The sequence below is a fragment of the Pleurodeles waltl genome, chromosome 7, assembly GCF_031143425.1.
Source record: "Pleurodeles waltl isolate 20211129_DDA chromosome 7, aPleWal1.hap1.20221129, whole genome shotgun sequence".
NCBI lineage: Eukaryota > Metazoa > Chordata > Amphibia > Caudata > Salamandridae > Pleurodeles > Pleurodeles waltl.
The window spans coordinates 182,108,020-182,252,198 of record NC_090446.1 but is presented as its reverse complement, the minus strand read 5'-3'; the positions used below and the strand labels follow the sequence as shown (position 1 = coordinate 182,252,198).

General features: G+C 46.5%; 1 protein-coding gene across 4 annotated transcripts; it reads left to right on the top strand.

Annotated features, from left to right (window-relative positions):
* The first annotated feature begins 53,047 nt into the window (after window positions 1–53,047).
* Window positions 53,048–115,629, top strand: NCOA5 (nuclear receptor coactivator 5). Of its 4 annotated transcripts, XM_069243527.1 has the most exons (11): window positions 53,052–53,191; window positions 61,775–61,958; window positions 62,893–63,000; window positions 64,447–64,516; window positions 67,347–67,530; window positions 67,561–67,724; window positions 82,599–82,702; window positions 86,380–86,509; window positions 110,327–110,541; window positions 113,054–113,377; window positions 114,014–115,629. In XM_069243527.1, exons 2-11 carry the CDS (start codon window positions 61,799–61,801, stop codon window positions 114,706–114,708), a joined length of 2,154 nt encoding a protein of 717 aa, XP_069099628.1. In that variant the 5' UTR covers window positions 53,052–53,191; window positions 61,775–61,798; the 3' UTR covers window positions 114,709–115,629. The 4 variants fall into 4 exon arrangements, with proteins under 4 accessions (XP_069099627.1, XP_069099628.1, XP_069099631.1 ...); XM_069243526.1 differs by having other exon boundaries at window positions 53,048–53,191; window positions 67,347–67,724; XM_069243529.1 differs by lacking the exon at window positions 61,775–61,958 and having other exon boundaries at window positions 53,065–53,191; window positions 67,347–67,724.
* The last annotated feature ends 28,550 nt before the right edge of the window (window positions 115,630–144,179 follow it).

The window sequence follows — 144,179 nt, the reverse complement described above, 5'->3', positions numbered from 1 at the left end:
AAAATTTGAGAAGTGGGCTTCAGGCCCTAAACTTGCCTCCTAATTGCATTATCAAGTACAACCTCCTCAGGAAGGAGCATCTTTTAGGCACAGAGCAGGCACCTTGGTGATCTTACGTGCAAGGGGTGGTTTTGGATGTGGGAGGGATGGGTTTGGGAATACTGGGTCTGGGTGTGGGAGGGGTGGTTTGGGATGTGAAGGGGGTCAGGGCCAGGGCATATAAAAGGCCCTCTTTAGGAAAATGGGGAGGAAGCAGGGAGTTGGAAGGTAAAGGGAGTGACAATGGGTGATGTGTGTGTCTGTTGAGGCTGCAGCTGTCTGCGGGTCTGGTGTATGTGTTGTATGTTTGAGTGTGTGTTTTATGCTGGGTGTCTGTTGTTCGGGTGAGTGTGGGCGTTTGTGTCCTATGGGTGTGGTGCTTGCAGATGTGGTAGTGCATGTGGGTGTGGTGTCTGCTGGTGGTGCATTTGTGTGCAGTGGTGGGTGTGTTGTCTGCTGCTGTGTTGGTAGTGCATGTGGGTGTGGTGTCTGCAGGTGTGCTGGTTGTTGCAGTGGTGGTGGTTGTGATGTCTGTATGTTTGCATGTGTCCCTGTGTTTTTTGCTGTGTCTGTGTTTATGTGTAGATGTGCTGTTTATGTGTGTTGGAGTGGGGGCATGCAAAGGAATGAGTGCACTTTGGACAGGGTTGGGAGTAGGAAATTGGAAGGGAGAAGGGGCGGGAGATGGGGCACGAGGGTGGGAAGGTTTGGAGGATGCAGTTAATGAGGAGGCCAGACCTTGGAATGACCTCTATAGGCCAGATGCTGCACCATTAATACCTTCCAGGAAATCTAATATTTGTTGCATTTGGCAATAATCCAGGTGATTATGTTGCAGTAGGGTCCCCCACAACTAGGATCTGGTCTTCTGTGGATGCCTGTGAGGATGATGATGTACCACTGGTGGCCTCGGTGTCAGTCCCCTCACCCTCCATGGCGCTGGGTCCCTCGTTGTTGGTGGTGCCTGCACCAGAACCACAGTGCCCAGTTTCTTCCCCCGATGTGGGCAATGTCACCTTCACTTGCCCAGATGATGATGAAAACACAGATACAACAGTGTGAGTGTATCTATGTAAACAGAATAGAACATGAACTTTGCTCACAAAACATTTGCCAAGTCTATATATTTAACTAGCTTCAAGGCTTCCAAACGTGGCTTCTTTATCATCAGTATCTCATGCATGTAGGGAAGAATTCTACAAACCATTTGCCCACAGTCTGAAATTCCAGATGATAGCTCCTATATCATTTATGTCTCTTGTCTCTTATCCACTTTTATTTCTCTGCTAGAACAGTTTTACACCACTGATTGCTTGGGCTTTATTGTTTAGAATAATCAACTTATGTCCCCAAAACTCACAGTAATGTGAAATACATCAGTACAGTGTGTTTACAAGGTCAAATAATCTACATGGACTTTCACCAAAAGGTACATAAGTCTCAATGTGTGGCCACAAATACTGCAAAATTGTACCAAAATGTTGGTGAACTGAAAGCCTGTTTCCTTTGTCTGACTAGTTCACAATGGTAACACTTACTTCAAGTATCTAAAGCATATTTCAAATATTTCAAATGCACTATATATCATTGGGAGCTGAATTAGCTTAGCAATGTATTACACACTTACATACTTGTGCATACCAATGCTGTTGAAGATATATTTTTAAATATTTTTGTGTGGTAGATTGACAAATGGCTTTGACAGCATGAGTAAATACATATGCCTTGATATATTTCTAACCCAATTCAGTACAGAGCAAAAACATTCTTACATTTCCAAAAGAGTCATGTTTTGGGCCTGATATTGACTTTTCTAGATGGGATACTCTAACATATATGTAATGTAACCTTCCATCTGCAAATGCCCCTTTATGTATCACAGTTCTCACCATTATTGATTTCTCATCTGGACATAACTAAGGACACTAAAATGTTGTTTGGATTACATGCAACTCTGCCACCAATGTGGACACATTCCTGTCTGTTTCAATCAATACAGTTTGGCTAAAAAATATGTATTGGTTTAAACAGGCTGGCTTATAGGCACATTTGTGAAGGACTAAGGCTTCATGCCAATCTGCTACTGCCAACATGAACTGACTTGAATCTTGCTGTGAAAACGTGTTTCTGATAAGGAATGATGCCATTGTACTCCAGTCCTTTTGGACCAGATGTTCATTATCATTTGGTCATTGTACCAACTTACCACAGTAAAGTTTTAAACATCACCTGTATCATAAGTGCTTAGTATGCCATGTCACCTGTAAGAGGGCCTACATTATCTACTCACATTTGTGATGGAGCATCACAACTTACCCAATCCTCAAATGAGGCATGTCTGGTACAACTGTCCCCATAACAGAAAAAATCCAGGTACCTCTTTTTTCTTATTGAGCCATGCGTCTGCTCAAAATGTCCGAGTACCATTTTGTGTGATGAGCAATCTAGTGGCATACTTTAGTACAAATCAAAACACAGAACACAGCATCAGATGCCACCTGAAAAACCTACACCTCCAGAAATCCTTGTGTGCATTGGATGAGTGTCAACTGTCATGTTGAAGCCATACAATATTGCTATTAATAAAAAAGATTAAATAACAAGAATAGCTACAAACAAATAATATTTGATGCTGCTGTTGGGCCCTCAACTGCCCATCAAGTTCTGAGTAGGCCCTCACAGGGTTGCAGGCCATTAGGGTGGTCAAAGTGAGACACATGCACTTCCCTTGTTGGGACGAGTGGCTGAAACTGGACTTCGGTTGACTTTCTGGTCTAGCATTGTAGGTCCTCTCACCTCTTCCTGCAATGCTGGCTGCACCACATATGGACCACACCTCCTTGGCGACTGCCCTCAAGATTTCACGCTTTTGGTGGGCGTTTATCTGTATGGATGAGAACAAATAAAAACAAAAGATGTTTTGAGTGATTTGGTTTGTCTGTAGTGGTGTGATACAATTTTGTTGCATCCCTCACATGCATTCACAAAACAGTCAGTACACATTATTTCTAACATTTAAAAGTTCCTAGGAACTGTTGAGTATCCTCAACACTTTAGATCTCCTCATTTTACCAATCCAGGCCACAAATGTTATCTAGGCCAGGGCTATGAAAGATTTCCTGTAGTGAGACCCACTCCTGATTAGTCCAAATTATTGTGAGTAAGGTAAACAACCTGTACATTATCTGCACTTATCTCCACGCACAGCTACACTGGTTTAATGGCCAATCCTATAAGAGTCAGGTACTATGGTTTGAACCACATACAGTGCCTAAGGGCAGTATGGAAGGCCTGCCATGTGTTAGTGTTAGTGTTAGTTGGTGATATATGAACAAGTGTATGTATTAATGGGACATACATGTATGGGTGATTGAGAGGCAGTATCATTTAGACTTGCAACACAAAAAATTACTTTTCCCATATACGGCACAATGACATGTTGAAAACATATACATATTGTTCTTCCAAAATATGGGATGTAGTTTAACTTGAAAGAAAAACATCAGAAAACTCATGACTTAAAAGGTTCTTCTTGCAATTTACATTTGTCTCATTTCGACATGAGCTGAATGTGTCTACTGGCCACTGGAAGTAAGAGGTCTGCAGTTTGTCTAATGAAATTTGGAACTGTGAGTAACGTGCAGAAAATTCAGCTGATTCTTTCATGTGACTTTTCTTTTCAATGTTCAGACATTTCTAACATTGTCAAACAACAGTCTGTACCTAGCTAAATTATTCAATTCACTACACTCCAAGAACAACACTTAACTCATGAACAAAAAGGGACACATTAGCCTGTGTATAAGGAAGTAACAAGTTACTTAGTAAAACTTTTCCCTTGAAACATGTACCTATTCCTCTAGGTTCCCATAAGCTGGCGGTACAGGGAAAGGACCTCTGAGGTGATGTGCTCCAACTCCTCATGGGGAAGGCAGGGGCCCTGTCACCTGCTTTGCACAGCATCCTGTCTATCAGAAATTAGTAACAGCAGTAAAAGTTGAGGAGCTGTTGGCTGTAGTGTGACAAGGCAAGTGAGCTATTTCCCAATGCGATCTGCGACAGATACGTACACAGCCATCGGCTTTCGTGCAAAGCCGTCACACGTTAGCCTATGGCTGTGTCCGTCGTGGAGTGGCCATCGGATAGCCAATGTCCTGATGCCAAGGTCAGACAGCCCCAATTTTAGGATGTGAAGCAGAGTATTTTTTAATTGTTTATGCATCACCACCACTCAAAATGGTGGTAGATTTGTTTACTAATGTCAGATACATACAAACTGTTTATGCAAAAATATGACACAATAAAAAGTGACCCATTACTGTGTTGAACATCTATAGTGCCGTATGTATGTAATACTTCCGTTTACGGTAATGTTTACAAAACGTTTTTCAAAAATAATTTGCAAATAACACATTTCAAATGTATTATTTAGACATTAACCTTTTAAAAATTAGATATGTTAAAATGGAGAATTCAAGTTGCAACATTATGCAAAACAATTATGCATACATACATGGCACAATAAGACTGCTGATGGTAGTCTGTTTTACTTAAATGCATAAATATGAACACAGGGAGGGTTACAAGACATCAGCTACAGGTTTTCAGACCGTTTCCAGACCTTGCCACCATAAGCGAATGGGACATCATAAAGATATTCAGATTAAATAGACAAACTAAACTGGATTTATGTCCCCAGCTGGAGCCTGATCTCCTGCCTCACAACTGGAATACAACAGCAATAACACCAATAGTGAAACTCATAGCAGTACTTCATTTTGTGGCCACAGGATCTTTCCAATACACTGAGGCAGTATCTAGAGGCTGTCACAACAAACTTGCAGTGGTGTGCTACAAGATTTTCTGGCTTCAATAATGAGACACATCAATAGCTTCATCCTATTTCCAAGACATCGGGATTTGGTCAATGTAAAGGGAGATTTTTATGCTTTGGGTGGCCTACCACATATGGTTGGAGCAATTGATGCCACACATATTGCCTTGGTGCCACCAGACACCAGGGACCAGGTCTACCCCAATCATAAAAAAATATATTCCATCAATGTGCAACCTGCCTGCTTACCTGATTTGTACATCTCAAGTGTGTGGGTCTACTTTCCAGGGTCTACACGATTCCTTTGTAGTACGGAACAGCACCATCCCCCTGCAAATGTCACAACTAAAACCTGAGAGGGTCTGGCTTGTTGGTAAGTACAATATCACTTGAAGATCATTTGCTTCAATCCTAGATTAGGAATGTCCAATGGCTTGACATAATTGTAATCAATTTATTGCTTTCATGTAGGAGACTCAGCTTATCCTAACTGACCATGGTTGTTATCACAGCTAAGGAATCAACAACCCCATGGAAGGTCCGTATCAATGAGTACCAGGGAAGGTCAGATTTTGCTGTCTGCACAAGACTGGAGGAGTCCTCCCCTACTCACACAATAAGGTGTGCAAAATAACAGGTGCCTGTTGCAAGTTGCATAAACATCACCCTGTGACGGAACATCCCAATCATCACAGAGCATGGAGACCGTAAAGAGCCACTGAGTGAGGCTGTTAAAATGCCCAATGAAGATGACAGTGGTGAAGATGAAGGAACTGACCTTTGTCAAGCTGTTATGGACCACTTCTTCACAGCAGTATAGGTTTACCTTCACAAATTGGAACGTCAAATGTCAGAACACCTTGTGACATATTGAACATATCAGTATGTAATGGTAATTTTGTATTTATTTATTTATTTGAGTTCATTCGGTCTAGAAATCTAGACCATTTAGAGTAACAAAGATAACAATCATACATGATAGATAATATATGTTAAAAAATACGTAATAGCAATATAAAAAACAATAATAATCAGGACAGTATAACAATAAAATCAACAGGACTAAGTATTTGATCATAGATAAAAAGTACAATAAATAAGACATGGCTAAAAATGTTAAGAGAAAAAAGATAAAAGCTAGGATATAAAATGTTGTCTAACATACCAATGTGTGCAGTTATTTTCCCGTAAGACCTGGCCCTCGTCAATCCAAAAAACAAATAGAGTTCCCATTTATATATATGGTACTTTAACAAGAAGCCTATCAGATTTCAGCTAAAAAAAAAGGCTCTATAAGCTTATACAATCTCATATAGAGGGCAACAAGTTCCTGCTAAAAATTCCTACTGATACTACTAGAAAATAACAGTTGAGACTCCTTCTGTCGACTAATGTCAGGATGGCTCACATGCCCTTTGATACAATAAGCCTACGCCGGATGTACCAGGCCTCCGATAAATATTTGGTAACTGTAATAGCTACCACGAAAGATGAGTCATATGTACAGATTCTGGTGGCGTTTGCTCTATCCTGTAATGACATGTTTTTGCAGAGGGGAATGATCCACCTCCCTCTGGGACTCTTATACAAAGGGCAGAAAAATAGTATATGCTCTATTGTTTCTTTACAATTTTGGCAAGAGATACATCTATCATTTGAAACGATGTTAGATGACCAGTGAGCCGTAAAACCATTAATAGGCAGTGTACCATATCTTAGTTGGAGATATAAAGCACGGGCGTACGGAGGCATGGGAAGGTTCAAGAAGTTCTCAGCCCAGGGCTCGTGCTTGAATTGGAAAAATTCCATTGTTAGCCTGCCCGCCCCCTTTTGGTGCAAGGAGTCTTCATTAACTTTCTCCCAATATCTTTTTGTGACAAGTTTCCTTGCATTATCGGGGATTTGATCCGGATATTTCCAGTAGCAAGGAAAACCTATTTTGACCCAGGCAGATTTCATCTCCTTCAGCCATGGAATTTTCTCCAGTGCCTGGGGGGCGGCTATGAGCTCTCTTATAGCCAGCCTATGTGGTTCGAGTTCAACAGATTTCCATAAACGAATCAAATAGGAGAGAGGCCTTAGGGCCGCTGTGGTTTTAATACTGTTTAAACCTAGGTCAAGCCTTAGAGGGGTCATTGGTGAGCCCATAACTAACCAGGCAATCTGTCTAAGGAAATGATTTTCCTTGGTTTGCAGAGTATCAAGGTTTTTGTGGGACCCCCAAAGTTCTGCTCCATAAAGGGCCGCTGCTCTGATTTGGACATTGTAAATCTCCGCAAGTATGTTCAAAGGGGGACTCGGAGCCTTTCTCGATCTACGGACAAAGGCCCCGCCTCTCTGGCTTATAATGAGAGCCCCTTTGTCAATGGCTGCCTTCCATTTGCCTGTGGTCGATAGTCTGAAACCCAAATAGTCGAACTCTTCTACTTTCTCCAATGGAATCGAGTTCATTTCTATACTAACGCGCGATCGTTTCTTGGAGGTACTATATATCATAAGTTTTGTTTTCTTAATGTTTACGTCCAGACCATAGTCACTACAAAAAACACAGAATTGGTTGATCAAGTTTTGGATTCCCATTGGCGATTTTGATATCAAAATTGTATCATCTGCATATAGCAGACACAGGATTTTTTTCCCATCCAATTTAGGTGAATCATTTGTGCAGTTCTCTAAGTAGTGGATGCAATTATTGATATATAGCAAAAAAAAGAGTGGGTGCCAGGACACATCCCTGTCTAACTCCTTTTTTAATAGCTACGGGGTCAGTCAACTCGCCCCCCTGGCCACATCTAATTTGAGCGAAAGTATTTTCATGCAGTTGAGCAATGAGTTTCAGGAGACCAGATGGCACTCCCATATTTGATAATGTTGACCACAGCAGGTTCCTGGGGATCAAATCAAATGCGGCTCTGAGGTCTATGAAGACCACATAGAGATTACCCCTCCCCAGGTCAACATTCTTCCATTTTATTGACATGAATCTTAGGGCTTGGTCAACTGTACTCACTGCAGGTCTGAATCCTGCTTGTAGGTCAGAAAGAGCTTCAGACTCCATAATCCATTCCTCAAGATGGAGCAGAAGATGTTTTGCATAGATTTTTTGGGAGTTATCAAGGAGACTAATCGGACGATAATTGGCAGGGATATTCGGATTTCCTTTTTTAAAAATGGGTACTATTTCAGCCCCTTTCCAAGTGGGTGGAGCGGGGGCCCCTGCTGCAATTGCATTGCAGATAAGGTTGAGATATGGTGCCCATATATCTGGTCTTGATTTGTATAGATCGCCTGGAATCTTATCTGGGCCAGGGGCCTTTCCCCATTTCAATGAGTCTATTGCTGCTCTTGTTTCGATTAGAGAGAATGTGATCGGGGTGGTCTCTTGGTTTATTGAGGCATCAGGGGCCCACAGAGATGCTTCAGATGGCCCTTCGTATAGTTGCCCAAAGTGCTCTACCCATGATGCTGAGAGAATTGAGGAGCCAGGTGCGGCAGGGGAATCACTACAGTCATCAGTTATTAGTTTCCAGGACGGATGTGTTATTGGATTTAGCAGTCTCCAGAATAATAACCCATCTGGCCTCTTCCCAGCTTCTGCGTGCCTTGGAACATTCCTTCTTATAAACCTTTCTGGCTGTTCTTAACAGCCCAACATGGCCTTCTTTTATTGCTTCCAGGAGAGATAGTTGTGCTTCTCTGCAACAATTGTCAAACCAAGGAGCGCAGTGCTTTTTGTTAGGATTATTAAGAATCTTTTTTGTAAAAAGATGCTTTTAAGATTGAAACAAATCAGTGAGGGCTGCTAAGAGTCTGTCACCCTCCCCATTCTCGTTTAGCTGGATCATACACTCCATCTGGTTGGCAAGCAGGTTGTAAATAGATGCCAGGTGTTTAGGGGAAGAAATAACAGATTCCCATTTTAGGTTGCGTCTGTTATTAGTTAGGGCCAGCTGGGGGGCATGGATCTTAGAGTAGGGCACATTAAACGAAGGAAAAAGTCCTCTGGTCGATAAGATCAGCGGGTCATGATCGCTCTCAATTTGCTTTTGGACCCTCATATCGAACATGTGGCTCCACAGTCGGATGTCAAGAAATATATAGTCAATACGACTGCTGTGCCCTCCGCGCCTAAAGGTAGCTTGCAAATTTACATCCGAGCGCGAGCGACCGTTGCAGGCTCGGAGGCCATGGGCTAGTGTGATGTCGGCCAATAAGCGCGCAGATTTATTCAGCCTTGGTCTTTTGTTGGAGACTAGCTGAGGGATCCCCCAATGGGCATCCTCTTCTTTACATATTCCTTGGACTAGAGGATTAGGTTCGAAAGTGACATTAAAATCCCCTCCAATCAAAACAAAGAAGGAGGGATTGTTTTTAAGAAAACTGTCCAAAATGGACAGGACATCAGAATCAGGGTGGGAGCTCACATTCCTGTTATAGATATTAATTAAAAGTAAAGGTCTCTCTTCAGAAATCATTATTAATAGGACTTGCAAATCAGGGCAACCCGTATCTATTTCTTCTATCTTGCACCTAAGAGAAGTATTGATCCACACAAGCAGCCCTCCCGATGGTCTCCCAGAAGATGACTTGCGTGCTGGAACCCAATAGCTTTTAAAGCCTAGTCTATATTTGGGTTCTAATGCCCACGTTTCTTGGAAGAGGCAGATCAGGTGATCATCAATAAAATTGCCCCATCCTGGGCTTTGTAATTTGCTTTCCAACCCTGCTATATTCCAGCTGAGTACCTTATCGAGATCCTCTGTTTTTATTGACCCTGCTTTATTCGGAGGATATTTCCTACAGGGGGAGGAACTGCTAGGAACCATGCTATTTCCCTCAGGTATATTAGGACCAGTAGCTTTCTCGCTATGTGCCTTGTAAACCTCGCTGCATGTGACCCCAGCTATATTTAAATTTGGTAGGTTGGCCATATGGGTGGACCCCAGAATGTGTGGAACAATTGACAGGTACGGAATACATTCCTCGCTGGCTTGGCTCGTGGCACTTGTGGGTGGTCCCTGATTAACAGGATCTGCCAAGGTCGAAGGGGCAACAGAGTTAGAGATGCTGAGGGCAGTAGGGTGAATGTCCTCAGCCTCACCATTGCTCGGAGCCACTTCCGAAAGGTCATCTCCTAGTCAGTCTGTCTCAGAAAGAGATGACGAAGGGCATCTAGGGCCAAGTGCAGGGATAGACTGTGTGTGGGTAGCCGGGGGAGCCCCGTATAACGTTGGCAATTGTCTACTCCAAGCTGGCATGGGAGGTGGATAAAACACTTGTAACCTGCAAAGAGAGGCTTTTCCAATTATAGGATAAGGTCTATTAGCGTTTAAAAAGAGCCATTGGACAAGGTCAGGAGAATTGAAGTTGATAACTATGCAGTCCCCTGAACCGATCTTCGCTAGGGAACCCACCCACCCTACCCTTCTCACCATCAGTATTGAGGGTGTCATGGAAAAAGCAAACCCCGCATTCGCGTGCAACCAATGGATGACCTTGTTTTTAAGTTCAGTAAAAGATTCAGTGGAATGAGATTTGAGTTCAGGAACATTCTATATAATGAGCACATAATGACATGATTCTGGTGGTAAATGGAGCACTTTTGGATCTAGCAGACCCCTGATCTTGTCACTCTTCTGGTGTTCTGTTTGCGGGTGCTCCCAAGTGGGGTTGCCATCTCCCGGATTAGTTACTGAGTTATTCCATGGGGCGGTTCCTTTTGAAAGGGGAACTAAGACCATATGGGGCTTATTCATTAAAATACTAGCTGTTTTGACGGAGCTGGGCCAATCTTGGTTTAAAGAGGAAAAAGGGATTTTGGGTATTTGGCCAGTGGGTCTGTTGGCAGTGATGAGGTTATGGTTGGCAAGGGGATGGGATTGAATTTCTACGGGTGGAGCCATTTTTGGTGGCTGGCTATTAATAAGGCTTTCCAATTTGTTCTCAATTGATTGGAGGCGGGTTAAAATAGGAAGAAATAGTTTTGAAAGCTCATCTCTTATGAAATCCCTGGTGTACTCATTAGCATGACACTCATTTGTGTTGTGTAAGGGGATTAATACCGTGTCCTTATTAAAAGATTGGGCCAAGTTAGAGGGGCTCAAAGTCCTGGATCGTTTGTTTTTAAAAGCGGGTTCCCTTTGTTTCCTTTTTCCTTTGGTATTAGAATCTGCTAAGGTAAGGGGGCCTTCATTTGAGGGACTCTGAGCCAGCAGAATTGGTGCAGCACGGGTGGTAATTACAATTGGGGTTTCATCCTGATTCTCCTGGGAGATTGTAGAGGGGGAGGGGAAAGGGGTAGTCAGTACAGACTGTAATTCTGTTCACGGGGGGCTGTGGGGCTGAGCTATCATGAACTAGGCTGTTGGTTGAAGAAGGGGGGGCAGCTAAGCGTCGCTGCACTAACTCTATTTCTTTTTCAAGTTCCCCAACAGCCTTTTGCAGAAAACCATCTAGGGTTGTGTTAGAGTGCTGCTTTCCTTCCAACCCACCCCCATGTCGTCGGCCCATTATTCTTTAAATCAGGGGCCTTTAGTGAGCCCCCGGCTTATAGAGGTGTGTAGGCCTTTGGGACCCAGCCTCTGTCACTATAGCGTGATTAATGAGCTTCTCAGACCCTACTGTTCACAAATCCCAAAGACAAGACCACAGTGAGATGCCCAAAGCGTATATATATATAGCCTGGCCCAACCACTTATCGGGCACAGACAGGCGCAAAACGGGTAATGAATTTTGGGCTCCTGCCCTTGGGAAAAGAAGAATGGTGCCGCCTCCTTCCGCCCTCCAAGAAACGTAATTCAATAAGCAGTTATATGATGAACTGAGGTAAATTCAACTGAGTACACAGAAAAACCTGCGAGTATCTGGTTTAGGTTGATAGTTTTCCACGTGCTTGATGGGGCCTGGGGCTCTATGGGAGGGCTGCCCACGCACCGAGCAGAGGAACTTAAGATCTCCTTCAGGCAGCCATGGACAAGTTAGGTGTCTGGTCCACTTCTTTGGGTAGATGTCAGGGGGGTGGCCCTGCCCTGCCTCTTCCTGGCAAGGACGGGCCCGCCCTTGGCCCGGGCTTTGCCCGGGCGCCGCCCGCGCGCGTCCCGCGACGGCGAGAGCGCGAAGTTAGTTTAAAGGGCTCCTGCCCCGTGACACTCCTCCCAGCAGCAGACAGCGCTTCCCGCGACGGCGGGAGTGTGAAGTTAGTTTAAAGGGCTCCTGCCCCGTGACACTCCTCCCAGCAGCAGACAGCGCTTCCCGCAACGGCGGGAGCGCGAAGTTAGTTTAAAGGGCTCCTGCCCCGTGACACTCCTCCCAGCAGCAGACAGTGCTTCCCGTAATTTAGTAGGAATGGTCAGTTCAGGAAATTGAAGGAAAATATTTTTATTGATCAAAGTTTCCCTACATTGACTACTGTATTTATTGATGAAGAGTATCTTTTCTTGTGCTTAGTAAATGGATCTTATTAACTTCAAATGTTTAATGTGAAATCATTAATATTCCATTGTTATTCTATTTTAGGATCCTTCACTGTGTCATTTTCATTAGGACAATTCAAAGTTGTGACATCTACACTTATAGGCTGTTGCTGGAAAGTACAAAAGGAATATGGGTTGATCCTGGGACACACACTTTGGATGGACAGATCTTGTATAGAAACAACTTGAACATTGATTGAATGTACGTTCTTGAGATTATATCAGACCTGTTTTCTACTGGATGATGCTACCAAGGCAATACTTACTGCTTAACTTTCTCTAACCACATGCATGTCAAGCCGCAGCATACTGATCTCCGTTCACAATGGCTAGATATTCAATCTGTGTTCAGTGTACGAAGGTGTTCATGTGTCTCATCATATCTGAAATGACTTTTTGTAGCACATCACTGAAAGGTGGTTGTAAAATTTCACCAGACACTGCCACAGTGTAGTGAAATGTTCATGTGGTCGCAAATTGTGTTACTGCCGGGATGCAGACTATTGATTTTATTGATGTAGAATTCCTATTGTGAGACAGGATGTCTGGCTCCAGCTGAGGTCCTTTATCTATAATAGTTTGCCTATTTAATTAGGATTCATGAGATTTTCCCCTTCTCCCATGGTATTAAGGTCGCAGGCTGTCAACTTCTAAATGGCACAGACTATTTCTGTTATGCACGATTTGTGAAAATCATCTATGATTTTGTCAAAGCCTTGTTACCTACAAATGTATCACACCAATACATTGAGATTTCATGGCTTAATTTTCTATTTTTTTTAAATGGGAAACCCGTGACCAAGTTGTTATCTTGTGTTTGTTTTTTAGATCTATTGGTTGAAAGGTTTAAAAAATGATGGGGTAAGGAACACATAAAAAAGGAAATACCAGAATAAATACTACACCAGTCTTTGACTTTGTGTTATGTGAATTTATTTTGATAACAAAAATGAGTCAGATATCTTTAAAACCAGATTAAAAAAGAACAAGAAAAAATAACTAAAGTTCATTATGGTGGAGGAAACTATATTTGTTATGCAAAAATTTATTGGAGTCCAATGTACAAAATACAACTGTTGCCAAAAAAGGTAAATGTGGCAACAAAATAGTCTAAAGAGTGAATGGTGGACACACACTGGAGGAAATTAGGTTTGGCGTCTTTTGGAGGTGGTGGTGGAGGTCTTGCCATCCTCTTCTGGTGGTCCGGAGGAACAACCCTCCTGCGGGTGATGTGAGGAGATCCACAGTTGCAGGGATTGGGGTGGTGGAGCAGTGTCCTGTTGTGGCAGGTCCTCCCTGTCTGTGGCTGGTGTACTTTGCTCTGTTGTCGAAGGACCACAGACTGGGGTAGATGGTAGGGGCAAAGACCTGAACATGATAAGATTCTGCATCTCTGTATTGTGCTTCCACTGTACCTGCTTCATCACCTGAATATCTGTTATGGCCTAGCCCATCATGTCTTGGGACTGCACTAGTGCTTCTAAGACTCAGTCGTTGGTGGTCTGGGTAACACATCCCAGTGGCCTCACTTCGCTGGTCCACAGATTCACTCCTACGACCCCTACCCCCACTACCCCGTGCCCTTAAGGCAGTGTGGCCAATATTACTGGGTCTTGACACAGGAGTCAGTACAAGATGGGTGTTATGTTCCTTTGAACATAGGAAGTGGAGGTAATCTGAGGAGTTATAGTAGGAGGTATAGGTGTGGGCCGAGTGTGACCCACTGAAGTTGTCTGCTCAGACAGACCTAATGGACCATGCATATCCACATCCTCCAGACTTGCAGGAGTGATGTTCTCAATGAAGGCTTGACCTGGTCTGGAGTTGAGCTGTCTTCTGTTCCCCTGACCCTGGGTGTTGGGCATAATATTAATTTCAAACAAATGAAATTAAAGGTCTGTATTGTTCCTCACATGTCTTCAGCTACAAAAGGAGCAATCTTAAACAATATATGATTAATGGAATGATTAGGCCTTCATGCGATTTTTTACTTATTACACATTCATGTTAATTTACACAGAAGCAAACCTCAGTAACAAAGAGTGATGTCCTGAAATATAAAATGTTATTTAGAAAATATACATTATATGTACCAGACATGCAACTAAACACAGTAAAGAGGAGATTTGAGAGCTGAGCCATTTCTAGGCCTAGCAGCCTCACAACAAACTATAATATAACGTAATGGAACTAATGGCATTGGACATAATATGAACACTGCAGAGTAAATAGTGTATCAATACTATTTGTATTCAGCATGCCACAGGACATTATTGGAAACATTTAAATCAACAAACTATGCTTTATGCAAGCAAGGAGATCAAGTCAATGGAGTAACAAGTTGACAACACAAACATTTCAGACATATCACGAAATGGTAATGCATAAAACGCTTACACTAGTGCATATACGGAAGAAAAGGGAAGCTGAGCAACATCACATTGCACTATTGTTGTCTACAGACAAAAACAGGGCATCATAGTAGTTGCAGTTATTTGTTAACGCCATTGACAAATCTTGTTAAGTAGTGGCTTATACATACCTAATGAAATTACTTAAGTAAAAATGAAAACAGATTTACAATATGTACACACAATTGTGTATAATGTGAATAGGTGGAAATACCACTTACAAGCACTATGGCCCTCATTTCAACTTTGGCGGGCGGCCAAAGTTGAAACCGACGGGCGGCCGCCAATGCGGGCGCACTCTTGCGGTGTCTATTTTGAGATCCCCGCTGGGCCGGCGGGGATCTCAGCCGCACCACGGAAGCCGGCTCCAAATGGAGCGGTGGTGTTACGGCTGTGCGACGGGTGCAGTTGCACCAGTCGAGCTTTTCACTGTCTGCTATGCAGACAGTGAAAAGCTCCATGGGGCCTTGGCAGGGGGCCCGCGACTCCCCTTTCCGCCAGCCTTTTCATGGCGGTTCATACCGCCATGAAAAGGCTGGCGGGAGGGGGACTCATAATCCCCTGGGCAGCGCTGCAACCAGCGCTGCCTTGGGGGATTACAACCACCGGGACCAATGTGGCGGGAAACCGCCTGTCCCGGCGGTGCGTCCACGGCGCTTCCGCCGCGGTCGTAATTCCCATGGAAGCACCGACAGCCTGTTGGCGGTGCTTCCGACAAAACAGCCCTGGCGGTCTTTGACCACCAGGGTTGTAATGAGGGCCTATATCCTCATGTGCAAATAGATGGAATTTGGAACCTGTTTTTTGGAGTACAACAACCTGCATTGAGATAAAGCAAAGCACTAGGCAAATGCAACGGATGATTAACGGAAAACAACACATTATCTGACATATTGCTTGTTCTTTAAAAGAGAGATACATCCATGATGCTAGCACTTTGGATAAAACAAGCTATTTTGGAGACTCAGGTTTAGATGCATATGTTTTGATAAGGGTCTTGAAACATGCTGAACAGCTAACGTAAGGGCAAAAATTCCATTTGTGATTAGTGAAACATTGCAAATTTCAACTTACTAGACTCTTCTCCACCAGGGATTCCTGTCAAGCCTTCAGGATATAGGATCTGCAAGATCTTCTCTTCCAAGGGAAAGAGTTGTAAGGGGGGCTGGGAGAACCACCATCAGTCTTCTGAACCTCCAGGTGTTGCTTGGAGGCTAGTGAGTGCACTCTCCCCAGCAGAACGTTCCACCTCTTCATAATTTCCTCCTGAGTGTACAGATGTTAGCTATAGCATTTACTCTATTCACTATTCTAGTCCACGTTTCACTTTCCTGAGATATGGTTATATTTTGTACTTGTAGGAAAGTAGCCTCTTTTTAGCATAGTTACCCCCACCTTTTGTGTGTTTGTCAGTGTGTCTGACTGTGTTTACTGGGATCCTGCTAACCAGGACCCCAGTGACTATGCTCTCTCCCTTTAAATTTGTTTGCTTGGGCCACGCACCCCACATTTGGCATACTGGTGCCCCTATGTAAGGCAGGGCATTGGGATACCAGGGGATCCCCATGGGCTGCAGCATGTATTATTCCACCCTTGGGAAGCCCATGCAAAGTGTATCTGCAGGCCTGCCATTGCAGTCTGCGTGAAATGGTTCATGTATTCTTTTCACTACAGGTCACTGCACCAGGTCACTATAGGTCACCCCTATGGTAGGCCCTCCTAGCCCAGGGGGCAGGGTGCAAGTACCTGTGTATGAGGGCACCCCTGCACTAGCAGAGGCGCCCCCATGAACTCCAGTTTCATTTTCATGGACTTTATGAGTGCAGGGATGCCATTTTATGCGTGTGCTAGACATAGGTCACTACCTATGTCCAGCTACATAATGGTAAGTCCGAACTTAGGCATGTTTCATATCAAACATGTTTGAATCATACCCCAATACTGTTGCCAGTATTGGAAATAGGATTTAATGCTCTCTGGGGGCTCTTTAGAGGACCCCCAGCATTGCTCCTACCAGTCTTCCAGGGTTTTCCGGGCACCCCAAGTTGCTGCCATCCCTCAGACAGGTTTTTGCCCTCCTGCTGCTTGAACAGCTCAAGCCCAGGAAGGTAGAACAAAGGATTTCCTTTGGGAGATGGGGATAACACCCTTTCCCTTTGGAAATAGGTGTTATTACATGGCTTGGGAGGGGTAGTCTCCCCAAGCCACTGGTATACTCAGAAGGGCACATTTGGTGCCCTCTGTGCATAAACCAGTCTACACCGGTTCAGGGACCCCCAGTCCCTGCTCTGGCGTGAAACTGGACATTGGAAAGGGCAGAAACCACTCCCCTGTCCATCACCACCCCAGGGGTGGTGCCCAGAGTCCCTGGGTTCTGCCATCTTGAATTCAAGGTGGCCAGGGACCACTGGGAGCATCTGAGTGGCCAGGTCAGGCAGGTGACATCGGAGTCCACTCCTGAGAGTTGGTCACATGACTAGGTGACCCATCCCGCCTTCGGGGCTAGTTAGGGTGTCGGTCTTGGGTGGGTCCAGAGATTCGGCTTGAAAGATTCCAGCAGGACTCCTCTGCAACCTCTACTTTGACTTCTAGCCACTGGAACCCCAACTGGACTCTCCAGGAACTGACAATTGGCATCCACGACAAAGACTCTGCTTGAAACATTGTTCCATGGCTCCTTCCATCTTCTGCAACATTTCCCTGGCTGCGCATCCTCTGAGGGCGGCAAGTCTTAAGTCAGCAGAAGTAAGAGGGAATCTCCCTTGGAGTGAAGGAGTCACTCCCCTGCATCCGCAGGCACCAACTGCAACGATGACCGGCTTCGTGGATCTCCTCTCATCCTGAGCTGCGTGGATCCTGCATCACGAGTGGTGGTCCGGAGTAGTCCTGTTGGTCCTCTCTGCCAGCTGTCCAACTTTGATGGAGGTAAGCCCTTGCCTTCCAATGCAGGACAGTACCCATGTGCACCATGTCTCTTGCAGCTGCCAAGGCTTGTTTGCATCACCTCCAAGGGATCTTCAGGCTCCGGGTAGTTTCCAGCACTCCTTCCTGCGATGCACAGCCCTCTGCATGCTTCTCCTGCAGCGTGGGGCCCCTCTCCAGTTGTGCTGCATGGGCTTCCCTGCAAATGCTGGTTTCTCCTCCATTGGGTCTTCAGTGGGGGCTGCCTCTTCTTCTTTGGACTCTCTGCCTTGCTGAGGGTCCCCCTTGGACTCCCCCTGTGGGCTACGTCCTCCTGGACCTTGCTGATCCCCAGCAGCTCTACTTTTGCTTCACCGCAACTTCTGCCTTTGCCAAGGTTTGTTGGTGGCTCTTCTACGCCACTGACCGACTGCAATCATCCATCTGGCGTGGGACGTTGACTGCATCCTCCAGGAAGTCTTCACCTGCTTCAGGGCTGCATTCCTGACCATCTTTGTCCTACCGCCGACCAACTCCTGCATCCACAGCTGGGTGGGTAGTAGCTCCTGCTCCCCCTGGATTTTTCTGTGACTTCGGGACTTTGTCCCCTTCTTCCACATGCTTTCCTCTTCAGGCATCCACTGCTGGTTTCTTGCAGTTTTGTCTGGGTGTTGCATTTTCTTCATTTTCTTCCTATTGGGTGGTTTGGGGAAAATCTAGAAATTTACTCCTTTCTCCCTGGTCGCTAGGAGGCACTCTGGTACTTACCTTTGGGGTTTCCAAGTAATCCTGCTCCCGTCTACCTATTCGACTTACCTAGGTGGGAGCCCTGTGTTCACATTCTATTTTTTTAGTATATGGTTGGGCTCCCCTAGGGTTACTATTGTCTATTGCTATTTGCACTGTTTGCTAACACTTTCTGTGCCCATTGCTGATTACTAGTGTACATATATTCTGACCCTGGCGGTCAGTGTTAAAGCGGCGGCCAACCCGCCAACAGTCTGGCGGCCTAAAAATATGAATTCTGACCCTGGCGGGAACCGCCAACACAGGCCGCCGCTTTAACACTCCGACCGCCACGGCAGTACAAACAAACAGCGCGGCGGTCACCGCCAACAGGCAGGCGGCAGACAATGTACCGCCCACCCCATCACGACCCACCAATCCGCCACCTTTTCCGGGGCGGGAGCCCCGCCGATAAAAACACGGCGGAAACAGACATCTCCAATGGAAAACGCTTACCTCGATACACTCCACGCGGAATCGGAACAGCATGGAACCCGAACTCCACATCCTCCCAGCCATTGCCTTCCTGCTCTTCTTCCAGGATCACGAACCTCGCCGCAGACGACAACGGTGAGTACTGCACCTACGACACAGGGGAGGGGGGAGGAGGAAAGGTTACGGGTACACACATATGCCACACACCCACCCCCACCCTCACCCCCACCGAAATACCTACACACCTATGCAGATAAAAAAGTCAGAGTGACACCCCCAACCCCCCCCAAAAAAAAACAAAGACAAAAGGCAATGAATGTAAAAGTAGAACCATATTATTGCAACAATAAAGTATAGCGACCTTAGCAATATATGAAGAATGAATACACATCTAGAACTCTATCCATACAAGTAGCAAAAGTCCGGCCCAGTCATTCAAAGTCCAAATGTCCGTGGGCCAATGTGCAGCAACACATGGGCAAAGCCCACACACGAGATCGAGTCCATTGGAGAGAACACTGCTGGGGCATCACTAAAATAAAAAGACAGGCACCTCAGGGGGAAGGGAAGGGGGGGCACCTCAGCCACATGAGTCCACGACGCCAGATCCACGAAGGGCCTCCATGCCCACTGTGCCATCCTGGGGAGTGCAAAGCCACAGTCTCACAAGTCTCTACAGTGGGTGGGTTGCCCACTGTGCCATCCTGGGGAGTGCAAAGCCACAGTCTCACAAGTCTCTACAGTGGGTGGATTGCCCACTGTGGCATCCTGGGGAGTGCAAAGCCACAGTCTCACAAGTCTCTACAGTGGGTGGATTGCCCACTGTTACATCCTGGGGAGTGCAAAGCCACAGTCCATCAGGTGGATTACAGAGACCACTGGTCATGGAGGAGGCATGGTGGGCAGAGTGCGTCGTGAAGGCCTGCCCGACACAGAACCGGGACTGCCAATGGGCCAGCGGTGCTTGACAGGAAGGGCCCAGCGGAGCGGTGCTTGACAGGAAGGGCCCAGCGGAGCGGTGCTTGAGATGAAGGGCCCAGCGGAGCGGTGCTTGACAGGAAGGGCCCAGCGGAGCGGTGCTTGACAGGAAGGGCCCAGCGGAGCGGTGCTTGAGATGAAGGGCCCAGCGGAGCGGTGCTTGACAGGAAGGGCCCAGCGGAGCGGTGCTTGACAGGAAGGGCCCAGCGGAGCGGTGCTTGAGATGAAGGACCCAGCGGAGCGGTGCTTGACAGGAAGGGCCTAGCGGAGCGGTGCTTGACAGGAAGGGCCCAGCGGAGCGGTACTTGAGATGAAGGGCCCAGCGGAGCGGTGCTTGACAGGAAGGGCCCAGCGGAGCGGTGCTTGACAGGAAGGGCCCAGCGGAGCGGTGCTTGAGATGAAGGGCCCAGCGGAGCGGTGCTTGACAGGAAGGGCCCAGCGGAGCGGTGCTTGACAGGAAGGGCCCTGTTCAGCGGTTCTGGTCACGGCGGGGCCCTGTTCAGCGGTTCTGGTCACGGCGGGCCCTGTTCAGCGGTGCTTCTCACGGCGGGGCCCTGTTCAGCAGTTCTGGTCACGGCGGGGCCCTGTTCAGCGGTGCTTCTCACGGCAGGGCCCTGTTCAGCGGTGCATCTCACGGCGGGGCCCTGTTCAGCGGTGCTCCTCACGGCAGGGCCCTATTCAGCGGTTCTGGTCACGGCGGGGCCCTGTTCAGCGGTTCTGGTCACGGCGGGGCCCTGTTCAGCAGTGCTCCTCACGGCGGGGCCCTGTTCAGCGGTGCTCCTCACGGCGGGGCCCTGTTCAGCGGTGCTCCTCACGGCGGGGCCCTGTTCAGCGGTGCTCCTCACGGCGGGGCCCTGTTCAGCGGTTCTGGTCACGGCGGGGCCCTGTTCAGCGTTTCTGGTCACGGCGGGGCCCTGTTCAGCGGTGCTTCTCACGGCGGGGCCCTGTTCAGCGGTGCTCCTCACTTCGGGGCCCTGTTCAGCGGTTCTGGTCACGGCGGGGCCCTGTTCAGCGGTTCTGGTCACGGCGGGGCCCTGTTCAGCGGTGCTTCTCACGGCGGGGCCCTGTTCAGCGGTGCATCTCACGGCGGGGCCCTGTTCAGCGGTGCTCCTCACGGCGGGGCCCTGTTCAGCGGTGCTCCTCACGGCGGGGCCCTGTTCAGCGGTGCCTGTCTTGTGTTTCCAGTGAACCACACCTGGCCAATACTTGCCGCTCAGTCTGCATCGGACCTTTCCGTTGCGGGGCCCTCCTGTGATGGAGTCCTGGGGCCCTGGCTCTCCTTCGATACCCCCGGAATAGGGCTGGTGGGGCCCTCATGGCCAGGTCGGCTGCTCCCTGCCTTTTGCTCCTTGCTGCCCTTGCCCTCCTTGGCAGACTGTCCGTGGCCCTTGGCTCCCTTACCCGATGTGGCAGGTGACGGTGCAAGGCTACCCTCCTTGGGGGCAGGCGTATCAGGCCTGTCGCGCCTGCCCTTCAGTTTTTTGGTCCTCTTCCCAGGGGGGGGCTGGCTGTGCCTTTGCTGCTGGACGATGTCCCAGCCCAAGGAAAGGGCGGACTCCAAAAACCAGGCACGACGTTCTTTGGAGTTGCTGGGCTGGTGGTGGCTGAGGTGTTTGTGGAACTCTTACGGGATGGAGGGGGTGGGTCAGGTGAGGAAAAGAGGTCCACTTTAGAGAGGAAAAATGTCTTTGGAGCCATGGGAAGGGTGGCTGGAGTGGGTATGGGAGTGGAGGAAGAGGATGTGGTTGTAGGAGAGTCAAGTGTGGTGTCTTTGGGTGCAGGTGCTTGGGCAGGAGGCTGACGTGAGGTGGATGGCTGTTGTTTGGGTGCCTGCCTGCGTTTGTCTGGTTGGGAAGCGGGGGTGACAGACACACTGGGAGAGGACACAGGGGACGTGTACATGGCAGTGGGGGTGGTGACTGCACGTGTGCGGACTGGTGTGGAGGGTGTGCTGGTGATGGGTGCAATGGCTGATGGTGGTGTGCTTGCAGGTGTGTGTGGAGACGTCACAGGGAGGGAGGAGGGAGACGAGGAGGTGGGGGACACAGAGGAGGTAGTGGCTGTTGGCATGTCTGCATCTGGATGTTGCTTGGGTGAATGCTTGTGTGTCCTGTGGTGCTTATGTCTGGATGAGCTGCCCTTGGGTGTTGAGGTATGTGCAGGCTGGTCTGTAGGTGTGGATGGGATAGGCAGAGGAACAGGGGAGTGGGACTGGGTGGAGGGAGTCAGAAGAGGGAGGCTGGAGACAGGGACAATCGCTGCCGTCAGTGCTGAGGCCAGAGTGTTGAACGATCGTTGATGGGCAGCCTGACCCGAATGAAGGCCCTCCAGGTATGCATTGCTTTGATGCACCTCCCTCTCCACACCCTGGATGGCATTCAAAAGGGTAGACTGCTCAACAATGATGGTCCTCAGGAGGTCAATGACCTCCTCACTGAGGGCAGCAGGGGTGACTGGGGCAGGGCCTGAGGTGCCTGGGGCGAAGGAGATGGCCGGCTTCCTGGCCTTGCGGGCACGGGCCGAACGCCGAGGGGCTGCTGGGAGGGCAGAGCTGGTGCGCTGGGTGGCGGCTGTACCTGTAGGATCGGTGGGCACGGATGTTGCCGCCACCGCAAGGGAGCTCCCTTCCGAGGACGTGTCGGTGTCGGTGTCGCTGCCGTCTCCACGGGTCCCCGTGGTGGAGCCCCCCTCGCCCTCCGTCTCACTGGTCATGTCGGAGTCCGTTGCATGGCCCTCCGGGGCCATGTGAGATGCAGCTCCCTCTTGCGCCGATGCCACTTCTCCTCCGCCTGATGATGCTAATGCACACATTCACAGAAAAACAAAGAAAATGGGGGGGGTGGAAAACATAAAGACAAGTTGAGTGCATGCATTGGGGACACCGTTGGCGGAGAGGACAGACACAGAAGCCCCCTGCACTACGCTGCGCACTTGGGGTACACTACTCATTCACTGGGACATGCCCTACAAGCCTATGGGCGACAACTGCCCACACAGTATACACTGGTCCATGAATTGCGTTACTAGGCACCCTACAGAGGTGGGGGGCGGGGGCACAGGACCATACTTCACGGACGGGCCTATCCTACAGAAATCGCCTTGGCCTAGGGATACCCACAGCCCTCCTCCCCCACCCAGGCACCTCCACTGCGCGCAAAATAGCTGAATGTTCTGGTACTCACCCCCTTGTGTCTGCTGTGATGTCCTCAAGCGCCCATCTAAATCGGGGTAGGCCACCGCCAGGATCCGGGACATCAGGGGGGTCAAGGTACGACTGGCACCCCTCCTAGGTTGGGAGGCCATCCCCAGCAGAGCCTCCGCGGTCTTCCTGCTCCCGCGGCGGATGTCCTCCCACCTCTTGCGGCAGTGGGTGCCCCTTCTGGTGTGGACCCCCAGGGCCCGGACGTCCTTGGCGATGGCACGCCAAATGTCAATCTTCTGATGGGCGCTGACCTATGTGACATGTACAGGGGGGGGAAGAGAAACATCATCACTTTTCTGCATGCTCGACGTGAGTGGCCCCCCCTCCCCAACCTTGCCATGTGGCACATGCTCTCATCTGTCGTGCCATGCATTCGTCATTCGCTGCCCTCCCCTCCATCGTACATCCTCCCCACTCAGCCCAGGCATTGGGCACTATGCATTGCCCCCCGTGTACTCACCTGTTGGTCTGGAGGCCCGTAGAGTAGCGCATACTGGGGGAGGACCCCGTCCACAAGCTTCTCCAACTCCTCGGAACTGAAGGCGGGGGCCCTTTCCCCAGTCGCAGCAGCCATTGTCATTTCCAGACCGAGGTCACAGCAGCACTTGCAGTATAGGTCCTCTCCTGTGGATGCTCAGGTCTCGTGTGATCAAGCAGAGAGAAAATGGCGGTTACGGCCGTGGCGGTGCGTGCCGCGTCGGTGCGTACCGTGGCGGTGCGTACCGCGACCGCCGGCGCTCACCGCCATTGGCTCCTGAAACCCATAGGGTTCAATGTTGTCCAAAGCGGCTTTGCGCCGCGGACTGCGACCGCCTACCGCCACGGTGTGCTACGCTTGCGCAATGACCTCACTTCACATTGTCACACTTCACAGGTCAGGCAGCCGCCATTTCAAGGGCCCACATGGCTTCATTCCTACTGCGTCACACATGGCTAGGCCTTGCACGACAATCATACTAGCCATTCAATCCCGAGAGATTCGTGTACTGGGCATGCTGTGGGCACTTACCTGTGGGTTGCTTGACTCTGTGCTCCATGTTGTCCTTCCTAGGCATCGTCCGCTGGGACTTGCGAGGAGACGGAGGAATCTTCCCGTGTACAGACCGCTGGTGGACCTGTCGACAATGGAAGAAAGACACGTCATACTCACCTACAGACTCAACCGTGCCACTATACAGGAACTGTGTGCCCAGCTGGAGCCGACCTGATGTCACCCATCCGCCAACCCACAGGGATTCCGCCTCTAGTGCAGGTGCTGTCAGTACTGCATTTTTTGGCAAGTGGATCATTTCAAACTACCGTGGCCATTTCATCTGGGATGTCTCAGCCTATGTTTTCAAAGGTGTTGTCCAGAGTGTTGTCTGCCCTGATGAAATACATGCAGAGCTACATCATTTTCCCTGAGGTGGGTGACTTGCCTACAGTGAAGGGTGATTTCTATGCCCTTGGACACATTCCCAATATCATTGGTGCCATTGATGGTACCCATGTGGCTTTGGTTCCCCCAAAAGACGATGAGCAGGTGTACAGGAACCGTAAAAATTATCATTCGATGAATGTCCAGGTGGTCTGTTTGGCTGACCAGTACATCTCCCATTTAAATGCCAAGTTCCCAGGGTCAGTGCATGACGCGTACATCATGCGAAATAGCAGCATCCCTTATGTGATGGAACTGCTACAGAGACACCGTGTGTGACTAATTGGTGACTCTGGTTACCCAAACCTGCCTTGGCTATTGACCCCAGTGAGGAATCCCAGGACCAGGGCAGAGGAACGGTAGAATGAGGCCCATGGGCGGGCTAGGAGGGTGATTGAGCGGACCTTCGGCCTCCTGAAGGCCAGGTTTAGGTGCCTGCATATGACTGGTGGATCCCTAATGTACTCACCAAGGAAGGTGTGTCATATCATCGTGGCCTGCTGCATGCTTCACAACCTGGCTTTGCGATGCCAGGTGCCTTTCCTGCAGGAGGATGGTCCAGATGGTGGTGTTGTGGCCACTGTGGAGCCTGCGGAGAGTGAAGGGGAGGAAGACGAAGAGGACGACACAGACAACAGGGACAGAGTGATACTGCAGTATTTCCAGTGACACACAGGTAATAATCTACTCCTGCATTGTATTATATCTGTAACTGTAGTGGCTCTCTACTGTCTGACCTTTCACCCCAATGTATGGTAACTTAGTTGTGTATATCACTTCCTATTTCAGTGATCTGATCCCCACGGAGTGCCCTCTGGATTTTCCCCCCATGGACTACTGCTGTGTGACACTGGTATGTTGTCATCACAATGTAACTAGAAATGTTTTGTTGGTTATATCGAATACATTTGGTTTAAATAGATAGCAGAATCCAGTTGGTTAATGTGCAATAATTGTGTTTATTGAAGTTTTGAAATAGGTGTATAGTTCAAACAGGGTGATGGTGGAGGCATGTCCATGGCAGTGTCCAGACTGTCGTTCCTACAGGTCCATTGTCCATATGCCTGTGGAAGGTGGAGCAGGGGCAGTTCAAGGTTGGACAGGGTAAACAAGTGGGACAGTGGGATGACATCCGGGGGTTTCCGTGCATGGCGGGGGTCTTGACATCCTACTCTGTCTTCTTCCTCGATCTCAGGCCTTTCTTGCGGGGTGGTTCTTGTTCTGCTGGGGGTGGGGTCCGGAAGGGCCGTTGCTGTTGTGTCGAGGCCTCCTGACCACTAGCGCCGGCGGAGGTGGTGGGCTGTTCTTCCTCCATGCTAGTGGCAGGGGCCCTTTGGGGGGCCACATGGTCCCGCAATGTGGTGACAATCTGGTTGAGTGCCACCACGATTGTACCCATTGCGGAACTGATGCTGCGCAGTTCTTCCCGGAACCCCATGTACTGGCCCTCCTGCATGGCCTGGATCTCCTGGAACCTGGCCAGGACCGTCGCCATCGTCTCTTGGGAGTGGTGGTACGCTCCCATCATGGTGGTGAGGGCCTCTTGGACAGTGGATTCCCTAGGCCTGTCCTCCCTCTGTCGCACAGCAGCCCTCCCAATTCCTCTTTGTTCCTGGGCCTCTGTCCCCTGGACGGTGTGCCCACTACCAGTGCCCCCAGGTCCCTGTTGTTGTTGGGGTTGTGGGTTACCCTGGGTGCCCCGTACTGGTAGACACACCGCTGCTTGACCTGTCCTGGAGACAGAAGCATGGGCCCGCTGGGTGGGTGCTGTGCTGGTGTTTCCTGAGGGGGGTAGGTCTGCTGTGGCCTGGGGCTGACTGAGGGTAACCGACTGTCCAGAGGTCCCCGATGGTCCGGGCTGGTCATCAGGTTCTAGGTCGACAGAGCTGCTGTCATCACTGGGGGCCTGTTCTGGGGGTGGGATGGACAAATCTGGACCCTCCTGGCCGGTGTGTTGGCGTTCGGGCCCTGCAGGGGTAAAAGAATATGGTTATTGATTTTGTGTGTGCCGTGGCGTGCGATTTGTGGGTGCCCTTGTCCCCCAGTGCTGGCAGTCCCATGTGGGAGGAGTTGTGAGGGTGGTTTGTGGGGGGGGATGGGTATGTGCAGTGGTCATGCTTAGGTGATGGGTGTCCATGGTTTGTGTTGGCATTCAGGGGTTTGGGTTGGGTTAGGTGGGTTGTGCTGGTGAGACATTAACAGGGAGTATGTGTGCTGGGGGGTTAGGGGTGAGGGTGGGGGTGTGGGTTGGCATGCTGGTGGTTGGGGGGGTGAAGTAGTTGAGATTAGACTTACCAGAGTCCATTCCTCCGCCTACTCCAGCGAGGCCCTCAGGATGCAGGATGTTCAAGACCTCTTGCTCCCATGCTGTGAATTCGGGTGGAGTGGGTGGGGGTCCGCCGCCAGTCTTCTGCACAGCGATGTTGTATCTTGACACCATCGACCGCACCTTCCCCCGTAGGTCGTTCCAGCGCTTTCGGATGTCTTCCCGATTTCTGGGATGCTGTCCCACAGCGTTGACCCTGTCGACGATCCTTTGCCATAGCTCCGCCTTCCTGGCTATTGTGGTGTACTGCACCTGTGTGCCGAAGAGCTGGGGCTCTACCCTGATTATTTCCTCCACCATGACCCTGAGTTCTTGGTCCGTGAACCTGGGGTGTCTTTGGGGTGCCATGGGGTGGTGTGGATGAGGTGTGGGGTGGTGTTTGTGGTGATGAGTGTGGTGGTGTGTGGTGTTTTGTGCGTAGATGTGGTGTGGGTGATGATGTTGGGTTCCTGTGTGTGTTGTGGTTTGCGTTCCCTGTGCTCTCTCTCTGTGTATTGCGCCTTGTCTCTGAATTTCGATTTGTGGGGGTTTGTGGGTGATGTGGGTGTGTGTTTTATATGGTGATGGGTGTGTGGGTGTGGTGTGTGTATGTGTATCAGGTGTGTGTATTTCGAATTGTCCAATGTGGCTGTGTTTTGTAAAGGTGTGTGTATTTTGAGCGCGGCGGTGTGTACCGCCAATGGGATACCGCGGTTGAAAGACCGCCGCGTGGAATCGTGGGTCGTAATGGCATGGGCGTGTTTGTGTTGGTGTGACGGTGGAGGTTTGGTCATCTCCAGTTTATCGCTGACCGCTGATGAGGCGGGCTTCAGTGGATGTCGGGTTTTTGGCGGTTTGGCAGTTGTGGGTCAGAATGACCGTGGCGGTTTACCGCGGCCGCGGCGGGATGATGGCGGTCTTCTGACCGGCGGTAAGAGCCTTTTACCGCCAGGGTCAGAATGACCCCCATAGTGTGTTACTTACCTCTCTAGCACTTTTTGCTATTGTGTCACTAAAATAAAGTACCTTTATTTATTTTTTTATTTATTTTTAACACTGAGGGGGTCATTACAACCCTGTTGGTACAATACCGCCAGGGCTGAAATGACGGAAGCACCGCCAACAGGCTGGCGGTGCTTCCCTGGTCATTACCGCGGTCGCACCGCAGGGGCCAGCGGTTTCCCGCCACAATGGCCCGGCGGTAGTAATCCGCCAGGGCAGCGCTGCTAGCAGCGCTGCCCAGGGGATTACGAGTCCCCCTACCGCCAGCCTTTTCCTGGCGGTTTGAACCGCCAGGAAAAGGCTGGCGTTAAGGGGAGTCGAGGGGCCCCTGCACTGCCCATGCCACTGGCATGGGCAGTGCAGGGGGCCCCTGACAGGGCCCCATGCAGCTTTTCACTGTCTGCATAGCAGACAGTGAAAAACTCGACGGGTGCAACGGGCACCCGTCGCACGGCCGCAACACCACCGGCTCCATTTGGAGCCGGCTCCTATGTTGCGGCCGAGATCCCCGCTGGGCTGGCGGGGATCTCATAATGACTGCGGCGAGGGTGCGGCCGCATTGGCGGCCGCCCAGCGGTCAGATCTTGGCGGGTGGCTGTAGCCGCCTGCCAAGGTCATAATGAGGGCCTGAGTGTTTTCTTTCATGTGCTGTGTGATTACAGTGGTATTGCATGAGCTTTGCATGTCTCCTAGAAAAGCCTTGGCTGCTCATCCACAGCTACCTCTAGAGAGCCTGGCTTCTGGACACTGCCTACACTACACTAATAGGGGATACCTGGACTTGGTATAAGGTGTAAGTACTTCAGGTACCCACCACACACCAGGCCAGCTTCCTACAGTACTTGTGCTCCGAACAATGTGGCTGTACTCTAATAATTTCACCCACCATGAATGACAATTCTCTCTCTGTAAAAAAGACTGTCGCTATGAATGAACCTGGACTCCACAGTGGTTTGGAGGCAGCCCAGGTGTATTACTTCGTGTTTGAAGGACTGAGGTGTGGCATAGCGGAAGACTATTAAACTTCTCGACTGGCATGATGTTAATTGAAGCACCACTGTCTGTGACAAAGGTTATAGGACAACCATTGCCTTTTATTGTAATCTTGAAGCAATATCCAAATAAATTCAGTTGTTCATTAGATGGTTTGTCTGTCTTTTGTTCTTCCCTGATGTTGCCAAACCAACATGAGCCTGTGGTTCTTTGGTCGACATCATCATGACTCATTTTCCTTCTTCACTGGCACTTGATAATGGCGTAGAGGAGCCTGTGTAGGATGCGCTTGACGGCGATCAACTTTGTCAGGTTTCTCCTTGTTGCAGCTGGTGCTTCCTTTTGGCCCTGTGGACGTGGCTAGAATGCTGCTGGAACCTTCTGGTACCCATTTTCTCTTATTGCTGTGGCGCATGTGGTTTCTTTTTCGCTTTGCAGACCGTTATGAAGTGATTTCTTTCCTGCAACCTTTGTATATCTGTCTTATGGCTGGACATTTAATTTCATGGGGAAATGAAAAACCACATCGCTCATTTACCTTGTACCTGTCCTTGCTTTTCATGGCCAACAGTGACTAATATTTCACTGTTTCAGGTTCCATATCAGCAGCTTGTCGGTCTTTTCTCTCATTTGCTCTTGCAGCATTATTATTTTCTCAAGACTGAGGGCCTCATTATGAGTTTGGCGGTCTTTTTGGAAGACCACCACTGTGGTGGCCACCAAAAGACCGCCATATTGGCGGTCATCTGACCGACGTATTGAGTCACACATTGAAGATCGCCAAAAACCATAAAAAAATTCAAGACCACCGGGACACGGGAGGGTGGGAAAGAGGCAGTTCCACCCCCATCACCGCCAGCCTCACAACTTTCCACCCACCACATTACGAGCCACAAATCACCAAAGAGGTCCTTCCATGGCGGAATACCATTGGCAGAGCGAACCACCGCTTTCAAACATTCACTACAGACAGAACACCACACCACATTGGCCAGTTTGAATACCCCACACCTGACACACATATACACACCAGACACATCTACTCACTGCACTATATAACACTCCCCATACAACCCACAATCCTTTGCAACCAAAATGACATTCACTGACACAGAGGAGCCAAGACGAATAAGCACTTGTATACCATAGGCACATATGCACACACACCACACAACTACACGAACAACACAATACACACAAATACCACAACGAAACATCAAACACAACCAAACACCCCCACCCCACCAAGCACCCTACACTGCACCCTTACACACACAACACTCACCCCCATCTACAACACAACCACCACCTTGCCCTGTCAAAAGCACCCATGCTTCACAGATGGTCATGGTTGATCAACTTGTCACGGTAGAGCCACAACTGTTTGGAGCAAACCTCCATTGCCAGGAAAATGGAGTTATGGTAGAGAATTGTTGATAGGGTGAACTCATTAGGCAACCATCCATGCACAATGGAGGGCATCAGGAAGAGGTGGAACGACCTATGGGGAAGGGGCGTTCCATGACATCGAGACACTAAATTGCTGTACAGAAGACTAGCGGTGGGCCCCCACCTTCTCCCCCTGAGTTCACATTGTAGGAGGAAAAGGTCTTGGACATACTGCATCCAGAAGGCCTGACTGGAATACCCGGAGGACTGGACTCTGGCAAGTAACTACCTCTTCCCTGGCACAATTTACTACAGTCCAGCATTTTTCCTCACCACCCAAACACTCCCCAATTCACTCTATCTCCCACTACACCTCCCACATAATCACCTAATGCCCTCTCCAACATGCCACACCACCTCCCAGCCCCAGTGCCTACGTAGTCCCTGGCAAGTGCATAGATAGCAGTGTCAATAACAATCATTACGACTCCCAAAATGTACTAGCCCATCTACAGCTAGAAAAACTGTTATGTCCACTTCATAGCACAACTCTTGCATGTATGACTATTGCACTAGGTACACCGACTGGATGCTTCCACTGAGGACCACTACATGGCAATGACAGCAATCCAATGGCAATACACAATGGCAAACAATGCCAAACACAGCCACAGCACTGCACCAAACCAAATATCCACTTATCCAGATCTACAACCCTGAAATGGACTGAGCATGAGCTAGAAAATAAGAAGGTAACCCCCATGCACCAAATGCACATGCAGGACAAGTTACCATGCATACACACATACCATCCTCCCATTTGGATCCCATGCTGCATTGTACAGCCGTCCCCCCTCACATTTAGCAAGCCTGCTTTGCAAACAGGGCACAACTGCTATGTGCACCATCACATAAGACCTGATCCCACCAAAAGTTACCTACCCAGATTGACACCAATCCTCAATGGACCATGGTACATATGTCAAAAATCCACTATCCACAAACAATGTATGCAGTGCAGCATCTGTTATTGCCATTGCTGGAAATCATGTCAAGACAATGTATGCATCAGACAAACAGACTACCAATCACACCTCCACCATGTAACTCTCTCTTACTCCATCCACAGGTACCCCTGCCACTGCCTCCGTGGAGAGGAAGGCAGAGACAGCCAGCCCTTTTCAGGATGAAGGCCCCAGTGAGGGCAACACCTCTGGATGTCTGAACATTGACGACTTACCTGAGCCATCTGGGACACCTGGTCAGTCCACCTCTCCCTGCCTCACCCTGCCCACAACAGACCCACCCCCAACTCTGTGCATCAACAGCACAGCCAACCCTTCATCCCCAAACCTGTGTCCCAAGGACGGTTCTATCAATAGTGTGCCCCACAGTACAGGGACCTGAGTCGCCTCATCACACCCAAGACAATGAAGGTCCTGGTGACACTGGGAGTGGGCACACCATGTCAGGGGCTCAAGCAAAGGGGGCAGAGGGCTTGGGAGGGAACCTGTTGGCTAGAGGATGGGGCCCCCAAGGGACTCAACTGACCAGGAAACCATCTGCCAACTCCTGGAAGCATACCAACAATCCCAGGACAGGATGGGCCAGTTGGGGGAAAACCAAAGGCTGCAGAGGGAATACCATCAAGAGGTCATACAGCAGTGGCACTGATTTACAGAATACAGTCAGTGGGTGGAATAACATGAGGAATGGAAATGCAGGAGACATAGCTCAACACAGGTCTATCTATAGGAGATGTGAAACTAGCAACCTGCAGTGAGTACACATGTTAGATAAGATACATGTCAACTAAGCACCTCACATTCAAGCACTCACCTCCACCAACACACACATAGGGATAGGAACACATTATAACACCACTGATTAAACTAATCAGGAGGACCATTATCAGCAATCAATGTGAATACACATAACTTGCAAATACACAGTCAGCATACCTGTATGTCACTGAAAGTACTGATTGACGAGCTCAGTCCTAGAGTCAGCTGCATCACCCTCATCTGCCTCCTCATCACTATCCATGTGTGCATCACCAGCCACTGACCCAGCTGCCTCCTCACCATCAGCTAGCAATGGTATCTAATGTCTCAGGGCAAGATTGTAGAACATGCAGCAGACAACTATGATTTTGCACATCTTTAGGGAGTGTAGAGGAGGGCACCTCCAGAGACATCCAGGCACCTGAACCTGCTTTTCAGAAGGCCAAATTTATTTTCAATTACACCCCCTGTCCTGCCATGGGCCTCAATGATACAGAGTTCCCCTTTCATGGCAACGTACCTCACTGGTGTTAATAGCCAGGGAAGGTTAAGATAGCCAGAGTCACATGTGTGCATTATGGTAGGACCAGTTACAATACAGGTACAGGCACAGGGAAGAATCTGATGACAGGTGCCATAATGCATACATACCAATGAGCCAAGCCCTCTCTCTGGGTAGTTGTGCCATCATGTGTGGAACATTGCTTTTCCTCAGAATGTAGGAGTCATGAACAGAACTTGGAAACTTGGCTGTCACCTGTGCGATGAACTGGTCTGCCAAAAACACCAACTAGACATTGATCGAGTGGTAGTTTTTCCTGTTCCTGTACACCTGGTCATTGGCACTGGGAGGGACCAAGGCTATATGGGTGCTATCTATGGCCCCTATAACATGAGGGATGTGTCCCACATCATAGACGTCTTCACATAGGCCAAATCTCCACGTTGGGGGAACCTGATATAGCTCTCCAGGTGTTTCAATAAAGCACACAGTACATCCTACAACACAAGACTGAACATGGGCTGTAACATCCCTGCTGTCAAGCCCAATGTATTCTGAAATGACCCAGTGGCAAACAAGTCTAGCACTGACAGGACGTGTACTGTGGGAGGGATGGCATAGGAATTACGTATGGCAGGTAAGAGATCAGGCTCCAACTGGCCACATAGATCCATGATGGTCTGACGATTCAGACAATAGGTCTGGTAGATATATGCCTGTCCTCCATGGTTGCAAGGTCAACTAGTGGTCGGGTGCATGTCTCAATCTCTTTATGCAGGGTATCTATGATAGAGAGTAGAGAATGTACTAAGTGATGAGTACTTCACACATGTAAGCAGTACATGTCATCATCGCACACACTGAACACCGTAGACATGCCTCGCCCTGCTGACACATACTATTATGGGCAAGCTGAAGCGTCACAGTGACATGCATGTCACATGTATTGTCTAAACTGTGATGGCACAACACAGGCCTACTCCGATCTTTGCACATAAATGTGTATGACGCACTTATTTAGGGACTGCAAGGCATGATATGTGCACAAAATGGCATCAACCTGGCCTGTTGCACAGGACAGTTGAGTGACCTAAGTCTGCCGGCGTATGTCGTCATGGTGGTAGGCGGTCGCAACTGTTGTGCAACTTCTCATTGGATAACATTGTTGCCTATGGGGGATTGGGGCCAACGGCGATCACCGCTGGTAGTGACGGTCCTGTATGCGGTGGCCATGACCACCATTTTCAACAGCCTTGCTCACTTGACTCCTGACACTCCTGCAAGCAAGACCTCCATGATCTGAGCTGCTGTGTCCTGTCTCTGGAAGCCATAATGCCACGTCCTGCAGGTGATAGGGACCCAGCCTTCACCCCGGATGAGCTGGTGAAGCTCTTGAACGGGGTCCTACCCATGTATGGACAGCTGTATGGGGCACCAGCGGAACAGGTGAGTCCAATGCCATTGTCATGTGTGATAGGCGTGTGTGTCATGGTATAAGGCATAAGTGTACTGGGGAAGCAGTACATGCATGCAGGGGGCATGTGTACCTGACTTTCTCCTTCTGTCTGTGTCATCCATGCAGGTGAACGCCAATCAGAAAAAAAGGGATCTGGCTTGCCATAGCCAAGCAAGTGCGGACCCTGGGGGCCCACAGCCGGCGGAGCACCCACTGCAGAAAGCGGTGGGAAGACCTGAGATGCTGGACCCAGAAGACCGCAGAGGCCCAGCTGGGGATATCCTCCCAATGAGGGAGGTGTACCTATCGGGCCCTGACCCCCATAATGGCCCACATTTTGGTGGTGGCCTACCCTGAGGTGGATGGGTATTTGAGGGCAGCACAGCAGCCACAAGGGAGTGAGTACAAACTGTATCCTGGCACTTGGATGGGATTAATAGGGATATTGTGCCTCACTGCAGGCAGAGTGACATTGTTGTAATGACATCCTTTGTGTTGTCTATTTGAAATGGGTATTATGCACCCTGGATGAGTATAGACAGTAGATGTGTTGGCATGCTTTAGTGTAAGTGGAAGTACATTGCCCATTAAAATACCGCTCCATGTCTGGAATGTTGAGATGCTCATATGACATTGCCACGTGTTTGAGACCATCCTGCCTATGCAAAGGATGTCTGTATTAGTATCACCATAAGCATGGAGTATCACCAGCTCCATCCATCTGCATTAGTGGCTCTGAGGTGTCAGTCCATTCCCATCTGTGAGACATCCCTGTAAATGCTACTGTGTGACTCTAGCTTTCTCACAGGGACTGAATACATCATGTACTCGGAATGTTTTTGACTGATTGTGGGGCTGCCATCTAAGTTCCACTACAGATATGGCCTTCATGGGATCATTGATTTGATAGTTCTGTTGTCATATATCGGTGAACTGCTGACTGTAGGGTATGTGGAGTTAGAATAACTGGGAAACTGATACATGTACAATTGATGAGGTCTGTTTGCAGACATTATGCATTCCTAGGTGCAGTACTTGTGGGGACGTTACTGTTAAACCAATGGAATGGTACCAGAGGTTGTAGGTGCCTTGACAGGTCTCGATTATGTCAGCATGGTATGTATAAGGGACAGATGACAATGGCCTAGCAACTGATATGCTACATTGTAGAGTTACTGCCTACATCATGTCCTAATGGTACGTTGGGGGCACATCTGATAGGCTGTGACTTTTCTGCTTTCCTTGACCGAGCTGAAGTGGCATTTTAGGAGAGGCTGGTCTATTGCATGTCACACGGCATGTAATGGGATTCTAATATTGTATCCCCTGGCTGGCTCATGTAGTAGTGGGATGTGTAACTGGTTTACAGCAGTGGTGTTGGTTCATTTGTGCCTAATGCATCCTGACATTTACCCTCTGAGATGTGTGTTGTTGTCACAGAGACAGGTATTGTCATTCCTGGAATTTTGTTTGGGGGTGGAGTTGTCATGTTGCGCAGTATGACAGTTGTGACTGCATGTGTGATTGCACTGTAAGTGGACCATGATGTAATATGTGTGCTCCTGAAGTACATCTGGTGTGACACTGCACTCAGTGATTTGAATATGGATGTGTCATAGGTGCTATATGGTCTTAGCAGTATGATCAGTGTTTGGTGTCTGCCTGTCTGGCTGTATGATTGGGTCAGACTATTCTAATGGTGATAGCACAGACTCTCATTTTACATATCAGATGTCAACTGTTTGGGTATCTGACTTATAATGGCCAAATCAGTGTTGATTTCCATATTGGCATCACTGTACAGAGTGCTTGGTCTGGCATGTAATGTGACAGGCACGTGTAGTGTGGTCTGTGAGTAGAGTTGTCTTCAGTGTTATGGATATGTTACAGAGGGCATTGTCTGACCATGTGTTACATATAGTGTTTTGTTCAGTCAGCTGGACATCCAAGGGCTTATTGGGAGATAGAGAGGTATGATGTGCATTCAGGCATACTATTGATAGTGCATCCAGGGCATGCTGTGCCAGCAGAAATGGCTTTGGTAGTTATTATGTGGATGAATCCAGTTATGCTGTCCTACTTAGGTATTGATGTAGGAGTGAGGGTTGCAATACAGGTGTGAGTAGTAGGGACATGTTGTGACATGATGTGGGTAATGTATAATGGTACCTGTGATGGCCTAGCCAGTATACGTATTGTCACAGAAGTGATTGTTAACCAGTGTGTATGGGAGCTATATGTTAACACATTTTCGCCCTATCTCTCTCCTGTCTCTCCCTCCCTCTCTCTATCTGTGTACATCAGCATCGTCAGGTGAAGGAGAAGGGGCACAGGCGAGTGGGGAAGCAGCAGCCCACGGGCCCCAGGAAGCTGGACCCAGCGAGGCAGAGAGACCCAGTGGGACAGAGGGCGAGGGGAGTGCCACAGGGGAGACCGGATCTACCACCTCTTCTTTGGAATCCTCCTTCAGTGGACACTCACTGGTGGTGGAGGACCCATTTGGGACCACCCCAGCACCATCGTTGTCCACCACCCCCTTTACTAGGTCCGTCTCCCTGTAGCTCCTCACCCATTTGCCCGTGCCCGCTTACCCAGGAGGGTGGGCATCTCCTTCACCAGGCACCTCTGCCACAGTTAGCCCTGCTGCCCTAAGTGAGGAGGCTATTGACCTCCTGAGGTCCATCTCTGTGGGTCAGTCCACCATCATGAATGTCTACCAGGGACTGGCAGCTCAAGTCCAACAGAGCAATGCGTTCCTGAAAGGCATTCACTATGCTCTGATGGCCTCCAGAGATCCTTTTGGGCTCTGGCCTCCTCACTGATGGCAGCCAGTGTCCCTTTGTCTACCGTCCCCCCTCCACCTACCTATTCCCAATCCCAAACCCCTCTCCCCAAACCCATCCAAAGCACACATACACACAGGCATGCATCCACCTCAACAGACAACGTTATCACTGACAAGCACAAGTACCACAAGACCCACCACTGGCAAGCCCACAAACAATACCCATCTGCAGACACAATAGCATCAACTACCTACACTGACTCCCCCACCATCCCATCCTTCACAGACACACCTGCAGCCACCACATCATCATTTGCGATCCAGCCACACATTTCTTACTTACAGTCACCACAATATCAGACCCTCAGATATCCACCCCAGTCACCACATCCGCACCCACCACAACCACTGACACCCCCACATGCAGCACATGTACCATACCTGCAGACATCTCCCCAATAGACAGTTACCCATCCAGCATGGCAACTCCTGCTCCTCCTCCCCCCTCCTGCCAAGACACCTAAACACCCACACTCACACATAGACACCCAGCACCCACAAGCATTCCATACACGCACTTGCAACCAAAACATCCAAACCGACACGTCTAACTACCACTCCCTCTCTCTCAACTCCCAAACTCTTTTACCATGACAGCCCCGTGTGTCAAAAAAGCATTCCATCACAGAGTTTTCCTTGTTCACTACTCCTCTCCCACCCCATGATACCCCCAAGCATTCTTCCTCACTCCCCAAGTCCAGCCCTTACCCCTCCAAGTCCTTCCCTGCTCCTCCCTGCAAGTGCCCATGCCCTACCCCTGCCAAGAGGTCTACCCCTCCCACGCCCAGGCCCAAGGACCTCCCTCCCAAACCCAAGCTCAAGGACCCCCTCCCAAACCCAAGCACAGGCCCAAGGAGCCCCCTCACAAACCCAAGCCCAAAGCACCTCTCCTCCCCCCCTTCCCCAATCCCTGAGGTGTCTGCCTGCCCCCTTGATGCCCCTACCATGTGGAGGTCATTTGGCAGTCAGGAGTTAAGTTGGGGCTGTATTAGGTGCCATTTGTGCCTTTGGCACTTCGGACTGGCCATTGGCCTTTTATTTGTACATAGTTTGTTTTCATATTTTCTTACTTATTAATACATCTGGACCAACATGTTGTTGGATTCGATATTTACATACTTGCTGTGCCTTTCTTTCTACATGGCAGTTTGGTGTTTGTGGACTTTGGTTTGTGCGTGTGTGACATGTGTATGTCGGTTGTGCCAGCTATTGTGCCTGGGCTGCATGTGTGGGTGTGGTCCTGCCATTTGTCCCGCTGTCATTGCTGTGTAATGTGTGTAAGATATGATTGTGTTGTTACATGTATGTATCTACCTGAATTGTTTATTGTTTGTGTAGAGATGTGTAATAGTGGTGTTCTGTACCCTTGTCTGGTTGTTGTGTGTGCATCCGTGTATGTGGTGATGTATATGTCACATGCATTGTGTGTGGTGTTTGCGTGTTGTGACATCTGCCTTGTTGTCTGCTAGTGTGAATGTGTTACTTGGTTGTCTGATGTTTTATGTTTTGTTGTCAGTATGTTTAGTCATGTAGTGGTGTGCAATGGCATTGCTTGGCATAGCATGTGTGTAGTTGGGGTTGTGTTGTTTGTATCGATGCAGTTGTGGATGGTTGTGTGAGACAGTGTCGCTGCTGTGTGTGCAGGTTGGTGTGTGTATGGCACGTGTGTGTTGGCTGTGGTGTGTGTAGTACGGGTGCGCGTTTAAGTAGTATGGGTATGCGTATGACGGTGTGTGTATGTGCGTACGGGTATGTGGTTATGTGTACAGTATGTGTGTCGTCATCGCCTGCCGTCCCTGATGTCTATGTGCTTGGGTAGTTTGGGTTTCCCCTCCAGTGTGCGGTAGATGTGTGTACTCACGGTTGTTGTTTTCGTCGCTGGTTCCAGAATTGTCGTACGAACAGGAGCAGTGAAAGGACTTCCAGTTCAGGTTCCATGGTGGCTCCAGTCAGGTATGTGTTCCTGAAGGCAAATGTCTCCTTTTATAGAGTTGGCTTCCGTCAGGGTTCTCGTGGTGGTGCAACCCCAGGGGAAGCCTTGGCGGTGTGCAGCCTTGTAATATGTCAGGCGGGCCTGAAGGTGCCTACCACCATCCGTGGCAGCATGTCCGCACTGGTGGTACTGGCAGTTGTATAGCTGTGTTCTGTTGGGACCTCCGCCACGATTTTGTGGTTTTCGCCGCCGGATCATTTGCACTACAAACGCCGCCACCAACATGGCAGTTCTGGGACCGCCAAACTCGTAATGACCCCCCCGAGTGTCTCTCTTAACGCGCGTCTTCTAAAAGAATCTGAAAGGCAGCCATCGGTGACTCTGATGCGTATGGCTTCTTCATCATTAAATTCACTAAACCTGCAGTGTTTTATAAGCATTTCAAGTCTTTCCACAACATTGTTTCACTCGCTTTCTGTCTCGCTTGACTGAAATTGTTCCATACATAGTGAACATTCAGCATCGGATTGAACTTGGAACCCAATGCTTCTTTGAACAGACTGTCTGATATTGCATCAGTCTGTGAGACTTTCTTCAGCACTTTTTTTACTCTGTCACCGGCAAGGTTCTTTAAATACTTAATGATTTTCTTATCATATAATTCTTTAAGGGCATCTGTGAAGTCATCAAAGGTTTTGATCCACACAGTCCATCTGACGCCAATATTTTGCTTTTTGGTGGGTTTGAATAGCGGTGGTAGTTTCAGAAACACAGCTGTGTCGTACTTTGCACTCTTTCCTACTACTGTTGAGAATGCATGCTGCTCAGATGGCTGCGGCTGTTCAGATGGACGTGTACATTCTGCAAGCATCAGCAGTGACTTCTAACTTAAGTCATTATGCCTGACCTGAAATTGTGTATCGTCTTCTTTCTTGACAGTGGATAGCTGTTAATTTCTCATACTTAATCAAAGTTCGGTTTAGCTTTTTTCGTTGCACCTGGTTATCACTGCCTTTAGCATTTTGTTTTGTATCGATGAAGGCTCTGTGTTATGGTGCTGCAGTTATTTCTTCTCCCATCCTTCCTAACAGGTCCTTCTACTACTTTGAGGGCTGTATATGAGCTGAATGGAGCTTCGACTCCATGCATGCCAACTTTGAATTGCTTTTTGTCAGTTTGGGTGCATGTTCACGTACAAGAAGTTTGCTGTACTGCTGCAAACTCGCAGGAAGAGCAGTCTTGTTTCTTGGGGGCACAGCTCCCCTACTTGTTGCCATTTGTAGCATCCTCCCCAGCCCGGGAGCATGCAAATGACCACCCCAGACTTGAAGCTCAACAGGCATCTTTATTCCTCAGCATATGATCACATACTACAATTAGATCATGTCATAACCAGTAATAATCATACCCTACCACCTCCAAAAAATTACACACTTCCTCTAATGAGTCTGCCTAGAACCGCAAGTGTCCTAGTGCACATCATCTGATGACACTACAGGAACCAAGTTTGAGTCTCGGTGTCAGCTCAACACCCTGTGATTCTGGGAAAATCACTTAATCGCTCAGTGCCTACGAAAAATAAATGTGCTGTTGTTAAGTCCTCCACACAACGTGCTGAGAATCTTTTTTATTCAAGAAATACTGAATCATATAAAGGCCAACACATCAGCTTCAAAGTGCAACGATCTTCAACTGTCGCATTAACATTCTAGCCTCCCCAGCAACCTTCCATATTATCTCATCACATTCTAGCCTGACTCTATAATATTCTAGTTCTAACATGTTATCATTACTATGGTAAGAATATGCATAGCTGCCAAGTTTTCAGCAGCGTATGAGTGACATTTCTATATTTTTACTGTGCCAATGAATGACATTTAAATCTATCATGTGTGACACTTTGAGTGACAATTAACTAGTGCAGTTGGCAAGAATACATGCATGGCACAACGCAGCACATCTTTCAGATTTTGCGTGACCTAGATTAGATTAACAACTGCTACTTGACACACTACCCTCTTTTTAAATCGTGCAATTGTATTTCTTCAAAAGGCAGACTGACTGTCATGAAGTTAGATTCAGTGATATAACTCCACCCAAACCACTGTCTTTTCGAGCACCCAAGCCTCTCACAGACAAGTAATGCATTGCTGGATTAAAATAATTCTGTGAAAAACATATGCCTATGTTCTATGAAAACTGTTCTTGAGATGAGGACTAAAGGCTGCAGTGTGACCATACAAATCATAGATTCACATCTAAATGTGGGAAGGTCTGCAGAAGCCGAATGGGGCAGTTTTGCTGTCTGCCCTCCTGCCCTATTACTCCCGGAGGCATTAAAGACTGGTACTGAGGTAAATGCCAACTGTTGAGGTGCACGCTCAGAATTGTACCCATTTGTTAACAGTGCCTGAAATAATGAAAATAAACATGTGAGGCAGCTGCAGAGACATCTGAAAATGACCAAACACACTGCTTCCCAAGTTACTTCGCATCAGTGCAAGACAGAGGACTCTCCACATTGAGAGGTGCTGGAGGCTTAGGGGGTTATTCTAACTTTGGAGGAGTGTTAATCCGTCCCAAAAGTGACGGTAAAGTGACGGATATACCACCAGCCGTATTACGAGTTCCATAGGATATAATGGACTCGTAATACGGCTGGTGGTAAATCCGTCACTTTTCCGTCACTTTTGGGACGGATTAACACCTCCTCCAAAGTTAGAATAACCCCCATAGTGTGTGCAAATAAACTCCTTGACTGCTTTTAGTGTGACAGAACAACAGATTGTGCATACTGCGGTCTCTCCCGTTACAAGCTAGCCAGTCAGCTCTCTTGCAGGAGGAGGGCCTGCCAACAGAGCTACTCAAGACTGGCTGCCAGGCCAGGATTCAGAGTTGGGAAAAAATACCATTCTGTGGCCAGCACTGGGATCATGTACCATGGAGACAGAACATGCCCGTTTGAGTTGACCTTCAGAGAGCTGTGGCATCGTGACTAACCAAAGGCAAGTGCTGCAAGGAAAAAAGACTAAGATGCCGCCTGCCACCTCTGTGTACTACATCTGCTAGACCCATCATCTATTGCATGTTGTGAGAAGGTAGCCTCTTTCTAGCCTTGTTACCCCCACTTTTGGCCTGTTTGTGAGTGTATGTCAGGGTGTTTGTCACTGTTTTCACTGTCTCACTGGGATCCTGATAGCCAGGCCTCAGTGCTCATAGTGAAAACACCATGTTTTCAGTATGGTTGTTATGTGTCACTGGGATCCTGCTGGTCAGGACCCCAGTGCTCATAGGTTTGTGGCCTATATGTATGTGTCACTGGGACCCTGTCACACAGGGCCCCAGTGCTCATAGGTGTGCATGTATATGTTCCCTGTGTAGTGCCTAACTGTCTCACTGAGGCTCTGCTAACCAGAACCTCAGTGGTTATGCTCTCTCATTACTTTTAAATTGTCACTAACAGGCTAGTGACCAATTTTACCAATTCACATTGGCTTACTGGAACACCCTTATAATTCCCTAGTATATGGTACTAAGGTACCCAGGGTATTGGAGTTCCAGGAGATCCCTATGGGCTGCAGCATTTCTTTTGCCACCCATAGGGAGCTCTGACAATTCTTACACAGGCCTGCCACTGCAGCCTGAGTGAAATAACGTCCACGTTATTTCACAGCCATTTTACACTGCACTTAAGTAACTTATAAGTCACCTATATGTCTAACCTTTACCTGGTAAAGGTTAGGTGCAAAGTTACTTAGTGTGTGGGCACCCTGGCACTAGCCAAGGTGCCCCCACATTGTTCAGAGCCAATTCACTGAACTTTGTGAGTGCGGGGACACCATTACACGCGTGCACTACATATAGGTCACTACCTATATGTAGCTTCACAATGGTAACTCCGAAAATGGCCATGTAACATGTCTATGATCATGGAATTGCCCCCTCTATGCCATCCTGGCATAGTTGGCACAATCCCATGATCCCAGTGGTCTGTAGCACAGACCCTGGTACTGCCAAACTGCCCTTCCTGGGGTTTCACTGCAGCTGCTGCTGCTGCCAACCCCTCAGACAGGCATCTGCCCTCCTGGGGTCCAGCCAGGCCTGGCCCAGGATGGCAGAACAAAGAACTTCCTCTGAGAGAGGGTGTGACACCCTCTCCCTTTGGAAAATGGTGTGAAGGCAGGGGAGGAGTAGCCTCCCCCAGCCTCTGGAAATGCTTTGTTGGGCACAGAGGTGCCCAATTCTGCATAAGCCAGTCTACACCGGTTCAGGGACCCCTTAGCCCCTGCTCTGGCGCGAAACTGGACAAAGGAAAGGGGAGTGACCACTCCCCTGACCTGCACCTCCCCTGGGAGGTGTCCAGAGCTCCTCCAGTGTGCTCCAGACCTCTGCCATCTTGGAAACAGAGGTGCTGCTGGCACACTGGACTGCTCTGAGTGGCCAGTGCCACCAGGTGACGTCAGAGACTCCTTGTGATAGGCTCCTTCAGGTGTTAGTAGCCTTTCCTCTCTCCTAGGTAGCCAAACCCTCTTTTCTGGCTATTTAGGGTCTCTGTCTCTGGGGAAACTTTAGATAACGAATGCATGAGCTCAGCCGAGTTCCTCTGCATCTCCCTCTTCACCTTCTGATAAGGAATCGACCGCTGACCGCGCTGGAAGCCTGCAAACCTGCAACATAGTAGCAAAGACGACTACTGCAACTCTGTAACGCTGATCCTGCCGCCTTCTCGACTGTTTTCCTGCTTGTGCATGCTGTGGGGGTAGTCTGCCTCCTCTCTGCACCAGAAGCTCCGAAGAAATCTCCCGTGGGTCGACGGAATCTTCCCCCTGCAACCGCAGGCACCAAAAAGCTGCATTACCGGTCCCTTGGGTCTCCTCTCAGCACGACGAGCGAGGTCCCTCGAATCCAGCGACACCGTCCAAGTGACCCCCACAGTCCAGTGACTCTTCAGCCCAAGTTTGGTGGAGGTAAGTCCTTGCCTCACCTCGCTGGGCTGCATTGCTGGGAACCGCGACTTTGCAAGCTACTCCGGCCCCTGTGCACTTCCGGCGGAAATCCTTTGTGCGCAGCCAAGCCTGGGTCCACGGCACTCTAACCTGCATTGCACGACTTTCTAAGTTGGTCTCCGGCGACGTGGGACTCCTTTGTGCAACTTTGGCGAGCACCGTTTCACGCATCCTCGTAGTGCCTGTTTCTGGCACTTCTCCGGGTGCTACCTGCTTCAGTGAGGGCTCTTTGTCTTGCTCGACGTCCCCTCTCTCTGCAGGTCCAATTTGCGACCTCCTGGTCCCTCCTGGGCCCCAGCAGCGTCCCAAAACGCCAAACGCACGATTTGCGTGTAGCAAGGCTTGTTGGCGTCCATCCGGCGGGAAAACACTTCTGCACGACTCTACAAGGCGTGGGGGATCCATCCTCCAAAGGGGAAGTCTCTAGCCCTTGTCGTTCCTGCAGTATTCACAGTTCTTCAGCCTAGTAAGAGCTTCTTTGCACCAACCGCTGGCATTTCTTGGGCATCTGCCCATCTCCGAGTTGCTTGTGACTTTTGGACTTGGTCCCCTTGTTCCACAGGTACCCTCAGTCAGGAATCCATCGTTGTTGCATTGCTGATTTGTGTTTTCCTTGCATTTTCCCTCTAACACGACTATTTTGTCCTTAGGGGAACTTTAGTGCACTTTGCACTCACTTTTCAGGGTCTTGGGGAGGGTTATTTTTCTAACTCTCACTATTTTCTAATAGTCCCAGCGACCCTCTACAAGGTCACATAGGTCTGGGGTCCATTCGTGGTTCGCATTCCACTTCTGGAGTATATGGTTTGTGTTGCCCCTATCCCTATGTTTCCCCATTGCATCCTATTGTAACTATACATTGTTTGCACTGTTTTCTAAGACTATACTGCATATTTTTGCTATTGTGTATATATATCTTGTGTATATTTCCTATCCTCTCACTGAGGGTACACTCTAAGATACTTTGGCATATTGTCATAAAAATAAAGTACCTTTATTTTTAGTATAACTGTGTATTGTGTTTTCTTATGATATTGTGCATATGACACTAAGTGGTACTGTAGTAGCTTCACACGTCTCCTAGTTCAGCCTAAGCTGCTCTGCTAAGCTACCATTATCTATCAGCCTAAGCTGCTAGACACCCTATACACTAATAAGGGATAACTGGGCCTGGTGCAAGGTGCAAGTAACCCTTGGTACTCACTACAAGCCAGTCCAGCCTCCTACACATGTGTTTACAGGATGGTGCCTTCTGCCTAAAAACAGCAAGACAAGGTGCTGTCTGTACCCACCATGTGCCACTGCTGGCTGTTAAAGTTCTAATGTTTCACATTCACATTGCTGAGAGTGTTGGTCAGACCACGTGATCCAGCTGCAGAGGTTGCTGTTTGGCTCAATAAAAAGGGAAGTGCTGCGAGTAAAACCACAGAGAAGGCAAAACTATAATTTAAGAAAGAATATGGTACAGAGTAAGACCATCATTTTTGATTAGTTAGAGGCACAGACAAGCTTTCTACCTGTCTCGTTAAGAATTTTCAGTTCTATTAAGGACACTGAGGCGAGGATTATCCTTCTTTTTCTTTACTGCAATTTTCACTGCAGCAAATCACAAGAACATGAGAAAAAACGACATCCCCATGAACCCAATGTCACGTCACATGACCCAATCAGTAACTAACACAGTCCTTTAAGAACTACTGACACCATTTTGACCTCTTTCTTTGCAGAATGGGCCGAATTAGGGATAACTCTAAACAACACACTCAACTCCAAACAAACCGGATCCCATCCAATCATAACAAGAGCTACACGATCCCTGCAGGAAGCTGTCCAAACTCAGCGACCAAAGATGGAGTAAACAGACTGAAGACCTCCAACAACAAATCAACCTTGGTGAACTTGACGTATCGTCAAGTTTGCTTTTGCTTGTTGCCTAAAATAAAGGACCAGAGCAGTAAAAGCTACTCCCATACCAGAATTCAACATATCAGAAATAGGTGGGAATGAACAGTTTATGCAATCAAAAGACATTTGTATTAGCATCAACATACTTATACCTTAAGAGGTTTGGAAAAAGCTGTCATCAGTGTGGGATAATCCTCGCCGCCTTGTCCTTTATAGAAATGAAAATTCTTGATGCGACAGATAGAAAATTTTACATTCTATGTCAGGACCGGAGGCTTCAATTATGCCTGTTCAAATCTGTGCCACCGACACTACATCCACAACTGGTTTGTAATAACATGACTTAAAAGTGGATTCAGGTGACTACTCTGCTGCTTTCATGATATCCTCTAGACGAAAACCTAAAGCAAAGGAGTTTGATGCCATGGCTTCTCTAGCAAAGTGGGTTCCAAACACGGAGATGTCAATAACTGCCTCTGTATGTAGCCAACGCATCAATCTAGCCAAAGTGGGAGATGAAACTGGTCTGAAAGGCTTCTTCAGTGCAATGAGCAATTGCCCATTGGGATCAAGACGAAACTCACTGGAAGGGGTTTCATAAGCCTTGAGACACAGCACCACACAAAGTTTATAGTAATTAGGAAAAGACAGATAAGATACTAACCTAATATTAGTCTTGGTCATTCGGGAGGTAGAAAAACGTACTCCTTCAGGGGAAAATGTTCTCTCCCTGAGATCCAGGGCTCGGATGTCTGAAACCCTTTTGAAGAGAATCAGGCACAACAACATAGTTAGCTTAGTTGATAACTACATATGTGACAAACCTTTATTCGGAGGTCAGGATTTCAAAAATCGTAGTACTATGTTCACGTCACACAAAGAAGTGTATTTAGGTTGAGGGTTAGTACAGAAACTAATATCCCTCATCAGTTTACACACCATAGGTTCCTCACCAATAGGTTTACCATTAACTGGAACATGACCTGCCGAAATAGCAGATCTGTAATTGTTCACCGACCTATAAGCCAATCCCGATTCCGCAAAGAGGACAAAAAAATGATTACGAAACATACATCCGCCTGAGAGCGATCCAAACCCCTTTTGTTACTTCAATTGACCCATCTCTGCTATGCCCGAAGCATATCTCTTATGGGTATTACTGGACTAGGCCTAATCAATGTAGGCAGAAGCTTGTGGCGAAATGCCTGCCGATTTCCATCTACTCCTGAAACCCTCCAGGCCACCAAGCTTAGCTAGTCTGAAATAATCAGTGGATGTGGAAGGCCTGCTGGGTCCAGCAACAGAATCTGGTGTCCTCATACTGGAGTATGGGGGGAGCGCTAGCGCTCCCTCCGTGAGCCTTCCCCCATCCACCTAGGGCAGGGATGGAAGGGGAATCGCTTCCCCTTCCACCTCCGCCCCCCCGCTCCCCAATCTAATGACGTCAGCACGCGATCGCAGGCTGATGTCATTAGAGGGTGACGGTCGCCCTGGAAGCCATTTGTTTCCAGCGCGCGTTAGGCTGGGGTGATTCCTAAGAAAGGGGGGCAGAAGCCAGTTAGGCACCAGGGATAGTGTGTGTGTGTTTTTTGGTTTGGGGGGCTGCCCCTAGGACAAGGGTCGCTCCCCTCAGGGGGGCATATTATTTCTGCCCATTTCTGCCCCCCCTTGGGGCAGATTGGCCTATTATTTGAGGCTGATCTGCCCCCACGGGGGGCAGAAGCCACGAAGACACCAGGGATTGTTTTAGTTTTGTTTTTTGTGTGTGGGGGGGGGGGCGCCGCTTGGCAAGGGTTGCCCCCCCAAAAGGGGGCACAGAACTGGTGGCTATTTATGCCCCTCCCCCAACCTCCCCCCTCCCGGGGCAGATCAGCCTATTTTTTTGTAGGCCCATCTGCCCCAAAGGTGGCAGAATCCACTTAGGCACCAGGAAAATTTTCTGAATGCTTGGTGGTGGGGTGTTTGTCAACTGGCGAGTCAATACAGAAAACCTTTTGCCTGTCAATTTCTTTCAGTTGTTTATGGACAATGTATTTATGTATTTTTGGAAGAGATTGTTGAGCAGACTAATTTGTATGCGAGCAGTATTTGAGGGACAACTCTGCCAGACTTAGGCCACACTCTAGAGCTACCCATTGGATTCCCACAAATTTGGAAGAGATGAAAAAGTTCTTGGGTTTGACTTTTTTGAAGCCGTCACTGGCTTCTTATTGGTCTAGTAGTTCCTTGATGGCAACGGCTGTATTTCCTGCAATTATGAGTCGTAATCGGTATTTGCTGCTCTTCGGATGTTGCATTTTGTTGACAATGCTTTATCCTTGCCAAGAGATCACCCTGATTCTGACCGTCTTTTTAAGATTTGGCCTGTCCTAGATCATTTTGTAGATATCTTCAGAGGTCTATGTTCCAGGCAAAGAAATAGCTGTGGGCGAGTCTTTGGTTTTTAGGCAGTACATTCCTAGCAAGAGGGCACGGTATGGAATTAAAATGTATATGCTGTCTGACAAAGTACAGGATATGTGTATAATTTCAGGGTCTACACTGGTAGGGATTCCAGTATTGACCCCCTGGTTGTCCGCCCACTTTTGGAGTTAGTGAAAAAATTGTGTGGGAACTTGGTAGACGACTGTTTATCAAAGGTCCCCATTTGTACGTAGATAGCTTTTACACTGGAGTGCTGTTGTTCAAGGAATTGTTTAGTGTGACACTGTTGCTTGTGGCACAATCCGTTCTAACCGAAAAGGCTATCCAAGGGAGCTTGTCTGTAAAAAACTTGAAAGGGGACAGTGCATTGCCTTGCGGAATGATGAGGTGCTAGCTCTGAAATTTGCAGACAGGAGGGATGTCTACATGCTAACTACCATCCATGATGAGAGTACTTCCCCTGTGACTGTTTGGGGTCAGGTTGCCAAAGTGCGCAAACCTGTGTGCATTTTAGATTATAATAAGCACATGGGAGGTGTAGATAGAGTTGATCAGAGGTTAGAACCTTATACTGCTATTCGTAAGTCTTACATTTGGTATAAGAATTTAGCGGTTCACCTCTTCCACTTGGCAACTTTTAATGCTTTTATTGTGTTCACGGATAGTTCTCCATTTGTGAAATTTCAGGAGTCAGTGATAGAGAGCCTTATTGTGGTGGAACAGGCAAGAGTTCCTAGAGAAGCAGTGGTGGAGGATGTGGCTAGATTGAAAGATCGCCACTTTGCGGAGCACATTCCGCCCACGCCCAAAAAAGACTTTCCAGCTAAGAAATGTAGTCTGTGCTCGAAGAGATATCCGCAGGGAGACTCAAATGTATTGCCCAGATTGTCCTTCAAAGCCTGGGCTGTGTGTGTGGGTGGCTGTTTCAGGAGTTACCACAGGAAAAAAAAGAAATCTGGGAAATACCGTGAGCATAAACTGCCTGTTTCATATGTTCAGTTTCTTTGTTGGCATTACTGTCATGTATTTAGTTAGAGCTTTTGTGTTTGTAGTTTTGTACTTACTTATAACTAGTTAGTGGTTTCTTTGTTGATTAAAAAAAAGAAAGTGATGGGGGTGTGCGTGGAATGGCGTTTGCTGGTGGTGTAAATAGTGACTTGCTGTTGGCCACTGCAACACACTGCCAGCCAAACACCAGTCCACACACTCCCATCAGCTGGTGTGATTGCTGTATCAGGCATGTTGGCATATGTTAGTGATGGGCCCTTGAGTGGCGCTGTCTGTCGATGCGAGTGTTGTAGTATGCTGGGCCAGTGGCAGGTGGCGTGAATGGTCTTGTGCATGTCATGTATGAAAGGTGTGAATGGACTGTAAAGCAGTTGGGGCCAGATGTAGCAAAGGGTTTTACCCATTCTGTGTCTATGGGAAAATTATTTGGTACATATGAAGTGCCTTGTCGTGGCTTTACAGCTCACGAGCTGTGACTCATTGGTTCAGTTTTTTGGCCATTCAGTTATAACAGTGCATTTCATTTTTTGTGAAATCTCTTGTTAATACAATTTGATCTACTGAACCATCACTCACCCTCTGGCCAAATCCAACCAGTATGTGTGGTAAAAATGACAAAACCTGCTCTGCTGTATCAGGCGTCGCAGCACACACGCTAGGTGTCTCGGATGGGACCCTGATGATGAAGCATGCCACCAACTTGGTTGGTGGGTGAGGGGTCTTTTTAACATAACCTAAGTGTGTTTCTTTTCACAATTTTAGTGTTTGGAACATCACAGAAGTATGTGGACACAGCAAAATGATCCATTACAAAACTACCTGTGTGGGGGGGGTCTATGTTTTTGGTCCTGGGTGTGGCCTTCATCTAGGGAAACCTACCAAACACAGGCATTTTTTTTAAACTAGGCAGGCCCAAGGAGTCCAGGGAGGTGTGGCTTGCGTGGATCCCCCAACATTTTCTTACCCAGACTCCTCTGCAAATCTCCAATTTTGCTTAAAAAAGCATATTTCCTCACTTTTCTTTGTAGGATCACTGCTCCAGCACAAATTTCCTACCACCCAGCGTTCCCCTCAGTCTCCCAAGTAAAATGATACCTCAATTGTGTGGGTCCCCAAAGCAGAGTCAGCCTAAAGATATACAAAATAAAAATATGTGCTTATCAACTCGCTGTGCTATCCCCTCAGTCTCTATGGGTTTTTGGCCACCCACACAAGTGAGGTATCATTTTTAATCGGGAGACTTGGGGGAACGTTGGGTAGAAGGAAATTTGAGGCTCCTCTCAGACTCCAGAAATTTTGTCACGGAAATGTGAGCAATAGGTGGTTTTTTTTGGCCACATTTTGAGGTTTGCAAAGGATTCTGGGTAACATAACCAGGTGAGAGCCCCACAAGTCACCCCATCTTGGATTCCCCTAGGTGTCTAGTTTAAAAATGTGCACAGGTTTGGTAGGTTTCCCTAGGTGCCGGCTGAGCTAGAGGCCAAAATCCACAGCTAGGCACTTTGCAAGTAACAGCACTTTTTTTTTTGGGGAAAATGTGATGTGTCCATGTTGTGTTTTGGGGCATTTCCTGTCGCGGGCACTAGGAGTACCCACACAAGTGAGGTACCATTTTTATCGGGAGACTTGGAGAAACGCTAGGTGGAAGGAAATGTGTGGCTCCTCTGAGATTCCAGAACTTTCTGTCACCAAAATGTGAGGAAAAAGTTTTTTGTTTTTTTTTAGCCAAATGTTGAGGTTTTCAAAGGATTCTGGGTAACATAACCAGGTGAGAGCCCCACAAGTCACCCCATCTTGGATTCCCCTAGGTGTCTAGTTTAAAAATGTGCACAGGTTTGGTAGGTTTCCCTAGGTGCCGGCTGAGCTAGAGGCCAAAATCCACAGCTAGGCACTTTGCAAGTAACAGCACTTTTTTCTTTGGGAAAATGTGATGTGTCCATGTTGTGTTTTGGGGCATTTCCTGTCGCGGGCACTAGGAGTACCCACACAAGTGAGGTACCATTTTTATCGGGAGACTTAGAGAAACGCTAGGTGGAAGGAAATGTGTGGCTCCTCTGAGATTCCAGAACTTTCTGTCACCGAAATGTGAGGAAAAAGTGTTTTTTTTTTTTAGCCAAATGTTGAGGTTTTCAAAGGATTCTGGGTAACAGAACCAGGTGAGGCTCCACAAGTCACCCCATCTTGGATTCCCCTAGGTGTCTAGTTTTCAAAAATGCATGGGTTTGGTAGGTTTCCCTAGGTGCCGGCTGAGCTAGAGGCCAGAATCCACACCTACGCACTTTCCAAAAAAAACATCAGTTTTCAATGTAAAAATGTGATGTGTCCATGTTGCGTTTCCTTTCGCGGCATTAGGCCTACCCACGCAAGTGAGGTACCATTTTTATCGGAAGACTTGGGGGAACACAGAATAGCAGAATAGGTGTTATTGCCCCTTGTCTTTCTCTGCATTTTTTTGTTCCAAATGTAAGACAGTGTGTAAAAAAGGCATCTATTTGAGATATTCCCAGTAATTCACATGCTAGTATGGGGACCACGGAATTCAGAGATGTGCAAATAACCACTTCCCAACACCTTATCTTGTGCCCATTTTGGAAATACAAAGGTTTCCTTGATACCTATTTTTAGTCTTTATATTTCACCAAATGAATTGCTGTATACCCGGTATACAATGAAAACCCATTGCAAGGTGCGGCTTGTTTACTGGGTCTGGGTACCTAGGGTTCTTGATTAACCTACAATCCCTGTATATCCCCGCAACCAGAAGAGTCCAGCAGACGTAACCGTTTATTGCTTTAAAAAATCTGACATTGCAGGAAAAAGTTAGAGTAAAATGTTTTATTTCAGCTGTTATTTTCTGTAGGAAAACATTATAGGATCTACACAAATGACCCCTTGCTGAATTCAGAATTGTGTCTACTTTTCAGAAATGTTTAGCTTTCCTGGATCCAGCACTGGTTTCACACCTATTTCTGTCACTAACTGGAAGGAGGCTAAAAGCACAAACAAATAGTAACAAGCATTTTCAATGCAACGGGTCTCACATTTGTTCGAGTTCGAGCTATTGGCGTTGTAAAGCAAAACAAAACGCAGCACGATTGCGCTATGTAAAATGCAACCTGATTGCGCTGCAAGGAAAATAAACAGATAAAGTACTCCGGACTCCAGGCTGAAAACATTGAGCCTTGTATATTTTTGGTACTTTACTGGTGCTGTGTAGGTGGCCTAAACACCAGAAAAGGCATGACGTATGCAAGCCTTTCACAAATGAAAGCAAGAGGATTTTTAAAAGGCAAGCACACGAGCCAATGTAGGTGACTGACATGTCACGGGCGTGGTTTCAAGCCCAAAGAGAGATTACAGAATGGACAGAGCACTTTGTGCTCGCCCATAAAAATGAGGTATGCCAAAATTGTGTTGAAAAATTTGGTTTTCTGATTCAAGTCTGCCTGTTCCTGAAAGCTGAGAAGAATGGTGATTTTAGCCCCACAAACCCCTTGTTGCTTCTGCAGCCCTTTTTTCCTATTTTTAAAGCGAAATTTTCGATATATTTTGGCTACTTTCTTGGTCTCCTTCAGGGGAACCCACAAAGTCTAGGTACCTCTAGAATTCCTAGGATGTTTAGGAAAAAGGACGTAAATTTGGCGTGGGTAGCTTACGTGGACAAAAAGTTATGAGGACTTAAGCGTGAACTGCCCCAAACAGCTTTAAAAAAAAAAAAAGGCTTGGCACCTGAGGGAGGGAAAAAGCCCGGCAGCGAAGGGGTTAAAGAAACCAAAAACCGTAAAGCATATTACCCACCATGTTATCGCAACTCCTGCTTTTAGCTAGGTGCTTGTTTTATGGCAAGAAACGTCCTAAAATGGCGGCAGGGGGCGGGGCCACGTCGCAGTCGCTGCTGTGCTTCCAACCGCCAGTCAGCGGTCCCGATAGACAGTGCAGAAGTCTACGTTTGGTGTCGTAAAGAGCATCATCTGAGAGGGTCGTGAATGTGTCGTAAAGCGGCAGGAACGAGCATCTGGCGTCATTGTGCGCGTTGGCAGCCATTGCCCGCCATTCGCAGCTAACGGTAGGACGCCGGCAGTGAGAGAGGGGGAGTTAGAGGTCGTCGTTGGAACAGCGTCAGATCGCTGCCTTTAGCTAGAGAACTACTTTGCCCCGTAATCGGTAAGCCTCTCAGCTGCGCTGCGTTTTTGTACCTAGAATGGAAGAAAGGCGGGCTGGGACCGTGACGTATAGCAGCAGGCCTGCTTATTTTGAAGTGGGCCTGGCTTCCGTGCAGTCTTATTTATAATACATGGTCATTGCGCAGCGGCCTGAACGAGACCTGCTTTTGCAGAGCGTGGGGCATCTGCTCGTGGGGGTTTTAGGATTTTTGTGGTGTAGTCCTTTGGGGGTAATAATGACATGAAGTCTAAGTAGATCGTTCTTTGGTAGATGAAGCCACGCATTGCCTACTGATGCTGTGGAGCGCCAATGGCGTTAACTGCCCACAATTTTTCTTCCTCTCCGTTTGGTCGCCCATGTTAAGTCTGCCTTTGACCATCAACAGACTTCCGCTTCCTTTTGGTTAGTTTCGCCTTATACTTTCATTAAACACGTGGTTACAAGCAGTGTACCAGCAGGCCTGTATTTGAACTCTTTATACTTAACTGGCTACTCCAAGGCAGATGACGCCCCCAGGCATTTGAGTATTGAATAAACGGTACCGTGTACCCAGATACATTTCATGGGAAGCATATAGCTGCGAGATGGGGGTGAAAGTGAACCTGTTAGAACTACCTCTCTTGATGTTTGGCCCACGGGATTCGGGGGATTAGATTGCTTTTATTAGTGTAGGGGTGGAATAATTGCGCAGTGTCCCTATTGTTTGGGCCAGGCCTCATGCATCGTGATGTGGGATTCCTTCTGTGAGAAGGATCTCTTTGGCGCATGCTTATTAGGCACGCATGGCCCACTGCACACGCCTTCAGAGCACATCACAGTTGCATTCTATTATGTGTATTACATTGGTTTCATGTATTGGAATAGTCGTCGGTAACACCCGCCTGTCTGAGTGCACATCTGTGCGTCGAGTTGTGTGCTCTCGCCCAAAAACATGTGGTAGACCTGTTGTAGTTTTAATTTAAATACTATTTTAGTGCAGTTTTACGTTTTGTTCCTGTGTATGTTTCCTCAATGTAATGTTTGCGCCAAAAGTTCAAATGTATTTCATATAATGCTTTAGCAAAACGTACAATTTACCCTTGCGGGTATTACGATAAGCATAAGTGTACACTTTGATATATACACAGTACTTTACTTTCACTCACTTTAGTTGCTAGTGAACGTTAGGTGGCATAAAGCCCAGTCATGAAGGGTCCCATTCCAATAGCATTTCTTCAACCTGCATGCCCCTCATTTAAACAAACTTTAAGTCGAAGTATTTCTTACTTGTATAGGTAAGTAAGACTATTTCAGTTTTGAGGCTCTTTCGGTAAAACAAGTATAGTTGTGGGTCGTGTCTTTGGACAGCGTGGGGCCCGTAGCGTGCCCTTCTTTAGAAAGCTGTTGGATGGTCAGGACTGTGGTCACTGGGCATACCGTCTTCAGGTAGTCATACTCTGTCTCAGGCCTTGTGTGTAATAAATGTATTCCTATATCCACAGGGAGCCTGTTGAGTATTTTATATTTTCATGCTTATATAGTTTATACACGCCCTTTCCCCTCTTTCGGAGCATTTGTAGTCATATTGACTTAAGTTTGGGTGGTCTGCTTAGTAAATGTTTCAATAATCTCTCTGCCCTTAATAGGGCTTTTTGCTCTACTTGGTCATCTATTTTTGAATTTCGTGTAACAAACATTACTCGCAATCCCTGACAATTATGCCAGCATAACTTTAAATTTTGGCCAGGCATGTATGTAGATATGGTAAGATGTGACCCTCTCTTGGCAGGCAGATTTCCAGATGTCATGGGTTATCCAACCGCTACTCAAGCCATACGTTTGTGCTTTATGTCCCATCCTCTCACTCTTGCGAGACTGGCAGCTAGGCAGACACCATCCCTCCTTTACACATCAATCCCTAGTAGCCCGTGTAGCACTCCCTCCCCTGTTTGTAAAGGATTTTGAACTAGAACAAAGTAGGGTGGTTTGAGTCCGTGTTAAGCACAATTTTTAGCTGTGGGGCTGTGAAACTGGGTCAGGTGGATCTTTCTAGTGTACCCAAGCTGTTGTCTATATACAACTATTGTGAGGAGTGATGCTTCTCATAGCAAGTAATGCTGTCTGCAGTATAGAGCACCCACAACAGAGGAACAACGTTTTTTGAAGTTTCTGCATTTGTCTGGCTGCCCAACTCAAGGAGTAATCATGGGCAGGTACAAGGGCCTGCATCCCTTGAAACGGCCTCATCTCTCTAGACAGCCTGCAAACCCACCCATCACCAAATGCCAGTGGTCCGAAGACTGAGCAGTTACTTTCTAACAACCTCAAGGCATTTTAGAAGGTATCCCTCTTACTCCTCACTTCGTCTCTCTCCACTCTCTAGCTGCTGGAATACAGGCAAAGCATGGATCCCTGTAGCCTCCAGTACTTGGGACACACATGTTCTGGTGTTACCCAAACAACAGATGTGCACGCTAGGGATGTCATCGCAAAGTACCGGGTCGATACTATAATATCAAGGCATTACTTGGGTGGACCATTAGATATTTTACGTTTTCAAAACTCAGCTATCTCGCATCACGCTTGTCACAGAGCTGGCGGTATGAACCTCGATTTGTTTTCTCATGGAACTTTGAGCTCCAAACGGAGATTGCTCAAAGTTTGTGTTCATACTTTATTAGGAATAGCACGGTATCCTTGATAGGCGATATTGGATGTACCTCATAGCCCGTATTACATATAAGATGCACTGTCCTAGTTTGTGGTACGGTGCACCTTAAAGGAGGCGCAAACTGCGGCGATCTATTGCAGTGGAGGGCGGTGTAGTCAGTGTGACAGCGTCAAAGCTGCTCAATGTTTCTATATGCCAGTAAGCAACCCGCCTTCCTTTTAAAGAGGAGGTAGTTACCTGCAGACGGGAGCATTGAGTAACTATCAGCCTGCGGGGGATATCCGGGGTGGGCTGGGGGGCGTTCATGGGTTCTATCAGCCACCCCCAGAAACTTCAGGGCTCTTTTTTAGGGCCATGCTTGCACACAAGGTGATTCCCTAATTTGCATGGAGCTGCATGCACATGAGGGAACGCCCTCTAATGATGTGATGCATGTGCACCATTGAGCTCAGTATTATAGACGTGGCTGCACTCATGTCTGCGGCCCCTTCTCGAATAACAAAGTGCACTGGGCGTGCAGAAAGCGGATACACGCAGACCATGCGCCCCCAGGCACTGTAATACGTCCCAGAGTGTTCTATGAGGGCTCCTAAGAGAACTTTGCAGACTACTGAGTGAATACATAATGTATGGGATACAATTGCAATTTCAGTGATTCGGAAGCTCTCACGTGATATTTCGGATTTGTGAACATCAGTAGACTGTTTTTAAGATGCAGTGTATGTTTATAATTGTGTACTAAATTAAAGAAGAAATGTAATGCAGCCATCTGTGATTATGGTTGAAGTAAACTAACCTGAATCAGTTGTTTTCGGTCATAAGATATAAATAAGGAGCAATATTTAAACAGGAAGATGTTCACGTGATCTATCCATAAGTTCAATTGTGTGCACAAACATTTTAACTGTAGCCACATGCTTGACTGTGTTCATGTTAGATGTTCTAGGTAAGTCTGACGTTTCTGTGTACACTTTAAGCTTGTATACCACCTTGTCATAACCCATATTCTGTTGCTTTTGCATATATCTTGCTTTATAAGTGGACAATTGTAGCCTAAATGAGTTTCCGTGTTAATTATTCAAAGAACGTCATTGAGTCTGTGGGTCCTTTTTAATTACATATACAGTCTAACGAGTCTAAACGTGTGGGTTACAGCTGGGGCTTGCAACTGCAGGCTATATGGCTGCCTACTTGAAAAGGAAAGACTACCGTCAGCTGCAGAGAGTGGGCACCATTCAGGAGTTTTAGCACTTCAACTTGGTGTGTTTGTATCAATATCTTAAATTGTTCCAGCATTTTAGAATTTCGAGAATTGATAGTCGGTGGTAAAAGCCTTATTAATGTGGATAGAATAATACCAATAGAACATCAGTTGATAACTAAGGAATGGCATTGGCATCTCTTAATGGGAAGCCCTCTAGTATCGGGAAATTCGAGTGGAAAGGAGTGTTCTAACACTTGGAATTGTAGGACCAAATGGTGTGGGCATGCTGGCCAAGGAGTAAGGAGAGTTCGGGTTTGCCTCCTGTCGTGTAACTAAAAGCAAAAATGCAACACGTACTCTGGCAGTTTTATCAGTCTATTCTATTACTTGTGCTTCAAAAATTGCGTAACTTACGGATGAAAATACTTTCAGGAGCTTCCTTTCAAAGTGTTAAAGGTTTTGTTTGAACACTACGGCTAGGCTTCCGTATAGCCCAGCAATTGGTGGTTATTATCACACAATCTAATTAACTGTTCTCTCTTTCAATAACTCAAGTACACCATTCAGCGGGAAAAAGGGTGTCATGTCAACACTTTCTTCAGGTGTGGCTTTGTTCAGTTACTTAACGTAACTTTGAACGTTCACCCTAGACCACTTTTTCGAGTAATGCAAATTACGGAGTAGATGTGGATCGTACTACGACGCCGAGCATGTAACTAGTTAAACTAAAGCTTGTGATGTCGACATGCTCTGTATCATACCTCTTCCATTGAAGACTTGGTCATTTTGAAGTTTCTTTTGGTTCAGTCTTGTTTCAGCGTCAGGCGGGCATCAAATGATTTGTGGTTACTAAACTCTATACCCACAATGCATGAGTACAGACTGCACTCCATTTCTTATTTTTTCACTATCAGTTTAGGCGTTATTTATCAGTGTTTTCAAGACCATTAAACCGAGAAAGTAGTTGAAGCGCAGCTACAGGAGAGGCGTTTTCTTACAAAGGCTCGGCATCTTTTCTCGGTCAAGGCTCTCCATGGTAGGAGTGATTGTGGGGCATCAAAAATTGGGAAACAAACCTTTTAAAGTTTTGATGACCATCACGCTGTCTTTAATTCGTTTATTGGGATAGGGCCTCACATTTTGGGGAATGGCTCAAGGGGAACAAGCAAAATCCATCTGTATGATCGAGTTCCGGAACACTGATGGAAGTCAAAAGTCGAACTACTTTAAGGGCTCCCAACAGAGCAAATAAGTCATGTAAGGCATATTAGAGTTGACATTGAACAAAAAGGTAGCCAGAAAACGACACTCTGATCAAACATCCAACTACAAACACCTTTAGCTCGTCCTTCACAATTGCATCCTGAATGAAATAAATAAGACATTGATTTGGGGGATTTGTAAACGATTTATATCCCCACTATCAATGTCCGTTCCTCATACGTAGTCTGAGCTAAAGGTAGAAGGCTCAGTCAAGTTGCAGTGCGGGGTGGTGTGTCGGAAAAAAATAAGGTGCATTGTATGACTGAGGAACCGTTTGAGCATTCCACTAAGACATGGCTTCTAGGCGAAACACATTATTATAAACGCAGCCATTTAGAGTAGGTAACCCATAATGATAACCTGCAGGTAGATAAAGAGCAGAGTTCCCGGTGAAGGCACAACCTAGAACCGAAAATATCAAGTCCATGTTTCGTTTTCTATCCATGTTAAACACTTCATAAATGAAAACCCTGCCTAAACCAGATACACTGGTCTAAATGTTTAGCGGAATTTCACGCTTCACCGTAAATTGTATTTTGAAGAATACCTTATGACCTGACGCATACGAGGTTCCTTGGAGACCGAATAGTCTTACTGAATAGGAGAGCATTGGGGTCAGATACATCCACCTGGTGTCGCAATTATTTAATGTGCTGACAATTAGCACGAATAGTCTGTTTGACATCCCTGGAATGAATGGGGGCTGTTGAGTAATATGTTACTCAAAAATTAAATCGATCAGACGATAATTGCAGAACTGAAAGCTATTGTCGGTGCTTGAATGCACTGTGCAGTAGACGCCCTTGGTACTGATTGAAAGAGATTCACTAGTTTTCAGTCTTAGATCAGCATTTAATCATCTGGCAGGTATAACTTGATGAAAATCGTCTTTTCGGCCTAAAAGTGTTTGAGGTGCGTAAAAAAATATACAGAAGACAAACTGTAAAACAAAGTACAAAGACTTCTTTTCTGGTAATAAAACATGCTTATGTGACAAGCTAAAAACATCGGTACCAATCGTACAAACTATCTGGCAGCCGCAGTTTTGACGAGCTACGAAGTTAACTGGGGAAATATTCGAGGACATGCTAGATCCGAAGCAAAAGACCCTCAAAGCAGAGAGGTTCCACTCCCTTTTTCTAAACCACACATCTGTCGGGGATGCCTGTGGCTTTTTCCACAGAAGTGTGAGGAGGTATGTATGTGGGCATATATACACGCTCTGAATAGTTATCATTGCATCTCCCTAACTATTGTTATCGTGTGTGGTTTTAAAGCCTTGGTTTAAAACAATTATATATCCTTTTAGGCGTTATAAAACGCCCCGTTTTGCCAGTAAGTTGACTTGGCTGTCACATCTGCCTGTTGAAAAAACATGGTCAACGTGCATCCATTTGTATAATACGGACTGTAGCATCCTTCGTGGAAGTTCTTAGACTCATCCCGACAAAATACTACCAGTACGATATTGGAACTTAAGAACTTCTTTCTAGCACTAGACACATACCTGGTAACGTTCTCATCCAAAACAGAAGGCAGGCCTCCCTGAAGCAGAGGCCCTAGTTAAACCTACCTTCTCTAGACGTTAGGTACACGGGATGTATTGGCACTGGTTTCCAGGGACGACGTAGTCAGTACTCCTCCGATCTGCCAGTGGGTAAAACCTATCCCGAAGAATATTCTAACCACTGACGTGGGGGCGTGCGTGTTCACGAAGTCATGTCCACACCGGGCATAACACGGCTGCGTGGTACACAAAGGGCTAGCACAGGAAAAATGTAATGTGCTACAGTGATAAAGAATAATCAGTACTTATAAGGCTAAAGCTACCCACTGAGTTGTTCTTATTGTATTGTACCCCGTGCCGCGGGCTATACAGATTGTAAAGGCCCTGCACCCGAGTTACAGACCCAAGCAGCAGTTTTTTTTTTTTTTTTTTTACATTCTCCTCACTTAAAAAAAGATACTGAGGGAAAATAACTTTTTTCGAACCACTGTACTCAAGCATACTACTGGGGTTACGTGGAAGATGATATTCTTAGTGGTTGTCACATCCCTGCGCAGAGAACAGGATTTCAGGAGACAAAAACATTATTAACTTAAAGGAGGCACTTTGTGCTATCGGAAAGAAGCCCGTTGAGCCTACGCACTTTCTAAAGGGTGTGTTTCTTGGCGGTTAGATGCGTTCAGCTTTGTTTTGGAAGGAGAAAACAAACGGATAGCCACAATGGTACACTTAAGGAATTTGCCGAGACTAATCCACACATTCATAAGACATTATTGCATATCCAGACGTACGAGAAAAAAAGCACACGTCCAGAAGGCGGTTCCAAAGACTTCATCTTTAGCACCTTTTTGGTATCCACTTGAGTAAAAGGGGTACTGCATGTATAATTTATAGAACAATAACACTTAGGAGGTAATTTGTTTTTAAAAGTGCCAGTAGCTTCTGTTGTAGATTGACGTGATCATCGCGAGGGGGAAGACAGACAGTACAATTTGCACATTGAGGCATCCAAATACCTTAAACACAAACCACTATTACGATGTGGAAGAATACACGTAACTATTCGGGGAACATGTGCTCGAGTCACTTAATGCATGTCGAAACTAAGCAAAAACAATTTCCAATATGCTGAACCCTGAGCTGGTTGGTTGTAGACTACGATGTCGTGTATCACTGCAACTCAAGATGTGAACCGAATTTTACAGGTAAGCAAATGTTTTCTTTATAGACATGCGTTTGAGACTTTATAGGAGTAGCTTACAGCTGACCAACTCCTGATAAAGTGTAAAATTGGCGCTTCGCTCGCGATAGAAATCTCGCGAGATAAAACGTGACTATGAGAAAGCTGTACTGCAGCCCATTGATAAATGTTACATTCCTGGCTTCGTCTCTGCGATTATTTTTTTTTTTGTATATTTTAGTTTTACCGAGAGGCTCAGTTTCTGTGTTTTTTTTATTTTTTTTATTAAGGAATCGTTTATCCTTTCCTTTTCGGAATTTACATGGGAATATTTCACTAAACATTTTTGGGCACTCTATTGGCGTTTATAATACACTTACAAAAATGTTTTTGCTCTGCTGTGTATGGTATTGCTCAATGCGGCAGCTCCGTTTTAGGAATTCATTTGTGGGTTTTCAAAGCGATTTTTTTTTGGGGGGGGAGATAACCCATTCTTCTGCTGCGTCTTTTGCACTTGGCTAAAGTCATCCTATGGCTTGAGCCCATCAAGTGCATAATATTGCGATTCCGCCGTTAGACCAAACGGCTCGTTTACTCTGATTCCTTATACTGGTACCACTTCTTGCGCATGCGCACCAGATAGCGCTGGGCTGATTGGTCTCTGGCGCTCAAAATCCGTATTGATTGAGCCTGCAGTTGCGATAACGTTCACTTAAATTTACCTGCATTTCTTTATGCATATGAAATTATATACTTGGCCGTTTTTCTTTTTTGCGAAGTTACGTTTGGACCGGAAAAGCAACATGGCTGCTGCAAGAACCAAGGGGACAGGTGACAACGACAAACTAATCAGCAATAAACCCAAGGATTTAGAAAGAAGGATTTTTGTCGGCAATTTGCCCACATTCCAAATGACTCCCAAAGAGTTGGAAGAAATGTTTTCCAAATATGGCAAGATCGTTGGTTAGTATTTTATTTTTATGTCTTTTTATGAGCAAGAAGCAATATAACAATTGTTCTTATGGGTTGACCTTGTAAAGTTTGTTTTGCGTCACTTAAAATGAGGCACTTGGAGGGTCACTCACACCTGTGAATTTGACTATAAATCCATTTATCTTCCCTTTCCCTCTCTGCACTCTTACATGCATGGGTAATGAACCTCAGGACATTCAGAAAATTAAGGCGCGTCTTGTACAGGGTCATCTGGATCAGTTTATTATACGGCTAGCTCTGTGCGTATTGACTTATTCTCTTCTCTTGGTGGGTGGGTGTTTTTTTTTTTTTTGCCAAGTAAATCTGTCTTCACCTCGTCCACCCACACGTCTACATAACTCATCTTCTTCGAACATCCTGCTGTGGCCCAAATTCACTAGATGAAACCTGCTAATTACTGCTCCCTTGCTTATTCCCATTTTTTTTCTCTTCATTTTGTCTACAATTGAATCGTGACAAATTATGGAGTAACACGATTAAAAAGGTAATGTCCAGGTGCCTCATTTTTAACCGAGTGATTGAGAGACCCCAAGAACCGGTTAAGACACTGGCCACTAACCTCGCCAAAAATGAATTGCTCTCTATCGACACAAAACAATACCTCCGATGTTTCTACGTAGTTAGTTTTGCAAATCTCTCACCAGGTAACTATTGACACCTTGCACACATCTACATGCCGCACACTACACTGCGCATTAGCCGGCTATTTGCTTCTGACTTTGGCTGTAGACCGACCATGGATCGCAACTGTTGCGTAGTCGATCGAGCTGCCTGTATGCTCCCTTTTGGTTCGGGACAGTTGTGATGAGCACAGTACTTTGGGCCATTTTAGATTGGGACATGCCGGGTGGACAGTGCTGTCCTGGAGATATAACTGTTCTTGCCCTGCTGTTACTTTTTCCAGCACACAACATGCTCCGTGGCTTTGGGTTCGTGCAGTTTGACCGTCCTGAAGATGCCCAGGCTGCCGTGGAGGGTGAGAATGGTCGTCTGATAAAAGGGCATAAATTAGGTAAGGCTAATTGGTGCACACCCGACTTGAGACGCTGAAAAACTACAGCAGACTGCGAGCGCATGTAATACGACCGTATGGATAGAATATCTAGGCTTCCCCCTTTTTAGTGCAAGCGGATTGCACGTGTGCGGTGCGCGTTTAACTGGTGGCACATCTCGGTGGGACTTTTTTGCCGTTTGTTTTCCAAAATGAATTTTACAATTTTGGTTGGAGATTTTCTGTTACTTGCAACGCTTTGCTTTTTCGAATCATTTTTGAACGCTTTGGTCGAGAAATAACACACTCGTCTACTGTTCAACTCTGCCATGCCGTTGTCAAATGTTTAAATCCATTGGTTTCTGTACCAGAGCAAATACGTAAAATCTAGGCCTAAATCTACCCCTTTTATCAGCATCACAAATTTTATAACCCCCTATTATGAAATAACGTATACGTTATACTCTTCCTTATCGCATACCTATAGTCGCATATTTTTATACACATCGTGAAATACATACCTCCATGTTAAAAAAAAAAAAAAAAAAATGCCTCCAATGTGTACAAATCAAGCTGTCGGTTATAATAAAAATGATATTCCAGTAGGACGACAGTGGTAGTTTGTAAATGCCTTAGTACCCCCTGCCAATACACCACAGAGATCTCCATTTAGGTACGCCTTCCTTCCCTCTCATGCTACACTGTGCCATTGCTGGTATTTCTTTCTTGAGGGTACTTGGTGCTTCCCCTCCCCCATGCATTTTCTGCCGTTAGAGCAGATCTCCAAGAAAGTTCCGAAAATCCCTGATTTTATTTTTTGTAATTTTTTTTTATAAAAAAAAAATAGTGGAGCCTGGAGCCATAACGTTTATATCAGCCTACATTCATCTCGGCTGGCGTCTTGCGTTGTTTTTCTGCTGACTTCTGTAACTAAATTTATTGGACCTCCCCTTCTTTTTTTTTTTTATCGCTACAACGTTTTTTGGCCGTTTAATTTGTCACGAGGGGTGCTCAATAATATATTCTACGTTTGGGAATCACACCGGTTCCATTCAGTGGCTTTAAAGCTCAGAACTGGTACTTCTCATGTTTTAAACCCTGTGGGTGAAACTTCCTTCACCTGTACAATACATTTAGGAGTGGAGTTTTTGAATGCTGGTTCATTTACATCGTTGTGCATTGCTCGGCGAACTTACCCCATCTACAAAATAGAGATATTGTGGAAGGATGTCTGCCTGCTGTGATTTCCGAAAACGGAATCAAATTCTTCTGAAGAAACATATGTCTATGGATGTTTTCTTTTATAAGTAGTAGAATTAAAAGTATAAGTCAGCCATGCGTGAGTGTTTCTTTTGCCTCTTGAGTTTTATTTGTTCCTTTCCTTAAAGTCTGTTTTCCCAATGATGTTTTTACAATCTTGTTTTATTTCCATAGCATTGAATTGGATGGGTTGATTGTTCTTTTCAGATGTTAATATGGCAGCAGAAAGAAGAAATACGACTAAGGCTCCTGCCAGGTCCAGCCCACCAGCACGAAGGTAAAGTACCCTGAAGCACTGAATCGCCGCCGGAGTTTGGCATACCAGCCTACCTAGCCATGACTTCAGAAAGTTTCCCACGCTCCCAACCCACCTGACAGTAACTATTGGGATTCCTAGTGGACTGACGGCATTAACAGACGATGAACGGTTGGTTACATCTCCTGACTAAAACACCACGTCACTCGGTTTGCCTCGTGGGTTATAGCCCTTTTAAGCTGTGAGTATCGGCAACACATTGATGGAGAAACACGCTGGAACCTAATCACTTCACTGTGGATTGTAACCACCTTGTTAATTGCATCTCCCAAGCGATCGGAATTCGGCATCCGTGTTGAACCACTGAGAGCATGACATTTCTCCTAATGTTACCTCCACATGCACCTACTAGATTTTGAATGCTGCCACCGTCTTCCAAATTCCATTATCATTTGAACATTAATAATCCCGTAGTGTCTCGTTTTTTAAAATAAAATCAAGATCTCAGTCATTACTTGGCGAGATTCTGTTTTAGGAAACCTGCAAGTATCTGAGCCTTGTTACTGCATTTTTTTAATACCACTATCCTTAATTGCCAGATCCCATATGGATGCAGTTTTGCCAAAGCAGAAGGTTTCCCTTTAACAATATATTTCTCTAGATAGCACCACATTGTAAAAATCGCCATCTGCACCGACGTTTCCCTTCGCCTTTTTTTTTTTTTTTTTTTTTTAAATATTCTGTTGGAGTTTTAACTCGACCCAAAATAGGATTTGTCTTCTGTATCCGTTTTGAAGCACCTATGGAGACTTCAGGGCTCTACTGCTCCCTTGTGATTTCTATGCTTTTTGAGGTTTTTTATTTTTTTATTTAATCTCAAACATGCATTTTAAATTATGAACACCGATTATCCTTTGAGGCGGGCGTTGGTCACAATCAAACTACACTTAAACCTCGAGATGTCGCCGTTCGCGCACGTTTTTCCCCCAGTTCTTAAGACTACATTCCACAAAAACTTTCCATTAAGGGCTGTGGCTGCATATTGCAATTTATTGGGTTTTGGTTTAGGCAGCGCAATGTCCGCTTTTGTAGATCGCTCATTTATGAACAACTACACGGCGTACATATTGGGTCAAACTGTAGACCTAATTGACTGTGATAGTTTAGAAATGGCATGATGTAGTTTAATAAGTCCATTCCACAAACATCATCACGCCTGCAATTTAAGGTGGACTATCTACTTGCAAGTGTACTGCAATTCACAACTTTTAAAGATTGCCCAGCAGTTCTTTTTTGAGAGGAGGAATTTAGTAGGAACGACGAGCTGCCCTGACCATTTGTGAACATACGGTAATTTAGGCATGGCCGTACTTCCGTACACTGCGTTGGACCTTTAAATTACAGAAGAAAACTATGCGCTGCGATATTCTGTATCGAACCCTTGACTCGTTAAGGGAGGGGATCGGAATACAATGTGCGTTAATATCTTAACCGGGCCTCATTTAAACACTGCAATCCTCGGTTTCAGTGAAGGGTCAGTAATTGCTGTGATACACAAGGTAAGCTGCAATTTTCATTTGCCTGTTGCAAGCTTCTGATAGCAGGCGAGATTTTGAGGTGAGGGCTTAATGCCCCGTCTTCTGGTGTGACCTAGACACGTTTTCACAGTTGCACGACTCGCTACTCCTTGTGGAGGTGCGATTTAAAAGTATAAGTCTTACATCCTGATGAAACACCGATTTCTAAGTGACATGCTACAGTCCTCCTGCGATCATAGGTACGATGTTACGAGCAATGATCACATGCCCCTTGGCTTTTTTATTTTTACACATGACCTACTATCCAGAGCTAATTGTTGATATCGTTTGCATGAGGGCCTTGTGTCTTCACAGAACTATGATTGCGAAATGATTCTCAGGTGCCATATACCTTCCTTTGCGGTGTGATCAGAGACCTGTGACTAAAAGCAGTCGAACCTGCAACGTATCCTCCGAATTACTTTCTTTAAATCCTTGTGATGCAGGATAAGGACCGGTTTTAAGGTTCTAGGTCCCTGAGCTTGTGGATAGGACAAATGTACTGAAATGGTAACTTAGCTACATTTCATGGCCACACAGTTAAAAAGTAATGAGATCAGTCTTGGGGGTTAAAATCTAGATCTAATATTTTGGCTTAGCTAATTACTTGTGTGTGCGTCCACACCTATACATCTTGATAGGCCTGTTGATCCTTGGTCATGTATGCAGGTGCAGTATGATGGGCAAGTCTGTTTTCTGATATTAGGGGTACAATTGCCTAACTGATTTTCAGAACTGCTAATGAATCAGTCGTCCTTGCTGACTGGGCATTCCATGGACGGCTTCGTCATGTCGAGTGTCCTGAAATTAACGTTTTTTATGAGCTGCGCATTCAATTTATTTTGTGTAGCTGGGGGAGTAGTTGGGCTTTTATCCTCTTTCTACACACTGTCTTGTAAACACTGATTGGCTCAAGACCGCATTCTGACGATCCATTTGAACCACATAATTGACAAATGTGGGCTTGGAATCTGTTTTAAACGCTGGTTTTGTTGCAACTGTAGTAGTAGTCCAATTTACCTTGACTTTCACCAGTTTATTTACACTTAACTATTGTTCATAAAGAAAGTAAAGAAAAGGTATATTTTGTATATCTTTTGTAATGTCCGTTAATAGCTTTATATTGGGTCAACTTTTCAGCCGTGTGGGATGATCCTGCCTTAAGCCTTTTGTCAGGCAGGAAAGGTAGGTTTGACTTTGATGTCTGTGCCTGTATGTAAAAGGAGACATTCTCTTGCCTTTTGTAATTATCTTTATTTTTGGTGCTTTCTCAGAGCTCCAAATGCCTTTGGAGATGGCCGTGATGCAAGACGAGATCGATCACCTCTTCGTAGCAGCCCAAGAAGAGATGCTAGAGATAATCGTGCTGGTAGAGAGGTCCGAGACCTCCGTGGTGATCCCAGAGACCTCCGTGGTGATCCCAGAGACCTCCGTGGTGATCCCAGAGATGTCCGAGACCTCCGTGGTGATCCCAGAGATGTCCGAGACCTCCGTGATCCCAGAGACCTAATGGACCCTAGAGACATAAGAGACATGAGGAACCTGCAAAGTCTGAGGAACCCTCTTGATATGCGTGATCTGCAAGATCTGAGAGACCCACTTTTTGATAGATACCGGGATCTGAGAGAGCCGCCACTTGATCCTCTCTACAGGTATGTTTTGTATACCGTGATTGTGTGTTAAGTGGCTGAGAATGTCATGCAGTTTCATTTCATTCTCTGTCTTTGCTTCTTTACTTAAACTGGTACACCTTTACCATTTAACTGTGTAAGTATTACATAAGATTACTTTCCTGAAATGAATTTCAACGTTTTTGGTATTTGTTGGTTTTAAAAGCTCGCATGTTTGTTGTGACGAGGGACTTTAAAAAAAAAGTTAGGACTGTTGTTCAGCTCTCTTCCTCGCATCTGTAGGTTGGTAACACCCTGCTCCATGACCTTACAAACTCCTCAAGGGAATCCTACAAGCTGTCGTTCATTTACAGGGAGTGCAGAATTATTAGGCAAGTTGTATTTTTGAGGATTAATTTTATTATTGAACAACAACCATGTTCTCAATGAACCCAAAAAACTCATTAATATCAAAGCTGAATATTTTTGGAAGTAGTTTTTAGTTGTTTTTAGTTTTAGCTATGTTAGGGGGATATCTGTGTGTGCAGGTGACTATTACTGTGCATAATTATTAGGCAACTTAACAAAAAAAAATATATACCCATTTCAATTATTTATTATTACCAGTGAAACCAATATAACATCTCAACATTCACAAATATACATTTCTGACATTCAAAAACAAATCAGTGACCAATATAGCCACCTTTCTTTGCAAGGACACTCAAAAGCCTGCCATCCATGGATTCTGTCAGTGTTTTGATCTGTTCACCATCAACATTGCGTGCAGCACCAACCACAGCCTCCCAGACACTGTTCAGAGAGGTGTACTGTTTTCCCTCCTTGTAAATCTCACATTTGATGATGGACCACAGGTTCTCAATGGGGTTCAGATCAGGTGAACAAGGAGGCCATGTCATTAGATTTCCTTATTTTATACTCTTTCTTGCCAGCCACGCTGTGGAGTACTTGGACGCGTGTGATGGAGCATTGTCCTGCATGAAAATCATGTTTTTCTTGAAGGATGCAGACTTCTTCCTGTACCACTGCTTGAAGAAGGTGTCTTCCAGGAACTGGCAGTAGGACTGGGAGTTGAGCTTGACTCCATCCTCAACCCGAAAAGGCCCCACAAGCTCATCTTTGATGATACCAGCCCAAACCAGTACTCCACCTCCACCTTGCTGGCGTCTGAGTCGGACTGGAGCTCTCTGCCCTTTACCAATCCAGCCACAGGCCCATCCATCTGGCCCATCAAGACTCACTCTCATTTCATCAGTCCATAAAACCTTAGAAAAATCAGTCTTGAGATATTTCTTGGCCCAGTCTTGACGTTTCAGCTTGTGTGTCTTGTTCAGTGGTGGTCGTCTTTCAGCCTTTCTTACCTTGGCCATGTCTCTGAGTATTGCACACCTTGTGCTTTTGGGCACTCCAGTGATGTTGCAGCTCTGAAATATGGCCAAACTGGTGGCAAGTGGCATCGTGGCAGCTGCACGCTTGACTTTTCTCAGTTCATGGGCAGTTATTTTGTGCCTTGGTTTTTCCACACGCTTCTTGCGACCCTGTTGACTATTTTGAATGAAACGCTTGATTGTTCGATGATCACGCTTCAGAAGCTTTGCAATTTTAAGAGTGCTGCATCCCTCTGCAAGATATCTCACTATTTTTGACTTTTCTGAGCCTGTCAAGTCCTTCTTTTGACCCATTTTGCCAAAGGAAAGGAAGTTGCCTAATAATTATGCACACCTGATATAGGGTGTTGATGTCATTAGACCACACCCCTTCTCATTACAGAGATGCACATCACCTAATATGCTTAATTGGTAGTAGGCGTTCGAGCCTATACAGCTTGGAGTAAGACAACATGCATAAAGAGGATGATGTGGTCAAAATACTCATTTGCCTAATAATTCTGCACTCCCTGTAATACTGGGCTCGAAGAGTTATGATCACATTTCTCCCCACTTCATTGTCTCCTTTTACCATCCTCAAAACTAGCTTAGTTCACAAAGTCATCACCACACCCACCCCCGCATATATTGCAGACAAGCTCACCGTTTCTGGTGGCTTTCTGCACACAATTGGGGTGGACGCAAAGTAGTGTAAACAACAATAGCGGAGATCACCTTTGTGGCAGGCAGTACTGTAGCCTTTATTCCGGGCATATCACCCAGTGATTGTTCCAGCAGACATCTGTGATCGTTTATGCCTAAATATTTTGCTGCTGGGATTATTTGTTTGTATAGATGAAAACTAGCCACTGAATGGCATGGTCCACAGTATTTGTAAGTGAAGCAGTTGAAACATTCAAGGGAAACACCTTGTAATGATGATGGCTTTGTTTGCGTTTTATTTGACATTTTCTGCAACCAATTAAGGATGTGATGGATTTTTGCAATTATTATTTTTTTCCCTCCTTCCTTCCGCCTAGTAATTGGTTAATGGTAATCTTTAAAGCATTGAGTGTTTCCCGCAAGTATACTCCCTCTAACGGAGTACTGGTTAAACATTTTCAGTGGCATTCTTGAGTGGTGGCTTTCTTTTACACTGACAAACCTGTTTCTCTGCAGGCGTCTCTGAAATGTGTTCCAGCAAAAACATGTATTTGCAGAGATATATATATATATATATATATATATATATATATATATATATATATATATATACACACACACACACACAATCAATACTGGGACCAAGGCACATTGAGCTGTTCCTGTATTCATCTATGAAGATGAGAGATAGAGATATATATATATATATATATGTGTATATATATATATATATATATATATATATATACATATATATATATATACACACATACTTTTAGACCAAGTTGTTCACGAGTCAAGAGGATCAACCCCCTAATCAATCACCAAAAGGTGCTACAAACATAAACCAAAGCTCAGCACAAACTTGGACCAAAAGATTAGATGGTGGAGGACTTCCTTAAACATCTTTATAACATTGAAGAATTTCTTGAGTATATATCACTTAATCAATCAAATCCTTTGTTGAGCATGAGTAATTTTATTGTTCCAGTCATTATATAAAACATTGCCATAGCCCATAGCTCGATGGCATGTGTTGCTGCAGATACACATGCTATGCATACTTCTGCCATCTAGTGTTGGGCTCAGAGTGCTACAAGATGTTTTTCTTCGAAGAAGTGTTTTCGAGTCACAGGATCAAGTGACTCCTCTTCGGCTCCATTGCGCATGGGCATCGACTCCATGTTAGATTGTTTTCTTTCCGCCATCGGGTTTGGACGTGTTTTCCTTTTGCTCCGATAGTTTGATTCGGAAAACCTTAAACGCTTCAGTTCTTGTCGGTATTGTTTCGATCTCGTCACACCTTCTGTCGACACTTCGGTACCGTCGGAACCAACATCTCTATTTGCCCTTCGGGGGAGCGCGCCCAACTCTGGCCTGGTTGGACCGACCGCATGGACGCCTCATGGATCAGACTCCATTCCGATTCTGTCGTCAGTGCCACGCTAAATTCCCTTATACAGACCAATACCTTGTCCGTAATTTCTGCCTGACCCCTGTTCCATCAGGAAGAAAATTGCGAGGCCTGCAGATCCTTCCGGTCAAGATGAGCACAGAGGCTCGAGATGGCGTCAAAAAGCTCTGAACATCTCGACATAGAAGAGGAAGAGATCATGCAGACTGCAGTCTCTGTTCGCGGATCCGTGAGTGCCCCTGCACTATCTAAGCCGAAACATAAGGACTTAGGGACACCACTGCCGGAAGGCCATGGCTCGACCTGAAAGAAGATGCTCGGTTACCAACCCACCGGTTTGGCACAGAGAAAGGCCACTCCTCCAAAGCCATCTGAGTCGAGATAACGCTCCGTCTCCAAACCAAGCGAACATAGCTATTCCGAGTCCAAATCTCGAATCATTTTCGGAGCCAAGACCATCCTCAACCCTATCTTTTTCGATACCGAAAAAGCCAGCTTCGAAGCAAACAACCTGGTTATACTGAGGAGCATGGACTTTTAAAAACATTTAGGGAAAGCCATAAAACTACTGAGGAGGAATCACAAATACAATTAATCATGGAAGTAATGGATGAAAGGTAAGCCAGGATTCATATCCCTAAAGAAACTGGCAGAATTTTAACTACACATCCTCCAAAACCAAAGAGGAAATTAGCCTTTCAGGAGGCATTAGACCCTACACAGCCTCCAGCTAAAGTGCCAAAAACAAAGGAGAGACCTCCACCTCAATTTTCTCTTCCTCACTCTCCACACCTACATATCTCTCGTCCTACACCTATACAGTCCCCATCACATTCATTTGGTTTGCAACAGGACAATGTGGATCCATGGGATCCAGACCCCATTCCGGACAGTAACCCAGATTGCTATCCCTCTAAGCCTTCACTACCAGAGGATAGTGCAGCCTACAATCAAGTGATAGCTAGGGCGGCAGCATATCATAATATCACCATGCACACTGGACCATTAGAGGACAATTTTTTTGTTTAATCTCCTCCACGCATGCAACATATCAGTTGCTCCCTATGTTCCCCGGCATGCTAAAACATGCTGATCAAATATTTAGCGAGCCTATAAAAGCAAGAATTATTACTTCTAGAGTAGAAAAGAATAAAAGCCACCTCCTTCCGATCCTTTCTGTATTACTCAGCAACTACCTCCAGACTCAATAGTGGTAAGCGCTGCAAGGAAGAGGGCAAACTCGCAGTCGTCAGGTGATGCACCCCCACCAGACAGAGTAGGAAGTTTGATGCTGCAGGGAAGAGGGTGGCATATCAGGCAGCCAACCAATGGAGAATAGCCAACTCACAGGCGTTGGCTAGATATGACAGGGCCCATTGGGACGAGATTAAAGAGATAATCCAGCATCTTCCCAAAGAGAAGCAAAAGAGGGCACAGCAGATAGTAGAGGAAGGGAAAGCCATCACCAACAATCAGATTAGGTCTGCCTTAGACTCAGCAGATAGAGCGGCCAGAAGCATCAACACTGCTGTAACCATTAAGGAGGCAGGCATGGCTTAGGTCCTCAGGATTCAAACCTGAAATCCAACAGGCAGTGTTGAATATGCCATTCAACAACAAACAGCTTTTCGGCCCAGAGGTCAACACTGCTATAGAAAAAATGCGTAAGGATTCAGACACCCCAAAAGCCATGGGTGCACTATACACCACACAATACAGGGTATCCTTTCGCAAACCCCAGTTTAGAGGTGGATTTAGAGCTCAAACTGAGGAGGCATCCACATCAGAGCCAAAGCCGGCCTACCAACCTCAATACCAACGAGGTGGTTTTAAAAGTGCATTTAGAGGCCAGCACCCCAGAGGCAGGGGAAAATATTAAACACCAAAACAACCCTTACAACAAAGTAAACAGTGACTTGTGCCATTCCTTTCCAATCAACACCTCCCCTGTGGGAGGAAGACTTCAAAAGTTCCACAACAATTGGCTAAACATTACCACAGACAACTGGGTATTATTAATTATCCGCAATGGCTAATGCCTAGAATTGATACAAACTCAACCAAAACCACACAAACTATCCACAAACCATATCACTCTGTTACAGGAAGAAGTCAAATCTCTATTACTCAAACAAGCAATAGAAGCTGTGCCACAAAATCAAGTAGGGACGGGTGTTTACTCACTGTATTTCCTCATTCCCAAAAAGGATGGTACCCTAAGGCCAATATTCGATCTCAGGACCCTCAATCTTTACATCGTGTCAGAACATTTTTATATGGTAACTCTATAGGATGTTATCCCACTACTTCAAAAACACGATTTCATGGCAACGTTAGACCTCAAAGATGTGTATTTTCATATACCCATCCATCCTGCGCACAGAAAATATCTCGGGTTTGTCATTCAAGGAAAGCACTAGCAGTTCAAGGTGTTATCCTTTGGAATAACGGCTCCAATGGTATTCACAAAGTGTCTAGCGGTAGTCGCAGCCTACCTAAGAAGACAACACATACATGTCTATCCATATCTAGACGATTGACTGATAAAATCAAACAGTCATACGCAGTGTCAAAAACATGCACATTATGTAATACAAACCCTGCACACGCTAGGGTTCTCAATAAATTACCAAAAGTCACAACTACAGTCTGCGCAAATACAACAGTATTTAGGGGCAATACTAAATACTCAAAAAGCGCTTCCAAGTCCAAATACGCAGAGAATACAAGCATTCCAGAATATAATAGCACAGATACAGACAGGTCAACAGTAGACTTGTCAAATTTGTCATGAAAATATTAGGGATGATGGCATCATGTATTGCAATTGTTCCACTTGTAAGACTAAACATGCAGCCCTTGCAACAGTGCCTTGCACAACAATGGTCACAAGCACAGGGTCAACTTCAAGATCTAGTGTTCATTGAATTGACCGCCAAACATACATGTCCCTTTATTGATGGAATTCCACAAATCTAAACAAAGGCCGGCTATTTCAAGACCCTGTGCCTCAGACCATAATTACAACAGATGCATCAATGATTGCTGGGGAGCTCACCTCAGCGATCACAACATCCGAGGACAATGGGATTCCCAGCACAAACAGCTGCAAATAAATCACTTAGTTGTTAGCTGTCTGCCTAGCACTCAAAGCTTTTTAGCCTCTTCTCATTCACAAGAATGTCCTGATCAAAACAGACATCATGACCACTATGTATTATCTAAACAAACAGGGAGGGATACAATCGTCCCAACTCTCCCTCCTAACTCAAAAAATTTGGAAATGGGCATTACACAACCAAATTCACCTGGTAGCACAATACATTCTAGGGATACACAACCAAATAGCAGATGTTCTCAGCAGAAATCATCTACAGACACCCGAGTGGGAGATTCACCCTCAAGTACTTCAAAAATACTTTCAACAATGGGGAACACCAGACATAGATCTATTTGCCACCAGCGAAAACGCAAAATGCCAAACTTTGCATCCAGACACCCACATCCCCTATCCAAGGGCAATGCTCTATGGATCAGTTGGTCAGGGATCTTTGCTTACGCTTTTCCCCCTCTCGCACTCATTCCATTTCTAGTCAACAAATTGCATCAAAACACGCTCAATTTGATACTCATAGCGCCAACATAGGCACGTCAGCTGTGGTCACAACACTATTCGACCTGTCAGTAGTACCAAACTCCCAAACAGACCAGACCTGTTAACACAAAACAAAGGGCAGATCAGGCACCCAAATCCCATCTCACTCAATCTAGCGATTTGGCTCCTGAGGTCCTAGAATTTGGGTATTAACAACTAACAACAGAATGTATGGAAGTAATCAAGCAAGAAAACCCACTACTCTACAGTGCTATGCGAACGACTGGAAAATATTTGTATATTACTGTCAATCTAAACAAATTGCCCCTCTTTCAGCATCAATACAAGATATTGTATGCTACTTACTTCATTTACAAAAATCAAATTTAGCATTCTCTTCCATAAAAAATACATCTCACTGGAATTTCCGCATATTTGCAAAATGCACAGCTCTTTATTTAGAGTACCTGGCATTAAAGCCTTCATGTAAGGCTTAAAATGCATCATTCCACCCAGAACACCTCCAGTTCCTTCGTGGAATTTAAACAGTGTTTACGCGACTTTTGGGCCCACCATTTGAACCTACGCACTCATGTCAAATACAATTCTTAACACGGAAGGTTGCCTTCCTAGTCGCAATTACATCATTGCAAAGAGTTAGCGAAATTCAAGCTTTCACTATTGAGGAACCGTTACAAGTACACAAGCATAAAGTCATACTACGAGCTAACCCTAAATTTCTTCCTAAAGTAGTATAACCTTTTCATATCAAAAAGTGGAACTTCCAGTCTTATTCCCACAGCCAGATTCTGTGGCAGAAAGAGCTCTACATACATTAGACATAAAAATAGCTCTAATGTACTATATAGATAGAACAAAACCATTCAGAAATGTTTGTAGTTTAAAAAAAAAAAAACTCATACTGGTAACCCCATTTCAAAACAAGGTTTAGTAAGATGCATCCAAAAATGTTACCTTAAAGCTAGAAGACAATTCTTAGTTGCTCCTAAAGCACATTCCACAAGGAAGAAAGGTGCTACAATGGCCTTCTTAGGAAACATACCAATGGCTGAAATATGTAAGGCAGCTACTTGGTCAACACCACATTTACTAAACACTATTGTGCAGATGTTTTAGCAGCACAGCAAGCCACAGTAGGTCAAGCTGTACTAAGAACATTATTTCAAACAACTTCAACTCCTACAGGCTAACCACCGCTTTTATGGAGGACTACTGCTTTGTAGTCTATGCATAGCATGTGTATCTGCAGCTACACATGCCATTGAACAGAAAATGTCACATACCCAGTGTACATCTGTTCGTAGCATGTTCCGCTGCAGATTCACATGTACCTTCCCACCTCTCCGGAAGCCTGTAGTCGTTTAAGTTAAACAACACCCGTACATACATATATATTTAACATTCCATTAGCAGGGACATCTCTTTTCTTTATACTCGTATCACTCCTATCTTACCCTCTGCGGGAAAACAATCTAACATGGAGTCGATGCCCATGTGCAATGGAGCCGAAGAGGAGTCACTCGATCCCGTGGCTCAAACAATTAGAAGAAAAACAACTTGGAACACTCCGAGCCCAACACTAGATGGCAGAAGAATGCATAGCATGTGACTCTGCAGTGGAACATGCCACGGACAGATGTACACTGGGTAAGTGACATTTCCGATAGATATATCTTTTTTTTTTTTTTTTAACCCCTTTCAGATATGGTGGAAAAGCACATTCTTACATTTATTGGTGGAAACAGGACAGATAAGCTATGTTGTTGACATTGCATTTGATTAACTGTGGGTTCCTACAATCCCAACATAATGCCACTTAGGATTGCTGTAAGGATTTAACACCGGCCATGGTTTGGTCCAGAATATGGATTGAAGTTACTCGTAATGCACTGAAATATAATGTTCGATGGCATCTGTCGCTGTAGATACGCATGTTTTGCAATAGCTCGCCATCTGGTGTTGGGCCGGAGTGTTACAAGTTGTTTTTCTTCGAAGAAGTCTTTCGAGTCACTGGACCGAGTGACTCCTCCTTTTGTCTCCATTGCGCATGGGCGTCGACTCCATCTTCGATTGTTTTTTTTTCTTTTTTTTCCGCCATCGGGTTCGGACGTGTTCCTGTCGCTCCGAGTTTCGGAACGGAAAGATAGCTAATTTCGGAAGATTTTCGTCGGTATTGTTGCGTTCGGGATCGGCGTAGTTAGATTCAACACCAGATCGAAGAGCTCCGGTGCCCTTCGGGGTAGTTTTTCGATCCCCCGTCGGGGCCTGGTCGGCCCGACCGCGTGCTGAAGAACGCCGATGGAACGGACCCGTTCCGTTTCTGCCCCAAATGCCACAATAAATACCCCTATACAGACCAACACTTGGTCTGTAACCTGTGCCTGTCACCTGAGCACAGTGAAGACACCTGCGAGGCCTGTCGTGCGTTCCGGTCCCGAAAAACACTCCGAGACCATCGAGCCAGAAGACTTCAGATGGCGTCCGCGCCGACAGCCCACTGAGAGTTCGAGGAACAAGAAGAGGAAGGTACCTTCTCGATCCAAGACTCAGACTCCGAAGGATTCGACGATACACAAACCGTGAGTAAGACGTCGAAAACCACACAGAGGAAGATTTACAAGGCCCAGGGGACGCCACTGCCATCAGGCCATGGCTCCACCCATAAATTCGGTGACCGACCGTCGGCACCGAAAAAGGCCCAAACAGTGCCGAGATCGTCCGACTCCGGTCGAGACACCGGCACGCAGCCTTCTCGGGACCGAGAAAGTGCTGGAGACAAGCCTCGACACCGAGATGCCGGTGTGGACACGGCTCGACGCCGAGACAGCGGCACCGAAGAAGATCGACGCCGAGAGGTTTCGGCCCCGAAAAAGAAAAAAGTCACCTCGGAGCCGAAAAAACCCGCAGACAGGGTTTCGGTGCCGAAACAAACTGCAAGCGACCCAGCTTCAGGCTCTTATACAGAAGAGCACTCGCTAACCTCCCAAATGCAAAAGCATAGGTTTGAGGAAGAGCTACAATCAACTGATGTGGACCATACGCAAAAGCGTATTTTCATACAGCAGGGGACAGGAAAAATAAGCACCCTCCCCCCCCATTAGAAGAAAGAGAAGGTTGGAGTTCCAAACTGAACAGACACCACAACCAAAAGTGGTGAAAAGAGTTACCCCACCACCCTCTCCTCCGCCCGTGATTAACGTCTCACCAGCACAAACTCCATCACACTCCCCAGCTCACACCACCATAAGCCAGGGTGACCAAGATCAAGACGCATGGGACCTATACAACGCCCCAGTGTCAGATAACAGTCCGGAGGCATACCCTACGAAGCCATCTCCACCAGAGGACAGCACCGCGTATTCTCAAGTGGTGGCTAGAGCAGCACAATTTCACAACGTAAGCCTCCACTCGGAACAGGTCGAGGATGATTTTTTATTCAACACACTCTCCTCCACCCACAGCTCATACCAAAGCCTGCCTATGCTCCCTGGTATGCTCCGGCACGCAAAAGAAATCTTTATGGAGCCGGTCAAAAGTAGGGCTATCACACCAAGGGTGGAAAAAAAGTATAAGGCGCCTCCTACAGACCCGGTTTTCATCACTACACAGCTGCCACCAGACTCTGTCGTTGTAGGAGCAGCTAGGAAAAGGGCCAACTCCCACACATCTGGAGATGCACCACCCCCAGATAAAGAAAGCCGCAAGTTCGATGCAGCAGGTAAGAGTCGTAGCACAAGCTGCAAACCAGTGGCGCATCGCGAACTCCCAGGCACTACTTGCGCGCTATGACAGAGCCCACTGGGACAAGATGCAACATCTCATTGAACATCTGCCCAAGGACTTACAAAATAGGGCAAAACAAGTGGTTGAGGAGGGACAGACCATTTCCAACAACCAGATCCGCTCCTCCATGGACGCTGCAGATACAGCTGCACGGACAATTAATACATCTGTAACTATCAGAAGGCATGCATGGCTCCGAACGTCTGGATTTAAACCAGAGATTCAACAAGCAGTTCTCAATATGCCTTTTAACTGTTCGGTCCAGAAGTGGACACAGCGATTGAGAAACTCAAAAAAGATACGGACACTGCCAAAGCCATGGGCGCACTCTACTCCCCGCAGAGCAGAGGCAATTACAGCACATTCTGTAAAACACCCTTTCGAGGGGGGTTTCGGGGTCAGAGCACACAAGCCAGCACCTCACAAGCAACACCGTCCAGTTACCAGGGACAGTATAGAGGAGGTTTTCGGGGACAATATAGAGGAGGGCAATTCCCGAGGAATAGAGGAAGATTTCAGAGCCCCAAAACCCCTACTACTAAACAGTGACTCACATGTCACTCACCCCCTCCACACAACACCAGTGGGGGGAAGAATAAGTCATTATTACAAAGCATGGGAGGAAATCACTACAGACACTTGGGTTCTAGCAATTATCCAACATGGTTATTGCATAGAATTTCTACAATTCCCTCCAAACATACCACCAAAAGCACAAAATTTGACAACACACCATTCCAATCTCCTGGAGATAGAAGTGCAGGCACTATTGCAAAAGAATGCAATCGAATTAGTGCCAAACACACAAATAAACACAGGAGTTTACTCACTGTACTTTCTGATACCAAAGAAGGACAAAACGCTGAGACCAATCCTAGACCTCAGAGTAGTGAACACTTTCATCAAATCAGACCACTTTCACATGGTCACACTACAAGAAGTATTGCCATTGCTAAAACTACACGACTACATGGCAACTTTAGACCTCAAGGATGCTTATTTCCATATACCAATACACCCATCGCACAGGAAATACCTAAGGTTTGTATTCAAGGGAATACATTACCAATTCAAGGTACTGCCTTTCGGATTAACAACCGCACCAAGAGTCTTTACCAAATGTCTAGCGGTAGTCGCACACATAAGAAGGCAGCAAATACATGTGTTCCCATATCTAGACGACTGGCTAATCCAGGCCCATTCGTTAATAGAGTGCTCAAATCACACATCATATCATACAAACCCTCTTCAAACTAGGGTTCACCGTCAATTTCACAAAATCCAAAATTCTGCCGCGCAAGGTACAACAATACCTGGGAGCCATAATAGACTCATCAAAAGGAGTAGCCACTCCAAGTCCCCAAAGAATTCAAAATTTCAACACCATCATACAACGCATGTATCCAACACAAAGGATACAAGCAAAGATGGTACTACAACTCCTAGGCATGATGTCTTCATGCATAGCCATTGTCCCAAACGCAAGACTGCACATGAGGCCCTTACAACAGTGCCTAGCATCACAATGGTCACAAGCACAGGGTCACCTTCTAGATCTGGTGTTAATAGACCGCCAAACTTACCTCTCGCTTCTGTGGTGGAACAACATAAATTTAAACAAAGGGCGGCCTTTCCAAGACCCAGTGCCACAATACGTAATAACAGATGCTTCCATGACAGGGTGGGGAGCACACCTCGATCAACACAGCATACAAGGACAATGGAACGTACATCAAACAAAACTGCATATAAATCACCTCGAACTTCTAGTAGTTTTTCAAGCACTAAAAGCTTTCCAACCAATAATAGTTCACAAATACATTCTCGTCAAAACAGACAACATGACAACAATGTATTATCTAAACAAGCAAGGGGGGACGCACTCCACGCAGTTAAGCCTGCTAGCACAAAAGATTTGGCGTTGGGCAATTCACAACCAAATTCGCCTAATAGCACAATTTATACCAGGGATCCAAAATCAACTCGCAGACAATCTCTCTCGAGATCACCAACAGGTCCACGAATGGGAAATTCACCCCCAAATTCTGAACACTTATTTCAAACTCTGGGGAACACCTCAGATAGACTTGTTTGTGACAAAGGAGAACACAAAATGCCAAAACTTCGCATCCAGATACCCACACAAACCGTCCCAAGGCAATGCCCTATGGATGAACTGGTCAGGGATATTTGCTTACGCTTTTCCTCCTCTCCCTCTCCTTCCTTACCTGGTAAACAAACTCAGTCAAAACAAACTCAAACTCATATTAATAGCACCAACTTGGGCAAGGCAACCCTGGTACACAACGCTGCTAGACCTATCAGTAGTACCCTGCATCAAATTGCCCAACAGGCCAGATCTGTTGACACAGCACAACCAAAAGATCAGACACCCAGATCCAGCATCGCTGAATCTAGCAATCTGGCTCCTGAAATCCTAGAATTCGGGCACTTACAACTTACCCAAGAATGTATGGAAGTTATACAACAAGCCAGAAGGCCATCCACCAGGCACTGCTATGCAAGTAAATGGAAGAGGTTTGTTTGCTACTGCCATATTAATCAAATACAACCATTACACACAACTCCAGAACATGTAGTGGGTTACTTGCTTCACTTACAAAAATCTAACCTGGCTTTCTCTTCCATTAAAATACACCTTGCAGCAATATCTGCATACCTGCAGACTACCTATTCAACTTCCCTATATAAGATACCAGTCATTAAAGCATTCATGGAGGGCCTTAGGAGAATTATACCACCAAGAACACCACCTGTTTCTTCATGGAACCTAAATGTTGTCCTAACTAGACTTATGGGTCCACCTTTTGAACCCATGCACTCCTGCGAAATACAGTTCCTAACCTGGAAGGTGGCATTTCTCATCGCCATTACTTCCCTAAGAAGAGTAAGCGAGATTCAGGCGTTTACAATACAGGAACCTTTTATACAACTACACAAGAATAAGGTCGTCCTAAGGACCAATCCTAAATTTTTGCCAAAGGTTATTTCACCGTTCCATCTAAATCAAACAGTGGAACTTCCAGTGTTCTTTCCACAGCCAGATACCGTAGCTGAAAGGGCACTACATACATTAGATGTCAAAAGAGCATTGATGTATTACATTGACAGAACAAAAAACATCAGAAAGACTAAACAACTATTTATTGCATTTCAAAAACCTCATGCAGGAAACCCAATATCAAAACAAGGTATAGCCAGATGGATAGTTAAATGCATCCAAATCTGCTACCTTAAAGCTAAACGACAGCTGCCCATTACACCAAGGGCACACTCCACCAGAAAGAAAGGTGCTACCATGGCCTTTCTAGGAAACATCCCAATGCAAGAAATATGTAAGGCAGCCACATGGTCTACGCCTCACACATTCACCAAGCACTACTGTGTAGACGTGTTATCCGCACAACAAGCCACAGTAGGTCAAGCCGTATTAAGAACATTATTTCAGACTACTTCCACTCCTACAGGCTGATCCACCGCTTTTGGGGAGATAACTGCTTACTAGTCTATGCAAAACATGCGTATCTACAGCGACAGATGCCATCGAACTGAAAATGTCACTTACCCAGTGTACATCTGTTCGTGGCATCAGTCGCAGTAGATTCGCATGTGCCCACCCGCCTCCCCGGGAGCCTGTAGCAGTTTGGAAGTTACCTTCAACTATTTATATATGTATCATCTCAACCTTAAATAGGTGCATACTTAGTCACTCCATTGCATGGGCACTATTACTACAATTCAACTCCTACCTCACCCTCTGCGGGGAAAAACAATCGAAGATGGAGTCGACGCCCATGCGCAATGGAGACAAAAGGAGGAGTCACTCGGTCCCGTGACTCGAAAGACTTCTTCGAAGAAAAACAACTTGTAACACTCCGGCCCAACACCAGATGGTGAGCTATTGCAAAACATGCGAATCTACTGCGACTGATGCCACGAACAGATGTACACTGGGTAAGTGACATTTTCATTATGCACAATGAGCAGGTTGTCTACCCAACTTCATCAGTATTTCAATATTTGTATTCCAGGCGCGAAGAGGCTTTTGATAGATTACTGCGTTATGAAGAATTGTATCGGAGGAAGGAAGATCCTTTCATGGACAGATATCGAGATCCACCAATGAGTGCAGAAGGTTAGTATCTCTTCGGATGATATCTTGTGTAACGTTCAGAACAGGTCCTGACAGAACATCCAGGCATGTTGCTTGTAGGGTCTACTTGTATTTGTGAGTTATTTACCGTTATTGACCTTCTAAATTCGTCCGTTTTATGAGAGGGGCTGTTTGAGAGTCTGAAATATTAGCAAATTCAGTCATTAGGTATTCTCTCTCATTCCGCCACAATACCCATTGTGCTTTACTACAGTAGGGCTTTCAGCCTTCACCTTGACTTGCTTTATGGTTTTCTTTTATAATTAAAGGTCTCATTCGTTGCCACAGTTAATTTTTTTCATGTTGTGTTTTCAGGCATGATTTCAGTAATATGAATACTATTTCAATGCAAAAATTACAAAAAGATCAGCTGGATCAAATGAACCCTTGAATGTTTGCATAGCTGGAGTCCTATTAAAGGCCGTACTGGTGTATAGTGATTCACATGCTGTGCATACTTCTGCCATCTAGTGTTGGGTCCGGACATGTGGAAGTTGTGAGACTTCTTTGAAGAAAGACAGGGTAAAGTGACTTCTCCTCTCGATCATGGTGCGCATGGGCATAGACTCCATTGTTAGTTTGTTTTCTTTCTGCCATCGTGTTCAGACATGTTCTTCGATGCTCAGGCTAGAGACCATTTCTTTGGGCTATATTAGGTACATCTACACCTCGATTCCCATTGGCATTGTTCTCAATCTAGTTACCTATCTCGTGCATTAACTAAAGGCAACAAGAAAAGGTTATTCTCAAGCCAGTGGTGGGAAGATAAATGAGCACTGTATTAAGCCTTCAGGGAGTCATATAAAACCTATGTTGAGGATTGATTAACCAATATAAATAGGGAGTCAAAACAGAGACATTAAATATATGCATAAAACTCAAAACAGACTCCATAATAACGCAGCTTACAATACGCTCTTCCTCCTTAAAGATCAGACAGCACCTTTTTGACTATCCTTGGTTTTATAACACATTTCCTCTGGGGAAGTCACAAAGGTAGTTCAAACCAAGGCTGTACAAATTATCCTTCACATACCTCAACCAATTAATCTCAGACAATCTTTTATCACTTCCCGAGGGGGAAAAACTGCCCTGGAAATACTCCACAATTTGACCCAAAGTAATAAAGGAGCCATGCCTATAATGTCCTCTAAAAAAAAAAAAACATTCCCGTTTCGAGGTGGGTAATAAAGCTTGGTGTACTTTGTGGCACTGCTAAAACACGACTTAAAAGCACAACCTGCAACTTCCTTGGTAGACCCCCCCCCACCCCCCCCCCCCCCCCCAAAAAAAACCCCTTCATCCATATAGCCCTATCGAAAGGCATTTGCGCCTATGACTGCAGCATCTCCCTAATTGGCTTGGAGCCTAACCTATTAGCAAATCTAAGGATTGTATGAATTTTAGCTGCTCTTTGAGACACCAGCCTCTCCCAAGAGCCTTTATCAAAATCTGGGGCCCCAAGATGGCTAGTTTAATGCATTCAGACTTGTTATGCAGAAGCGAAAAGAACATCGCCGACTCCTCCTACAGCTCACTCCACATGTAAAATAGGAGCATCTATGGCCTGCCTAGGCAATATACCAATAGCTAAAATCTGCAAAGCAGGTACATGGTCCACTTCACATACTTCCACTAAATGCTATTGTATAGATGTCCTTGCGATGTAGGACAGTCCGTTTTACTTGTGCTTTTTCAAACTACTGCAATACCCAAAGAATAAGTGAGGAGGAATCGCAGACAAGATTGTGATAATAGTTTGGTGATCAAGATCTTGAAGGAATCTCTCGAAGTGAGTCCAAGGTGGACATATCAAGGGAAGCACAGGTGTGATGGCTAGTGAGCCAAGATTGTCTTTTCCAGGAGATCAATTCTGGTAGAAGCAGAAGATTTATATATTTACGGTTTCATTTTTTTTTTTTCCAGGCATGTTTTTGTTTTCTTTTAAGTAAGGAATTGCAAATTTGTCAGTGATCCTTGTACTTGGCAGCCTGTAGGAGTCGCAACCCCTTGGCAGATGTAAATACTGCTACTTTATGGGCTTCTAACACAAGTGGGGAAGAAATGCCTGATAGCAACAACATGCCTTTTAAATCAAATGATTGCTGACTCTTTAGCTTCTATCGCTCACCCACAATTCTACATTGAGCGCTACAAGCTTTTTTCATTGAGCGTCTTCTACCCCCCCCCCCCCAATGCACTCTTATTTATCATATGTGCCAGAAATCCTGAATGTCTATCCTGTGATAGGAAGGTGCCCCAAACGGCGAACTTGATACCTTTGTGAACAAACCTCAGTCACAAATGCAGTGCTTGACTACATCTCGTCTACCGGGCATCACTTGGGGCTCATTCAAGTCCTTTGTATTTTGCCTACCATACTATTCAGAGACATGCTTTATGCAAATAGGTACTCACTGTTCCTCATGAGAACAGTTCTTCCTGAACTGGCAGGTGTGGTCCCTTACAGAATAGAACCCAAGCAACTCCAGCCCAGCTTCTTCTTATTGGCAGGATGTAGCTTGAGCCCTGTCGCACAGTGAGCCTTTGTGGTCTGTGTTCCCGATTTCCATATCAAGGGTGTGTGAATTTTTCCAAATGCCTTGCATTAGGTTGAGGTACAGAGTGGGTGTCTACGTCAGAGCGCCATGTGGACATAATGGAGAATTGAGCTCCGGTTCTTCATTGGTAGAAGGGGTTCTCTTCCCCCTGAAGGGACGCAGTCTTGAACTCCAGAGGGTCATTTAATGTCACTGCAATTCTTCAGGTAACCCTGATGCCTCTCATCCCAGGCAGTGTACAAAACTCTGAGCTTACTAGTTCTTTGAAATTCGACCCTGCTTTTAGACTGCACTGCTAGCCAGAACTACATCCCAAGACATCTATTTGAAAGACTTACCAAAAAGGTAAATTCTGATGCTGTGGACTCACCAGAGAGCTTCGCTGAGGCTCTTGAGCCAATCTGGACTTGCTTTGTTGGCTGTTACACTGTCATTCCACTAGATAAGACAGGCAGAACAATCTGTCAAGACACACTGGTGCATTGAACCCAGTATTTTGATTTTACTAAGTCTCAAAAACTCATAGGCCAATGCAGGTTGTGAAGCCTATTCATACCCAACCCTCGCCTCCCTTCGGTATCTAGTCTCATGGGACACATGAGGAGCATATTCTTTACATCCGTCTTTGTATGCTGTGTGCAGTTGGGGAAAGCTCAGACCTTTTAATTTGCATCCTTAATTTGTTTAGGAAAAAAACCTGCATATTCTTCTGATGCTGCATTTAAGGCAAAATACAGCGGTCCAGTGTCCTCATTCTGTTCTGGAAAAAATGCCTGTCATTGGCAGGGTGGTGTATTGAGCACGCCATGTGGCGTCAGTTACGATACACATTGGATTCTACCACCGGCTATACTAGGGGTGCTCATTCCAGGTTTGTGTTAATTCGCTTGCCATGCACCCTTCTGGTCAGGCTGTCCATCTGTCCAACCTTCAGTGGGGCTTTCACACACTGTCCCCCTCCCTCCCGAACGTTCCTATGTTTTAAATTGTGCATACTTTTGTTTAGTGACCTGACGAAAATGTCAACTTTCTACAAGATGTAGGAAGTGAAGTCAGTTAAACTGTAATATTGATTGTGACTTTTTAAAAACCTTTTAGAACGCCTGAAGCGTGAAGAAAGACGCAGAGAAGAGTTGTATCGCAAGTACTTTGAAGAAATCCAGAGGCGTTTTGAATCGGAGAGACCAGTGGATTGCTCAGTTGTTGTTGTTGTAAACAAGCAGGCCAAGTAGGTGTACTGTGCAAATCTTTAGTGAAGCATAATGCTCAAAGTATGTTGCCATCCTTGGTGGTGTAGCTGAACAGTGGTTCTGAGGGAAGTGAATACAGGAGGTACCAAACAATTTAAGGGTTGGGGGGTTGGATAAATTTGTCCTAACCCATAGTGGAATGATGCATGAAAAGAGCTGTGATTCGCATGTTTGGGCAAATTAGTTGACATCTGTGCTCTTGGTTTTGAGGGATGTTTGGGTCAAAAATGTGTTCTTTCTGGGCAAGAAAGAATGAACAAACAGCCAGTGATGTGAAAGAATGCTAGAAATTGAATTCATGCTCTCTCTCAAATGTATCCATAGTTTTTTGCAAACACAAAGTCACATGAATTTGAGAAGCATCCATCTGGTGCCTATCCACATGCAGCAAATGCTCTAAAGTTGTGGCTTCTAGGGTGATTGTTACGGCAAGTGTAGTAATCTCCATTCCTGGCTCTGCCAGGGTTGAAATACTAGGACTGTCCGCTTTTGTTAGATCGGTAAATATTCTGTGCCTAAGACAGTGGTCTTCTAACTTTTTAATGTCACGCCTTCCCAGTGGAAAATAATATCGCCCCGCACAAATTTTTTACAATTATTCTAATAAAATAAACACTTTTTGTTCCCTGAAATGGAGTTCACCTTTGGAACAAAGAACTAAACTAAATATAGTACACCACTCTGTCCTCGAATATTTGATTAAAAAACGAAGAAAATGGAGCCCCCAACTCTCCCGAACTTCCAGCAGATGTTATCGCTACAAGAAAAGATGTTGGGATAAGTACCTTCAAATCTAGTTCATCCAGGGGTTTAAAAGAAAAGTTAGGGTTTCCAAGACCAAAGGTAAATCCAAAGATGGAAATGATCTTGGAGTTGTACAAACGTTTTCAAGACCATTAAGGAGTCCTTCGTCATCCCTTGAATTCTTCCAAGAACAACTGAATGCCCTAATAGCTGTACCATGGACTCTTACATTGGGATTGAAGGTTCCCACTCCATACAGTCCTATAAAAACTATAATGTGAATTCTACAGCAGTGGGATCAAAATCTTTGGAAGTACACTAATAAGAAAAGATACTTCAACGCATAGCCTGTGACCAGAGAGTAGAGGGCCTCTTGAAGGCCTGAAGAGTGACTGCCAGATCATCCTCATACTCTTAACCCCACTCCCTCCCTCCCCCATCCCCCTCACCCTGCACCAAGTCGTTAGCTGTAGCTTCTCTAAAGACTCCTGCCTGAAAACTCCAAAAATGAGAGCAGGACCCACTTCAGTTTAGATTCCTGAAAAAGAAAAAATATTCAAAACTGTTCGAGGGGCCCAGTCAGCCCAAGGCCATGTGGGTGTAATCCGGATTATTCTCAACCTTCTCCGATCTTAACTTCTTGGTTGAAGCAGAGGGAAAGCTGGCAACAGATCTGGAGGGCGTGCCCAGGAAAGTGCGTCTGTTGCCCATCCTTGGCTGTCCCTCTAACTTGAGCAGCATATCTTCATCTTCATCTTCACTTTGTTGGGTTTTCAAGTAAGTCCAACACTGGAAGACCCGCCATTGGATCAGAATATTGGACATTTTTGCATGGAGAGAAGTTCAGAGGGAAAAAAAAATGCTTGCTGATATTCTCTCATATATTGCAGGTTCCCTGAATGTGTATTGCAGTTGGGGAAATCAGAATGCTGAGCCATCTGAAACATCCTTTGTGAAACTGTCAAAGCAGAAGGCTTCATACCTCCCCTGTCTGTTGACGCCTTGGCTGTCCTGTTGTCTGTTTTCGGATCAGTACTAATTCCTCCCGCCCCACCCTCCAGTTCACTGCTTGAATGATCGTAGTGCTAACCACACAGCCTGCATCACGCTCCTGTTCTATTTTCTCTGTTCCTCCCTGGGCATCCAGAATCCTAAAACTTGTTCCTTTCACTGGTTTGGAATTCCAGTGCCCAGCGCACATTTTTGGGGGTCAAGGACAACACGTTTTTGTGTTCATTTTGTCCTTGGGACAAGTACGCCCAATTCCCAGCAGCACAAACAGATTGGCTGCCAGTTTACAGTACCACATTATGGAGTGGGAATCGAATTGCCTAATGTTGAGGTAATATTTGTGTCCTTATGCTAATGCTGTTTGGACTTGTATTTATGGTTCATTGATGCAAAGCCTTTATTCTTGGTGAGTGGGCTAAATAAATGTAAGCTTGGACTGTATTACTGGTTCCAGTAAACAATATGAACGATAGAGTTGTAAAGTTCAACAATATGAGACTAGGTATAACGGTCCAAGAATGCTCACTGACTAGATGCAAATATTTGCAGAAGCTTGCAAGTAAGATTAATGATTCTTTGCTTACAAAATAAAATGTTCTGAAAAAAATGCAACTAGGAAAATGTTTTGCTAATTTACATTGAAATTGTAGGTACCATTACTTTGAAGTACTATTTAGTGAAAATGTATTGATGTATGCTGCATTTCCAAAAAAAAGTCATAATGCAAAATCAGTGTAACCAGTTTTAACAAAATTATGTGAAACATGAAATTACACGCATTGGCAAAGCCACTCTGACATTGGTAGTCAGCCTTTTGGTTTTGTCAACGTGTGCCTTGTTTTGACATAGCTCTTGTAAAACATGATTGTTGTGAGGTCTGCCGGGCCCTCACCATTGGAACAAACATTGGCAAAAAGCAAAAATATTTTTTGGTCTCAAAGTACAGTTTGCCCACAGTAGTTCCTGCCTCTGATCAAAACTACTTTGTATCCTGATATGCTCCTTGTGAAACAGCAGATCGCCATCGTTCATAGTGAAGCCAGCCAACAGAAGGATTGAGAGAGAACTTTAATAAAAACAAAAGGTCTTGGTTAACACCAGAGTTAATTTGGGTCCCAGTTCTCAAAGAAAGTCACAAAAGTGCACCCAGCGTATGTCTTTGCATTAGTGCAGGTCTGTGTATTTCATAAATTCACAAGAATTTACACAAGACTAGAACATCGTACTCCTAGAAAACATTGAACTGTATTTTAGCACAAGCAAATATGCATGTGTATGCTGTCTCATGCGAAAAATTGTTGTCAAGTTCACTTTCACTCCAACCACTTTCTTCCCAACCCTGGGAGAAGTTTTACTTTGTCGCGTAGGCTCTCATTATCCTAATGAGACTACTGGATTTTTGGGCAGCAAGATCATTCACGGTGTGGGGGACTAAGTCTAACCCACAGCAAAGGACCCTTGTCACCCCAAATCCGGGTTGAGCTCCGGCTAACTAGCAGTGCCTCATCTCTCCCAAAGGGAAGAGACAATTGGGCAGCCGAGGGCATGACATCCTAGTGCTTCCCAGGGAAGTCTTCGTCACTCACGTCCCACCAGTTCTCTCATACATAGTGTGGTCTTGTATATAAATGACAAAGGCAGTTTAGGTTTTAAAGATTGGTTTAATAAAACGACTGCATTTTAGATAACAAGGCGTGAGCCGCAATAACCAGAACCATACAACACAGTAGGATTGAAATATTAACGAGGAGAGTGAAACATAAGAATAATGCTATCATGGTGCAACTATATTACGTTCTCTCTAAGTTCTATTTTGAGCACAGCATGTAAAGCTCTAAGCCTGCCTTTCAGGTTCCCCTGGGAGGACATCGACCCTCATACCTGAGCAAAGGCCTGTGATCGGGATCAGCATCTGCAACAGGGCAGTCAGCGTCTAGTTGTGGTTTCCTGGTCGGAATCTCCTTTTTACGTGTACCAGGACTAGGAAGTGTTTTTATAACTAACACGCAGATGTTCTAAGAAACGTCCCTACGTAAGAATGTGCACTTTCTACGAACCCTAAAGACTAAACTTCTACCACGTCTATCGGCAATGTACCAGACTGTATCCTTGACTGAAGCACAGAGCGAGCAGTGCTGAAGTAAGCTAAACAGTGTGATAGAAGAAAATAAAACATGACTAAATAAAATGCATCTAGGGAAAAGTGCACAGAGACCGAATACTTTAGGCAAACGCACAGAAAGCTGCTTTAAAAATGGCTACACTACAACTTCTGCCCTTGTCAGGAGTGAATTTACAACATTACTCTGCATGTGGAAAAGATGTGAAAAGAGCTAGTGAAAACCCTTGAAACATGGAAGCTAGTAGCTTTGGCAGAGACTCAAAAGGGCATTCCATCCTGGGAACTATTGCTTACTGGTGCCTCCAACCCCAGTGTGTAGATCTGCAGAAATGTGACAAAGTAAGGACATTGCTTATATTCAAGCCCATATTAACCCTGGGAGAATCAGTAAGGCTATTAGAGCTTTTGTATAATGAGATTGGTAACATAATGTTTCTTTTTCCCCTGAAACCCAGCCTGATAAACTGGTGCTCATTGTGAAGACTAGTAGTGCTATAGAGGATAAAACTACTCTTCCCCTCATCTTAGGAGACTAAAAAGTTCTTGTTGACAGATCTTCAGTACTTGGAGTCCAATTATGAAAAAATCCATGTTACAAGTCTGGAACTAGAAACATAGGTGAGGCTAGATCCCCTTGAACCCTCAGCCAGGAAAGCCAACAGATCTGTGTAACGATCTCCAAATCTGTATGAAAGCTTACACCTATGATAGATGGAGCTAGATTGGCCTTGCCCCCTTTTGAGGAACTCTCCTTAATATGGGGATCAAAGGTTCACTGAAGATTCATGAATTAACCAGCCATCGACATAAGGATGGAATTAGTTTCTTTTGAAAAAGTAAGGCTAATCAGAGCGACAAAAACGAAAGGCATAGAAATATAATAAATACTTATAAGATCTCTCCACTGTCAAGGGCCTGTTTTTCTGCAGGTTCGGTATTGGTGAGGAGACCGCGTCAATAGTTATGAAGTAACAGTTATGAAGTAATGTTAGGGAGAGAAACAGTAATGATCATAACTGACTTAGTGCAGGGTGTAGCAGTCCTCATAAGGTCTAGTTAAAGACCTTACCATGTGACCAAACTGAATAATTGAAGTACCATCTATTTGTAGTGCTTACAGAAAGCTTGTACATTTGTTCACATAGCAACTGTGATATACAGTTGCTGTAAGCAGGTAAAATTAAACTATGTGAAACTTCTAAATAAAGACAGAACAGTAAAATTGTGGCATAATCTGTGCTCAAACAAGATGTATGAGGGGGCTTAAATCATCTCTGTTAAGGACTGGATCCTCCAAAGAGCCCTTTCGTCACCTTAATGACGAGGGCTCGCCTTTAGCATGTTTAGCTGTCAGGGATTCACTTTGTCAGGCAGGATCATAAAATGAAAATGTATTGATTAAATTGTAACCTGCTCCTTCAATACTATTTGACATCCTTGTTTGGAGTAAGATGCCACAGTACTTTGCTGTCTGGGTTTGTATTTCCACTGAAAACGGCAAGTTTCACTGAATGCCTCTTGAAGCTTTTAGCTTAAACGTTTTTCAGGCCTGTAGCTACTGCTTTAAGTAGTACAAACACATTTAAAACAACCTGACATTTCAGCCAGTAAGGAGGAAGCACCAACACCCAAAAGAGGCCACCATAGCTCAGATTTCAGGGCAGAAGTGGGAGAAGAGTGAATAAGGTATGAAACTCTGTCCAGGGAAGAGGAACAGTCTCATCAGAATCTATAAAAGATTCTAATGTAGGAGAGTGGAGTTGCAGCTAAGGAACTAATTTAATCTCCAACATCATACTTTTAGGTCGAGCCTAGGCAGCACATGCACTCTCCCAACATGCTGTAATCTACTTCTGTGGGCTTTAACCACGCTCATCACTTATTCATTCCTTGGCGTGCCTTTCAAAATTCCTTGGGTTTGTTAGGTAAAGGTTTTAGGGTTGACCTTCCTTCAGGCTGTTTTGTTACCACCTTGGAGACTGACTGTTATATGGTGTTCGATGGCATCTGTCGCTGTAGATACACATGTTCTGCATAGCTCGCCATCTGGTGTTGGGTCGGAGTGTTACAAGTTGTTTTTCTTCGAAGAAGTCTTTCGAGTCACGGGACCGAGTGACTCCTCCTTCTGTCTTCATTGCGCATGGGCGTCGACTCCATCTTCGATTGTTTTCTTTCCGCCATCGGGTTCGGACGTGTTCCTGTCGCTCCGAGTTTCGGAACGGAAAGTTAGTAAATATCGGAAGATTTTCGTCGGTATTGTTGCGTTCGGGATCGGCGTAGTTAGATTCAACACTGCATCGAAGATCGACGCGCTCCGGTGCCCTTCGGGTAGTTTTCGATCCCCCGTCGGGGCCTGGTCGGCCCGACCGCGTGTCGAACAACGCCGATGGAACGGACCCCGTTCAGTTTTTGTCCCAAATGCCACAACAAATACCCGTATACAGACCAACATTTGGTCTGTAACCTGTGCCTGTCACCTGAGCACAGTGAAGAGACTTGCGAGGCCTGTCGCGCGTTCCGGTCCCGAAAGACACTCCGTGACCGTCGAGCCAGGAGACTCCAGATGGCGTCCACGCCGACAGCGCACCGAGAGTTCGAGGAACAAGAGGAAGAAGAAACCTTTTCGATCCATGAATCGGACTCCGAGGAATTCGACGATCAAAGAACCGTGAGTAAGACGTCGAAAACAACACATAAGAAAAGTGACAAGGCCCAGGGGACGCCACTGCCACCAGGCCATGGCTCCACCCATAAATTCGGTGACCGACCATCGGCACCGAAAAAGGCCCAAACAGTGCCGAGATCGTCCGACTCCGGTCGAGACACCGGCACGCAGCCTTCTCGGGATCGAGAAAGTGCTGGAGAAAAGCAACGACACCGAGATATCGGTGTAGAAACGGCTCGACGCCGAGACAGCGGCACCGACTAAGATCGACGCCGAGAGGTTTCGACTCCAAAAAAGAAAAAAGCCACCTCGGAGCCGAAAAAAGATACAGGCAGGGTTTCGGTGCCGAAACAACCCGTAACCGACCCAGGTCCAGGCTCTTATACAGAGGAGCAATCACTGTCCTCTCAGATGCGAAAGCATAGGTTTGAGGAAGAGCTGCAATCCACCGAAGTGGACCATACGCAAAAACTTATTTTCATACAGCAGGGAACAGGAAGAATAAGCACCCTTCCACCTATTAGGAGAAAAAGGAGACTGGAGTTTCAAACAGACCAGGCGCCACAAACAAAAATGGTGAAAAAGGTGACTCCGCCACCCTCTCCTCCACCTGTAATTAACGTCTCACCAGCGCAAACTCCGTCACATTCCCCGGCTCACACCACCATGAGCCAAGGTGACCAGGATCAAGACGCTTGGGACTTATGACGCCCCAGTGTCGGACAACAGTCCAGAGGCATATCCAACAAAGCCCTCACCACCAGAAGACCGCTCAGCATACTCAAGTGGTGGCTAGAGCAGCACAATTCCACAACGTAAACCTCCACTCAGAACAAGTCGAGGATGACTTTTTATTCAACACCCTCTCCTCCACCCACAGCTCCTACCAAAGCCTGCCTATGCTGCCAGGTATGCTTCGGCACGCAAAGGAAATCTTCAAGGAGCCGGTCAAAAGTAGGGCAATAACGCCAAGGGTGGAAAAGAAGTATAAGGCACCTCCTACAGACCCTGTTTTCATCACCACACAGCTGCCACCAGATTCCGTCGTAGTAGGAGCAGCTCGGAAAAGAGCCAACTCCCACACATCTGGGGATGCACCACCCCCAGATAAAGAGAGCCACAAGTTCGATGCAGCTGGGAAAAGAGTCGCAGTACAAGCTGCAAACCAGTGGCGCATCGCTAACTCTCAAGCACTACTTGCGCGCTATGACAGAGCCCATTGGGATGAGATGCAACACCTCATCGAGCATCTTCCCAAGGAACTACAAAAGAGGGCAAAGCAGGTGGTTGAGGAAGGACAGAACATATCAAATAACCAGATACGATCTTCTATGGACGCAGCAGACACAGCTGCAAGAACAATTAATACATCTGTGACCATTAGAAGGCACGCATGGCTAAGAACGTCTGGGTTCAAACCAGAGATACAGCAGGCAGTGCTCAATATGCCATTCAACGAAAAACAACTGTTCGGACCAGAAGTGGACACGGCAATCGAAAAACTTAAAGACACTGACACTGCTAAAGCCATGGGCGCACTCTACTCCCCGCAGAGCAGAGGAACCTACAGCACCTTCCGCAAGACACCCTTTAGAGGGGGGTTTCGGGGTCAGGCCACACAAGCCAGCACCTCGCAGGCAACACCGTCCAGCTACCAGGGACAGTACAGGGGAGGCTTTCGGGGCCAATACAGAGGAGGGCAATTCCCTAGGAATAGAGGAAAATTTCAAAGCCCCAAAACCCCTACAACCAAGCAGTGACTCAGATGTCACTCACCCCCTCCACACAACACCAGTGGGGGGAAGAATAGGTCATTATTACAAAGCATGGGAGGAAATAACTACAGACACTTGGGTCTTAGCAATTATCCAACATGGTTATTGCATAGAATTCCTACAATTCCCTCCAAACATACCACCAAAAGCACAGAATTTATCAAAACAACATTCCGAACTTCTGGAAATAGAAGTTCAAGCACTATTGCAAAAGAATGCAATCGAATTAGTACCAAACACACAAACAAACACAGGAGTCTATTCACTGTACTTCTTAATACCAAAAAAGGACAAAACACTGAGACCAATCCTAGACCTCAGAATACTAAACACCTACATCAAATCAGACCACTTCCACATGGTCACGCTACAAGAAGTGTTACCATTGCTAAAACTACAGAACTACATGACAACCTTAGACCTCAAAGACGCGTATTTCCATATACCAATACATCCGTCGCACAGGAAATACCTATGGTTCGTATTCAAAGGAATACATTACCAATTCAAAGTATTGCCTTTTGGTTTAACAACCGCACCAAGAGTCTTTACAAAATGTCTAGCAGTAGTGGCTGCACACATCAGAAGGCAGCAAATACATGTATTCCCGTATCTAGACGACTGGCTAATCAAAACCAATTCACTAACAAAGTGCTTACAACACACAAATCAAATCATACAAACCCTCTACAAACTAGGTTTCACCGTCAACTTTGCAAAATCCAACATTTTGCCGTGCAAAGTACAACAATACCTGGGAGCCATAATAGACACAACAAAAGGAGTAGCCACTCCAAGTCCACAAAGAATTCAAAATTTCAACAAGATCATACAACGCATGTATCCAACACAAACAATACAAGCAAAGATGATATTACAACTCCTAGGCATGATGTCTTCATGCATAGCCATTGTCCCGAACGCAAGACTACACATGAGGCCCTTACAACAGTGCCTAGCATCACAATGGTCACAAGCACAGGGTCACCTTCTAGATCTGGTGTTGATAGACCGCCAAACTTACCTCTCGCTTCTATGGTGGAACAGTATAAATTTAAACAAAGGGCGGCCATTCCAAGACCCAGTGCCACAATACGTAATAACAGATGCTTCCATGACAGGGTGGGGAGCACACCTCGATCAACACAGCATACAAGGACAATGGAACGTACATCAAACAAAACTGCATATAAATCACCTAGAAATGCTAGCAGTTTTTCAAGCATTAAGGGCTTTCCAACCAATTATAACTCACAAATACATTCTTGTCAAAACAGACAACATGACAACAATGTATTATCTAAACAAACAGGGGGGGGACACACTCAACGCAGTTGAGCCTTCTAGCACAGAAGATATGGCGATGGGCAATTCACAACCACATTCGCCTAATAGCGCAGTTTATTCCAGGGATCCAGAATCAACTTGCAGACAATCTCTCTCGAGATCACCAACAGGTCCACAAATGGGAAATTCACCCCCAAATTCTAAACACTTACTTCAGACTCTGGGGAACACCTCAAATAGACTTGTTTGCAACAAGAGAGAACGCAAAATGCCAAAACTTTGCATCCAGATACCCACACAGGCAGTCCCAAGGCAATGCCCTATGGATGAACTGGTCAGGGATATTTGCCTACGCTTTTCCTCCTCTCCCTCTCCTTCCTTATCTGGTAAACAAATTGAGTCAAAACAAACTCAAACTCATTTTAATAGCACCAACTTGGGCAATGCAACCCTGGTACACAACACTGCTAGACCTATCAGTAGTACCCCACATCAAATTGCCCAACAGGCCGGATCTGTTAACACAACACAACACAACCAACAGATCAGACATCCAGATCCAGCATCGCTGAATCTAGCAATCTGGCTCCTGAAATCCTAGAATTCGGACACTTACAACTTACCCAAGAATGTATGGAAGTCATAAAGCAAGCCAGAAGGCCGTCCACTAGGCACTGCTATGCAAGTAAATGGAAGAGGTTTGTCTGCTACTGCCATCATAATCAGATCCAACCTTTACACGCAACTCCAAAGGACGTAGTGGGTTACTTGCTTCACTTACAAAAATCTAACCTAGCCTTCTCTTCCATTAAAATACACCTTGCGGCAATATCTGCATACCTGCAGACTACCTATTCAACTTCCCTATATAGGATACCAGTCATTAAAGCATTCATGGAAGGCCTTAAAAGAATTATACCACCAAGAACACCACCTGTTCCTTCATGGAACTTAAATGTTGTCTTAACAAGACTCATGGGTCCACCTTTTGAACCCATGCACTCTTGCGAAATACAGTTCCTAACCTGGAAGGTTGCATTTCTCATCGCCATTACATCTCTAAGAAGAGTAAGCGAAATTCAGGCGTTTACAATACAAGAACCTTTTATACAACTACACAAAAATAAAGTCGTCCTAAGGACTAATCCTAAATTTTTACCAAAGGTTATTTCACCGTTCCACCTAAATCAAACAGTGGAACTACCAGTGTTCTTCCCACAGCCAGATTCCGTAGCTGAGAGGGCACTACATACATTAGATGTCAAAATAGCATTAATGTACTACATTGACAGAACGAAAAACATCAGAAAGACTAAACAACTATGTTCGATGGCATCTGTCGCTGTAGATACGCATGTTCTGCAATAGCTCGCCATCTGGTGTTGGGCCGGAGTGTTACAAGTTGTTTTTCTTCAAAGAAGTCTTTCGAGTCACGGGACCGAGTGACTCCTCCTTTTGTCTCCATTGCGCATGGGCGTCGACTCCATCTTCGATTGTTTTTTTTTTCCGCCATCGGGTTCGGACGTGTTCCTGTCGCTCCGAGTTTCGGAACGGAAAATTAGCTAATTTCGGAAGATTTTCGTCGGTATTGTTGCGTTCGGGATCGGCGTACTTAGATTCCACACCGCATCGAAGATCGAAGAGCTCCGGTGCCCTTCGGGGTAGTTTTTCGATCCTCCGTCGGGGCCTGGTCGGCCCGACCGCGTGCTGAAGAACGCCGATGGAACGGACCCCGTTTCGTTTCTGCCCCAAATGCCACAATAAATACCCCTACACAGACCAACACTTGGTCTGCAACCTGTGCCTGTCACCTGAGCACAGCGAAGACACCTGCGAGGCCTGTCGTGCGTTCCGGTCCCGAAAAACACTCCGAGACCGTCGAGCCAGAAGACTTCAAATGGCGTCCGCACCGACAGCCCAACGGGAGTTCGAGGAACAGGAAGAAGAAGGTACCTTCTCGATCCAAGACTCAGACTCCGAAGGATTCGACGACACACAAACCGTGAGTAAGACGTCGAAAACCACACAAAGAAACATTTACAAGGCCCAGGGGACGCCACTGCCACCAGGCCATGGCTCCACCCATAAATTCGGTGACCGACCGTCGGCACCGAAAAAGGCCAAAACAGTGCCGAGATCGTCCGACTCCGGTCGAGACACCGGCACGCAGCCTTCTCGGGACCGAGAAAGTGCTGGAGACAAGCCTCGACACCGAGATGCCGGTGTGGACACGGCTCGACGCCGAGACAGCGGCACCGAAACAGATCGACGCCGAGAGGTTTCGGCCCCGAAAAGGAAAAAAAGTCACCTCGGAGCCGAAAAAACACGCAGACAAAGTTTCGACGCCGAAACAAACTGCAAGCGACCCAGCTTCAGGCTCTTATACAGAAGAGCACTCGCTAACCTCTCAAATGCAAAAGCATAGGTTTGAGGAAGAGCTACAAGCAACTGATGTGGACCATACGCAAAAGCGTATCTTCATTCAGCAGGGGACAGGAAAAATAAGCACCCTTCCCCCCATTAGGAGAAAGAGAAGGTTGGAGTTCCAGACGGAACAAGCACCACAACCAAAAGTGGTTAAAAGAATTACACCACCACCCTCTCCTCCGCCCGTGATTAACGTTTCACCAGCACAAACTCCATCTCACTCCCCAGCTCACACCACCATGAGCCAGGGTGACCAAGATCAGGACGCATGGGACCTATACGACGCCCCAGTGTCAGATAACAGCCCGGAGGCATACCCTACAAAGCCATCTCCACCAGAAGACAGCACCGCGTACTCTCAGGTGGTGGCTAGAGCAGCACAATTTCATAACGTAAGCCTCCACTCAGAACAGGTCGAGGATGATTTCTTGTTCAACACACTCTCCTCCACCCACAGCTCCTACCAAAGCCTGCCTATGCTCCCTGGTATGCTCCGGCACGCAAAAGACATATTTAAGGAGCCGGTCAAAAGTAGGGCAATCACACCAAGGGTGGAAAAGAAGTATAAGCCGCCTCCTACGGACCCGGTTTTCATCACTACACAGCTGCCACCAGACTCTGTTGTTGTAGGAGCAGCTAGGAAAAGGGCCAACTCTCACACATCTGGAGATGCACCACCCCCAGATAAAGAAAGCCGCAAGTTTGATGCAGCTGGTAAAAGAGTCGCAGCACAAGCTGCAAACCAGTGGCGCATCGCGAACTCCCAGGCACTACTTGCGCGCTATGACAGAGCCCACTGGGACGAGATGCAACATCTCATTCAACATCTGCCCAAGGACTTCCAAAATAGGGCGAAACAAGTGGTTGAGGAGGGACAGACCATCTCCAACAACCAGATACGTTCCTCCATGGACGCTGCAGATACAGCTGCACGGACAATTAATACATCTGTAACTATCAGACGGCATGCATGGCTCCGAACGTCTGGATTTAAACCAGAGATTCAACAAGCAGTTCTCAATATGCCTTTTAATGAAAAAGAACTGTTCGGTCCAGAAGTGGACACAGCGATTGAGAAACTCAAAAAAGATACGGACACTGCCAAAGCCATGGGCGCACTCTACTCCCCGCAGAGCAGAGGGAATTACAGCACATTCCGTAAAACGCCCTTTCGAGGGGGGTTTCGGGGTCAAAGCACACAAGCCAGCACCTCACAAGCAACACCGTCCACTTACCAGGGACAGTATAGAGGAGGTTTTCGGGGCCAATATAGAGGAGGGCAATTCCCTAGAAATAGAGGAAGATTTCAAAGCCCCAAAACCCCTACTACTAAACAATGACTCACATGTCACTCACCCCCTCCACACAACACCAGTGGGGGGAAGAATATGTCATTATTACAAAGCATGGGAGGAAATCACTACAGACACTTGGGTTCTAGCAATTATCCAACATGGTTATTGCATAGAATTTCTACAATTCCCTCCAAACATACCACCAAAAGCACAAAATTTAACAACACACCATTCCAATCTCCTGGAGATAGAAGTGCAGGCACTATTGCAAAAGAATGCAATCGAATTAGTGCCAAACACACAAATAAACACAGGAGTTTACTCACTGTACTTTCTGATACCAAAGAAGGACGAAACGCTCAGACCAATCCTAGACCTCAGAGTAGTGAACACTTTCATCAAATCAGACCACTTCCACATGGTCACACTACAAGAAGTATTGCCATTGCTAAAACTACACGACTACATGGCAACTTTAGACCTCAAGGATGCTTATTTCCATATACCAATACACCCATCGCACAGGAAATACCTAAGGTTTGTATTCAAAGGAATACATTACCAATTCAAGGTACTGCCTTTCGGATTAACAACCGCACCAAGAGTCTTTACCAAATGTCTAGCGGTAGTCGCTGCACACATAAGAAGGCAGCAAATACATGTGTTCCCATATTTGGACGACTGGCTAATCAAGGCCCATTCGTTCATACAGTGCTCAAATCACACAAATCAGATCATACAAACCCTCTTCAAACTCGGGTTCACCGTCAATTTCACAAAATCCAAAATTCTGCCACGCAAGGTACAACAATACCTGGGAGCCATAATAGACACATCAAAGGGAGTAGCCACTCCAAGTCCACAAAGAATTCAAAATTTCAACACCATCATACAACGCATGTATCCAACACAAAAGATACAGGCAAAGATGGTATTACAACTCCTAGGCATGATGTCATCATGCATAGCCATTGTCCCAAACGCAAGACTGCACATGAGGCCCTTACAACAATGCCTAGCATCACAGTGGTCTCAAGCACAGGGTCACCTTCTAGATCTGGTGTTAATAGACCGCCAAACTTACCTCTCGCTTCTGTGGTGGAACAACATAAATTTAAACAAAGGGCGGCCTTTCCAAGACCCAGTGCCACAATACGTAATAACAACAGATGCTTCCATGACAGGGTGGGGAGCACACCTCGGTCAACACAGCATACAAGGACAATGGAACGTACATCAAACAAAACTGCATATCAATCACCTAGAACTTCTAGCAGTTTTTCAAGCACTAAAAGCTTTCCAACCAATAATAGTTCACAAATACATTCTCGTCAAAACAGACAACATGACAACAATGTATTATCTAAACAAGCAGGGAGGGACGCACTCCACGCAGTTAAGCCTGCTAGCACAAAAAATTTGGCATTGGGCAATTCACAACCAAATTCGCCTAATTGCACAGTTTATACCAGGGATACAAAATCAACTCGCAGACAATCTCTCTCGAGATCACCAACAGGTCCACGAATGGGAAATTCACCCCCAAATTCTGAACACTTATTTCCAACTCTGGGGAACACCTCAGATAGACTTGTTTGCGACAAGGGAGAACGCAAAATGCCAAAACTTCGCATCCAGGTACCCACACAAACAATCCCAAGGCAATGCCCTATGGATGAACTGGTCAGGGATATTTGCTTACGCTTTTCCTCCTCTCCCTCTCCTTCCTTACCTGGTAAACAAACTCAGTCAAAGCAAACTCAAACTCATATTGATAGCACCAACTTGGGCAAGGCAACCCTGGTACACAACGCTGCTAGACCTATCAGTGGTACCCTGCATCAAATTGCCCAACAGGCCAGATCTGTTGACACAGCACAACCAAAAGATCAGACACCCAGATCCAGCATCGCTCAATCTAGCAATCTGGCTCCTGAAATCCTAGAATTCGGGCACTTACAACTTACCCAAGAATGTATGGAAGTCATAAAACAAGCAAGAAGGCCATCCACCAGGCACTGCTATGCAAGTAAATGGAAGAGGTTTGTTTGCTACTGCCATATTAATCAAATACAACCATTACACACAACTCCAGAACATGTAGTGGGTTACTTGCTTCACTTACAAAAATCTAACCTAGCTTTCTCTTCCATTAAGATTCACCTTGCAGCAATATCTGCATACCTGCAGACTACCTATTCAACTTCCCTATATAAAATACCAGTCATTAAAGCATTCATGGAGGGCCTTAGGAGAATTATACCACCAAGAACACCACTTGTTCCTTCATGGAACCTAAATGTTGTCCTAACTAGACTTATGGGTCCACCTTTTGAACCCATGCACTCCTGCGACATACAGTTCCTAACCTGGAAGGTGGCATTTCTCATCGCCATTACTTCCCTGAGAAGAGTAAGCGAGATTCAGGCGTTTACTATACAGGAACCTTTTATACAACTACACAAAAATAAAGTCGTCCTAAGGACCAATCCTAAATTTTTGCCAAAGGTTATTTCACCGTTCCATCTAAATCAAACAGTGGAACTTCCAGTGTTCTTCCCACAGCCAGATACCGTAGCTGAAAGGGCACTACATACATTAGATGTCAAAAGAGCATTGATGTATTACATTGACAGAACAAAAAACATCAGAAAGACTAAACAACTCTTTATTGCATTTCAAAAACCTCATGCAGGAAACCCAATTTCAAAACAAGGTATAGCCAGATGGATAGTTAAATGCATCCAAATCTGCTACCTTAAAGCTAAACGACAGCTGCCCATTACACCAAGGGCACACTCAACCAGAAAGAAAGGTGCTACCATGGCCTTTCTAGGAAACATCCCAATGCAAGAAATATGTAAGGCAGCCACATGGTCTACGCCTCACACATTCACCAAGCACTACTGTGTAGACGTGTTATCCGCACAACAAGCCACAGTAGGTCAAGCCGTATTAAGAACATTATTTCAGACTACTTCCACTCCTACAGGCTGATCCACCGCTTTTGGGGAAATAACTGCTTACTAGTCTATGCAGAACATGCGTATCTACAGCGACAGATGCCATCGAACTGAAAATGTCACTTACCCAGTGTACATCTGTTCGTGGCATCAGTCGCAGTAGATTCGCATGTGCCCACCCGCCTCCCCGGGAGCCTGTAGCAGTTTGGAAGTTACCTTCAATTATTTATATATGTATCATCTCAACCTTAAATAGGTGCATACTTAGTCACTCCATTGCATGGGCACTATTACTACAATTCAACTCCTACCTCACCCTCTGCGGGGAAAAACAATCGAAGATGGAGTCGACGCCCATGCGCAATGGAGACAAAAGGAGGAGTCACTCGGTCCCGTGACTCGAAAGACTTCTTCGAAGAAAAACAACTTGTAACACTCCGGCCCAACACCAGATGGCGAGCTATTGCAGAACATGCGAATCTACTGCGACTGATGCCACGAACAGATGTACACTGGGTAAGTGACATTTTCATTATTGCATTCCAAAAACCTCATGCAGGAAACCCAATATCAAAACAAGGTATAGCCAGATGGATAGTTAAATGCATCCAAATCTGCTACCTTAAAGCAAAACGACAACTGCCCATTACACCAAGGGCACACTCAACCAGAAAAAAAGGTGCTACCATGGCCTTTCTAGGAAACATCCCAATGCAAGAAATATGTAAGGCAGCCACATGGTCTACGCCACACACGTTCACCAAGCACTACTGTGTAGACGTGTTATCCGCACAGCAAGCCACAATAGGTCAAGCCGTGTTAAGAACATTATTTCAAACCACTTCCATTCCTACAGGCTGAGCCACCGCTTTTGGAGAGATAACTGCTTACTAGTCTATGCAGAACATGTGTATCTACAGCAACAGATGCCATCGAACTGAAAATGTCACTTACCCAGTGTACATCTGTTCGTGGCATCAGTCGCTGGAGATTCACATGTGCCCACCCACCTCCCCGGGAGCCTGTAGCAGTTCGGAAGTTAGCTTCAACTTTGTACATTTGTATATATATTATTTTAACCTTAAATAGGTACATACTTAGTCACTCCATTGCATGGGCACTATTACTACAACACAACTCCTACCTCACCCTCTGCGGGGAAAACAATCGAAGATGGAGTCGACGCCCATGCGCAATGGAGACAGAAGGAGGAGTCACTCGGTCCCGTGACTCGAAAGACTTCTTCGAAGAAAAACAACTTGTAACACTCCGACCCAACACCAGATGGCGAGCTATACAGAACATGTGAATCTCCAGCGACTGATGCCACGAACAGATGTACACTGGGTAAGTGACATTTTCATTATTGCATGATTGGTAGTGTCTGCACTACTTTTTTTTTTCTTTTGCGCCTCTGCTTTGTGCTCGTGGTGGCATGTTTCTTCCTCTGGCATCTCTCTGTTTCTTTAAGCCTGCAAGCTGAGTCGGCAGGGGGGATGGGGGTCTTTTTTATTTATTTATATAGCGTGAACTCGGCTGGAAGGTTGTCACACTTTTCATGAGCACTGGTTAAATTTGCAGCCCCATTCCTAAATTCTTTCCAAGTTTACCAGTTGAAAAATATATACCAACTGGTGCTTTATAAATAGAAAAACACTCCCCATAAGGCATTCCTTTTACAACACTTTTTTGCCCATAATTCAGCTTGTGGTGGTTCTAGTACAATGGGACCACCACCAGTTAATTTTCTGGGTTCATAACCTCTCTCACCATTCAATGTCTTTTTAAACTCTCATGGCTGGAGCTTTTGCTTTACAGCTGGGAATAGTTTAAAGGGCCTTGTTGATCATATTCTAGCAGGCCTGCTGGGCCTGAAAATGTGTAATGCACTACGCCCTCTAGAGGGTGAAGATATGGGTACACTGGTGCGCTCTGCACTTCTTTCCATAGTTATCACCTATATGGTTGCATGACCATGTTTCTTGCAAATGCTTTTTTTTTATTTTTTATTGTGGGGCCCTCTAGGGGATGTTCTGACCATTAGTCTAATGCCAAATGTATGAAGGAACAGTTTATTTCTGATAAAGGTTTAATGTGCAGCATGGCTAAATATTTGTTTGGTCACAAAGGCGAGACCGATTGTCTATGCCAGTGCTTGTTTGTATATATCCATATGTTAGATTAGTATTAGTAAGTAGTACACATTATTATAAAAAAGTGCTAAGATTTTTTAAAACTCTCAACCTGAAAAGTGTAAGAATATTTGAAACAACCTGTCCCCATAGTAGCAGTTACTGCAAATGTGTCTGACACCAGGTTGAGGGGCTATCTTTGCAAACTCTGAAACAGAAATCTGCTGAATTTATGAGCAGTAGCACCGTAGCTAAATTATAAATTCTATCTGCAGCATCTCTCGAATACCTTTCAAGTGCTAGACTGTAGATCCAGAAACGTGCAGTAGTTCTCCTGTCTGGGAACTTTAGACAGCTCTTCAAGTAAAAGCCTCTATGCTCAATGTTCTTTCTGGCATCAAAAAGCGTGATGGCATTTCATCAGTACTTCTGACTTCCCTTTTAATGGGAAGTCAAAGATAGAGTTTTATAAAAACACCGGTATCACTCATTAAGGTCAAATCCATTCCAAGATACCTGGCATTGAAATTAAAGAAATATGGTCGGCTCCGATAGTGCTGACACACTGTTTCTCAAATTAGTGATTTCTAACATGGAATAATAGTGCTTCCAAAATCTGGAATTATTTGCCTGTGGTCCAATTATCCTCTATTTCATTGCCTATATTCAAAGTGAAATTCATTGCTTGTGTTCAAACAGCAATGAAAGTCCTTCTGTCGCAGATTTCTCTTCTTCTGGTCCACATTGGCCATGTTATTTTTGGCCTGTGTCTGCTAGGCTCTTCAAACATCTTGTTGGGGCTTCCTGCTGACTTTGGTCCTCTTCTTTCTTGCGTGTCCTCTTGGTGTGTACTTGCATGTAACTTGCTACTTCTTATGTAATGCATTTGCAACTTCTTAACCGCATTTAACTTGATGCTTAACCGCACTCTGTAATGCCTTTGGGCAATATCTTGCTATATTCAATTGCATAAATAAGGCTGTAACAGTTTATTTTGTAAGTGGTCACGGATTCAGGTTTTTGCAGTTCAGCAGCCTTACCCAGTGATACCAGGTTAAACAAACCCACATTTTCTTCAGCATTGGATTTTAATAGATCTGCTTGAATAGGGTTGGAAAGGGTAAAGAACCATCAAGTTTCTTTAATAGCTTATTCAGCACAGCCTTTAATAAGGTAGAAGTGCTGAGTCGTATAAACCCTGCCAAAGGTGCACCATAGCTCAGATTTGTACCTCATGTCTGCCGGAGACCCTGGAAACTAGTTTCTTCAGTTCCCTTGAATGTGTAGCTTCTGCTGCAGCAACATTGTGCAGCAAATTGTTTAAAATGTTATTTGACCTTTTTCTGGCAGAAAAACTTAATTCACCAATTTTATCAATCCAAAGCTGTAACTGCTTAAAGTGATAAAATGCTTTTGTCATTTTACAGCTTTGTATGGATGGCGGTAGCTAATCCTATACTTGGGCTTCACTGTATGAATGGTAAGCTGTTCCTTTCTAGATCAGCGGAATGGCACTGTGCTAAGCCTATGCTTGTAAATTCTTCTAGAAAAAACGACCTTTGAGGTGAGTAAATATATTGGTTTTGTAGGGTTATCTATACAGGAGCTGCTCTCCAACTAAACTTGAACTACTCAGTTTCCTGCTTATTTTTTGGGCAATTGATTTGGCACGCTAAGCCTGAAAGTCTGCTCTTTCAAAAGGGGCACATGAACATTCAAAGTGGGCATTTTTTTTTTTTTTTTCATTTCCAGGACTACTATGATGGCACACACTGTACCTTTTGAAACCAAACAATATTTGTTTTAAGCCAATGTTTTTGTGATAATGGTAGCTCCAACAACAACGTTTTTAAGAAAAACCACCTTAAAACAAAACGTGTGTTGACCAAAAACAATGCCATATTGTAGGAAGTTGGCTCTATGTACTATTTCAAAGTAAGAAATAGCATGCACAGTCCAAGGGTTCCCCTTAGAGGTAAGATAGTGGCAAAAAGAGAGAATTCTATTTTGTGATAGTGTGGTCGAGCAGTAGGCTTATCAGAGGGTAGTGTTAAGCATTTGTTGTACACAAACAGGCAATAAATGAGGAACACACACTCAAAAGACAATTCCAGGCCAATAGGTTTTTATATAGAAAAATATATTTTCTTAGTTCATTTTAAAAACCACAGGTTCAAGATTTACAAGTAATACTTCAAATGAAAGGTATTTCACTCCGGTATTTTAGGAACTTTGAATCAACACTATCATGTACAGTTTTAGCCAAAATGGCAATTAGCTATTTTAAAACAAGACAGTGCAATTTTCAACAGTTCCTGGGGGAGGTAAGTTTTGGTTAGTTTTGCAGGTAAGTAAAACACCTACAGGGTTCAAAGTTGGGTCCAAAGTAGCCCACCGTTGGGGGTTGAGGGCAACCCCAAAGTTACCACACCAGCAGCTCGGGCCGGTCAGGTGCAGAAGTCAAAGTGGTGCCCAAAACGCATAGACTTCAATGGAGAAGGGGGGTGTCCCGGTTCCGGTCTGCCAGCAGGTAAGCACCCGTGACTTCGGAGGGCAGACCAGGGGGGTTTTGTAGGGCACCAGGGGACACACAAGTCAGCACAGAAAGTACACCCTCAGTGGCCGGGTGCAGTGTGCAAACCGGCGTCTGGTTCGCAATAGGTTTCAATGGGAGACGATGCAAGGTTGGGGGCTGCGGGTGCAGTGTCTTTACCAGGCGTCTGGTTCTTTGAAGCAGGCAGTCATTGTCAGGGTGAGCCTCTGGATTCCCTCTGCAGGCGTCGCTGGGGGGAGCTCGGGGGTCAACTCTGGCTACTCACAAGGCCGCAGTTGCTGGGGAGTCCTCCCAGTAGTGTTGGTTCTCCGCAGGTCGAGCCAGTGGTGTCGGGTGCAGAGTGGAAAGTCTCACGCTTCCAGCGGGAAACGTGTGGTCTTTAATAGTTGCTTTGGTGTTGCAAAGTTGCAGTCTTTGTGGAACAGGGCCGCTGTCCTCTGGAGTTTCTGGGTCCTTTTAGATGCAGGGTAGTCCTCTGAGGCTTCAGAGGTCGCTGGACCCTGGGGGACGCGTCACTATTGCAGTTTTTCTCGAAGTGGGAAGACAGGCCGGTAGGGCTGGGGCCAAAGCAGTTGGTGTCTCCGTCTTCTCTGCAGGGCTTCAGGTCAGCAGTCCTTTGTCTTCAGGTTGCAGGAATCTGTTTTCCTAGGTTCTGGGGGCCCCTAAATACTAAATTTAGGGGTGTGTTTAGGTCTGGGGGGGTTAGTAGCCAATGGCTACTAGCCCTGAGGGGGGGGGGGGGGGGGGTGCACATCCCTAATCCTATTGGGAGAATCCTCCATCTGCAAGATGGAGGATTTCTAAAAGTCAGTCACCTCAGCTCAGGGCACCTTAGGGGTTGTCCTGACTGGCCAGTGACTCCTCCTCCTTGTTTTTCTCATTATCTCCTCCGGCCTTGCCGCCAAAAGTGGTGTCCGTGGCTGGAGGGGGCGGGCATCTCCACTAGCTGGGATGCCCTGTAGCGCTGTAACAAAGGGGGTGAGCCTTTGAGGCTCACCGCCAGGTGTCACAGTTCCTGCAGGGGGAGGTGAGAAGCACCTCCACCCAGTACATGCTTTGTTACTAGCCACAGAGTGACAAAGGCACTCTCCCCATGTGGCCAGCAACATGTCTGGTGTGTGGCAGGCTGGCAAAACTAGTCAGCCCACACTGGAAGTCAGGTATGTTTTCAGGGGGCATCTCCAGATGTCCTCTGGGGTGTATTTCACAATAAAATGTACACTGGCATTAGTGTGCATTTATTGTGCTGAGAAGTTCGATACCAAACTTCCCAGTTTTCAGTGTAGCAATTATGGTGCTGTGGAGTTCATGTATGACAGACTCCCAGACCATATACTCTTATGGCTACCCTGCACTTACAATGTCTAAGGTTTTGCTTAGACGCTGTAGGGGTAGTGTTCATGCACCTATGCCCTCACCTATGGTATAGTGCACCCTGCCTTAGGGCTGTAAGGCCTGCCAGAGGGGTGACTTATCTATGCCATGGGCAGTGTGAGGTTGGCATGGCACCCTGAGGGGAGTGCCATGTCGACTTAGTCATTTTTTTCCCACCAGCACACACAAGGTGGCAAGCAGTGTTTGTGCTGAGTGAGGGGTCCCCAGGGTGGCATAAGACATGCTGCAGCCCTCAGACGTTCCTTGGCATCAGGGCTCTTGGTACCAGGGATACCAGTTACAAGGGACTTACCTGGATGCCAGGGTGGGCCAATTGTGGAGACAAAGGTACAGTTTTAGGGAAAGAACACTGGTGCTGGGGCCTGGTTAGCAGGCCTCAGCACACTTTCAAATCATAACTTGGCATCGGCAAAAAGTCAGGGGGTAACCATGCCAAGGAGGCATTTCCTTACACATATGATTGACTTTGCCAGAGCTAGTTTATTCTCGTTTTTACTATAATATTGCTGAAACGGTTTTTACACTGATTAAAAAAATATATGAATGGAAATAAATACTAGCATGTATCAAACCTTAAAAACAAGCTTCAAATGGCACCTAAACTTACTCAGTTTATCCAAATGTATTTCTGGTTGCATTTTATTTATTTTTGGGTGTACAGTTTTGAAAGCAAAAGCATTGTTCTGGCTTCCAAGCTTCTGCAAGTATTTGCATTTAATCAGAGCATGTTGGGAACATTACAAGTAGCCTTACATATTTTCCAAATATGTACATATTTTTGCTCGCAGTACTTCTTAGAGCTTTTTCCCTAAGAAAGTCTTTGCATTAATGAGCAGTAAGTGCAAATTGGGATAGCATTAGGAGATGGATACAGATCAAACCTTAACTGCAAAGTATGCTCGCTCACAGATGCACAATGTGCTACTGTGTATTGGCAGTCAAAAAGTTTGTGCTGTAGTTTGTTCGGCTTACTTGTCCTGAGGACAAAATATACTTTAAAACATATCATCCTTGACCCCAACCAAGATGTCCTGGGCAGTAGGAACTCCACAATCCTGCAATCTAATTGTATTTTTGCTTGGGACCAAAGGCCCATACGTGATAAAATTCTTCGTTCTCTTTATAGTATCATTTGAATAAAGTCTCTCCGCTTGGTGGGGCCAATGTTATGCACATCACTAAAAATTAGTTCACTTTTTCATATCTCTGGTACTGCTAAATGTATTCAGAAACTGAGATTCTTATGCAGCACTCACTCCACATGCTCTAGCACCCAGAATCTACCGTACCGTTGGTTTGTTTTTATTAAATCACTATGCATTCATGGTAAAAGTAACCCAAATTTGGATACTTGCTAAGGAGATTTTTCATTTTTTTTTTTTTCCTCTACCTCTCCTCCTACCCTCCCATTCCTACTCTTCCTAGTCCTGGTGTGGTTCGTGAATATGCAGAAGTTGTGGGTCGGAAAGTGCGTGACTTGGGAATGGTGGTGGACCTGATCTTCTTAAACACCGAAGCATCATTGACCCAAGCTTTAGAGGATGTTAGCAGAGCAGGATCACCCTTTGCCATAGTAATAACCCAGCAGCATCAAGTTCACCGTTCCTGTACCGTCAACATATTATTTGGTACACCACAAGGTAAGTTCACAGAAATCTGTAAGATGTTTTCCTTATGGGGCTCGTCTTGTGTATGGAACTCCTTTAATGCGTTGATCAGACAACTAGTCTAGCTTACTTGTATAGTAATTTGGCGTGGGTAGCTTATGTGATCAAAAAGTTATGAGGGCCGAAGCGCAAATTGCCCCAAATAGCCAAAAAAAAAGGCCTGCCACCTGAGGGGGGAAGGCCTGGCAGCAGAGGGGTTAATTAGAGGGGGGTTCTACATTTTCTTTCAGTATTTCTCAATGTCTTGACTATGGGTTATTTCTCCGTAAATTGTATCAAATTAACTTAACATGAAATTTAATTTGACAGGATTTTCATTAGTGTAATTGGTACTACGTTTTGCAGTTGAACCTCACCATCTCTCCTTTTTAGGTCTTTTTTGCTGCACTTAATTAGTCCTATTCCACTAATTAAATTACTATTTCTTTGTTTTGAATGTTTTTTTTTATTCAGTACCGTGTCTGAAGAAACGTGTGATTTTTGTGAGCAAAAGTTTTACTTAGGCTCAACAGTGCCACTTACCTTAAGTCCATGGGCAGTCGTCTAAGGAAAGGATATTTAAAAAAAAAAAAATCGTTATCCCAATGTAGATAAATGTATCGTATGAATATCCCCAAGTCGTATTTAAATAAGAACCATAAAGGTCCTTTTCTTATGTGCAGATGAAGTTGCATACGTCCCCCAGAAGTGAATTTAAGTGTACTACAGATCACAATCCAGATCTTGGAAAGGGTTCTGCCAAAAATGCTTTTTCTGTGGCTGAGTTGCCTAGCATGCTGACAGACTGTATAGACTTAGACTGCTCTGAATTAAAATATACACAACAGAAACCTCTCCTTTGTATTCTCTTCTGCATTCTCTGTGATCGTGTTCTGACCTAAATCAGCCAGTCTCGCCACTGTCTGCTTTCTTCTATATGAGAATGCTTAACATCTACACCTTGACTAGTCGAAATTGATCTGGGTTTTGCTATCTGCTGCAGAAGCCCGTGGAAAAAGATCACACCGAAGGAAGGCTTTAGATTTGGAATGAAGCAGAACTTTGTCTAAAGCCTCTTATTCTTGTGACCAGTTTCATAAATTTGACCCAGATTAACCAGTAATGATGCCTTCGTAGGACCTGGAACAGTCCTAACTTGTTTAGCATCATTCTCCGGGTATTTTGGAACCGGGTGGTCCCAGTTCTCTGCAGTTGGATAACTTAAGTCGTTGGCTATCAGAGATAATAAAGGAAACAACTTTATTTTGGGTGGATTTAAGGTTTAGACACAGCATAATGCACTTATGGACACATTCAATGTCCAGTCAGTGACCTGTTATTAAAGAATTGACCGGTAGTAAAAACATTATATATAATGAGAAAAGAGATGGTCATTTGCACCTATTACAGCCAAGATATGCCCCAAACCTTTTCTTATTGTTAGATGTAAGGCCAGTGTTGCGTTCGATGGGACCTGTCTAAACACAGTAAAACGGGAAGAGTCCTGTAGTATTGAGTTATTTTCAGTGAGAGTTGCAGACACAAGCCATGTTGCAACCTGTCTGACCCGGTGATTGTTGATGCATTACGAGCTAAAGTCCCAGCAACGGAGTTTCCAGTCAAAAATATGTACAACACCCCACCAAAAAAATAGTTTCCACCAGTTTTGTTTTGAACAGAAGCTGTTTGATGTGCCTCCAAGAGACTCACTTGTCTTTGGGGCACAGTTCAACTTTTTCCAGAGCAGCAATGTAGCCAATCATTTTATGCACCCAATTACCCTAAATGTTAGCTGCTATAATGGACTTTTGAGCCCATTTGCTGATGGTCCATGCCTTGCCTCCAAACTATGAACTAAGTTAAATTATCACTTTTTCCTCCCCAACTAATTAGTAAGTACTGGACAGTGTGCTTAGAGACACGTTATAGTATTTATATATGATTCGTGTATAGCTGAACAAGTGGCGGGAATAAGGTAAACCAGGGTAAGAATACTTTTTGTAATTAAAAAAAACTGTACCCAATAGGGAATGGTCCCTATGTATCTAGCACTTGACGTTTTTTCCAGTTGAGACTAGACTAAACTGGCGGAAGCTTTAGGCTTTCTTACTGGGCGCAAAAAAAAAACCCAGAAAAATACAATCATGTTGGGTACACAACTGAGATGGCCCAGTTTCACTCCTAAAGCTACCGGTTTGGTAGGTTTAAACACAATCTTGTAAATGATTTTATCGAAAGTACCGTAACAGTGAATAACGCTAATAGGACAAATTCTGGTGAAGTCGAGTGGCCCAACAACTGGACACAGTATGAAAACTGCGAATTTTCCCCGGGAAGACTTAAATTAAAATGCTAACAAAGTTATTTGAATTTCAAGTCTTAAGGGCTGTTTTGGAAGCAGTTTATGAATCTGTCGAAAATCCATTGTGTAATTCAGTATAATTACCTGACTATAAAGTTTTAATTGTTGACAGAACTAATATTGTGAATGGTACTTATTTTTCAGAGCATCGTAATATGCCTCTGGCAGATGCCGTAGTACTGGTGGCGAGAAGCTATGAGCGTTGCAAATTGGAATTAAGAGAAAAGGAACGTGAAGATATTGCTAGGCAAGCTGCAAAAATGGCTGATGACATCATTCTTCAGGAGCGTGATCGTGATCGCTTATCTCTTACTGATGGAGGGCGAGGTGCCCACCCCCCAGCAATCCAGTCTCTTCTTAATCTTTTAATTGAAAACCGGTATCTGACAGTGGATGAACTTGACAAAATCATAAATTACTTAATGGAAAAGAAGGAAAGGATCCGCGGACCCTCTGATCCCCTACAGTGTAAGTAACTGTTAATTTGACTTGGAATGTATAAATGAAGAATGTTTACAGTGGATAGTGGGTGTTCATTGTGGCATGTCGGTGGTAGGGCTGGACATTGGGTGTGATGGCATGGTGCATGTTGAGAAAGGTTGGATCTGCCATTCAAGAACAAGAAATGACTGATTCAATTTCAGTTATATTGTTTCCCAGTCAGCTTCACCTCCTTTTTCCTGGGTGGATTATGGCTCTTACACTAGTATACCTCATCTTGCTCCTTGCTATATCTTGAACCCTGCTACCTACTTGATTACACACTGCACATTCACCCGCTTTGTGACCACCCTTTCTTCCACCGCAAATTTCTTGTATTGGTGTCCCCTGCATGCTCCCTGTCACCTTCCCACTCCTTGTCTGTGCCTCAGCGTTTACCTTGTGTCCGATAATATATATATATTTTTTTTTAAGAACTCGAATATTTGTTATGTTGCAGTATTCTGGTTGAAATTCATTTTTTTTTTATTTTTTATTTTTGTAAATAAACTTTTCTATACTTTATAGAGTGGGGCACTTAATGGCCATGGCACCTGCATGGTTGGTTAATTGCATTCTCTGCTTTAATAAACCATCACTAAGACCAACTTTTTGTTTCAACAGCTCAACTTTCTAGACAAGCTCTCGGCGCACCATCAATCCGTCCACTCGACAGCCAGTCTAGCCTTTCGGCTTCTCAGCCTCTCCAGAACTCACAACCTATGTCTCAAGCAATGGCTCATGCAATGTCTCAAGTTTTGGCGAATCCCCCACCCGCTAATCCACCTCCGAGTAATCCACAACAGGAGCTTCAGGCAAAGATCCTCAGCCTATTTAATAGTGGGGCAGGGTCTTCAGCAGCAAAAGGCACGTCTAACTTGGCAACTGGTACCTCAGCTAGTACCGAAAATCAAAATTATGGTACTGGAAACCAGACACGCTCTGCCCCAATCGGTGCAACAGGCCTTGGACAGGCCCAGCAGATAACACAAGCTCCCAGTAATCAGCATTCTGGTCTTGCAGGTCAGGGAGGAGGCCTTAGGGCCACTGGACCCAGACCAGGCGTTCCATCCCAGTCCACACCCCAAAATCAGTCGCAGTACGGGCAGCCACAGAGTCGTGCCTCCGGTAATATTCAACAGTCCTCTTCATCTTCCGGGATCAACTTCGACAACCCCAGTGTGCAGAAAGCACTGGACACACTTATCCAAAGTGGACCTGCGCTCTCCCATCTTGTCAACCAGACAACCGCACAAGTGGGACGTGCAGGGCCTCCTATGGGTCAGCAGTCAATGGGTGGGTACCAGCGAAACTTCTAACTTACATTTTCATTTTTCTCTTGCCCAGAGAGCCGATTGGTAGTCTTCTCCCAACAGCACCGTTCTTCCCACCCCTGCCCCCTTCCTTTTTTCCCCCCGTGCAACTGAATGAACCCCCCAATAGCTTTGTTATGCAGCAGGTTTCCCGATTCATGAGTGTACACCCTACTTTGATTCAATGAGCATATCCCTTGCTTATGATATTTAAGAGGGTTTACTGGAGATCTGGTTTTTCTACTGAATTTGGGACTAGTAATCGCTGCATGACCATAAGTGTTGGGTATTTGCCAGTCATATGTAGAACTAGCCTGCACATAAAAATGTAGATATAAGCATTTGCTATAGTGCAAGTAGTGAACTCACACCTTGCAGTGATTCTTTTGCTATCAAAGCTTTGGGAGCTCCTCTGTTCTGTAACTGTTGTACCATACATGCTGAAAGTTAGGCTTTCCTAAATGTCACTATTGTTACTCACCAGTTACATTTGTGAATGCTAGCAACTATTGTGAATCAGCTGTGTAATATCTGTTCATAGGAAAGCGTCTGGAAGTGGCGGTTTTGCATGCTGTAGGTGGTAACTAAAACATGAAGCTTCTATTCCTGCACCTCCGCCTTATGATTTGGGGTATGGTAGGATGTAAACAGAGGAGGACTTCACATTTGTAAAATACTTTATTGGGTGCAGCTGATTTCATTTATGGCAATACTGAAGCCTTCAAAGTAAGCCTGCAAGTTGATCAAACAAACTTTATTCAGCGACGACCCATCAGCTACAGAACTCATTTTTATGTTTTTTTAAATTTGTTAAAATTTGTGTTGTATAGTTTCCCAATTTGGGGCTTTGTATTCTGAAAATACTATTGTTACCATGAAGGCACAGTAATTTTAATAAAAAAAAAAAAAAGAAAAAGGTAAAACTAAGTGTTTCCTTGTCAACAGTTAATTGTGAAAATTGTGTCGAGTTCATCCTTGAAGGAAAGAATCTGCTCTATCTTTAACCAGATATTGTGATCTGAAAATGAGAAACTGGATGAAATAATTTTGCGACATATGTTGGGTGAGGTGTGGGTTTGTGATGAAATTGGGATACTTGCTCTTTTCTGTCCCCTCACCTGATTGTCAAATTACTTATCAAGCTAGCTTCAAGTGTATATCTGCTTCAGCAAGCAGAACTGCTACAATTAGCTTTTAAGACACGGGCATGTTTCTTATCAAAGACTGTTCTATACTGCACCGAGAGCCCACCCCTCCCGACATGTGCCAGGTTACCTTCAGGTCATGTTTATTTACATGTTTTGAGAGCTACTACACTAAGTCTTTCTTCATACCGGAGTTTAGGTTTGTACTCCTTTCAACCTGAGTCTGTTAAGCAGTACTTTCCTGGGAAGGAAAATTCTGTTCCCTTCTTGTAAAACCATTTGTCGAGCTGTTAGCGTTGTAAATTCCTAACTGGACTTTTCTTGCCACATAAATTGAAAACGAAAATTAAAACAGTTGTCATAGGCAAGCCGTCTCAAAGCGTCATGAGCGTGAAGGAGAGAGACAAAAGGAAAAAGAAGCTCGCTTCCAGTTATCCGTGTAACAAGGTCCGTGTCCAACGCGGTAACAAAACTTCCACAAGGAGAGACAAACGCAAATCATTTACCAATGATAACACAGGATTTTTTAAGTGATGGCCATGCCTTGGGAGTGGTTCAAAGCCCATCTAGATTACAACAGGTCAAAGCGCTTGCAAGCTCGACCTAAAAATGACATGCGGGGTATCCGCCAGGGCAACAGCTTTGCAGACATATTAAGCTCAACCATACACAAAGGGAAGATTAATCTACAGATGCTTTGAAAATAGTTCAATAGTTAAAGAACGCCTGCAGATGACCTGTTGGCACTGCAGAAATGCCAAATTCACATTAAGACACCCAGGCCATCCATATGGCGGGATGATCTTCATATGAAGATGGGTGACATTCTGATTGCACCAACGTCGACGAGGCAGGCCTGGTTTTTCCTTTTTTTATTTTTTTTAATTTTTTTTTATTGCATTTTAGAAGTGTCAGTCATCTACATGAAGTTCCCTTTTAAGTTGGGTCTGATACATCAGAGGCAATGGAGACATCCAAACCTCAGTTGGTTAATGCTACGAGAAGCTTGCAAGCCTATTACAAATGCATTTCATGCCGTGAATGAAAACGTTTTAACTATTATTGTTTCAGCAAGAATACAGACAGTGTAAAGGCTTTGGTCATAGACGTTAGTTATCTATTCCAAATTCAACAGGCAGGGCCAGTATAACAGACATTTCAACTACATCTAGCAGCAGTTGGTGCTTACATACAGGAGTGGGGGGCAAGGGGGGAGGTAGGGGGCGGAGGCGTGGAGTGGGGGGGGGGCAGGGACTGTGGAGGCAAGGGTGGGGGGGGGGTAAAGGAGAAGTGGAAGGATGAGGATACCTCAGGATCTGCATCTGGTAGTGCAGAAAGAAAGGAATGGCTGTCAGCATGCAAGTGAACTGTGTGTGAGTGTGCCATGTGTCACTTTGAAATAGAATGTTAGCTCAGAGCCGTGTGAGGCACCTACTGGTGCGCAGGGGTACTGTTACATTTTTCTAGATCCAGTCTGATGTTTTGGAAAGTTTCGAAAGGTGAGATCTGCAGTAAGTGTCCATCAGAATGCAGAGTACCTTGCCTAAATAAAAATGTTTTAGTCCCTCTGGGGGAAGGATATGAATTAACCTCCACGGCAGTGGTTGTACCATAAAGAACTTTATGTACCGATGAGGTTTGTGAGTAATATATCCCATTTATTAGAAACTTAAATTCAACAATTTAAAGTAATCAAGGTGCTCCTGTATAATGGTGCAGTGTGAGTGAATTATGTGTTAGTATAAGTGTTGCAGTGCTATTTACATGCTTCCTATTTCAATATTTTGTCCTGATGACCCGCCTGAATTAATTTCTTTGATAGGGCTCGAAACTTCGCCATTATATTAGAAATTGTGGATTGACTTTCAAAAAATTCAGCAGGCTCACAGCACCTATGCTTATAGGTGCTTATTTGAGACCTCATGCTTTTAACCACTGTTTGCTTTGTTTTCATGTAAAAAGCACTACAAGCAAAACGCCAGTTCTTGCTGATAGTCTGCACAGGCCTGAGCAGGATAGTGAATACGACATGTGAACAAAACCATATGTATTCATTTGTAACATGACAATTCTATTGTTTACTTGATCCGAAGTTCATACGTTATGGGACTGCTCACCGTGGTAGAATTTAATGGGTATAGCAATTAATCAGGGAACTAAGTATTTAATTCTGTTAACTGTTCATGAACGTTCATAAACACTACTGTGCAATGCTAATGTCAATGTTCACTGTTGCAGGCATGGCCCCACAAGGATAGTGTAGTTGTTTTAAGGTATCAGGCACTTGATATTCTCCATAATCCTGCTTTTAATAGCCAATGTTTCCAGTGAAAGTTAATTTCTGACTTCGTTCTTCTGTTGCTCCATCTTCAGAGAAGGAGGCTTGAATGATGTGAAGTGCTATATGCATATATTTTTAAAAGTAGCCTGTTAGTTGATGGTCTTCGTCTGCTAGGTAAGCGTGCACTGACTCGTGTTGTAACGAATCTTGGCATTAGCAGGGCCCTTCTTTCTGTTATTAAGGTTTTACAGTTGCATCAGATATGTAGCAGTGATTCTTCAGATTGGCGGTACAGACGATATTTGAGGTCTCTCAGCCTTTACTGTTCTGTATTAAAAGTATTTGATCACCATCAGATAAAATCTGTACCAGACCTGCAAGTGCTTCTGGTTGAGGGGAGTCTGGAATTTTGTTGTATTCATATGTGGAGCTCCCCATACAGAAATGTCTCCTCCGTATATCATAGGTCCTCGTTAAAGGAGGATAGTTTCATACTTCATTGCTAATTGCTTTGCCTGTGCTGCCAGCAATGTTTTCTCTCAGATCTCGGTGAGAACCATATGTTCGATGGCATCTGTCGCTGTAGATACGCATGTTTTGCAATAGCTCGCCATCTGGTGTTGGGCCGGAGTGTTACAAGTTGTTTTTCTTCGAAGAAGTCTTTCGAGTCACAGGACCGAGTGACTCCTCCTTTTGTCTCCATTGCGCATGGGCGTCGACTCCATCTTCGATTGTTTTTTTTTCCGCCATCGGGTTCGGACGTGTTCCTGTCGCTCCGAGTTTCGGAACGGAAAGATAGCTAATTTCGGAAGATTTTCGTCGGTATTGTTGCGTTCGGGATCGGCGTGGTTAGATTCAACACCGGATCGAAGATCGAAGAGCTCCGGTGCCCTTCGGGGTAGTTTTTCGATCCCCCGTCGGGGCCTGGTCGGCCCGACCGCGTGCTGAAGAACGCCGATGGAACGGACCCCGTTCCGTTTCTGCCCCAAATGCCACAATAAATACCCCTATACAGACCAACACTTGGTCTGTAACCTGTGCCTGTCACCTGAGCACAGTGAAGACACCTGCGAGGCCTGTCGTGCGTTCTGGTCCCGAAAAACACTCCGAGACCGTCGAGCCAGAGAACTTCAGATGGCGTCCGCGCCGACAGCCCACCGAGAGTTCGAGGAACAAGAGGAAGGTACCTTCTCGATCCAAGACTCAGACTCCAAAGGATTCGACGATACACAAACCGTGAGTAAGACGTCGAAAACCACACAGAGGAAGATTTACAAGGCACAGGGGACGCCACTGCCATCAGGCCATGGCTCCACCCATAAATTCGGTGACCGACCGTCGGCACCGAAAAAGGCCCAAACAGTGCCGAGATCGTCCGACTCCGGTCGAGACACCGGCACGCAGCCTTCTCGGGACCGAGAAAGTGCTGGAGACAAGCCTCAACACCGAGATGCCGGTGTGGACACGGCTCGACGCCGAGACAGCGGCACCGAAGAAGATCGACGCCGAGAGGTTTCGGCCCCGAAAAAGAAAAAAGTCACCTCGGAGCCGAAAAAACCCGCAGACAGGGTTTCGGTGCCGAAACAAACTGCAAGCGACCCAGCTTCAGGCTCTTATACAGAAGAGCACTCACTAACCTCCCAAATGCAAAAGCATAGGTTTGAGGAAGAGCTACAATCAACTGATGTGGACCATACGCAAAAGCGTATTTTCATACAGCAGGGGACAGGAAAAATAAGCACCCTTCCCCCCCATTAGAAGAAAGAGAAGGTTGGAGTTCCAAACTGAACAGACACCACAACCAAAAGTGGTGAAAAGAGTTACCCCACCACCCTCTCCTTCGCCCGTGATTAACGTCTCACCAGCACAAACTCCATCACACTCCCCAGCTCACACCACCATAAGCCAGGGTGACCAAGATCAAGACGCATGGGACCTATACGACGCCCCAGTGTCAGATAACAGTCCGGAGGCATACCCTACGAAGCCATCTCCACCAGAGGACAGCACCGCGTATTCTCAAGTGGTGGCTAGAGCAGCACAATTTCACAACGTAAGCCTCCACTCAGAACAGGTCGAGGATGATTTTTTATTCAACACACTCTCCTCCACCCACAGCTCATACCAAAGCCTGCCTATGCTCCCTGGTATGCTCCGGCACGCAAAAGAAATCTTTAAGGAGCCGGTCAAAAGTAGGGCTATCACACCAAGGGTGGAAAAAAAGTATAAGGCGCCTCCTACAGACCCGGTTTTCATCACTACACAGCTGCCACCAGACTCTGTCGTTGTAGGAGCAGCTAGGAAAAGGGCCAACTCCCACACATCTGGAGATGCACCACCCCCAGATAAAGAAAGCCGCAAGTTCGATGCAGCAGGTAAGAGTCGTAGCACAAGCTGCAAACCAGTGGCGCATCGCGAACTCCCAGGCACTACTTGCGCGCTATGACAGAGCCCACTGGGACGAGATGCAACATGTCATTGAACATCTGCCCAAGGACTTACAAAATAGGGCAAAACAAGTGGTTGAGGAGGGACAGACCATTTCCAACAACCAGATCCGCTCCTCCATGGACGCTGCAGATACAGCTGCACGGACAATTAATACATCTGTAACTATCAGAAGGCATGCATGGCTCCGAACGTCTGGATTTAAACCAGAGATTCAACAAGCAGTTCTCAATATGCCTTTTAACGAAAAAGAACTGTTCGGTCCAGAAGTGGACACAGCGATTTGAGAAACTCAAAAAAGATACGGACACTGCCAAAGCCATGGGCGCACTCTACTCCCCACAGAGCAGAGGCAATTACAGCACATTCCGTAAAACACCCTTTCGAGGGGGGTTTCGGGGTCAGAGCACACTAGCCAGCACCTCACAAGCAACACCGTCCAGTTACCGGGGACAATATAGAGGAGAGCAATTCCCTAGGAATAGAGGAAGATTTCAGAGCCCCAAAACCCCTACTACTAAACAGTGACTCACATGTCACTCACCCCCTCCACACAACACCAGTGGGGGGGAAGAATAAGTCATTATTACAAAGCATGGGAGGAAATCACTACAGACACTTGGGTTCTAGCAATTATCCAACATGGTTATTGCATAGAATTTCTACAATTCCATCCAAACATACCACCAAAAGCACAAAATTTGACAACCCACCATTCCAATCTCCTGGAGATAGAAGTGCAGGCACTATTGCAAAAGAATGCAATCGAATTAGTGCCAAACACACAAATAAACACAGGAGTTTACTCACGGTACTTTCTGATACCAAAGAAGGACAAAACGCTGAGACCAATCCTAGACCTCAGAGTAGTGAACACTTTCATCAAATCAGACCACTTTCACATGGTCCCACTACAAGAAGTATTGCCATTGCTAAAACTACACGACTACATGGCAACTTCAGACCTCAAGGATGCTTATTTCCATATACCAATACACCCATCGCACAGGAAATACCTAAGGTTTGTATTCAAGGGAATACATTACCAATTCAAGGTACTGCCTTTCGGATTAACAACCGCACCAAGAGTCTTTACCAAATGTCTAGCGGTAGTCGCTGCACACATAAGAAGGCAGCAAATACATGTGTTCCCATATCTAGACTGGCTAATCAAGGCCCATTCGTTAATAGAGTGCTCAAATCACACAAATCATATCATACAAACCCTCTTCAAACTAGGGTTCACCGTCAATTTCACAAAATCCAAAATTCTGCCGCGCAAGGTACAACAATACCTGGGAGCCATAATAGACACATCAAAAGGAGTAGCCACTCCAAGTCCCCAAAGAATTCAAAATTTCAACACCATCATACAACGCATGTATCCAACACAAAGGATACAAGCAAAGATGGTACTACAACTCCTAGGCATGATGTCTTCATGCATAGCCATTGTCCCAAACGCAAGACTGCACATGAGGCCCTTACAACAGTGCCTAGCATCACAATGGTCACAAGCACAGGGTCACCTTCTAGATCTGGTGTTAATAGACTGCCAAACTTACCTCTCGCTTCTGTGGTGGAACAACATAAATTTAAACAAAGGGCGGCCTTTCCAAGACCCAGTGCCACAATACGTAATAACAGATGCTTCCATGACAGGGTGGGGAGCACACCTCGATCAACACAGCATACAAGGACAATGGAACGTACATCAAACAAAACTGCATATAAATCACCTAGAACTTCTAGCAGTTTTTCAAGCACTAAAAGCTTTCCAACCAATAATAGTTCACAAATACATTCTCGTCAAAACAGACAACATGACAACAATGTATTATCTAAACAAGCAAGGGGGGACGCACTCCACGCAGTTAAGCCTGCTAGCACAAAAGATTTGGTGTTGGGCAATTCACAACCAAATTCGCCTAATAGCACAATTTATACCAGGGATCCAAAATCAACTCGCAGACAATCTCTCTCGAGATCACCAACAGGTCCATGAATGGGAAATTCACCCCCAAATTCTGAACACTTATTTCAAACTCTGGGGAACACCTCAGATAGACTTGTTTGCGACAAAGGAGAACGCAAAATGCCAAAACTTCGCATCCAGATACCCACACAAACAGTCCCAAGGCAATGCCCTATGGATGAACTGGTCAGGGATATTTGCTTACGCTTTTCCTCCTCTCCCTCTCCTTCCTTACCTGGTAAACAAACTCAGTCAAAACAAACTCAAACTCATATTAATAGCACCAACTTGGGCAAGGCAACCCTGGTACACAACGCTGCTAGACCTATCAGTAGTACCCTGCATCAAATTGCCCAACAGGCCAGATCTGTTGACACAGCACAACCAAAAGATCAGACACCCAGATCCAGCATCGCTGAATCTAGCAATCTGGCTCCTGAAATCCTAGAATTCGGGCACTTACAACTTACCCAAGAATGTATGGAAGTCATAAAACAAGCCAGAAGGCCATCCACCAGGCACTGCTATGCAAGTAAATGGAAGAGGTTTGTTTGCTACTGCCATATTAATCAAATACAACCATTACACACAACTCCAGAACATGTAGTGGGTTACTTGCTTCACTTACAAAAATCTAACCTGGCTTTCTCTTCCATTAAAATACACCTTGCAGCAATATCTGCAGACCTGCAGACTACCTATTCAACTTCCCTATATAAGATACCAGTCATTAAAGCATTCATGGAGGGCCTTAGGAGAATTATACCACCAAGAACACCACCTGTTCCTTCATGGAACCTAAATGTTGTCCTAACTAGACTTATGGGTCCACCTTTTGAACCCATGCACTCCTGCGAAATACAGTTCCTAACCTGGAAGGTGGCATTTCTCATCGCCATTACTTCCCTAAGAAGAGTAAGCGAGATTCAGGCGTTTACAATACAGGAACCTTTTATACAACTACACAAGAATAAGGTCGTCCTAAGGACCAATCCTACATTTTTGCCAAAGGTTATTTCACTGTTCCATCTAAATCAAACAGTGGAACTTCCAGTGTTCTTTCCACAGCCAGATACCGTAGCTGAAAGGGCACTACATACATTAGATGTCAAAAGAGCATTGATGTATTACATTGACAGAACAAAAAACATCAGAAAGACTAAACTATTTATTGCATTTCAAAAACCTCATGCAGGAAACCCAATATCAAAACAAGGTATAGCCAGATGGATAGTTAAATGCATCCAAATCTGCTACCTTAAAGCTAAACGACAGCTGCCCATTACACCAAGGGCACACTCAACCAGAAAGAAAGGTGCTACCATGGCCTTTCTAGGAAACATCCCAATGCAAGAAATATGTAAGGCAGCCACATGGTCTACGCCTCACACATTCACCAAGCACTACTGTGTAGACGTGTTATCCGCACAACAAGCCACAGTAGGTCAAGCCGTATTAAGAACATTATTTGACTACTTCCACTCCTACAGGCTGATCCACCGCTTTTGGGGAGATAACTGCTTACTAGTCTATGCAAAACATGCGTATCTACAGCGACAGATGCCATCGAACTGAAAATGTCACTTACCCAGTGTACATCTGTTCGTGGCATCAGTCGCAGTAGATTCGCATGTGCCCACCCGCCTCCCCGGGAGCCTGTAGCAGTTTGGAAGTTACCTTCAACTATTTATATATGTATCATCTCAACCTTAAATAGGTGCATACTTAGTCACTCCATTGCATGGGCACTATTACTACAATTCAACTCCTACCTCACCCTCTGCGGGGAAAAACAATCGAAGATGGAGTCGACGCCCATGCGCAATGGAGACAAAAGGAGGAGTCACTCGGTCCTGTGACTCGAAAGACTTCTTCGAAGAAAAACAACTTGTAACACTCCGGCCCAACACCAGATGGCGAGCTATTGCAAAACATGCGAATCTACTGCGACTGATGCCACGAACAGATGTACACTGGGTAAGTGACATTTTCATTACCTGGTCAGGTCAGGGTTGTAACTCAAGAGCAGCAGTTTCTGGCTTAATACAAATCTGAGGCAGAGGCTAGCATTTCTCTAATCTGAGATGGTCCTCAATTGACTGGCTTCCTTCCTCCCCACCAGGAGGTAACCCAATCCAGTGGACCTCCCTTAGCATGGGAGGGACATGTTGGTCTTCTTGCCCCTGCATCCTGGGACAGTTGGGCAGCCTATAGGCTTAACATTACTACTCTATCCTCAGACCCTGCTGCCCCAACACAAGTGTTGGGGATAATCTTGGGAAACCCACAAGCCTCAGCGAGTCCATACATACTGATCTAGGTCTGCCCGTTACATGACAAAAATGGCAGAGGGACACCCTGCCATTGTTTAGTCATCCACATAATTGACGGTTAGGTATGTAAGTGATCGTGACAGGTTTGACTGAGTGAACTTATAGTAATGTGGATGGTTGAGGAATTTGCAACTTTTTTTTTTTCAATTATTATTAAACTTTCCTTTTGTGTAAAATAGGCTACCTTCACCCACAAGAATTACGAAGGAACAAACTGGGTCTGCACACAGGCAAAACGGAGCTCACAGCTTCTGCTTTCGCTACTTACCTCTTCATGAGTATCTAGAGAATCTATATTAAGCTTGTTTGTAAAGAAATGCCTCCTTGGCATGGTTACCCCATTACTTTTTGCCTTTGCTGATAAGTTTTGATTTGAAAGTGTGCTGAGGCCTGCTAACCAGGCCCCAGCACCAGTGTTCTTTCCCTAACCTGTACTTTTGTTTCCACAATTGGCACACCCTGGCATCCAGGTAAGTCCCTTCGTAACTGGTACCCCTGGTACCAAGGGCCCTGATGCCAGGGAAGGGCTCTAAGGGATGCAGCATGTCTTATGCCACCCTGGGGACCCCTCACTCAGCACAGACACACTGCTTGTCAGCTTGTGTGTGCTGGTGAGGACAAAACAAGTAAGTCGACATGGCACTCCCCTCAGGGTGCCATGCCAACCTCACACTGCCTATGCAGTATAGATAAGTCACCCCTCTAGCAGGCCTTACAGCCCTAAGGCATGGTGCACTATACCATAGGTGAGGGCACCAGTGCATGAGCACTGCCCCTACAGTGTCTAAGCAAAACCATAGACATTGTAAGTGCAGGGTAGCCATAAGAATATATGGTCTGGGAGTCTGTCAAACACGAATTCCACAGCACCATAATGGCTACACTGAAAACTGGGAAGTTTGGTATCGAACTTCTCAGCACAATAAATGCACACTGATGCCAGTGTACATTTTATTGTAACATACACCCCAGAGGGCACCTTCGAGGTGCCCCCTAAAACCTAAACCGACTATCTGTGTAGGCTGACTAGTTCAAGCAGCCTGCCACACACCAGACATGTTGCTGGCCACATGGGGAGAGTGCCTTTGTCACTCTGTGGCTAGTAACAAAGCCTGTACTGGGTGGAGGTGCTTCACACCTCCCCCTGCAGGAACTGTAACACCTGGCGGTGAGCCTCAAAGGCTCACCCCCTTTGTTACAGCACCACAGGGCACTCTAGCTAGTGGAGTTGCCTGCCCCCTCCGGCCACGGCCCCACTTTTGGCGGCAAGGCCGGAGGAGATAATGAGAATAACAAGGAGTCGTCACTGGCCAGTCGGGACAGCCCCTAAGGCAACCTGAGCTGAGGTGACTGACTTTTAGAAATCCTCCATCTTGCAGATGGAGGATTCCCCCCAATAGGGATAGGAATGTGACCCCCTCCCCTTGGGAGGAGGCACAAAGAGGGTGTACCCACCCTCAGGGCTAGTAGCCATTGGCTACTAACCCCCCAGACCTAAACACGCCCTATCCTGATGCCTGGAAAAGACTCTGCACCCGCATACCCCAGGACCTGAAAGATCGGAACTCCAGTGCAGGAGTGACCCCCAGAAGGCCCTCTCCCTTGCCCAGGTGGTGGCTACCCCGAGGAGCCCCCCCTTGCCTGCCTGCATCGCTGAAGAGACCCCTTGGTCTCCCATTGATTTACATTGGAAACCCGACGTGTGTTTGCACACTGCACCCGGCCGCCCCGTGCTGCTGAGGGTGTACTTCCTGTGCTAACTTGTGTCCCCCCCGGTGCCCTACAAAACTCCCCTGGTCTGCCCTCCGAAGACGCGGGTACTTACCTGCTGGCAGACTGGAACTGGGTCACCCCCTTCTCCATTGTAGCCTATGCGTTTTGGGCACCACTTTGAACTCTGCACCTGACCGTCCCTGAGCTGCTGGTGTGGTAACTTTGGGGTTTCTCTGAACCCCCAACGGTGGGCTACCTTGGACCCAAACTTGAACCCCGTAGGTGGTTTACTTACTTGCAAGAACTAACAAACTCTTACTCCCCCTAGGAACTGTGAAAATTGCACATCTAGTTTTAAAATAGCCATATGTGATTTATTTGAAAAGTATATATGCTATTGTGAATATTCAAAGTTCCTAAAGTACTTACCTGCAATACCTTTCATTTGAAGTATTACATGTAAAATTTTAACCTGTGAAACTAAGAAAATATATTTTTCTATACAAAAACCTATTGGCCTGGAATTGTCTCTGAGTGTGTGTTCCTCATTTATTGCTTGTGTGTGTACAACAAATGCTTAACACTACTCCTTTGATAAGCCTACTGCTCGACCACACTACCACAAAATAGAGCATTAGTATTCTCTTTTTGCCACTATCTTACCTCTAAGGGGAACCCTTGGACTCTGTGCATACTATTCCTTACTTTGAAATAGTGCATACAGAGCCAACTTCCTACATTGTTTTAATGTAAAAAATATATATAATGTATAAATAGAACGTTTTTAAAAAAATATATTGAAGCGTGGCTACCAGTAGCCGTTGATTCTCCACCAACAAAGCAAGCATTTTTGGCACTTTACGTCTCGTGCCTCAGTCCAGAAAACGCAAAAAAATTAAATATGAGCAATGTTCTTATGTTATTTAGTAATAACAATGGATTTACTTGCATTTTAGGCGTGTGGCGCTGATCTATTCTCTCCCACAGAGCTACTGTTTCCATGATAATTGGCTGCTGCCCCCAACTAGAGCTGAAACTGATTTTTTTGATGCCACCAAAGGTCATTACATAGGTGGTCATTCTGACCTCGGCGGTAAAAGGCGCCTACCGCCGGTCAGAAATCCTCCATAATTCCGCTGCGGTCGCGGTAACCCGCCACGGTCATTCTGACCCGCAGCAGCCAAACCTCCGAAAATCCGACAGCCACAACAGACCGCCAGACCAGCGGTCGGCGGAAAAGTGGAGGTGACCAAACCACCACCGTCACGCCAACAGAAATACGCCCATGCCATTACGACCCACGAATCCACGCGGCGGTCATTCAAACGCGGTTTTCCATTGGCGGTACACACCGCCGCGGTCAGAATACACACAAACAAACAAACAACTCAGCCACATTGGCCGATTTGAATTCCACACACCTGATACACATACACACACCACTCCCACACACACAATACAATATAAAACACACACCCACATCACCCACAAACCCCTACGACAAAAAATTCCGAAAGAAGCACCGAGAGACACATCATCGAACACAGAATACCATCACACAGAGGCACACTACACCATCACCCACACAATATCCACACACAAAACAACACACACCACCACACTCAACACACTTAACTACACATACTCCACCCCACACATCATACACACCACTCCATGGCACCCCAAAGACAGCCCCGCTTCTCAGACGAAGAACTCAGGGTCATGGTGGAGGAAATCGTTCGGGTAGAGCCCCAGCTCTTCGGCACACAGGTCCAATACACCAGCATTGCCCGGAGGACGGAGCTATGGCAGAGGATTGTCGACAGGGTCAACGCTGTGGGACAGCACCCCAGAAATCGGGAAGACATCAGGAAGCGATGGAACGACCTACGGGGGAAGGTGCGTTCCATGGTATCCCGGCACAACATCGCCGTGCAGAAGACTGGCGGAGGACCCCCACCTCAACCCCCACAATTTACAACATGGGAGGAGGAAGTCTTGATCATCCTGCATCCTGACTGCCTCGCAGGAGTCGGCGGAGGAATGGACACTGGTAAGTTGAAGCTTCACTACTGCTTCCCCCCCCACCTGCATGCCAAATCATACCCCAACCCTCACCCCCATCCTCGAACCCCACCCCCACCCCCATCCTCACCCCCACCCCCACAACCATCCTCACCCTCACCCCCACCACCATCCTCACCCCCACCCCCAGCACACCTATTCCCTGCCAATGTCTCACCATCACAACCCACACATCCCAAAACCTAGGCCTGCATGCGTCCAGGGCGCGTCAATCTGCGGTGTGTCTACCACTACAGGGCACCCAGGATAACCCACCACCCCAACAACAACAGGGACCTGGGGGCAGTGGTAGTGGGCACACCGGCCAGGGGGCAGAGGCCCAGGGAAACAGGGCAACTCGGAGGGCAGCTGTGCGACAGGGGGGGGACGGGCCCAGGGAACCCACTCCACGAGGCCCTCACCACCATCATGAGAGCATACAACCGCTCCCAGGAGACGATGGCGACGGTACTGGCCCGGTTCCAGGAGATCCAGGTACTGCAGGAGGAACACTATCGGGGGTACAGGGAGGACATCAGAGCCCTCACCTCCACCCTGGTTACCATGGTCGGGCTTCTGCAGGACCTCATCAACACCAGGACGGACACTCAACACCAACAAAGGGCCCCTGCCACTAGCCTGGACCAAGAACAGCCAACCACCTCCGCCGGCGCTAGTGGTCAGGAGGCCCCCGCACAACAGCAGCCCACCAGACCCCCACCTCCTGCAGGAGAAGAACCACCCCGCAAGAGGGCCCTGAGATCTCGCAAGAAGACAGAGTAGGATGTCAAGACCCCCGCCAGCAAAGGATACCACCTGATGTCATCCTACTGTCCCACATTGTCACCCTGTCCATCCTTGAACTGCCCATGCTCCATCTCTCCACAGGCCTCTGAACAATGCACCTGTGTGACTGTTACTCTGGACTCTGCCATGGACATTCCTTCACCATAGCCCCCACCCACTTGAAACCACCCATCCCATTTTGAGCACTTAAATAAACACCCATTTAGCACAAAACTATCTGGAGTCTGGCTGTGATTTCAAAATATTGTAATTGACATGACATTGCAAATATGTCCTTGTACATAGTGAAGTCAACAAACAGCTGCCACAAAGCTGTAGTCCATGGGGAAACGAAGCACAGGACTCGTAGTGGGGACCCCAGATCTGAAATAGGGAGGGAAAAGCCACAACTCAGTCATCATACACTGGGGCAAATAGACAGGCAGCAGAGATGCAGGAGAGTAGTTCACATTCACTAAATTATGTTTGAATTGTTACCTGTGTCCTATTGGAACTACTGTTCAATGATTCTGTCCCTGTTGTCTGTTTCAGCCCCGTCGTCTTCCTCCTCGTCACTCTCCACAGGTTCCACAGCTGCCACTACACCACCGTCTCGACCATCCTCCTGCAGGAAAGGCACCTGGCGGCGCAAAGCCAGGTTGTGAAGCATGCAGCAGGCCACGATGATGTGACACACCTTCTTAGGTGAGTACATTAGGGATCCACCTGTCATATGCAGGCACCTAAACCTGGCCTTTAGGAGGCCAAAGGTGCGTTCGATCACCCTCCTAGTACGCCCATGGGCCTCATTGTACCGTTCCTCTGCCCTGGTCCGGGGATTCCTTACTGGGGTCAGTAGCCACGACAGGTTGGGGTACCCAGAGTCCCCCAATAGCCATACACGGTGTCTCTCTAGCTGTTCCATCACGTAAGGGATGCTGCTATTCCTCAGGATGAAGGCGTCATGCACTGACCCAGGGAACTTGGCATTTACATGCGAGATGTACTGGTCAGCCAAACACACCACCTGGATGTTCATGGAATGGTAACTTTTTCTGTTCCGGTACACCTGCTCCCTGTCTCTTGGGGGAACCAAAGCCACATGGGTCCCATCAATGGCACCAATGACGTTGGGAATAGTTCCAAGGGCGTAGAAATCACCCTTCACTGTAGCCAATTCGCCCACCTAAGGGAAAATGATGTAGCTCCTCACGTATTTCATCAGGGCAGACAACACTCTGGATAACACCTTCGAAAACATGGGCTGAGACATCCCAGAAGCAATTCCCACTGTTGTCTGAAATGACCCACTTGCCAGGAAATGGAGTACTGACAGGACCTGCACCAGAGGGGGAATTCCTGTGGGTTGGCGGATGGGGGAACATCAGGTCGGGCTCCAGCTGGGCACACAGTTCATGTATAGTGGCACGGTCAAGCCGGTAGGTCAGGATAATGTGGCGTTCTTCCATTGTCGACAGGTCCACCAGCGGTCGGTACACGCGAGGATTCATCCGTCTCCTCGCCAAACCCAGCGGACGGTGCCTAGGAAGGACAACATGGAGCACAGAGTCAAGCAACCCACAGGTACGTACTCACAGCTTGCACAGTAAACGATTCTCTATGCAGTGAATGGCGTGTGAGTGGCTATGCAAGGCCTAGGCCTGTGTGACGCAGTTGAAATTGAGCCATGTGGACCCTCGAAATGGCAGCTGCCTGACCTGTGAAGTGTGACAATGGGATGTGAGGTCAATGCGCTGGCGTGGCACACCGCGGCGGTCGGCGGGCGAAGACCGCGGCGCGAAGCCGCATTGGTTAACATTGAAGCCTATGGGTTTCAGGAGCCAATGGCGAAGGGCGGTGGCGGTACGCACCGCCGCGGACGTGACCGCCATTTCCTATCTACTTATCCACTTGCGACTTGAACTTTCACAGGAGAGGACCTATACTGCAAGTGTTGCTGTGACCTCGGTCTGGAAGGGACAATGGCTGCTGCGACTGGGGAAAGGGCCCCTGCCTTCACTGGAGAGGAGTTGGAGAAACTTGTGGATGGGGTCCTCCCCCAGTATGCGCTACTCTACGGTCCTCCAGACCAACAAGTGAGTTTAATTCAATATGGATTTGGGGCCACTGGCTGGCTTGGGGGCCTGGCGGGGGGCCTGGCGGGGATGGGGGGCATGTTGGGCCTGGCGGGGGGCCTGGCGGGGATGGGGGGCATGTTGGGCCTGGCGGGGGGCCTGGCGGGGATGGGGGGCATGTTGGGCCTGGCGGGGATGGGGGGCATGTTGGGCCTGGCGGGGGGCCTGGCGGAGATGGGGGGGCCTGGCGGGGGGCCTGGCGGGGATGGGGGGCATGTTGGGCCTGGCGGAGGGCCTGGCGGGGGGCCTGGCGGGGATGGGGGGGCATGTTGGGCCTGGCGGGGGGCCCCCTGGCGGGGGGCCTGGGGGGGCATGTTGGGCCTGGCGGGGGGCCTGGCGGGGATGGGGGGCATGTTGGGCCTGGCGGGGGGCCTGGCGGGGATGGGGGGCGTTGGGCCACTGGCAACGATAATGCAGACAAACTTGAACGTGGTATTTCTCCCTCCCTGTACGTGTCACATAGGTCCGCGCCCATGAGAAGATCGGGATTTGGCGTGCCATCGCCAAGGAAGTCCGGACCCTGGGGGGTCCACCATCGACGGGGCACCCACTGCCGCAAGAGGTGGGAGGACATCCGCCGCGGGCCCAAGAAGACCGCCGAGTCTCTGCTGGGGATGGCCTCCCAACGTAGGCGGGGTGCCTGCCGTCAACTGACCCCCCTGATGTTCCGGATCCTGGCGGTGGCCTACCCTGATTTGGATGGGCGCGTGAGGGCAGCACAGCAGACACAAGGGGGTGAGTACAAGCATCATCTACTCTGTTGTCGCGCAGTGGAGGTGTCTGGGTGGAGGAGGAGGGCTGTGGGTCCCCCTAGGCCAGGGCGATATCTGTAGGCTGGGCACCCCCGTAAGCCCCTGTGTCCCCAGCCACCACCCTCAGTAGTGTCAGTACAGCCATCCCTGGGCCGTGTCATCCATGGGTGCAGTTGTCAACTCTAGGCGTGTAGGGCATGTTCCACGGAATGCGTAGCGGACCCCAAGTGCGCAACTTAGTGCAGGGGGCATCTGTGTCTGTCATGTCCGCTAACTGTACCGGTGATCCATGTACTCAAAATCTCTTTATTTCTCTCTCCCCCCCCCCCCCCCCCCCTTTTTGTTTGTCCTTCTGTTCTTGTGTGCATCAGCATCATCAGGCGGAGGAGAAGTGGCATCGGGGCAGGAGGGAGCTGCATCTCACATGGCCCAGGAGGGCCATGCCACAGAGTCTGACTGGACCAGTGAGACGGAGGGAGAGGGGAGCTCCACGACGGGGACGACTGGACCCTGCAGCGACACGGACACGTCCTCGGAAGGGAGCTCCCTTGCGGGGGTGGCACCATCCGTGTCCCCCGCCATTACAGGTACAGCCGCCACCCAGCGCACCATCTCCGCCCTCCCAGCAGCCCCTCAGCGTTCGCCCCGTGCCCGCTCTGCCAGGAAGCCGGGCATCTCCTTCGCCCCAGGCACCTCAGGCCCTGCCCCTGTTACCCCCGCTGCCCTCAGTGAGGAGGTCATTGACCTCCTCCGAACGCTCATTGTTGGGCAGACTACCCTTTTGAATGCCATCCAGGGGGTGGAGAGGGAGGTTCATCGCAGCAATGCGTACCTGGAGGGCATTCATTCGGGTCAGGCTGCCCATCAGCGATCGTTCCAGGCTCTGGCCTCAGCACTGACGGCAGCCATTGTCCCTGTCTCCTGCCTCCCTCTACTAACTCCCTCCTCCCAGTCTCCTGTTCCTCTGCCTGTCCCACCCACACCATCAGACCAGCCTGCACACACCTCAACACCCAAGAGCAGCTCATCCAAACATAAGCACCACAGATCACGCAGACATTCACACAAGCAACATTCTGATGCAGACATGCCAACAGTCACTACCACCTCTGTGACCCCCACCTCCTCGTCTCCCTCCTCCCTCCCTGTGACGTCTACACTCACACCTTCATTCACCTCACCATCAGCCAGTGTTTCCATCACCAGCATACCCTCCACTCCAGTCCGCACACGTGCAGTCACCACCCCCACTGCCATTTACACGTCCCCTGTGTCCTCTCCCACTGTCTGTCACCCCCTCTTCCACACCACACAAACGCAGCCACCCACCCACCCAACAGCCATCCACCTCACGACAGCCTCCCGCTCCCGCACCTGCACCTGCACCCAAAGAAAGCAAACTTGTCTCGCCTACAACCACATCCTCTACCTCCACTCCCATACCCACTGTACCTACCACTCTCCATTGTCCCAAGAAAATCTATCTCTCTACTGCTACCTTCTTTCCTGACCCTGAGCCCCCCCCTCCTTCTCGTCGGGGTAAAAAGAGCACCTCAGCCACCACCAGCCGTGCAGCCCCCTTGACAAGGGTGCAGGGGTATTGGAGCCCACCAGCCCGCAGGTCTGGATCTTCGCCCAGCAGCAAGGGGACAGCCAGCCCACCCCCTGGGAAGAGGAGCAGAAGGCGGAAGGGCCGCCGCCGGAGCCCGGATTCGATATCCCCCCAGGACACTAGCCAGCCACCGTCAACAGCCACAACTCCAAAGGGAGGAAAGGGCCACAGACTCCCGACTAAGGAGGGCAAGGGCAGCAAGGCGGAGAAGTCAGGCAGCAGGCCTGCTGCCCATGGAGGACCCGTCACAGCTGCCCAGGAGGAGCCCGCAACCCCCATAGCCGCTGCCCCGGGAGGAACCGGCACAGCTGCCCCGGGAGAGCCCACCACCCCCATAGCCGCTGCCCAGGGAGGACCCAGCCCAGCTGGCCAGGAGGGCCCCACCACCCACAGCCCAGGTGGGCATTGAAGGAGCACCATCCCCGCTGCCCAGGAGGGCACCACCAGGCAATGAGCAGTTGGCCATAGAATGGCCGCCGTCTCCAGCACTGCTCCGCTGGGGCCTGCCGTCTCAAGAACCGCTGAACTGGGCCCTTCACGGCAAGAACCGCTGAACTGGGCCCTTCACGGCAAGAACCGCTGAACTTGGCCCCGCCGTCTCCAGCACCGCTCCGCTGGGGCCCGCCGTCTCAAGAACCGCTGAACTGGGCCCTTCACGGCAAGAACCGCTGAACTGGGCCCTTCAAGGCAAGAACCGCTGAACTGGGCCCCGCCGTCTCCAGCACCGCTCCGCTGGGGCCCGCCGTCTCAAGAACCGCTGAACTGGGCCCTTCAAGGCAAGAACCGCTGAACAGGGCCCCGCCGTCTCCAGCACCGCTCCGCTGGGGCCCGCCGTCTCCAGCACCGCTCCGCTGGGGCCCGCCGTCTCAAGAACCGCTGAACTGGGCCCTTCAAGGCAAGAACCGCTCCGCTGGGCCCCGCCGTCTCCAGCACCGCTCCGCTGGGCCCCGCCGTCTCCAGCACCGCTCCGCTGGGCCCCGCCGTCTCCAGCACCGCTCCGCTGGGCCCCGCCGTCTCCAGCACCGCTCCGCTGCGGCCCGCCGTCTCCAGCACCGCTCTGCTGGGGCCTGCCGTCTCAAGAACCGCTGAACTGGGCCCTTCAAGGCAGGAACCGCTGGCCCTTTGGCAGACGTGGCAGGGCAGGATCTGTCTCGGGCAGGGCTGCAGGATGTCCTCTGGCCAACATGCCTCCTCCAGTGGCAGTGGAGTCTGTTATGGACTGCTTGGACTGTGGCTTTGCTCTCCCCAGGATGGCCCAGTGGGCAGGCCACCCACTGTATGGACTGTGGCTTTGCTCTCCCCAGGATGGCCCAGTGGGCAGGCCACCCACTGTATGGACTGTTTGGACTGTGGCTTTGCTCTCCCCAGGATGGCCCAGTGGGCAGGCCACCCACTGTATGGACTGTGGCTTTGCTCTCCCCAGGAAGGGCCAGTGGTCATGGAGTCCCCTTGTGGATCTGGCGTCGTGTACTCAAGTGGCTGAGGTGCCCCCCCTTCCCTTCCCCCTGAGGTGCCTGTCCTTTTTTCTTTCTGATGCCCCTGCAGTGTTCTCTCCGTGGAGTTCTTGTCGTGGGACTGGGCCTTGCCCCTTTGCTCAGGACCCCTGTGGTCCACGGACAGTGGTTGGACTACATTTAGTGGCTGTATATATTTTGTACATAGTTTATTTATTTATTTTGATTACTGCTGTCCATTTTTCAATATATCTGCCCGTTTGAGATCTCTTCTTTTGGTCTTTGCATTATTTCGGAAGGGGGGGGGTTTGTGGGTTGTGACAGTGATCTGTGGGAATGCATTGATGTGTGTGTTGTAGTGGGTGTGGGTGGGTGGGTGTGTGCCGGTAATCTTTTCCCTCCCCTGTGTCGTAGGTGCAGTACTCACCGATGTCTTCCGCGCCGCTGGGCGTGCTCCTGGTACAGGAGCAGGTATAGGAGTGCGGGGATGACCTGCAACTCGGGTTCCATACTGCCGGAATCTCGCGTGCTGTATGTGGAGGTGAGCGTTTTCCCGTTCGTAGTCTGTTTCCGCCGTGTTTTTATCGGCGGTGCTCCCGCCCCGGAAAAGGTGGCGGATTGGTGGGTCGTGATAGGGTGGGCGGTACATTGTCTGCCGCCTGGCTGTTGGCGGGGACCGCCGCGCTGTTTGTTTGTTCCGCCGTGGCGGGCGGAGTGTTAATGCGGCGGGCTGTGTTGGCGGTTCCCGCCAGGGTCAGAATTGCATATTTTGGACCGCCGGCCTGTTGGCGGGTTGGCCGCCGCTTTATCACCGACCGCCAGGGTCAGAATGAGGGCCATAATGTCCTGTAATGCTATCTGATGTCATTTGCAGTGTAGTCAATGGCACCGGAGATTATATGACTGGCTGATAGACCTGTCCTATTGGTTATCTTGCCCTTCCTAACCCGCTACATCCCCATACATTTTTAGGTCAACAAAAAATACATATCAGACCAACCCCGACCTTCGCTTTACAATATGGCTGCATTGTTACCTGTGTATTCCTTGTATGGTTTGTTGAAATTGTAAGGATTAACTCACGTCGCGAGATGCAGTTGTGCTTTTGATGTATTTAAGTAAAGGACAGATCTCAATTTTCATGGTATTATTTCAGCTGACCATTCATCAACGGCCCAGATCAGGTTGGAATGCACATTCACTGACCAACAATTCATCCATAAAGCTAGCTATAGTAAATGTATGCACTCACCCACCACATATTGTAGTCTCAGGATCTTTAAAGAACTTAATCTGGACTGAAGTATGGTCCTGAGCCCATGGGCCTACAACCCGCGGATCAAACGCCCTCACAGAAAGCTTTGAAATGAAAGGCATCTACCGTACCACCAGGTTAAAGCAGCCTTCAATAAGGAAGTTCATATAGTGTGCTTTATGATGGTTCGACATGATTGTAAGAGAAAAAGGCACGCCCACCTAGTCATTGACCGTTATGGTATACTGCTGCATGATTTTAAGGCTGTCCGGCTGTTATGAGTGCTTACTTGAGACACTCCTGCTTGAGATGCAAATCTGTGCTGTCGAACCTGCCAGTGAAGAGGGCATCCCCCAACCCGTTGATTCTTAGCTTTGTGCAGTCTCTGCATAATAGGGAGATTGCATTGTATCCTGGTGTTAGTTCAGTTTGAACTGTTATTGGGGGGAGGGGGCGAGGGCTCAAGAACCCATCCAGGCGGATTACTACGTTTTCACGTGCATGTTTTAGCTGCTGTTTTCTTCTCATAACACCGCCTACCGCGAACACCCATGGTTTTCATTCTAGTAATCAGAACGCCCTGTTATCATGCCAATCTGCCAGAATTTAAGTTGTTGGCACAGTGATTTCTTGCACGCCAAGAAAGGGCCGATGTACTTTTCAACAGCCTTTCTTAAAACCCAACGCCACTCCGATCGGGTTTCTCTATAGTTGCCATTTTGCTCTATCTAAGCCCTGTTGTGCTACTTCACAACAAAGGCGGTGCTGCAACTGCACAGATTGTCTTCTATTCATGCCAGGCTCGCAAAAAAACAGCCCCCCTCAACCTGTGAGTGTTAAGAGCCGATTGAAAACAAACACCAATCCAGTCCTGGCGCTTTGGCTGTATAAACTGGCAAACAAGTAAGCGTTAGGAAATTGTTCCACGGGATAAGATGGAACACCTACAATTCTGAACTCAGATGAAGGGATAGTATAATGTTTCGTATGAGATTATTTTGCACATTTGCTCATCTTTGTGTAGTCAAGCTTTTCATAACCTTTTTTCCTTCTTTACCATATAATTACAGGCTCTATTTATGCATCGGGCAAATTAGCGCTTCTCTGATTTAACAGACTTAAAAGGCATCTCGTAAATTTCAAACACACCCGAGGCAGAGTATTTCAGAATGTACGTTTCTTTGCCCTTGTTATCGGCCAGATTGTCACGTGGGATTCCAGTTGAGGTAAAACATATGCGTTGGTGATTTGTGTTCGAAGACATCAGATGCCATCAGATCTGGGGTTTTTTTTTTTTGTGCCTTCACCCACATTGTTTTTATTCTGCTACTCTTTCCAGATGAGAAGAAATGTTGTTTCACTCCTATCACATTAGGCTTAGCATATTATTTTCAGAACTCTGGCTAATAACGTTGTTGCTATTCCCTCTTAACATGCCCATCCGTCTACCTAACGATTTTTTACTGCACAGCTTTGCTTTGTGTTCACCAGATACCCTTACGCTTTTTAATATATATTTTTAAAATGTTCCTATAGTCTCATTTCTATTCCCAATGTCATATTGCATTAGACTCTTTCTGGCTCTTTGTTTCCCGGGCTTATTGCTGGGTCTTCCATTTCCCTTATCACGCTATAAAATATCAGAAACCACTTTACACGCCCAGATTGAGACTTGCAGACATATGTGAAGTCTCATTTGACCTTGTATTTCTTCATGTAGTTGGCTAGCCACACTTGACTAACGAAGCACATATTGCCATTCGGTTTCCACATTTACATGCTTGTTTCATATTGCCCAGTGAATTCTTAAATCTATATGGGCTCCCCTTGTTTATTTTTCACACACTTCCCCTCCATCTCAAGTTCATTCACCACTTCCTACACACACTACCTATCCCCGTCTATCTTCCTTTCTATCTATAGTGTGCAGGTCTCTCCCCATCCATTCACCATTCCACTGCACAAATACACTCCACCTCACAATTCCACAACTAACCATTCCAAAACAGCCCACATAATTCCTATCCACACCACATACATCCACTATACTCCAAACCAAAACACAGACAAAAGAATATTGTCATTTACAGCACTACTAGCTCTAACACTCGCAAATGCAAGATCCATTGCATTGCAAATGCTCGTCATTAAACTGGTTTTGTAGCAGTTCCTTGCATCTTGTTGCTGCAATACAAAACAGAACCTCTTTTTTGAGGTGCTAGTGATGTCATTTTTTTATCCAGTATTATTGGATCTTTCATAAATTCACATGCTTGAATCATCCCAGTCGTCGAAGTGGGAGTCCCACGGTACATAAAATAGCAATAATTAACAAATACAATGTTTTGCCATAGACTATAATGGAAATACCAGTCACTCATATAGCCTAGCTAGGTCCTTTTGTGAAAAGGACCCAAACCTGCCTGCTGGCCAATCGGGCACCAGCACCCTCTAGAACACTCTCCAGAGAAGCTCCTTCCCTCAGATTTTCTACAGCACGTCGTGTGTAAGGAGTCTCTCTGAGCTCTGCTCAGTTTTCTACTTCTTCAGAAGCTTTTTTTCTCTCAGAACTTAAATGTCGGATTCTTCTAGAAAAGGCCTTTTCCGTCCTTGCAAGACCTGTGGAAAGAAAAGGCTCCATGTGGATGAGCCACATAAAGACTGCTTGTATTGCCTCTACCCACAACACCAGGTGAAGGACTGCAAGATATGTCTTACTTTCTCCACAAAAACCCTCAGACTGTGATGGTAGACTCCTGACATGGTTACAGGCAAAATCCTGTACTTCAGGTGAGGAGAGTGGGGTCAGAGAGGCCGCACAAGGTCCAAATCTGAAGACCTGGGCCAGACAGAAAAATCTAGAAAGAGGCAGAAATTACATCATGGAAAAGGCTTACAGACTTCAATTTACTCTGAGCCATCCTCTCCTCTTCAAAAGGAGTCCTACCATCTTTCCCCTTCCTCGGAGCCTTCTACCTCTAGAAAGGTAACCATAAAAATTAAGTCGACAAGGATACCACCGTCTATGACCGCGACAACGGTGTTTACAACTACAGTCTCCACTACCTCGTCGACGAGACCATCGTCTGCAACGACTACATTGACGTCAATGGTAAGGGCTCCTATCCCCTCAATCAAACCTCCGTCTAAAAGGATCCCAGAACAGAGTGCGTCGTTAACACCGTCGACGAAAGCCCCCTCGACTATAACATCACCAACGACAGCAGCGTCGGCTGTCTCACTGTCTGAGGACAGTGAAGAAGCTGTCGTTGCGTCTCGTCGACGAGACCGTCGTCGATTGGGGGAAAAAATCATCCCTGATCACAGTACAGTCGACAGCATCTTCAACATTGACACCATGTACTATGTCACTGGTGCCTGTCAGACAGATAGAGGCTACTCCTACCTCTTCCAGGTTTCCGGATCTTTGAGCCATGGTCAGGATCACATCTCTGCCCAGATCAGAGATTTATCTGACAGAGACGTCTCCAAGCAAGGTGTCAACTTTAGTACCCAGTCATCTACTTGACTGGGAGGAATCCGATGAGGGTCCATTCGGAGATGCACACAGCCCACCACCTCTCCACGTTAAATACCAGGAAGAGGACGCCGATGAGGAGTATGACCAATACCAACCATATTACTCACATCAAGAACACTATTACCAACCAAGAGAGCCTCAGCCAAGAGACTATACAGATGCCTTCCTCCTTAATCCAGGATTTACAATCAATGTTACAGGATTATAGGAGGAGGTTCCCAGTTGTAGCAGAAGATCAGCCAGCTTCTCCTGCTACACCAAGAAACGTCCCTCCAGCTACTCCCAGGATGACACCTCACTCTGTTTTAGCTGCACCCCCTGGAGATGAAGGTTCCACTTCAGGGGAAGAAGGAGAGATTTCTACCCCACAACATCCCACTGAGGAATAGGATGACTACTTAGCCCCCACTCCTTTTCCACCACCTCCTCGCCTTCTGAGTCTCCACCCGAGGATATAGGTGGTTTCCACAATCTAATGGACAGGGCTGCCGCATGCTTCCACCTTCCAACATCCGTCTCAGTCAGAATGTTTCCTACATGATTTGAAGGGGCAGTCAAGAAAGTCTGTACGGTCCGTTCCCATTATTGACTTTATATGGAGCGAGGGTACAAAGATTATGCGCAACCTGGCAACAGTCCCACCAGTGCTGCAAAAACTGGACAAGAAATACAAGGCAACCCAAGACTCTTTGGCATGTCTCACTGGCCACCCAAAGCCTGACTCTTATTTCACAAGCGGCTCAAAGACGTTCTAAGAACCCATCGACGCCTATCTCTACTCCTCCAGACAGAGAAGGAAGGAGATTGGATAATGTGGGCAAAAGATTCTCCTCCATTTCAGCAGTCACTGTCAGAGCAGCAAATTCATTAGCAATCCTGGGTCGTTATGACCGGCAAATGTGGTCAGATACGCAACCTTTCATTGATCTCATCCGTGAAAGCAAGCAAGCAGAGGCACGGAAGATCCTCCAAGAAGGTGAGCGTACGTTGGAGAAGATAATCGACTGCGCTCTAGATATAGCCTCCACCGGCTTTCGTCAGCTGGCTGGTGCCGCGGTCTTACGCCGCCAAGGTTGGCTCAAAGCCACATCTTTCAGGCCGGAAGTGCAGTCAAGAATCCTTGACATGCTCTACGATGGCGAATGTCTCTTTGGCAAGCACATAGATGACGCGCTCCAGGCCATCAAGACCGACACACACACACACTGCCAAGTCCCTGGGTACCCTACAGTACCGGAAACAGTCCTTTCGGGGTGCTAGAGGAAGAGGATTTACCCCATTTCGAGGTTCCTTTCACAGGCAGTACCAGCAACCCCAATATAGGCCGTCCTATCGACAATGGTATAGGCAACCATCTACGGCTTCTTACGCCAGACAGGGAGGAAAGAGAAGACAGTTCACAAAACAGAGATCAACCCAGAAAGCAATGATCTTCCCCAGGCACCGGCTATGCTTCCCTTATGTTCACACCATCAACAAATAGGAGCAAACATCTCCAACTACATCCAGGAGTGGAAGAAAGTAACAATCAACAAATGGGTGCTGGATATAGTGACGAGGTCATACCCTGGAATTCATGCAAAAACCGCCGCATCATCCACCAAGAACAGGCAGACTGCTCCATCTTTGTCTGCTTCAACAGGAGGTATTCCTTAAGCTTGCCAAGGAAGCTATAGAAAGAGTTCCAGCTCAGCAACGAGGTCTCTGATTCGATTCCTGTTTCTTCTTGATAAGGAAAAAATCAGGGGAATGGCGTCTGATACTAGATCTCAGGAAACTGAACGAGTTCCTTCGAAAGCAATCTTTTCGGATGATCACGCTGTCTGATATCCTGCTCCTTCTCAATCCTGGAGATTTTATGACAACATTGGATCTCCAGGATGCTTATTTCCACACACCAATACATCAGAAACATCGCAAATATCTCCGCTTTACTGTAGCCGGTGCCCATTATCAATTCAAAGTTCTACCATTCGGGCTGAGGTCAGCTCCAAGAATCTTTCCAAAATTCCTTGCCCCAGTCGCAGGTTTCCTCCGCAGCAAGGGCTTCCAGGTGTTTCCATACCTGGACGACTGGCTCATAAAAATGCTGTCTCCGCTACTAGCCTCCAAGGCTACAAACGCTTGCTTGAAATTATTCCACAGTTTGGGGCTAGCAGTAAATCTACAGAAGTCGGTCACACTTCCCTCCTGCAGAAGAGTCTTCCTGGGTGCAGAATTAGACACCATCCAGAACAAAGCATATCTCACTCCGGCACGGCAGCAGAAGCTAACCAACTTAGCTGTCAGAATTTCCACAAAAGAGTTTGTTTCAGTGCGGCTGTTCAAGTCGCTTCTGGGCATGATTTCCTCAGCCATCGTCCTAGTTCGACTGGCAATGCTGAGAATGAAACAGTTACAAGAAGAACTACAACTCCAATGGACCCAGTCGCAAGGATCCTTCGACAACTTAACTGTCACATCAAAAATTCGGCTGGCGTTGAAGTGGTGGTCTCAGACCAACCATCTCTCCCAAGGTCTTAAGTTTCTAACACCAATGACAGACTTTGTCATCACCACAGACGCTTCCTTAGAAGGCTGGGGAGGCCATTTACAAGACATGCGCATTCAGGGAAGATGGTCCAATCTCCAGAAATGAAAGCACATAAACCTGCTGGAATTGAAGGCGATCCATCTCACGCTCAAGGCTTTTCTTTCACGCATCGCAGGGTCTTCAGTGTTGGTCAGGACAGACAACACAACAAGTATGTTTTACATCAACAAGCAGGGAGGAGCAAGATCCCTCTCCCTCTCGAGGGAAGCTCAGTCTCTTTGGGACTGGCCCACACTGCACAATAGTCGCCTCCGGGTGGAGCACCTGCTAGGTGTCCACAACGCCCTAGCAGACTCTCAGCAGGACGGACGACAACTGCCATGAGTGGGAACTCAACCAGAACATACACGCCAGCATCTTCCAACGATGGGGTCAGCCGATTCTAGACTTATTTGCCACCAACCTGAACGCCAAATGCCAGTTCTACGCCAGTCGATACCCACTCCCGGGGTCGTGGGGAAATGCTCTTTTGATTGGATGGTCCGAGATCTTTGCCTACGCTTTCCCCCCCATCCCGTTGATACTCAGGCTCCTCAGGCAAATGAAGTCCGAATGCTGCAAGATCATTCTCATAACCCCCAGATGGCCCAGACAGTAATGGTACACGGAGCTCCTACTCCGGTCCGTGGCCAATCCAGTCCGCCATCCTTGCAACCACAACCTTCTCACGGCGAATCAGGGTCTAATCCTTCATCCCGATCCAACTTCTCTTCAATTGCATGCTTGGCTCCTGAGTTCAGAGTTTCATGGTATGAACATCGATCAGGAATGCAGACTGATTATCTAGGGCACGAGCAGAGAGCACAAATAAGACGTACAAACTCAAGTGGAAGAGATTTTGTGTTTGGTGCTCTCAGAACAATTTCCACCTGTTACAAATTAAGCCTGAACAAATTATTTTGTACCTTCTCACACTCTCTAAGGCTGGTCTTTGCCATGCATCAGTCAAGATTCACCTAGCAGCTATATCCTCCTATAGGCGATCAGCTGAGATGCCCTCCATAGGCTCATCCAGAATCATTAAGCAGTTCATGAAAGGACTCTTCCGCACTTTCCCTCCGGTGCAGCTACCTCCGCCAGAGTGGCACCTCAATATAGTCCTGTCTCGGCTCATGAAAGCTCCTATCAAACCTATTCACAGGGCGGAACTCAAGTACATCACATGGAAAGTGGCAACCCTGCTTGCTCTCACTTCCATCAGGAGAGTCCGTGATATACAGGCTTTTACTACTAAAGAACCTTTTCTGTTTTTTTCTGATAACTTTGTTATGCTCAGGACCAACCACAGATACATTCCCAAGGTGCCATCTTCATTCCATCTCAATGAGCCCGTGATACTACGAACCTTTTTTCCAAATCCAACTACAATCGCAGAAAAAAAAAATCTACA

Bases quoted from the DNA above. Each gene is read 5' to 3' on its own strand.
- NCOA5 (XM_069243526.1), top strand. From the start codon at position 61,799: ATGGCTGCTGCAAGAACCAAGGGGACAGGTGACAACGACAAACTAATC. The intron at 63,001-64,446 runs GTAAGGCTAATT...TGTTCTTTTCAG, and splicing joins GATAAAAGGGCATAAATTAG to ATGTTAATATGGCAGCAGAA. The intron at 82,703-86,379 runs GTTAGTATCTCT...AAAACCTTTTAG, and splicing joins TCCACCAATGAGTGCAGAAG to AACGCCTGAAGCGTGAAGAA.